The 128658-nt window shown below is 39.8% G+C and overlaps 3 protein-coding genes across 3 annotated transcripts; 1 reads left to right on the top strand and 2 right to left on the bottom strand.

The window, feature by feature from the left end:
* Nucleotides 1–62581: 62581 nt before the first annotated feature.
* LOC128367035 (aldehyde dehydrogenase, mitochondrial-like) lies at nt 62582–87968 on the bottom strand. Its single transcript, XM_053327828.1, has 13 exons — nt 87769–87968; nt 84912–85016; nt 84596–84736; nt 83069–83148; nt 82714–82825; nt 80235–80363; nt 79698–79811; nt 73896–73998; nt 72224–72408; nt 70375–70539; nt 68800–68957; nt 65206–65320; nt 62582–62742 (listed from the first exon to the last, which is right to left on the bottom strand). The coding sequence occupies exons 1-13, from the start codon at nt 87883–87885 to the stop codon at nt 62710–62712; spliced, it is 1557 nt and encodes a 518-aa protein (XP_053183803.1). The 5' UTR covers nt 87886–87968; the 3' UTR covers nt 62582–62709.
* A 2633-nt stretch (nt 87969–90601) lies between these two features.
* On the top strand, nt 90602–107418 carry rbm42 (RNA binding motif protein 42). The gene is made up of 12 exons (XM_053327830.1): nt 90602–90913; nt 92548–92604; nt 94400–94544; nt 94800–94869; nt 97779–97850; nt 98338–98495; nt 98771–98941; nt 100193–100327; nt 101671–101788; nt 105196–105293; nt 106260–106356; nt 106722–107418. Exons 2-12 carry the CDS (start codon nt 92549–92551, stop codon nt 106832–106834), a joined length of 1233 nt encoding a protein of 410 aa, XP_053183805.1. The 5' UTR covers nt 90602–90913; nt 92548; the 3' UTR covers nt 106835–107418.
* A 192-nt stretch (nt 107419–107610) lies between these two features.
* On the bottom strand, nt 107611–122933 carry ppox (protoporphyrinogen oxidase). The gene is made up of 14 exons (XM_053327829.1): nt 122702–122933; nt 121679–121777; nt 118982–119068; nt 117654–117788; nt 116999–117114; nt 116618–116750; nt 115813–115957; nt 112444–112637; nt 111633–111693; nt 110264–110382; nt 109826–109939; nt 108279–108428; nt 108051–108093; nt 107611–107949 (listed from the first exon to the last, which is right to left on the bottom strand). The coding sequence occupies exons 3-14, from the start codon at nt 119063–119065 to the stop codon at nt 107795–107797; spliced, it is 1449 nt and encodes a 482-aa protein (XP_053183804.1). The 5' UTR covers nt 119066–119068; nt 121679–121777; nt 122702–122933; the 3' UTR covers nt 107611–107794.
* Nucleotides 122934–128658: the final 5725 nt, after the last annotated feature.

Raw genomic sequence — 128658 nt, 5'->3', positions numbered from 1 at the left:
AAAAAGCATTTATATAAATACTGTGTGTCATTTCTATACTGACTGACTTATCTCACCATGTTTAGTTCATTTATCCATCTGCTTGTTGTACTTTTATCATCTGGTAAGCAGTAATGAATGGAAGTGGCATTAAACCGAATACTTTTTTCTTTAGGTGTGGATCAAAATAACATTGCTTATAATCATAGTTTTTGTTGAACTGTGCAACTACCAACATAACTTCACACAGGTATGAACATGCAAACACAAAAAGACACAGTAAAGCAGCTGACCTCTTGCTAGCAGGGTCATCCTTGTCACAATGGATGGCTGCATGGTGGTGCTGTTGAGGGCGGGTCTGTAAGGACCAGCTCCAACTTGGACTGGCTGACAGGAGAGACTGACAGCGGCTGATGCCATTAACCAGGGAGCCTGAAGAGAACAGTTCAGACTTAGATTACTTACATGAATACATTCTACTACTTTGAGAATTGATTTATACCTACAATGTTATAGAAATCAAAACCTCAAAAGTAGTAAATGACATTCTCGAGAGTGTTTATTAATAAATGATGTTTGATATAGTTTGTGAAAAGCACCACTGCTTTACTCACAGAGCTCAATTCAACATAAAAGCTTAATTCCACACATTTTAGCTCAAAATGACTAGTGATGATGACATGTATCGTTCATGATATATTGGCATAGATCAGAGGTCACTAATAGGCGGACCCGGACCTGTAACTGATGAAATATTGAGGATTGTTAAATTTTGTCTGAGCATATCTATTTTTCTGCAGCTATTAAAGTTTAAGTGGATTGGCCTCGTACAGACCATTGTGCATAGCCAATCAAATCCATGCATTTGGACATGCAGAGAGACTTGAATGAGAAAAGAGTTCATGTGTTGAGATGTTTTGTTATACAGTTATTAGATGTGAAATAAAGTTAATGGTTGAAGTTTAAGTTAAGTTTAAAAGTAAAAAAGGATTCTTGTTTATTTTTCTAAAGCTAAGTACTTTATTTAATAAGCACAATCAAAAGCTTTCTGTAATGCATATTATTTAAAAATGCCATATTGGCGATGTTTAGCGGGTGCTCTCTGAGAGCACCCGCTCCATGTGTTGAGGCTACAGTCCGCACTGCAGGCGACTGCAGTTCATATCCCACGCTGAGCCTATGCTGCATGTCATTCCCCCTCTCTTCCTCCCATTTCCTGTCTCTCTCTACTAACCTGTACATTAAAAGGCAAAAAAGCCCCAAAAAATATACTTAAAAAAAAAAGCCATATTTATTTGATGATGATTTGAGAAAATGTATTTATCTTATTCTTTTAAAAATATGTTTATTTATTTTAGTTCAGTGTAAATACTGATAAATGAATTCCACTGTATTTATGTGACAGTCAGACAATCTAGCCACTAGACACAGACGCTGATGGAACAACAATGCTACTTTGAGATACTGAAAAGTAACAGACATTATGATGCTCTGGACCTTCACTTAAGGACATTGTCATAAATTGGAGCTAAGTGAAGTTGAATTGAATACCCCTGCCATAGATCTTGTGATTAAAATTGGTCAAATCACACATTTACACATCATTGCATGTGGACATAGTTGTATAGTTTCAACTTTAAACTGCTGAAAATTATTATTTTGATCAAAATAATAATATAAAGGTCTGTCAAAAAATATTATCACAAAAAACTCATTTGTGCACCATATGACTAAATGAAAAAGTAAAACTATCATTCTAAGGCCATACTGCCTTCCCTTAGAATGCGCACACAGTTTTCCTGCTATGATGGATTATTAACAATGTTTTAGGTGACCTACTTACATACAGTTGAATCTCTGTATAAAGTGGTTTAGATCATGTAGATTTACAGTTTGTTGACATTCTTTCTATTGTCTGTCTGTGCATGTTGACCTGTCGGACTCTTTCCAGTGATGTCACTGTGTTCCCAGATCTCTTAACTGAGTCAGCACAATGCCATTATCACATTGGAAATTATACAATTAGAATAACTTCCACAGTCATAGCAGTACTACTGACCTACTAACAGCACAGCAACACACAATACTGATGGTAATGTTACTGACCAGTGAAGCCTGAGGGAGTGTGTGACCTCAGAGTCCTGGCAGAGACAGCAGTGTTTAGCAGCGTCTTTGTGTTTTCAGGTGTGCAGGTGTCTTTCACTGAGTGTTTGTGCTGGGTATTGTGTGTGTGTTTTGCAGTATATGTGTATTTTGGGTTCAACAGTGACAGTGTATTTTGTGTTTTGTGTGAGCGGAGTGTCCTGGTTGATACAGAATTCTTATGGAATGTGTGTTTATTTTCATGTAGGTGTGCATGCTGTGCAATTTTCCCCATACACATTTTTGATTGTGTTTGCATGTTCTGTACATTTGTGTGGGTGCATTTATTTTTTGGTGTGTGTGAGTCCTGAGACAAGTTGTTGTTTTGCACTTTATTAGTGTGTTCATGAATGTGTAGGTGTTTGGAAATGTGCACGTGTTGTGGACAGTGCACCTTCTTTTGTGTGTGTGTGTTAGGTAATGTCTGTGTCTTTCGTAGAGCTTGAGAGAGTGTATTTTTTGATGGGCGCTTGTTTTTTTGTGCACGTGTGTGTATGTGTGAGTGTTTGTGAGTGGCACGGTGTGTGTCTCTGAATTCCCTGAGGGAGAGGAACAGAACTTTGCGGACCAGACGTTCTTCACACCACGGCATCCCATCACTGATGTCCTGCAGAGTCACAAACACACACATCATCAGTTTTAGAATATTAGCATACTATTTCCTACTTATTTCAGGTGTAGGTAATCTTCCAGTCAAACTTTCCTTCATATCAATAATTTAAGTTATATGAATCAAGACCCCCAGTATTTAGAGCATGGAGTCCATAAAAATCAAGATAGGCTGCATCTGTTTTGCCAGTGTGTCACATATTTAATGAACTAATCATACGCTGCCATGGTTACTTTTGTTGTAATTTGGTGCAATATAAAAGATTGATTGATTGATTGACATGGCCTCTGAGCTGACATCACCTGGTGGCAAAGTTAAAGACCATGTAAAGTGAATTCAGACATTTTCTTCTAAACACATAGAAGAATAGAATAGAATAGGTCATAAATGTATTTCTAAAAAAGGTGTAAAAAGTATTTCAACCATTTAGATTTGAATTGTGGAGCTAGGCTTCACAAACTGTGTTTCAACATTTCTGTGTTCAGGATTTAGTGGGCGGGTCTGAAAATACCTAGCATAAACCCACCCCTGCTGCTGTAGAGGTATAAATACATTCAGCACACACTATTACTACTACTACTACTACTACAACAACAGTCTACAGTTAGCCAGTTAGCTGAGTTAGCCGCCAAGCTAGCAGCCAAGTTAGCAGCAGAACAGATACATATTTATTCTTACTTTACACAGACTTTAATAAACATGTTATTCTTGGATATTTTACATACATTCATCTCAAGATTCTGAACTTTGACCATGTTTACCATGAGTATGTGGTGTCATAACAGTATACATTTCAGTAAAATCATTAAACGTAGTAGTATGTGTCTCCTCTACCTGCATCCATCCCTCCCTCCCTCACTAGCAGCTTTTCTTTGCATCTCAGGATTTTATTTGTGTAGCTGCTTGAGGTGGAGCTAGTTTGAACTGCTTTGTGAGATATAGAAGTTAGTTCTGCTACATAAAATTGAATGTGGATTCATTATTCCGAACTTTTCTTTAATCTTGACATTTTTGTGAAATATTGGAGAGTTTACTTACATTGGACCTTAAACACACAAAATATGCATATAAGTACACTAAATATGCCATATGCCAAGAAAACAGATTGACTTATTGTCCATCCTTTTCTCAGAGCAGTTAAGGCATTTTCTGGTCACACGACTCAGACCTTAAAGACCATGTAAAGTGAATTCGGACGTTTTCTTCTAAACATATTAAATAGGTCATAAATGTATTTCTGAAAAAGGTGTAAAAAGCATTTCAACCATTTAGATTTGAATTGTGGAGCTAGGCTTCACAAACTGTGTTTCAACATTTCTGTGTTCAGGATTTAGTGGGTGGGTGTAAATCACCACTGCGTTAGCATAAACCCGCCCCTGCTGCTGTAGAGGTATAAATACATTCAGCACACACTACTACTACAGTCTACAGTTAGCCAGTTAGCTGAGTTAGCCGCCGAGTTAGCAGCAGAAATCTTTCAGACATAACGTCCATGTTTCTGGTAGAGGTGGTGACTTTGATTGACAGGTGACACTTAGTAGGGGGCGGGGTTTCAGCGAACTCGACGGGCACTCCCACAGTGTTTGGTAGCAGAAAAAGAGGCTGATTTTCACACAACTTTGAAGCCTAATTTCATATATTTGGTGATTTTTTTAATCATTCAAATTTGGCAGGGTGGTTAACAACACACTTTTCTGTGGTATGTCAAACTCAGAACACATATTTATTCTTATTTTACACAGACTATAAATTGAATCAACTCACAGGTAACAACTTGAAAACTCACGTGTGTACATAATGCCTAAAATGCACCAATAAAACTGTGTGAACACACAATGAAAGAAATATGCATGCGTGTTCTTTTCATCAAAATTCTAAAGCTGTGTGTGTGTTTGTTTCTGTTCTGAAACTGGGCACACACATTTCCAAAGGATGTACACTCCCTTAATCAACTGTTTACATATCAATATGTTGTTCTACTCCTCACTCATTAGGTCCATCTCGCCACAGTGTGCTGGCACAAGATGCCTCTTCTAAAGTCTTCTAAATCTTCTAAAAAAAGATATTGATTTAGGAGCAGTGAATTTGGGATAGTCAGTTCTATTTAATTTTTACATAAACTTTTTCTTTTGATTTTGATAATTACAGAATCTTAATGACATCCACTGTGTGTCTATATTGTGGAAAACTAAAGTAATACATAGCCAGTATATAAATCATAGAGATGAAAGAAATGTCACTTACATATTTTTTTTTGATGATATTCCGTTTGGGTCTCTCTGTACTCATGTTGTGAGGCTGACACTAAGGGGCACATGAATCACATAAGCCTCTTCCTTCTTTTGTCTTTGACTCCTTTTCTTTGTTTTCTCTACAGGTGTGGAGATGTAAAGTCCACGCTCTGTCCTGGAATAGAGGAATCAGAAAATACAATACAAAATATGAAGAAGCCTTGAAGTATTCTAAGCCATTCCCTCATAAAATGATGTGACCTAACGGCTGTGGTAAAAAAAAAAAAGAAAAAAAAAGACACCTACTTCGTAGAAATACACACAACAATCAGTACAAATACAGGGATAGAGCTGCACTGTGTATAGTATTATTTAGCTTTCTATATTCCATGTTCCATAAACCTTCTCATATCTCCATCTCATCTTTCCATGATGCCTAACACCAACACACCAACACACCAGCACAGCAGCTAGAGCAGCTCACACACTAACTGCTGGGTTGGTAATTTGATCCCTGGTTCTCCCTGTCCATATGTCAAAGTGTCCTTACAAGCCCTGTCAAGATGCTCTCACTGATCATGTTAACTTGCTGCCATCTTTGTGTGAGAGGCAACATTGTAAAGCATTTTGGATAAAATGATAAATGCAGTGCTATATTCAACTATATTTAAGAAGGTATTCACAGGTTGTGTTGTCATTAGTTTTCAATCAGCATTGAAATGTTTGCATTAAATGTTTCAAAAAGACATCCACTGAAGACACTGGTATTTACAGATAACAGTAATGCAGGCTCAACTGATAAAAACACTCAACAGCAAAAAACAGCATGACGTTAAAACAAAGTACAACTCAACACAAAATAAGCAGGAAGTCTCATTCTTGACTTGAAAACACTGACAAAGAATTCTTAAGTCAAGCTTCACTTCTCCCAAGCTTTCAACCACACATCATGGTCTTCCCTAGCTGGACATAGCCCAGCTGTCATCACTTAGACAACTGACCCAGCTCTCTCTGATGGGGAGAAAAGTGAGACTCACAGATCTGGAAGAAAGTTCTTAAATGGACCTTTAGTTAATTGAGTTGATTTAAATAAGAATTTATTTAGGCAGTGTTGTTGGATTTTACTGTTACAACACCATCAAAGACGGGTGGTGCATTTTGTTTATAGTTATATAAAAATAATAATAATAATAATAATAATAATAATAATGATAATTAATTATAAAAAGGTTGGATGTAAAAATGCGATTATACTCAGCAAACCTAAATACCAGACCTACACTTGTTCCAATCAAATGCCTTTCACTAAATGGGCCTTTGAATTTTTTTCAATGAAATGTAGTACTGTATCTGTATTTCCCATCATTTCATCAACCATAATGACATGGCCTTCATTTTTTGTCTTGTAAAAAAAAGACAAAAAATGCACCAATAACCCCCCCCCATGCACCAATAACCTACCTTCACTGTGACAACTACCCGGAACAAGTATCGCTCAAGAACATCAAGATGGAAGCTGATGATCATCTACTGCTACTTCTACATTGCTACTTTAAAAAAGATGGGAGCATCATCTCATGTTCGATATTATTAGATAGTATGTTTCAAAGCAGTGTGCTAGTCAATGTATGAGCCTACTAAACTAGATTATTGCTGAACCTCCGCCAATCAGGACGGTGTAACAATTAAGATTGCAGTTCATTACAAAGGACATTTTCATTCTAATCATATTAAAACACTTCATGAGAAACAATAAATGAGTTACCAGTTCCATCAGAGCCATTCACAAACATTTAAACCGTTTTTTGTCTGCATGGCAGTCTATGCCTGTCTACACATCAGCCAGGACGCCTGACGATGCAGATGGCTGTTGTCTACATTAACACAGACATTTATATTTGATGTTTCTCATATTAGTCATTAGACAAAGCGATTATCAAACAATAATTAATCACTTACCTCCAGCAAGATAACCGGTCAAATGTTTCATCATGAGCACACCGACAACCTGAGAGAACAGCACATAGATGCGCTCACACAAGCCTGAACATCAAGTCACATTACAGTTAACACTGGTTCTGCTGTGCTATCCACTGGTTCTGCTGAGCTACCCACTGGTTCTGCTGAGCTATTCACTGGCTCGTCTGTCGGCGTGCAGCTTTCTGAACCAAGGCCGCTCCTCTTCTATGCCAATGCAACTCTTCTGTTTACTTAACTATGCTGGTTCTCAACGTCATTTTCCTTATTCAGTATTCCAATATTTCTTTGAGCGATATCCTCAATAGTACTTAACATAGAAATACCGTGATTTGTCATGGCGGACAGTTCAGAATACTACAATACCCATGAGCCTCGATCCGCCGTTGCTAGGAGTAAAACACTAATCAGCACGGTCATGAATTTAAAACGCTTCGTCGCTGAAATGACAAACAAAACGTAGCGTCATAGCCGCTGGATTCACTCACTAGTTAGCCACACATTTACTATCAACTGATTCCCTCTGTAGATTATACAATCTCTTTCCGCAACAATGTAATCTTTAGTTTCCATCCTCTGCGAATGTGACCAAATTTTAAGCTTGGTGATTGTTTCTTACCGAAAGGCACCTTGGGGGTTGTAGTTTGTGTTTCTGTAGCCTACACATTGTGTTGTAGACTTGAACCTTGGACTTTTTCTCAAAGAACCAGATATTATAACACATTTGTTCATCTTTAGTAGTTGTGATTAAAGCAGGAGAGTTCCATGTAGATCCAGGTAGACCTAGTAGAAGTACTCAAACTGTGAGTACATAACATTTTCTCTTCATTTATTAAAACACACTCATAATATAAGTAGGGAAAACACAATGAACAATGAACAACCAACATTTGTATCAAGCAAACTAGGCAATATTGTAAGATGAATTAAAATGATGTGATAAAGGTAGACAAAAGGAGAACACTTACACAAGGCCATTAAATTAAACCTTTGTTTTTTAGGTTACACTATTATTTCTAGTGAGAGGTAGCTATATTGTAAACAATTAATTTAAAAAAAAATCTTCTTTGCTCTCCTTCTCTAACAGCATGCCATAATATAACAGCAGTTTATCTAGAGTCCTGAATAAACTCCAGTAGCCTACATCCAAAACTCTGCTGCTTACCTGAAAAACCACTCCTGTGGTCCTGTGAGCACATCGTCCCTGTCCTACAGAAACTTCACCAGCTCTCTAATGGATTCAATTTAAACTTCTTTCTCAGAACCCTCCATAACCAGGCCCCATGGGCGTCGCAGCTATTCAATATTTTTATTGATCAATCAATCAATCAATCAATCAATCAATCAATCAATCTTTATTAGTATAGCACCAAATCACAACAAAGTCATCTCAAGGTACTTTACACATAGAGCAGGTTCTAAACTGAACTCTTTCATTTTAAAGAGACCCAACATTCCCACATGAGCAAGCACTTGGTGACAGTGGCAAGAAAAAACTTCCTTTTAACAGGAAGAGACCTCAGGCAGAACCAGACTCAGAGTGGGTGAACATCTGCCTTGACCGGTTGGGGTTGAGAGGAGAGAGAGGAAGGATAGGAGAGAGAAGCACAATTAAATATGAGCTATTATACGGGGGACAAATCCCACCTACTTTTTAGGCTATTAGTTCAGACCTCCCTCTTGCATGTCAAAAATCTGTGCATCAGTATATCCATTCAGGGCTGTTTTCAGAGCAATGTGTCAGTGCTTCATTATAAAATCCTTTCTGCTTGCTTATTAAGAGAATGCCCAAATCAATCAAACTCCATTCTGTTTTTTCACTGTTATATTATTATACATTTTAAATAGGTATTAAAAACACTGAATATGAGCAATAATGAGCTGAACAAATGGCAGGACTTTGAGTGAGCACTTACTGAGATATTGCAGGCTCTGATAATGAAGTAAGTGTGATTTGTCTCACTCCTTTAAACAATTAAACTAACCTCACCTAAACTCACCTTGTGAAGCCTGAAACATGCTAGTTGCTGCTTGCAGCTTTAATCTTGGCTGATTTAGTTGTTTCCTTCTGTTGAGTGCAAAAGGTTTGAACCCACAAATTGCCTCTTGCAAAAGTGAGACCAACAAGTATGTGCTACTTGTTTCATCACTACAATTTATGCAGCATTTCAATAAGTGTGCACTCAAAATTATGTCATTTGTGCCCTCTTCATCTGATGTGAATGAAACTAGAACTAGGAAATTAGGACTATTAGGCATCTTGAGTTTTCAGTACATGTAAACTCATGTAGACTCAGAGTGGGCAGCCATCTACCTCGACCGGTTGGGGTTGAGAGGAGAGAAAGGAAGGATAGAAGAGAGAAGCACAATGAAAATCAACAATGAAGCTAGAAGGTCCGGGACCGGAGTCTGTCATCCGGACGTCTACAGGCCCAGATTACCTGTGAGACGAGAAAGCACAGACAACTCCAGGGAAGAAGTTTAGGTTATTGAATGAATTAATAGTACATGAATGTTAATGGATATAGATGGATGGATAGAGAGAGAGAGAGGGAGGAGGAGAGAGGAGCTCAGTGCATCATGGGAGTCCCCCGGCAGTCTAAGCCTATAGCAGCATAAGCTAAGAGCTCTAGGAGCCCTAACTATAAGCTTTATCAAAAAGGAAAGTTTTAAGCCTACTCTTAAATGTAGGGAGGGTGTCTGCCCCCCGGACCAAATCTGGAAGATGGTTCCACAGGAGAGGAGCCTGATAGCTGAAGGCTCTGCCTCCCTTTCTACTTTTAGAGATACTAGGAACCACAAGTAGTCCTGCATGCTGGGAGCGCAGTGTTCTAGTAGATACATAAGGTACCATAAGCGCTTAAAGACATTGTAAGATTTAATTTGAGTTAATTTACCAGTAATATATTTACAATGTTTACACAGTTAAGTAGTTATACATTTGTGATTTAGTATTTACATATTTACAGATTCAGATAGTTACACCAGCATCTTTTGAAACAGTTAATCTATTTCTGTGGTTTTACCTCATTACAGTTACATTTGTCTAGGTCTAAGTTGTTCGTGGCCTCCGATTGGTGGGGTTAGTCACCTGGGGGTGAGAGATAAGGAAGTGGTTGTTGTTGTATTCTGATGCCGGGAGCTACAGTAAAGTTCTGCCTAAAAGTCATCCTTCTCCATCCTGCTGTTTTCTCTCATGAAGAGTGTCCAAATACCACCTATCGAACCCTCACGTTACATTTGGTGGCAGCGGTGGTGCTATTTTGGTGGTTTGACGCATTTGGTGAGTTTTATTCCTCTAGACAGCGGAAACTCGTCATTTTTTTTGCTAGCGGGATTTGTTTGAGAGCATCGGATGAAACAGAAGTTTTGGAGATACTAAGGACTTTTAGCTGCTTTTCTACATTTTCATGCTTTTTGTGATTTTTTGCCGGACATTTTTCTCCCACAATGTCGGCTGATGAAAGTGAATCTGTGCATGAGCCGCAGCCTGCTCCGGCGCAACGACACAGGGTAGTGAATGTCATGGGGTCCAGCGCTGCCCATATGGCCCCACACATGGTCTCCAGTGCCCTGAAAATTGATCTTCCACCAGTTTTAAAGGAGATTGGACAGAATCTTTCACAAGTTGGTCTCGACGCTTTGAAGTGGCAGTGCAGGCTATGACGTCGCCTGATGCAGATTTCTCTACGCTGATGGCCTCCGTCCTCCCCACTCGCCTGGCTGATGCTGCATTTCTGTACTGGGACAGCTTGCCCCCTGTAACCCAGAAGGACTATGATTTAGTAAAAGAAAAACTCAGATGTTTTTGGGCCAAAATACTCTCTGCCATTCTTCCAAACAAATGTGAATGCTCGCCCTCGTAAAACTGGTGAGAGTTTGGATGTGTACAGTGCAGACATCACTCGTCTTGTGCTTGAAGCCTTTCCCAGCTATGACCACAATGCACTAGAAGGTGAAAAATTCCGCCGCTTTGTAGCCGGCTTGGATCGAGCCTTACAGTCAAAGATTCATGAGATGGGTGCAGAGAACCTTGAGGACGCCGTGCGCTTTGCCAGCCGCTGTGAGAGAGCATGTGCAGCGCTGAATCTGACCACTGCAGGATCCCCATACACTCTGCCTTCAGAACAGGTGGCTATGGTACGCCCTAACCCTGTTAATGAAAAACTCCTTCAAGCAGTTGAGTGCTAACTCTTACTGTAACCAACTTGAAACATGAAGTACAACATTTACAAGAGAAACACAGTTACCTTGCTCAGTGTTTGGGCTCCAGACTTGACAGATCCTCCTCCGGTGATACTCGTTACAGAGCACGCAGCTCCTCTCCCTCACTCTATCATGCGAGGCAGCACCCCAGAGACTATTACTCACCTGAGCAGTATTACAGTCATGAGTCAGAGTCCCACTATGAACGTCGTCCCCCATCACCTGTGCAGCAGAGACGCAGTGAGCGTGACAACAATGACAAACGTGACCAGCAATACTCTCCATCACGCCCATCCTATCAGTACTCCAGATATGGTCGTCATGACGACAACACTAACAAACACAGACGTAGTCCTAGTCCAGCTCCACGGAGAAACAGAGAGGCAAGTCCCCACAGTAGGAGCAGTGTTCGATTCCAGTCACCTGAAAGACCTGCACATTCCAGCTCCAATCGACAGGGACTGTATCACAGCCCCAGGATGATTCTCCACAGTTACTACTGGATGACAGTGACTCACAAACTGATAACTCTATCTCTTCAAACATCTTGGCTATTGTTGAGGGCATTGAAGTGTGTGCTTTAATTGACTCTGGCTCGTTTGTCTCCATTGTGAGCGAAGATTTTCGAAACTCTCATCCAGCTTTAAAGAAACGCCCTCTGACAGCCTCCTCTCTGCCAGCTCGTGCAGTGAATGGACAACGCCTGGACATTTTAGGCAAGTTAACCATCGGAATCAGACTTGGGAAGCGGGTATGGCAGCAGGAATTTGAAGTTCTCAGAAGTGCTTTCCAGCCAGTCATTCTGGGCTGGGATTTTCTGGTGAAACACCATGCCCTCCTTGATCTCATAAACAAAGTACTGCAACTGTGGGACATGACAATTCCCTTATTGCCCAAAGGACATGAAATAGCCGCTTGCTGTAATGTGTCTGTGCTAGCACCTACTACGCTACCAGCTATGAGTGAAACCCTTATCACAGCTTGTGTTTCAGCAGCTACACCCGCCTCACCAATGCCAACTGACTATTGTGGTGTGCTCACGCCCAATCCATCCTGTAACATCATTGTGGCACACTCTCTCAGTGAAGTTCAAAATGGCACAACTGTGGTTCGACTCCTAAACCCTTCCAGAGAGGACATTGAGCTGCATCTAGGACAACACCTTGGGGAGTTTCATTCTGCCTCATCTGTCGACATTGTACCAGTTGAAGAGACATGCTGTGCAACCTCTCCTGTACACAATGAAGCTCCTCTTCCTGTACAGATTGAGGAGCAAAATCTGTCAACTTCTCAAGTTCAGTCACTGAAATTATTGCTTCACAAGTACTCAGCAGTATTCAGTAAGCACTCAGAGGACAGAGGTCGAACTGGCATAATTAAGCATCATATTCGCACTGGCAATGCCACACCAAGTAAGCAGCGAGCCTACAGAGTAACACCAGAACAGAGAGCGGAAATACAGACACAAGTTGAAAGCTTGTTAAAAGCGGATATCATTGAGGAAAGCTACAGTCCCTGGGCTGCGCCAGTGGTTTTGGTGCACAAGAAAAACGGCACATGGTGTTTCTGCCTGGACTATAGAAAACTCAATGCAGTAACAATCAAAGATTCACACCCTCGGGTTGAGCATAGCTCAGCAGGTAGAGCGCCCGCCCCATGTGTTGAGGATATAGTCCTCGTTGCAGGCGATCCCGGTTCGAATCCCGAGCTGTGTCATTCCCCCTCTCTCTGCCTCCTGTTTCCTGTCTATCTCCACTGTCCTGTAAATTAAAAGGCAAAAAAGCCCCAAAAAATATACTTAAAAAAAAAAAAAAAAAGATTCACACCCTCTCCCCAGGGTCGACAACGCACTGGATGCTCTGCCTGGTTCTCTACAATGGATCTTCAACATGGATACTGGCAAGTTGAGCTGGAAGAGAAAGACCGTGAAAAAACAGCATTCACGACAGGCAGTGGGCTCTATCATTTTAAAGTTATGCCAATGGGACTCTCAAACGCTCCAGCCACATGTCAACGCTTAATGGAGATGGTACTTCGTGGCCTCCCCTGGAAAACTTGCCTTGTCTATTTGGACGATGTCCTCATTTACAGCCGCTCCTTCAGCAAACATCTCGAGCACCTGGAAGAAATACTCTCCAGATTCCAGTCAAGTGGCCTCTAACTGAATCCATCAAAATGCAGTCTCGCCAGAGATCAGGTGACCTTTGTAGTGTATTTTCTGCTACAGATCTATGTATTTTGTATTTCTTAAAGTTTTGTGTGTAGGCTTATATTATAATTTATATAACAGTCAGGATCTTAAGATGGGGCCTTCTCTGTGTAAACTTGATATGAACCTCCGTTCATAATAGCCAGAGGCTGGGGAGGACAGCTGATACCATCCTGTATAATAGTACCATTCTATATAATGGTCATTAACATCAGGAGGTATTGGATCATGGGAACATAAACAAGTAATCGATTGTGTCCTTTTAAGGATTAAAAGCCGAGTGTTCATGCTTAGGATGTATGCATTTGTGGGGCGTAAACTTAGTATAAAAGATTGTGCACACAGAAAGCACGCAGAGACAGACAGAATGAGGCTCCATTTTGACCAGGGACACCTTCAGCAGCCTCAAATTGATAGAGTTCTGTCTCCACTGACCTAGGCAGGGTTCTAATTGATAATTGGTAATAAAGAAAACTAAAAAGAACTTCGACTTGGTCTTTCATCCATTCTTCTCACTCGGAGGGTGATAAAGTTCACCACAATCATGGCGCTGCGAGCAGGGTGGTTCTGAGGACAGGTCCAGAGTCTTGAATTTGGGAAGAGAGACAGAAAAAGAGATTGACAGCTTGGCCAGCTGGATCCACACATTGGTGAGTGAACTTTTTCTTTCTCTCTGTCTCCGATCAAGAGGATGGAGTTTTCAACCAAATTAAGAACTGTAAGCGAGGAAGAATGAATTAATGACCTGTCATTAAATTTATAAAGGGTCCAGGGGGGCTAGCGAGCAGGCGATGGAGTAGGCAGCACAAGCAACATGCTCTGCTGAATTTCGGCTAAAAGTTCTTTTTTTAGGCACCTTACACCAACAGAAAACTAAGACACATCGTTCTGAGCTAAGTCTTTTTCATCATTTTTGTTGTGAAGCCGCAGCACGAATGGCCTACAATTTGCGAAAATACGAGTTCACCGGGGGAGCTAATGCAGCTGGGCCCAAAGCCTCAAACCCGAGTGAGTCACCACCCAGGTGCAACACACCTGAGCCTGATGACCAAATGGATGTCGCGGACCTGAAAGCAGAAATCCTCACGGATTTGAAAATGGACATAGCTATGCTGCTCAGGTCGGAACTCAAGACTGCTCTGGCCGAAGACTTTGAAAACATCAAACACGAGCTGCAGGCAGTAAAGACGGAGCTAGCAAACAACACCGCGGCGATTCGCTCCGACGTGGAGACGATGAAAACAACAGTGGCACACATGGAGCAGGGGCTTTCGTCATGCTCAGACGACGTGACTACATTGCAAACAAAAGTGGGTAAACTCGAGACAGAGGTCGGCAATCTATGGGAGAAATGTCTTGATATGGAGGGAAGATTGAGACGCTCCAACATCCGAATACTAAATGTCCCAGAGACCGCAGGTTCAAGCACACCCACAGCTGTCTCTAAACTATTAAGAGAAGTGCTAAAAATAGACAAAGATGTCCTGATCGATCGGTCCCACAGGGGTCTGCAGCCGAGAAGCCAAGATGGTAAACCCCGTGTCATCGTAGCAAAAGTCCACTACTACCAAGACTGCGCTGACATCCTCCGCCGCGCCAGGGAGTCCGGACCGCTCCGGTTCAAAGGGACCGACATCTCCATCTTCCCGGACTACCCCCCGAGCGTCGTGCAGGCCAGATCCGCCTTCAGCGAGGTGAGACGACTACTTCGTGGACGTGATGGTGTTAAATACGGTCTTCTCTATCCAGCACGGCTTCGGATCACGCATAATGGGACTGAAAAGCAGTTTCAAAACGCGGGAGAAGCCATGGCCTACGTGAAGACCAGGATCCTGCCGGACTCTTCCAAAGACTGACCATGACTTGAAAGAGTGAGAATAGCTAAACTCTACTCTGAATAAGGTTGGTGCTGTCCATCCTGTCACACAAACACATCACGTTGACTGCACTCTACAAAGCCAAATGACTCCAGTTTGTTCCAGGTGAAAAAGTAGAGAGCAGCTATTGGCTAAAACTGTGCTGTTTTTCACTCTTTTGTTTTTGTTTACAACAGATAATAATCTGTATGGTCAGTATACTGCTATGTCACTATCAGTATCACTTTGTTTTTTGTTTACTCAGCATTTAGACAATAGAAGAAATATTTTTGTCTTTAAATGTGGGAAAAAAAGGGAAAAAAAAAACTTTTGAATTTAAAACATTTGCTAAGGTGCCTTATACAAAACTATGTTTTACAGCAGAGTTTGTTCTTTTAAAGCTAGTGTATCCTCACACAAGCACTTAAATGTGTAGATATTGTTGCGAGGGGCTTGGGAATCACCTAGTTCTTTCAGGTGAGGGTTGGGGATTTACTGTACCAGGGTTTGCAATCGGTTTTCTTTTCTTTTTCTCTTGGTTCATTGGGCATGCGTACCTATCTTTTAAAGGTCCTTACAATACTTTTGAAACTATGAATGCAGGCAGTCTTAATACACCGTTAACTCTTCCCTTTTAAATATGACCACGACTAACAAAGACTTTTCAAACAAATCACCTAACTGTGACGTAACCTTTGTAAGCTGGAATGTAAAATCCTTGAACCACCCCACTAAACGAAAGAAAGTATTGACTCATTTGAGTAAATTAAAGATAGGAATTGCCTTCCTTCAGGAGACGCATCTCCGAACCTTTGACCATTTTCGACTCAGGGGTGGATGGATTGGTCAATCATATCATTCTAATTTTCACTCCAAATCTAGAGGTGTGGCCATCCTTGTTAATAAGAACATCCCATTTGTTATGTCGAAGGTTGAAACAGACTCCTCAGGACGTTATGTAATTGTGGTGGGCAGACTGTATAATACACCAGTTGTACTAGCCAACGTATACGCACCACATTGGGATGACAGTTCTTTTTTTATAAACTTTTTTGCCCATATCCCCAACATGGACACACATCATCTTATCCTCGGAGGGGATATGAACTGCACACTATCACCTAACCTGGACCGTAGCTCGCCTAGGACTGCGTCCAAATCCAGTGCAGCGTCCCAACTGCAGCTTTTTCTCAATACAAATGGTATAGCTGATGTGTGGCGCTTTCAAAATCCTACGGGTAGAAGCTATTCCTTCTTTTCTCCGGTTCACGGAACATACTCGTGCATAGACTATTTCTTTTTGGATAAAAGGCTCCTTTCACTAATAAGGAAGTGTGAATATCAAGCCATAATTATTTCAGATCACGCACCTTTGTTGATGACTTTATGTATACCAATTTCCCATGCCAACTATCACCCCTGGCGTCTTAACACTTTATTACTTTCAGATGAAGACTTCATTAAATATATCTCCTCTGAAATAACTTTCTTCCTCAAACATAATCAGACCCCAGAAATGTCCTCTTTAACAGTGTGGGAATCCATGAAGGCGTACCTTAGGGGACAAATAATATCATATAGTGCACAACAAAGAAAATGTCACAATATTAAACTTGAACAACTAACAAATGATATTCTTAAATTAGATACTATACTTGCTGTCACCCCATCCGACGACTTATTCAAACTACGTTTGACTCTTCAAACAGAGTTCAATCTGTTATCAACAAGACAAATTGAAAACCTAATAAATAAATCACAGAGTAAAACATACGAATGTGGTGAAAAGATAGGGAAGATTCTAGCCCATCAGCTTCACCAGAGAACTGTGGATAGAACTATAGCTGAGATTAATGATGAATCAGGCACTAAACATTTAGATCATTCTGAGATTAATTCATGTTTTCATAAATTTTACTCTAAACTGTATGATAGTGAATCTCTTGGCGACCATGTCCTATTCGATTCATTTTTCAGGAAAATAAACGTCCCCACAATTAATAACAAAACTGCATCCGAGCTAGATAAACCATTTTCTGCACAGGAACTTATGAATGCAATTAAGCTCATGCAAGCTGGAAAGTCCCCAGGACCCGATGGGTTCCCGAGCGAATTCTTTAAAAAATTTGCAGACCAGTTGTCTCCTATCCTGCTTTCTGTATTTGAGGAGTCGCTCGCCACTGGTTCTCTTCCTCCAACGATGCGACAAGCGACCATCTCCCTTATTCCTAAAAAAGATAAAAATCCTCTAGACTGTGGTTCATATCGTCCCATTTCACTCTTAAATGTAGACAGCAAAATCCTGTCCAAAATGCTGGCCTGCCGCTTAGAAGCGGTCTTGCCCTCAATTGTAGTCGATGATCAAACTGGCTTTATTAGAGGTCGTCACTCCTTTTTTAACGTCAGACGCTTATTTAATATTCTTTATGGTCCCACTCCACCCGACATTCCAGAAATATTACTATCACTTGACGCTGAGAAGGCGTTTGATCGGGTGGAGTGGGATTATCTCTTCTACACTCTAAAACAACTTGGCTTTGGTGAAAAATTCATTTCCTGGATCAAAGTTCTGTATTCTTCTCCTCTTGCAGCTGTTCGAACAAACAATAACCTATCCTCTTACTTCCCTCTACATCGTGGCACCCGGCAGGGTTGCCCTCTGTCGCCACTCCTGTTCGCCATTGCGATTGAACCACTGGCCCTAGCGTTACGTGGTGAAATCAATATAAAGGGAATTCGGAGATATGACTCGGATAATAAGGTGTCCTTATATGCCGACGATATGCTTCTATATCTCTCTCATCCTTTAACTAGCCTACCAAACACTCTCAACCTGCTTGAAGAATTCGGCAAAATATCAGGCTATAAAATTAACCTACAGAAGTGTGAAATTATGCCAGTGAATATAGCAGCTAAACAAATTGATTTTAGTCTATTCCCGCTTAAAGTCAGTCCACAAAAATTTAAATACTTGGGAATCTGGATAACACATGCCTTCAAAGACATATTCAAAGCAAATTTCTCACCATTATTGGCTAATCTCAAACAAGATTTGGAACGTTGGAGTTTACTCCCCCTGTCATTAGGAGGCAGAATTAATATAATTAAAATGAATGTCTTGCCCAAATTTCTGTACATATTTCAATGCATTCCCTTATACCTATCTAAAAACTTTTTCATGTCGGTGGACAGTTTGGTGTCGGGATTTATATGGAACAAAAAACACCCCCAAATGCGGAAAAGGATCCTACAACAACATCGTAAACATGGAGGATTATCCCTCCCTAATTTCCAGTTTTATTATTGGGCTGCCAACATTAGAGCTATGTTATTTTGGAAGGATTCTCCATCTGGCGACACCACCTCTGAGTGGTTACGAATGGAAAAATCCTCTTGTTTTCATACTTCTTTACACTCACTTCTATGCTCAAAACTTCCTCTTTTGGACTCCATATCTAAATTCACCTCAAATCCGATTGTGAAACACTCTTTCAAAATTCTAACACAGTTCAGGCGGAGTTTTTCTCTCAAGGACCTGCCCATTTGTGCTCCTATAACAAAAAACCACCAATTTATGCCATCACTCACAGATGGTGCCTTTCATGAATGGGCTAGTAGAGGAGTTGCCACGATGGAGAATCTATTCATTGATAATATCTTTGCATCTTTTGATCAACTGAAGCTTAAATTTAATATCCCAAACTCTCATCTTTTTAGATTTTTACAGCTCCGCAGTTTCATATCAGCATCATTTACTCACTTCCCATCCCAACCACCCAATACCCTCCTAAACTCTATTCTGAAGCTTAATTCAGGTTCCAAAGGGAATATTGGGAACATATATTCCTTACTAAATACATACAATTTGGAACCTTTGACATCATTAAAGATTCAATGGGAGGCCGATTTGGGATTTGAACTTCCTGAGGATGCTTGGGAAAGAGCTTTAGATAGAATATATTCTTCTTCAATCTGCTTACGACACACGGTTATCCAGTTTAAGGTCATGCACCGTCTCCATTGGTCTAAAGTGAGACTAGCAAAGTTTACACTTAACATTGATCCCATTTGTGATAGATGCAAACAAGCACCAGCCACCCTCTCGCATATGTTCTGGTTTTGTTCAAAACTAGACAACTTCTGGCAGTCAATATTTAAAACTTTTTCAGATGTTTTACAAGTACCTATTGAACTTTCTCCCATCACTGCCATATTCGGAATAACTCAACAAGATACTCACCTTAACCGCCAGGCACAGAATATGATAGCCTTTGCATCTCTTATAGCTAGGAGATTAATACTCTTTAAATGGAAGGAGAAACTTCCCCCAACCTTTAAAATGTGGATTAATGACCTTCTACACCACTTGGTACTAGAGAAGATTCGTTACTCTACGAGAGGGTGTATTCAAAAATTTCATGCTACATGGAGACCGTTCTTAAGTTATATAGAGAAATAAGATGTCACTACTTTTGGTGTTTTATATGACTAATACTGTATTGTGTATAACTTGAAACCCATAAGGACCACTCTCAATCACTTGTAGATTTTTTTTTTTTTTTTAATTTGTTTCTCATCCTGTTTTGGTTTTGTAATTATCATTTTACTCGTTATTTTAATTGTGTCAATTCTTTATTCATATATATGTATAGGTATATGATGCATGTAATACAAGTGGTTGTATACCAATTTAATACAAGATTGTCAAATGGTACAGTAATATTGTTGCAGGGATGGGGCTCCGTTGGAGCGGGTGGGGGGTGGGGTTTGTTGTTTATTTTTGTTTATATTTGTATTATTCCTGAATTTATGTACCTTGTGCATTATGTTCCTATGTACAAATATAAATAAAAAGACTTGGAGCAAAAAAAAAAAAAATTATAAAGGGTCCCAAAGCTAAATTTTGTTAAGGAAATTGAATATAAAGAGAATTCTCACGTTTGGAAAATCTAAATTTATTGTGTGAAGTAATATAGGCCTACTGTATTTATTTATTGTGCACTTCGAAGTTATTGTGTAAAGAAGCAGACTTTGGTTTAAATTTGTGAGGAAATGTGCATCGTTCTGGCGCTAAGATCACATATTGTTGAAAACGGGGTTTTGACCTCGTAGTTCTGACCCTAAAGTAATGAATGATTTTAATATGCACATGGAGAAATAAGAGAAATAAGAGAAATATGAGAGAAATATGAGAAGAAATTCATAGGAGAAACTATGAATTAGTTTGAAGTTGTATTTTAATGAAATAAATGCGCGGTTTAGACCCGAAAAAGTAAACAGTTTTAAGACGTGTGAGGACGTGGAGCCGAATATGCAGTTTAGATGCTAAAAGTGATGAATTAATATATATTAAGTCGCATTTAAGTTTAGGTCAGAGCGTGCGCAGTTTGGCAAGAAGTCCTAGGCAAATTGTAAAAGTGATTACTGTGTTTTATGAAGTCGCATGCCCAAATTTGAAATGTGTAAAGGATTTGTGCCTGATCAACACTAAAGAGATCCTAATGAAATGTTTTAAAGAAGAAAAGAGCTCGAGTAAAGTTTAATACAAGTTAATCTCTCTCTCTCATTTTGTGTTGTGAGGACACAATGTGAATCCTCACAAGTGATTTCTGCAAATATATGAAACCGAGGTTTGAAGACGACGCAGGTTTGCGTATTTTTATGAAGTGATATCAATGTTCTGTTAACTTTCAGCTGTGTATAAATAATATTAGTCTCTATTAGACAAGCAGAAAAGGGAGGGGGAGCATTTTCTGCTCAGTCTATCTCTCCCCCTCCTTTCCTGCTCAGCCTATCTCTCCCTCTCCCTCTCTGATACACACACACACACACACACACACACACACACACACACACACACACACACACTCATGCCTTAACATAAACAGAGGAACATTGGGATAGAGACAGCTGTGCCTCTTCCTTAATGTACACAAGCACGTACATGCATATGAAAGGCTGTTTTACTAAACTTGTTTCATCAATTCGCCTTGCTGAAGTTGTGTGGATTGATTGTGCTCTTGACTTCACAACAAAACTCATCTGTTCTGACGTTCTGCTCTGTGTCAGCCATAAACTTGAGACAGTTTGAGGCTGGAACTCAAAAGGCTCTGACACTGGTCTGCGCAGAGAGGGAGCGCAAGATGGAAAGTTGCGTGTGACAGATCGAGGCGCAGTCCCTGCATGACACAAGCCTGTCATTTTCTGATTCTTTCCTATCCAAGATTATATGGTTAAATAAACACCTCCTTTCTTTATAAAAAGGGGACATGAGCCGTTTAACGGACTTATATATATATAAATAAATTAGACAAGAACAATCCTCTTCCTCCATAAGAAAAGTGATTGATGAGCTCTGTCTAGACAGAGTAGTAAGGAACATATACACACACATACACGGACATTTCTCTCTCTCTCTCTCTCTCTCCTTTCCCTTTTTGCTGCTTTGGTTATAAATAGCTTGCGTGTAAAAGTGTTTTTTAAGATTGTTTTTATAATTACAGTATAAGACATCATTATTATCTTTAGTAGATGTTTTGGAAAGGTTGTCTTGATCATTAGATTAAAACAGTGGTTTGGAAACACTTAGGTCTGTAGGATTGTGTAAATATTTTTAGAGGTTTGATGGAGTGTTAATTAGTTCGGGTGATAGTAAATTTAGTAGTTGCTGTTTATTCTAGAGAAAAGTTAATTTGAATAAATAGGTGAAGATTGATCTTTGTAGTATTTAATGTGACTGATTACTTGGACTTGACTACAGACTGACTTTTTTGAATTATTCTAATTTTTGGGTTAATGATAATTGCTTTGATCGATTGGTTGATTGTCTGAATTGTTAAGTCAATTAGAGTGATTGATAAGAGTAGCTGATAATGGTTAATTGTTGAATGATTGAACTGTTTAAATTGTTTGATTGAATGGCTAGCTAATGTGTTGAATTATACTTGTTGCTAAAGCTTGTTGTGTTCTATTGGTTGTTTATTTGTTTGGGTTACCTTGATTACTCTAATTGTTTGTATGATTGAGGTTTAATTAGCTGTGTGAATGAATAACTGAGGATTGATGGTTTATTGATTAATTGATAAACTGCCTGGTTGATGAACTCATGGTTGTGATTGATTGATGACAAACTGACATGTTGGTTGTCAAATGTGCGGATTGATTGATAATTATTTGTTTATGGTTACATTGCTTTGATTGATTGATTGATTGGTAACCAACTGACTGAGTGGCAGATTAATTGATTTCTGTGATTGACTGAAAGTAATTGAATGTATGCAAGTTTGATTGATTGATGATGAGTGATTGATTGATGGGTGTAATGAAGTGGTTGATTGACTGGATTAATTGCTTTAATTGATGACAACTGATTAATTAAGTGATTGTTTGATTGATTGATTGTTTGACAACTGATTAATTGATTGAGTGTTTGATAAATGAATTGCTTTAATTGATGATGATCGATTGATTGATTGATTGATTGACGAATTGATGAATTGATTGATTGCTTGATTGGATTTTTATGAGTAATTGATTTGTCCAATTTGATGCATTTTTGATTAATGATTAGCCTTTGACCTAGTAATAACGGGTCAGCTAATGATAGCATCTTGATTTATTATTAGTTTATTACTATTGGCCCATTGGTTTATTAGCTTATAATGGGTAAAGATAGTTGATTGGAATTGATTAATTGATTATTGGTTAATTTGTGTAAGTAGGATTTGTGAATTGTGGAAGTGGATTTTTACCATCTTTCACTGAGCTGTTTATTATAAATTCAAAATTAACTTAAACCTTTAATTTAATTGGTTAATTAAGTAAACTACACTGGTGTCCATTGCCCTTCTTCAACAACACTAAAATTCATCTTTTTAATACGGTGGGATTCAAATTTATATTTACATATATTTGTACATGGTACACATGCCTTGTGTATAACAGGATTATATCACAACTCGCACTGAATTTAAAATACACATGAATAGTTTTGATTTGTGACAACTTCTGATTTGTGCATAATCTGAGCAGCATTTAATTCAATCATACTAATAAATAAAATAAAGTCAAAAAGTGTGGTTGAAGTAAATAAAGTCAAAGAAAAAGTTAGTTGGATTATCGTCTTTTGGGGTTTACAAGGGTGTGTTTGAAGAAACAATTTTTGAAAAAAGTGGTCTGTTGTATAATTTGGGGATTGCTCAGTATTTACAACAAGGTTACTTTGTGAAGTAAAAAGTTCAGAACCTTTCGCTTTCCAATTTCCCTTACAAATGATAAAGAAATTCAGAAACAAAAATCCCTGTGTGGCAATGGGCGCAGGTACAGCAAGGGCAACCACCCCAGTGGAGATGGTAGAGAAAACAATCCCCTCGTGAAGGGAATTGATAAAATATCTAAAAAATGTAATAAAAGATGGGCAGAAATTGACCAGCCCTGGCCGCCAGAGGGTACCTTCGATCCAGAGGTGATAAAAACATTGCAAGTGCTCGTCAATACATACAAAGCAGAACAGAAGAAAGGCAGAAAAGGGCAGAGAAGAAAAGAAAAAAGAGAAATGGAATTGGCCATTTTGGAGTTGTTTAATCAAGAAGGGCAGAAGCTATTGAAAGTAGCCAAAGAGTAGCCAGAGTGGATAAAATATAGAGAGGACTTTGGAGGCTGCAAAATTAACTGAGAGAGAAGAAAAGTGAAAACACATCGCTGTATCCACAGTTACCACTCCTCACCACGGAAGGAAGATACTGTGTAGAGGATGAGGATCACCGGATACTCGAGACCGGAAGAGCAAAGACAACTATAGTAATGACTCCTGAAACTAAGAGCAAACACCGACGTGGCTTCTCACCAGCTAGAGAAGGTCCTAGCTCGGTGGAGACACGTCTAAAGAGATCAACCGGAAAAGGGAAAGAGAAAAAGAAGACATTGAAAAGCATCAAACGAGACTCTGGTGAAGATAAAAGATGTGTTGGAGGATATGCTTCTTCAATCAAGAAAATACTAGCCAGAGCTGAGAGACGAGGCAAGAGAGCCAGTAATGCGAAGGGAGCATCAGATTCCAGTACCAGCGACAGTGATGACGATAGCGAAACCTCTGCATCCAGCGAAAACAGTGAATCCAGTAAGGAGGATGAGGAAGTACTGGAAGAAAGGCGCATGACGGAGCAGGTGGATGGCCTAATAAGCACAATGGAAGAAGAGCTCAGGAAAATAGAACTAGCAAAGGAACAGCTAAGACAGGAAATGGAATCGGCTATCTCTATAACTGCAAGGGAACCTTTGGAGAAGGCAATGGAAGAACTGGCTTCAATGCCAAAAAGAAAGAGAAAAAGCAATAAAGAAACGAATAGAAACTGAAGGGAGAAACCTCCGGCGATACAACCTGTGACTGAGACCGAAGAAATCTTATTATGTATGCCCGGTGCTGGTGAGAGGAAGAGAATTGGAATACAAGCCATAGCCGACTACTGATATGACGGAGATCATTGATAAACTACCCCCATTGCAGGATGGCGCTCACCCGTGGATTTCAAAATTGGATGAGGCGACCATGGGGATACAGCCAGCCATGGGAGACATTAAAAGGCTCCTAGCCAACCTATTGGGAGTGCCAGTCATGGAGGAAATATTGGAGAGAGCTGGACTCCACAGATATGTTACCACATCAGTTAACGACCCAGAACTCTTTTCAGCTAACAAGGGTTATTTGTGGAAAGCGTTGAAAATTATGTACCCTACCAATGTGCATCCAGATAACATTCTCATCGACCCGTTGGGAGAAAAGGAAAACCCAAGAGCCTATGTTGCCAAAGCTCACCAGCAGTGGAGAAATGTCACCGGAAGAGACCCAGATCTCAATGAATTGGAGAAATCTATAATGAGAGAAAAGATTCAACAAGGATTACCCCTGCCAGTGAGAAGTAAAATAGCAGAAGTTGTGGGATTGAACAATATGACAAGGAGTGTTTTCAGCGACCATATTGCCCATCAAGTGGAACTGCACCGCAAGAAAGAACATGCCCAGAAAGAGCAAGATCAAGAGACACTCAGAAAACTCAACCAAATACAGTTGACAGGACACAAAAACAAAGAGAAGAAGCAAGCACCAGTAATGCAGTATTAGCCACAGCCAAATCAACTGCAGCCACCCTTAACACCAGCCACGCAGGTCACTACTCAGCCTCAATATCCTCAACCGGTCTATGGTCAACCCCAGGGATGGAGAGGAGAAAACAGAGGAGATACTGGATCAGGTGGCAGAGGAAATGGGAATACAGGCCCCTTCATGCCACGATGCTTTAACTGCGGCAGAATGGGCCATCAAGCTTGCAACTGTGGGAGACCAGGAGGAGGAAACCCTAGAGGGGGATATGCCTTCATACAGCGTGGACCCCGAGTACAACAATGGCAACAACAGCGGCCACCAATGGGACCGGTAAACCCTTACAGGGGGCCGGCACCAGGATTCTAGGGGTGCCCAGAGAACCCGAAAGGGGGGTGTCAGCTGGTGGTGTCTAAACCGGAAAACGATCCAACAATTTGGGTAAAAGTAAACCATCGTCCATTGAAACTGATGGCAGATTGCGGAGCTACTTTTACCTGTATCCGGCCTCATGATGCTACATACCTTCCTATGTCTGGCAAGTACGTTCGGACAATCGGATTTGAGGGAATAAAACAGCTGATACCTTCCACAAAACCTGTGGAGCTCCGCTACAAGAATCAAAAAACTACAATACCCATTCTTGTTTCAGAACAAACCCCCATTGGACTACTTGGAAGAGATGCATTATGTAGATTGAAGTGTACAATAAAATGCACACCAGACGGCTGTTTGGTGGAAGTTCCTACATGAAAATGATCATCAAATGACCATGAAAGCAGAAACTGAAGCACCAGTGGTCTACTGGATTGGAAATCTCAGTCAAGATCTGATTGAACCAGCAAGAGTGTGGGAAAAGTTCATCTTTGCAAACTTACTGGGAGCTAGGATACCAGAATATGCACTACACTGCACGCTCCAGTATTTCAAAGATCCGGCCAACTCAGATCCAGATGAGTGGCTGAAAACCCAACCGAAACAAGTTCAACTCAGTTCAGGATGTATAATCTTGGGCCGAAAAGGTGCTGCAATGAAGATAAATAACGATGTTTATTTGAACCAGGAACACAGAATCGAGGGAAGCATTCCTCATGTGACTCTAATGATTGCTGAAGATTACGAACAGAAGCATATTGGGGCAATGATGGCAGAATCAGAAGAGGCCATCTTTGTAACGACAAAAGAAAACCCAGCTGTCTGGATAAGTAAAGAATAGCAATTTATCAAAATTATGATCTCAGCACAAGGAGTTGGTCAACCACTGACTGTACAAATGACAAATGAATCAATATTGTCTGTCATACCTGACAGGAACTTCATGGAAGAAATGTTGAAACAGGTTCAAGAGAGCTTGTGGTCCCAATACAACACCGAAGCATTTCTGACATTCAGAAGCTATAAGGAAAGCACCCAGACCAAGGACAGTCAGAGAAATGATGAAATTCTTGGGGATTACAGGTTATAGTTCTGCATGGATTGAGAATTACACAGAACTCACAGGGCCCCTGAGAGCTATGATCAAAGACACAGGAAGTGGTCAATTGCATTGTAATCTCATTTGGACACAAGAAGGTCACCTGGCATTTGCGACAATTAAACAGAAATTGCTATAGGCACCAGCATTGACATTGCCTGATTATTCTAAAAATGTTGTGATGTATGTCTCGTCATCTCCTGAGGGCAAGCATGCCTGTGCTGTTCTTGCTCAACCCACGGGTACGGGGACTAGCCCCCAACCTATTGCATATTATTCTTCTGCTTATTCAGAAGTGGAGATGGGCCTTGCCCCATGCTATAGAGCTCTGACAGGAGTTTATAAAATGTATGAGAAAGCTTCAGGCCTTACAATGGGCTATCCATTGACAATTGTGACCCATTACAGTCTGAGAAATCTCTTGAACCATGGCAAGTTCACTTTGACAATGCCTAGAATTAGAGACTATCATAGGCTTTTAGAACAAGAGGATGTTACTTTAGCTAGGTGCAATACGATTAACCCAGTCGACACTTTGCCGACTCCTGATGATGGGGAGCCACATTTAGAATATTGGACTGATGGGTTTTGTTACAGAACAGGAGATAAATTAAGTGCAGGATATGCAATTGTTAAAGCGGAAGGCTCTGACTTTGTAACTGAGAAAGCTGAAGCTGTTCCACAGCCATGTTCAGCACAGCTCGCTGAATTGATTGCTTTAACGCAAGCTTGTCTAATGGCAGAAGGTAAGCGTGTTACAATATACACCGACTCTGCATATGCTCATTTACTTTGTCATCTCTTTGCTGCAGAATGGAAGGGACGTGGCTTTAAGAAGACTGATGGTTCCCCCATACAGCATCATGCACAAATTATGGAGCTGTTAAATGCTGTAATGAAACCTAAAGAAATAGCTATAGCTAAATGTGCAGCACGTAAATCGGATACATCTAGAGTTACTCGAGGTAACAATGCAGCAGATGAAGCCGCAAAGGTAGCTGCTGGGACACATAAGACAGAGAAAGTCCTTCTGGTCACACATGTAGTAGACTTAGAAGACAATATCACACTCAGAGACATAGTGTTGATGCAGGAAGGAGCTAATACAATGGACAAACAGTTGTGGTTAGCTAGGGGTGCAAGTAAAGATGCCACAGGTCTGCGGAGAAATCATGATGGCCTGGTGGTTGCGCCTCCGGACTTATTGGGTTTGTTGATTAATGACGCGCATGGACTCGCCCATGCGGCGAGGGGGGAAGTGAGAAGGAAAATTATAAAAGAGTATGGTTTTTGGGCACCTTTTTTGCTAGAACAGATTGATTATGTCATAGGAAGATGCACAATTTGTTTGAAGAATAACATCAGAAGAGGTGTACTAACCCCACCAGGACACATTCCAACACCTAACGGTCCTATGAGGGAACTTGTTATCGACTACGTGGACATGATTCGTCCAGTAGGAGGTAAGAGATACATGTTGGTAGTTGTGGATAGATTTAGCAGATAGGTGGAAGCATGCCCTACTAAAAGAAAAGATGCTTCATCCGTAGCCAAGCTTCTCTGCAGAGAGGTAATACCTAGATGGGGCCTACCAGATAGGATTTCATCAGATAACGGTAGAGAATTTGTTGACAAAACAGTAAAGCTTATTTTGCAAAAGCTAGGCATTAAGCAGCGGCTTGGAGCTGTGTACCATCCACAAAGTCAAGGTATTTGTGAAAGAATGAATGGAGTTATTAAAAACCGTCTCACTAAGATCTGTCAGCATAGGGGACTTAATTGGATAGAAGCGCTTCCGCTTGCGCTAATGGCCTGCCGATTTAGTGAGCTTCGTGAATTACCTATGACGCCATTTGAGTTAGCTATAGGCCGTTGCATGACGACGCCTAGATTGCGCTAGTGGGAAGGGACCAAGTCTATCCCTGTTAGAAGACGATCTGAAAGCATATGTAAAATATATGTCTAACTTCCAAAAGGAGCATTTCTTCTTATGTCATCCAAAAACAGGAGCAGACCGAGAAAGAGGAACAAAGGGTTCTTCTATTATCATCCTAGCAGGGGATACGGTGATCCAGATAAGGGGATCACCTACCTGGTTCCACGTCAACCACTGCATCAAAGCACCAAAGGACGACGAGGAGGGAGACGTAGATCTCCCACAAGGAGCCGAAGATGGAGAGCAGCCATCGAGAGATACGGCAAACCACGACAATCCAGAGAGTCTGTTGGAGCAACATCAGGAGGAACAGAGGGATAACAGTGCTGATGAAGGTGATATTGATCATGCACTTGTTCCAACTGATGCCGAGAGTCATGCTCGATTCAACACCATCGACTTCCGGCAAGCTCCGGAACAGCCAAGGCCACAACCAGCAGGAAAGTCAACTCCAGAGTGTCCAGAGGGCCAGGAGGTTTCTCGTATAGCCTCCAGAAAATCAAGAAGTCCCAGGCCGGTTCGGGAGATCCGAGTCCCGATTCGGTTCAAGGACTACAGTTAAAGGAGAAAGGACGAAGGACCTGCAAGATTTGTCAACCTTTTATTTCTATCTATCTCTCTCCCCTCTTTCTTCTATCTTTATGGCCCGAGGCAGTAAGAACAACTGACCTCCAACGAGAAGGTCAAGTGCTAGTGACCTCTGATCCTAAGCAAAAGCAATGAAGATACAGTATTCCATGAAAGAAATTTTGATTTGAGGACATTGGACTATTGGGAAATGAGGTTACAAAGTGACCTCAGATGATTATATTGTGACAGCGTATGAGGAGTTGATTAAGTGTAAGATGTGTTACATCAGTTCTTACTATTGATGATAATTGATCAATGCTAAAAGTAAAGAATGTTTGACATGATATTATTAATTCATATCTTTTTATTAATTCATATGAGTCTACTTTTGATTGTTCTTATTGACTTGGGTGTCCCATCTGAAGACTAACTGAGGCATGCAAACCCACAATAAGGTGGCAATCCCTCAGGGGGGGAAACTGAAAAATAAATTAATTAATAAAATAAAATGAAATAAAACATCCTTCATCCAGATTTTATCAACCAACAACATAACATTTATCTTAACTGGATGGCCTAATTCTCAAATAAATTTTGACCTAAAGTAGGACTTTACACACTATAGTCAATATTTACAAAACTGAAAGGTAGTCTTATGAATAATAATACAAAATCTTCTCAAACTATTTTATAAAACACAATAGATATACAGCAGAACATTTTTTGTTTGTTTTTTGTTGGCAGCTTAACAGGCTGCTTTGGGGAAGCACTTGTTGAGGGGATGGAGGGAGTTGGTGCAGGAGAATCAGTGCTTGCTGATGCTAAAGGTGCAGTATTGCTAGCTGCTGTGATTATTTTAAAAAACAGTACAGAACTACAGCCTGGGGCGGGGCTTTACGTAGGGGTCCGTCCATAGACTGTATAAAGGGTCCGTTAGACACAGGTCACTTGTCTTCAGTTTGTCACATGCAGTGGACGTGGGCACTCATCTCTATGCTTGTAACGCTGCTGCTCCTTCAAAGTCTAACCCACTCCGTGGCAGTGGTGTGTTTGGGCTGCGCAGCCTGTGAATACACGTCATAGACTGTATACACGCACAGCGGACGGACAGAGAGATGAGAGGGAAGCCGACACTGTAGGCTATCGTGTGTGTCCCTTTTTCGGCGGATTTTTCCGCTACTGCAGATTATTTTGTCAACTTGTAATGTATATTCATTTTGTGAGTATATTAAAATGTGCTTTCTCAACTTCCAAAATTTTGATTTGAGGGGGCAAGACATTTATTAAAGGGGGCTCTGCCCCCTCTTGCCCCTGCGTAGTGCCGGCCTCGCTTCATACTGTCTGAGGTCATTAAATGGAAATTCAAAGGTCAGAAACCACCATACTGGTGCATGAAAAAACGCACACCTGCGGAAAGAACGTTTTGGCAAGAGTACCACAGACTTACCTTTCATAATGGTTTGCTCTGTCGTGAAGTTTTCAACCCATCCACTAAGTCAGTACTGCACCAAGTTGTGGTCCCTCAAGCCTTAAAAGACATTGTCCTACAGCTGCTGCATGGAAATCCAGTGACTGGTCATCTGTCTGTAGACAAAGTCTTGAAAGGTGCTCAGCAGCTGTGCTACTGGCCGTTCATGTCACGTGATATAAAGGTGTGGTGCAAGCAATGTACTCCATGTGATGCAAGACGGAGTCCCACACCTCACCACAGAGCTCCAATGAAAACAATTGTCGCTACTGAGCCATTCCAAAAGAACGCAGCTGACATACTTGAGCTTCCCATCACAAGTCGTGGCAACAGGTATGTGCTTGTGGTTCAAGATTATTTTTCAAAGTATGTCAATCTCTATGCCATTCCAGACCAGCGCTCCACAACAGTGGCAAAATGCCTGTTTGAGAACCTCATCTGTGAACATGGTATTCCAGAAATGCTGCACACGGATCAAGGACGTCAATTTGAGTCTGACTTGGTAAAACACCTGTGCCAATTGCTGGGCATCCAGAAGACACGAACCAGCCCATATCATCCTCAGTGTGACCAGGGGCGGACTGGGACAAAAAATCGGCCCTGGCATTATGGACCAGACCGGCCCACAACATTTGCTAACGCACCTTTTCAGTCTTTTCGGTGCAACTGTCTTTAAAACAGCATACCTTGAGCCATACAATGACTTAACAGGAATCAGTGAGAGTGGACACATTAAATACTTCAAAACTTGTCATTTATTAACTATATACAAATACACTGCACCACTCAATCACAGTAATGAATCTGAAGGCAGCAGTCATCCTATTGGGTGTGCCTATGTGTTTCAGGGAGGAAGAAAAGAGAAAGAGAAAGAATAGTGATGAGAAATGATTGATCATGTCTAGATATTCCAAGAGTGATGCTCAATAAATTGTGAACTTACCCAGTCAGAAAGGATGAATAAAGCGGAAAACCTGGATGAACTCTGAACTGGTCAACTCTGTGTATGATATTTGAAAAAAGGAGAGAACAGATTTAATTATAGGTTAATCTGGTCAAAAATAGCAGTAATATAATCTGAAAATAATCTGAAAAGAAGTCTGATTTCACACTTGCACACTCAAAGCTATGCTGGATATGTCTGACAGATACTGTAGAAAGAGAATGAGAGGGATAATATTTTGCATTACATTGACTGTAAACTTACCAAGAGAAAAGGATGCATGTGAAGGCATTCAAAAAAGAACCCCTCCTGTAATGAACACGTAGCATCCTAAGTGTGGGGAGGAAGAGAGAGGGGAAATAGTCATAGGCGACCAGATGACCACAAATGGTATCAGTTATTATCATAAGTAATTATATGAACTCATCAGATTTAGGATATTCATTTAGGCTATTCAGTTTTCCAGATTAAGGTACTGTACAATTTGTACAATTTGCAAATGACAAATTGCTATCATGAATCATTTGGAGGATGTTTGAGTCATGGAACCCCTCCTGTAATGAACACATGGCATTCTAAGAGTGTGAGATGGAGAGAGAAAGAGAACAGTCATAGGTGACCAGATGACCACACATGTTATCAGTTATTATCATACTGTAAGTAGTTATGATATTAACTCATCAGACTTAGGGTATTCAGTCTTCCAGATTAGGGTAACATTGGACAATTGTAAACTCACCAAGCTAAAAGAATGCAAAAGACAAATTTCTATCATGAATCATTTGGAGGATGTCTGAGTCATGGAACCCCTCCTGTAATGAACAAATGGCATCCTAAGAGTGTGAAAGGGATAGGGAGAGAGAAAGAAAAAATAGTCATACTGTAGGTGACCAGATGACCACACATGTTATCAGTTATTATCATAGGTAGTTATGATATTAACTCATCAGATTTAGGCTATTCAGTCTTCAAGATAAGGTAACATTGGAGTAAGGTAACATTGGACAATTAGAAAGGATGCAAATGATTCCTATGATGGAAGAACATGAGCATGTTTGAGTCATGGAATCCTGTCAGAGAAGAGGAGAGGCTCAGGCTTGTAAGAATCATAAGTTACATTGCAATAAACATTTTCATAATCAGTGATAAGCAATTCAAGGAGTTCCTCTCACCTTATTCATTCACAAGAGCAGCTTCCTCATCAGTTCACTTTTCTCAGCCACCTTATCTATGACTGTGTCTGTGTCCAAAGCCATGAGAATATCTTTCTCAGTGGCCATCAACATAAAGGCCTCCAGTTTGCTTGCTGATATGGGGCTCCTGAGTCTGTTTTTGATAAACTTGAGGGTGGAGAAAGTTCTTTCACAGGCCACCTGGGTCAGGGAAAGAGTCAGCAGGAACTTGTAAGCAAGCCCAAGGAGATGGTAGGCATCTGAAAACATGTTGAGCCGCTGGAGGATTTGGTAGCAGCACAGTGGGCAATTTTTACATGAGGCACAGGTTAAATCCACAACGCTTGATTCCACATCTTCCTGTCCTTCAGCTCCATCTTCCACTGTCCTGGTCACATAATCCTCAAGATGAGATGCCTTCAGTCTGCTCCACTGTCCAGCTAGACATGTCAGCTCTGACTGGAGATTGTTTACTGTTGCACTTGTGTCGAATCTGATCAGGCACCTGCTCAAGCCTTCAAGAGCATTGTTGGGTAGTGTAGTGGTCCGGATTTGTTCAAAGTTCCTGGGGTCCAGCCAAGCCAAATCGGAAAAAAGAGTGCCATGTGTCATGAAGCGCCTGTGAATGGCCTCAAGAGCGGTGTCCAGAATTCTGTTGTGAACACTGATCTCAAACGATCTCTCAGGATCCATAATAGGCTCATCATGGGCCATTTCTCCTGCTCTGTTTTTTTTCCTGCCTCTTTTCTGAGGCAATGTTTTCTCAACTTCAAGAGATGTTTCTTCCAGTCTTCTCTCAAGGTCATCATTTGCCCACTGGACAAAAGTGTCTGCAGCCGCTTTAACACTTTTAAAATCCCTGGCAATGGATTTCAAGCTCTCCTGTGTGGCAAGCACCATACGATGTGCCGAAAGGATGTCCATGCCTCCTGTCTGAAGATACTTAGAAAGAGGTGTTGTTTGCTCAAATATTCGAAGAAATATTTGAGCTGTTAACACGGTTTCATACTTCAAAAGCCCCTCTTTAAAACCACGTGCTTTGGCACGTACAGTTGCTTTTTCATTTTCCTTCTCTTCTATAGCCTCCAGTGTTAGGACAGCATCTGAGAACAAGGCATTTTGCGGCTTCCCAAAATGGCCAAACACTTTTCTGACCGCATCGTGTTTTGACCACCACCTTGTTTCCCCTATTGGGGAGAGACTTCTGTGGCTTTTATCCTGTGCTTGGTTTTCCCACAGAATGACCCTTTGATAAGAGTCCTTGATGAACACTGCAATGTCATTCAGTAGACTGAAAAGTGTTCCACTTTCAATGACAGTTTGTGTTGTGTCGGACAGCACCAGATTAAGAACATGCGCATAGCACCAGACATGGACATGGGTGGGTGACTGAGAAGCCATCAATGCTGAAAATCCTTTGTACTGGCCTTGCATATTTGATGCCCCATCTGTGGCATTTCCAATGCACATGTCCTTGTTCAGCTTCAGATGGTCCAAGACATCTGAGATTAAGTTGACAAAGTATTGCCCAGTGGATGCCTCACACCTCACTAAGGCCACAAGCCTCTCATGCATAGTGTCAGTGACATATCTTAGAATTATGGAACACTGATCTTGAGAGGTTATGTCCTGTGTTGTGTCCAGCTGAATGGAGAACATTCCAGCTTTCTGTACCTCACTTGAAATGCAGTCTTGAATGAGGTGCCCAACTGTATCAATAACTGTATTGACAGTAGTTTTGGAGAGAAGTGTGACCAGAGACCCTCGACCTCTTGTTCCACTGGATTCATGCAACTTTTTACTCCTTTCAATACAATGATCAAGGTGCTCTTTTAGGCAGACATCATATTTCCCCAATAAAATGATTCTCTGGATGCCTATAGCTCAGTCCCCTCTTGCCTATCACTTTCACCACATCAACAACACGTTCTAAAACCCGTCGTCTCTTTCTGACTTGTTCCCTATGAGCAGACAGCTGATTACCTGCAAACCTGCTGCTGATATCTGCTTTTGAGTGTCTTAGTAAAAAAGCTTCAGCACAGATTCAGTGTGCACTACTCTTTTCATGCTCTTCTGTGCGCTGGTGCATATGCCTCCAATCAGACATTCCAGTAATAAATGTGCTTGAGTCACCAATCTTCCCAAAAGCCATACACACAAAACAAAACAATTTGTGACGTCTCTCACAATACGTGAGCCACCTCCTGTTGGTTCCGTTTTTACAAGTGAAACAGGAGCTTACTCTAGGACTACTAGTTGAACAAAGAAATTAAGAGTGTTAACTCTTCACTTTTCATATTTGTCTTGTCATATTTTTGGTGAGTGCTGGAATTACTGGAATGTACCTGGAACTGCATTCACATAACATAGACAAATGATAAGATTTTTAAAAGTGAGATTTTCTATCAGTTACGTAGCCTACTACATTGTCCTTACCATCTAGGCTACAAAAATAACTGCTATATTTGCTGGACAAAAAAACAACTTCGCCAATAGGCTAGCCTATTACTCACCCCACAAATAGTCTAATAAGTAATTAGAATGCAGCCCACTGATTTATTGTTATTGTCAGTGAATGGTGAACACGTTCTCACATTAAAGACTATTTCCTTTAGAATGAAAGACATGAAAGTAGGCTACTACAGTAAGCTAGGCTTATTTCATGCAGCCAGTGTAGCCTACAATGCCTTACAGTAAAAAATAACGCTAATGCTCAGAACGTTTTTAGCTAATTTCACCTGCATTAAGCTAACCAACGTGGCCATAGGGCAATAGACGGAATTATTTGATTGACATTTTATCATAGTCATCAAGGGGTTGGGAGGCTTATCCTAGGCTACTCATTGCGTTTCACACATGTTCTGACAGTTGTCCAGCTTACCGCAGGTTCAACAACATGCTCCTGTTGAGTGCCACTGCCACCGGCACCACTGTCATCAGCGACGGGAGCTGATGAAGGCCCTGCTGTGGCAAACATATCCGTGATTTTGGCACACTTCGCAGCATCTGCTGCAGGGCCGGTGGTAAGAAATAAACTATTGCTCAGCCTTTTTTTTTCTTTGGCCTGTAGGTGGGACCAAAGCGAACGGTGTGGTTGTTCAACAGTGTGTTTGGGCTGTGTGATCTGCTGGTTATGGGCCGGTCAGACCAAAAAAAAACAAAAAAAAACAAAATCGGGACTCACCGGCCCAAATAGCATGTCGGCCCACCGGGCATTTGCCCGGTATGCCAGATTACCAGTCCGTGCCTGAGTGTGACGGCATGATTGAGAGATTCAACAGAACACTCATTGATCAATTAGCCAAGTTGCTTCTTCAGCAGCCTGGTGAATGGGATGACTGTCTCCACCAAGTCGCTTTGGCTTACAACACCAGCCCTCACTCTACCACAGGTTTCACGCCATTTTTCCTCACACATGGTCATGAAGCCAGGATGCCTGCAGACCTGCTGTTTCCTAATAACACACCATCTTCATCTACGCCAGGTTAGGGTTAGGGTTAGACCCTGCTGACTATGTGGCACAGTTGACTCAGAAACTTTGGTCAGCTTTCAGTTTGGCTGCATGGAACAGAGACTATGCCCACAACCGACAGAAACGACAGTATGACAAAGGTGTCAAACACACTCCCTATGTTACTGGGGACCTCGTGTGGTTAAGTGACCCCACTAAATCAAAACACAAACTTGCTCCTCACTGGAAAGGCCCCTTTGAAATACTGGAGTGCCTCAGATCTGATGTAGATTCTCCTGGGGTGAGATACAGGATTCATTACCTCCTGGACCAGTCTGACAAGTCTCAGATTGTCCATTACAACCGTCTCAGACTGTACAATGCTCCTGTGCCAGATCATGGACAAAAGACACCTGATGCAGCACCAAAGAGCTATAATGTACCTGGCTCAACAGTGCCCCCTCAGTGGCCCCTCAGGTCTGCCTGCCTCAGCCTCGGCCTCAACCCCAGCCCCAACCCCAGCCCCAACCCCAGCCCCAACCCCAGCCCCGACCCCGACCCCGACCCCGACCGTACTCTTCCCCATCCCCTGCCCCTTGGACTCAGTGTTTGGATGCTCCCCCCTCTGCCACTCCTGGTAGTGGCTCTGATTCTTCGCTGCGCCCCAGACTGTTGTTTTGTTTCCTTGTATGAAACGGGGACGTTTCTTTTGTGAGGGAGGGAGGAAATGTAAGATTTAATTTGAGTTAATTTACCAGTAATATATTTACAATGTTTATGCAGTTAAGTAGTTATATGTTTGTGATTTAGTATTTACATATTTACAGATTCAGATAGTTACACCAGCATCTTTTGAAACAGTTAAGATAGTCTCTTGAATCTATTTCTGTGGTTTTACCTCATTACAGTTACATTTGTCTAGGTCTAAGTCGTTCCTGGCCTCCGATTGGTGGGGTTAGTCACCTGGGGGTGAGAGATAAGGAAGTGGTTGTTGTTGTTGTATTCTGATGCGGGAGCTACAGTAAAGTTCTGCCTAAAAGTCATCTGTCTCCATCCTGCTGTTTTCTCTCATGAAGAGTGTCCAAATACCACCTATCGGACCCTCACGTTACAATATGATGGAGCCTGATCATTGAGAGCTTTGAAGGTGAAGAGAAGGATTTTGAATTCTATTCTGAATTTTACGGGAAGCCAATGCAGTGAAGCCAAGATGGGAGTAATATGATCTCTTTCTAGTTTTTCAGACAAGGGCAAGGGTTAGGGTTAGGCCCCGAAGTCAGATGACACTGCCTTCCTGGAGTGCTTCTTCTCCCTTCTTCCTGACCTGGACTCACATTCTCTGATACTTGGTGGTGACCTCAACTGCTGGTTAGATCCAGAGCTGGACTGCTCATCTCCTAGACCAGCCGCAGTCCGTAAATCAGCCAAATGCATACAGTCCTTCCTCTCCGATTATGGTCTCTCAGATGTCAAGTCAAGTCAAGTTTATTTATAAAGCACATTTAAAAACAACCTGAGTTGAACCAAAGTGTTGCACAGTTATTAAAATACAATGTAATCACACACAATATAATAATAAATAAAAAACAATAAAGGAATAGTAAGAGCTCAATTTACAAAATAATATTAGAATAAAAACAAAATTAAAAAATAAAAGTAGGAAGCCAAGGATTCTTGCCTAGCTGGGACTGAACGCCAAGGGAAAAAGATAGGTTTTTAGTAGTGTTTTAAAGTGCTCTACAGACTGTGCAGCTCTAACCTGGAAAGGTAGGCTGTTCCACAGCTTTGGGGCCGCCACTGAGAAGGCTCTGTCCCCTCGAGTAGAGAGTCTGGACCGAGGTACAGCCAGGAGCAGCTGGTTCGTTGACCTAAGTGCTCTAGATGTACTGTGAGGCTGTACAAGCTCTGATAAATAAGATGGTGCCAACACTTAAAAACAATTAATAAAACCTTGAAGTGGATCCTAAAATGAACAGGCAGCCAGAGCAGAGATGCAAGGACAGGGCTGATATGATCACGCGGTTTCTTTCCAGTCAGCAGGCGGGCGGCTGCATTTTGGACCACCTGTAAACGGCGCAGTGCTGACTGGTCAAGACCAACAAACAAAGAATTGCAGTAGTCTAACCGTGAAGTAACAAAGGTGTGAATGACTTTCTCGAGATCATTCCTGGGGAGATAAGCCTTTACTTTTCTCAACTCAACTCAACTCAACTCAACTCAACTTTATTTATAAAGCACTTTAAAACAACCACAGCTGAAACAAAGTGCTGTACATAAATAGATAAAACAACACAGGAACATAAAACAATTAACAGGAAATAAATACTAAGATAATTGTTTATTGTTTTTAAAACAATAATTAAAACAAACAAACCATATAACCATAAAACACTAAAACAGGAGCAGAGTCTCATGCACGGTTGAAAGCCAAGGAATAAAAATGGGTTTTAAGACGAGTTTTAAAAATGGACAGTGAGGACGCTTTTGGAATATTTAAAAGGAAGCTCATTCCATAATTTAGGAGCAGCTACAGAAAAGGCTCTATCCCCTCTTAGCTTCCGCTTTGACCTCGGTACCTCCAGGAGCAGCAGGTCAGCTGACCTGAGGCACCGAGCAGGAGCGTGGGGGTGAAGGAGCTCAGAGAGGTAGAGCGGGGCCAGTCCATTTAAAGATTTAAAAACAAATAAAAGAATCTTAAAATGGACTCTAAAGTGCACAGGTAGCCAGTGGAGGGAGGCCAGGATGGGCGTTATGTGCTCCCTCTTACGTACTCCAGTTATGAGGCGAGCGGCTGCATTTTGCACCAACTGGAGAAGTACGAGGGAGGACTGACTGACTCCAAAATAAAGTGCATTGCAGTAATCCAGCTGGGATGTGATGAAGGCATGGGTCACTGTTTCAAAGTGCTGTAGTGTGAGGAAGGGCTTTACTTTTGCCAGCTGTCTAATATGAAAAAAGCTGGACTTCACCACAGCACTAATTTGCCGATCCAATTTAAAATCACTGTCCATCTTAAAACCTAAGTTTGAGACTGTTGACTTAAAATAATCTGCCAAAGGACCCAAGTCAAATGGAGGGGGTTCACAAAGGCCACTAGGACCAAACACCATCACTTCTGTTTTTTTCTTGTTGAAGTTTAAAAAGTTCAAGGCCATCCAGGGCTTTGATGTCTTCAAGACATGCCAGAAGTGGTGTTAGGGAGAAAGCGTTTTTCTTTTTCAGCAGCACATATATCTGACTGTCGTCAGCGTAAAAGTGAAAAGAGATGCCATGCTTTCTCAGGATGGAGCCCAGTGGCAGTAAATACAGCGAGAAGAGCAGGGGCCCTAAGACCGACCCCTGTGGAACCCCATACGGCAGTGGAGCAGAGCTGGATTTTGAATTTCCAATGCTCACACTCATGATTCTGTCAGCCAGATAAGATCTGATCCAGTCCAGCGCAGTACCACAGATGCCCACTAGGTGGCTTAGCCGAGCCACTAGGATGTTGTGGTCCACTGTATCAAAGGCTGCAGTTAGGTCCAACAGGACAAGAATGACATGATCACCAGAGTCATTTGTTAATAAGATGTCATTAAAAACCCGTAGTAAGGCTGACTCGGTGCTGTGCAGGGTTTTGAAGCCTGACTGAAAGACCTCCAGGACATTGTGCTCATTGTGCATACAGTATCAGTAATCCAATAACAGAATTAAAAGCTTAGCTCCATCATAAAAAAAACAACAACAAAAACATTGCATCTTAAAACAAGTTTAAAGTAAAAGAAACAAGAAATTCAACCACATGAAGCTAGGCTTTTCATGAAAATCACAAAGTAGGATAATGCACTTTTTTTTAAATCATCTTTTAAAATAAAGAAAGATTTATTTAGATCTGCATGACTTAAATATAGAAGGGTCAACCTTCCATGTGGTTTAGTCAAATTTAAAGTGGCTACAATTTGAAAATAAACATGAATAAATTGCGCACATTTTAGGCAGGAAACATTTCCTTTTTTTAAATGAAGTCATTATTAGTATAAGTCCGCTTAAATACACTGTAGGTAGATAAAATATTGAATATGTATCATTCTTTTATGGTTACACCATTTGACATTTTCAGGAGCATTCAGTCTTACTTTTGGTAAAAAATGATGCAAATGTCATTTCAAATAACATAAAAGCAACAAAAATACTAAATGTACATTTTAACAAACCCGATACTGCTTTTAAAACAATTTTTAAGATATTTTTGAATTGCTCATCTTGACAACTCTTATTTGTCACTGATCCAGAGAGAGATGAACTGAAGTAAAGATTCTTACCTTCAATCACGCATTTGTCAAGGTCCTCATGGTCGATCCCATCAAATGGAAGATCACCCACCAGAAACTCAAAGAGGATGATACCTAGGGCCAACCAGTCCACAGGCTTTCCATACCCCACCTCTAGTATGGTCTCTGGGGCCATATAATAAGGAGTGCCCACTGACTGATGGTAGGAAACAGAACATGATTAGAACAACGATCCAGGTTTGAGCTCAAATAAGCACAGAAGAGAAAAATCAACGACTTTTGTCCCCAAATGCACAAGCTGACCCCAATCAACTGGTCCACCTTTCAATAAATGTATCACTCCCGTCAGGTAGGCACGGACCACAGCTCTTTGTTACAGATGATTTTATTACGACCACCACCGTCGAACTGTTAACATACAACACGCAATTAAACATGTTTCACACATATACAGACGAATACAACACAGTATAAGAAAATAAAATACCTCGCTGGCTGCACCCCTGAGGGAATGAGTCCACCATGCGACAAAACATTTCTTTTTCTTCTTCTTCTTCTTGGAGTGTTACAATCAAAACAAAATCTTGGCGTGAAGTGTCACATTAAACTAAGTCCGTCACTCAACAGGGAATAAACATTATTTCCTCCTAGGCTGAAGTGTTGAATAAAGAAATTAAATATGCATAAAAATAAACAGTGTTAAATAAAATATTCTACAAAACATAAAATGACAACATAAATAATATTTATGGCAGTTAAACTCCCACCAAATCACAGTTGTTGTGATTTCAATACACACTTACATTTTACACCTTTGTTTCAACCTTACATGCTGAACTTATTATCTACAAGGTGAACTATTACACTTATTCTGCTTCAAGCAGTACAACAATCTTTTGCACAGGCCGGTCAAGATATACTGGCTTAGTAGTACGTTTCCCTTGTTTGTCTAAGGTTGAGTCACTAACTAAGAGTTTCACCTTTCTGACTTTTCCATCTGCACTGGGATACACTTCTGTCACTCTTGCCAATTTCCACTGATTTCGTGGTAAACTGTCCTCACAAATGATAACTATGTCATTAACCTTTGTATCTCTCTTATCTGTTTGCCAGATTTGTCTCTGCTGAAGATTAAGGAGATATTCCTTCCTCCACCTAACCCAGAATTCATTTGACAGAAACTGCACCTGTCGCCATCTCCTACGCAAATACAGGTCCTGCTTCACAAACTGACCAGGAGGGGGGGATATTATGCTGGACTTCATCATGAGAATGTGGTTGGGAGTCAAAGGCTCCAGACTTGTGGGATCATTTAAGTGTTCAATTGTCAGAGGTCTGCTGTTTATAATAGCCATCACCTCATACAGAAATGTTCGAAGTGAAGCAGTGTCAAGTCTTTTAGCAGACTGATCCAGGATTGCAGTGAGAACACTTCTGATTGTTTTGATGTGTCTTTCCCACACACCTCCCATGTGGCTTGATGATGGGGTGTTCATTATGAACTCACATCCATATTCCTTCATTTGTTCATGGTCCAGATCTTTCATTGCATTCATGAACTCTCTTTTCGCACCTACAAAGTTGGTGGCTTGATCACATCTCAGCTGTCTCACATTCCCACGGATTGCAATGAATGTGCGCAATGCATTGATGAAAGCATCTGTGGTGAGATCATCTAACATTTCTATGTGTACAGCTCTTGAACACATGCATGTAAAAAGAAGACCATACTTCTTCAATTCCTTTCTTGCTTCCTTCACATAGAATGGTCCGAAGCAATCTATGCCACAATATGTAAATGGAGGTGTACTTTCCATCCTGTCTTCTGGCAAGTCTGCCATTTTTGGATCTTGTGTGCTTCTTCTGTACTTTCTGCACATCATGCACTTGTAGATGTGTGAGGCAACTGCACTGCTGCAACCTAAGATCCATATTCCACTGGACCTTAATTCATTTACAGTTATGCCTCTTCCTTGATGATGCACCCTCTGGTGGTAATGCTTGATGAGTAAAGAAGACACATGACTTGTCTTGGGCAGAATGGCAGGATGCTTGACATGTGGGTGAAGACTAGACCTTGTCAAACGTCCTCCAACCCTGAGCACACCATACTCATCCATGAATGGATTTAGCTTGTGTAGCTTGTTTGTTTTATCTTTAGGTCTTACTTCCTTGCATTGCTTTATACTTTTGATCTCAGAGCTGAATGCTTCCTCTTGAGCCAATTTGATGATGAAAAGCTCTGCTTCCTGTCTTTCCTCAACACTTGTGGTTTCACTTGTTTTAGATTTGAGACCCTTTCTTTGTTTCACATGTCGCTTCAGACAAGCAATGGCTTTGACAGCTCTTTCCCAGTCAGAAAACTTGGACAGGCGATCTAGCAAAGTCCTCTCTTCCTTTGCTTTGGTGTGAAGAACCTGAACTTTACGTAGTTCTGGATCATCATCACTGACTTCTCCCACCTTGACATTTCCTGCAGGTAAGTGTTGTTCCCATAGAAAATCTGGGCCAGTGAACCAATTTGAACTGACAAGCTGATGTGCCATCAGGCCCCTGGAAGCGTGATCCGCAGGGTTATCCTCGGATTTCACATACTGCCATTGGTTAGGATCTGTAGTGGACTTAATTCTTTGGATTCTGTTTGCTACAAACACATGAAACCGTTTGGCATCATTGTTAATATATCCAAGAACGACCTTAGAGTCAGTCCAAAAATATTCTTGAAGATCGTCAATCTCAAGCTCAGTGTTTCCCACACATAGACTAATTCGTGGCGGTGCGCCACAGATTCAACACCGGCCGCCACATATTGCGTTTCGTTATTAATTTTTTTTTTACGCTAATTAAAAAATACGCATCGTATTCGTTAAGCTGCATTTCCTTTTTCCTTTCTCTGCTCTCCCTGCGTCTCTCTGTCACTCACGCGTCTCTCTCACATAGCTCACACACACAGCCCCCCCCCCCCCCCGTCGGTCGCCGGACTACCACCACACATTGCGTTCAGTTCTGTGGGAAACACTGCAAGCTCATTTCTGAGCATGACACTTGTCCTTGCTGCCACCACTGCTGCAGACAACTCAAGGCGTGGTATAGTAACTACCTTGGTCGGAGCAACACGTGCTTTTCCCATCACTAACGAGCAATGGACTTCTCCATTAACACTGATTGCTCTGAGATAACTACACTCACCATAACCAGTGACGCTAGCGTCTGAAAAGTGATGTAGTTCGTACTTCTTAACATCTGTGAACCTTTCTGGAATATAGCATCTCTTGATCTTTACATTTGATAGGTTCTGAAGATCTTGTAGCCACAACTCCCACTGTATTCTGAGCTCTTCAGGGAGTGGCTCATCCCAGCCGACATTGTCACGACACATCTGTTGTAAAAGCAGTTTTCCCCAGAGGATGAATGGTGAGACGAACCCCAGCGGGTCATAGATGGAGGCTACAGTGGATAACACTCCTCTTCTGGTTAGTGGGCGTTCCCTCACAGTAACTCTGAACTGAAAGTCATCAGAGAAGACGCACCACTGCACGCCAAGTGCACGTTCCATCAGTGGCTCTCCCAAAGCCATATCCAGGTCTTTCACACTTTCTGCACACTCTTCCTTGGGTATTGATTTCAATACTTTGTTGCTGTTAGAGATGAACTTGTGTAATCTCAACTTGCCTACATTACAGAGCTTTCTGGCTTCTTCAACAAGCTGGATTGCCTCAGCGTCAGACATCACACTAACAAGTCCATCATCCACATAAAAATTTTGCTGTACAAACTTCACAGTGTCTTGGCTAACCTGGTCTTGACCCTCAACAGCTATATGTTTGAGACCAAAATTGGCACAACCAGGTGAGGAAGCTGCACCGAAGAGATGAACTTTCATCCGAAAAATTGATGGTGGAGACTCAAGATCACCATTCTCCCACCATAAGAATCTCAAGTGGTCTTGGTCCTCAGGCCTTACATGGAACTGATGAAACATTCGTTCCACATCACACATAACAGCGACAGGGCCTTTACGGAACCTGCAAAGGACACCCACCAGGCTGTTTGTGAGATCTGGTCCAGTAAGAAGGTGATCATTCAATGATGTGTCTTGGAACCTCGCTGAGCAATCAAAGACTACACGTATTTTCCCAGGCTTTTGAGGGTGATATACCCCATGGTGGGGAATATACCAAGCTGGATGATTGTTGAGTTCCTCTTCTGGGACCTTCTCTGCATCACCACGTGTGATGATGTCTTGCATAAAGTTAATATAATCTGTGCAGTATTGCTTGTCTCTCTTGAGTTTTTGTTCCAGACACTTCAGACGCTGGACCGCACATGACATGTTATTGGGTAAGTCTGGCTTGTCTTGTTTAAAGGGTAAGGGCATTTCATAATGACCATCTTGTTTATGTTTGATTCCGTCTTTCAACTTGTTCAAGAACTGGAGATCTTCCTGAGAGATGACCATTTCTTCTCCAACTCGTTCACTGAAGTCTGATTCCAGCACCTTGATTACATCATCTGGAGTAACCACTTCTTTGATGCGAGTGTTACAGACATAGTGAACTTCACTCTTCAGCTTGACTGTTGGTTTGTGTACTGGTGTTACCTGCCTTACAAGGATGCGATGACTTACACCAATTGCATCACCTTCATTTTCTTTTGGTTCACTATAACTCACTATGCTCCAACCTAAATCAGTTTTCTGAGCAAAGGGTTGGTTCTCCTCCCCAATTACAACTTCTCTGGGCATTAGAGCTTGTGGGCAGTTGTAACCGATGAGTAAACCAATCTCACATTCCATTTGTGGAGCGATGTGCTCTGCTAAATGCACCAGATGAGGCCATGCCTTGGCAGTCTCCGGAGTTGGAATGTGTGTGCGATTAGCAGGAATGAACTCACGAGTGTAAGTTGTTGGCACTGTGATTTTCTTAGAGGAGAATAGCCCTCTTATTTGTAGGCCTTTCAGTCTTTTACAGGTTACAATAGTCTTTTTTGATGTCATAGTAGAGAGTCTCAATTTCACTTGCTCTGTGTCCATATCTAAAACATCTGCTACATCATTAAGAATGAATGATGAGTCACTCTGTGAATCGAGTAGAGCATAGACGAGAACTTCTTTGTTTGACTCACTTGGTGATGATACATAGACAGGCATAATTGTTGAAGTCTGTGTGTTATTGCTGTCTTGCACAACTCTGTTAGATGTGATTTCCTTGGTTACGTTTTGTGGTTGTGTTAACTGTGTTTTCCTTTCCTTAGTGTTACTTATGTCTTCAGAATGTTCTCTCTTTGATTCTTGTTTTAAGCGATCTTCATGAAGACATGTGGGGTGACGTTTTGAGCAGGTGTCACACACCATTCGCTTATTGCAGCTTTTGGATTGATGGCCAGGACTTAAGCAGCCAAAACACAGTTTCTCGACTTGAATAAACTTTACTCTGTCAGCAATTGGCTTTTCAATGAATCTTCTGCACTTGTACAAGCTATGTCCTGTTTTCTGACAAAACACACATGTGACTATGCTCTTCTCACTAGTGTTGGTTGTGAGGATCTTTGCACCCACAGTTCTGTTTTTGAAAACCCCTGTTGTTTGGTTCTTGATCTTTGGTCTGTCAGATTCACTTTGCTGTAAAGCATGGTAAGAGGTTATGGGATTACATGCGATACTAGCTTCCATGTTTAAGAAAGTCACAAAATAATCAAAGCTTGGGAACCTTCTGTGTTCCAGCTGATACTGTGTGGCTTTTCGGTTCCATCCGGTACTTAGCCAGTCAGGTAGCTTAGCAGTGAGTTTCTGATTCTCAATTCCATCATTGAGAACATTTAAACTCTCATTATGAGCCATGGCAGATTTACAGCTACGTAAAAAGTCCACAAACTTTCTCAGTTCAGCACTCTCTCTTGAGCCTATTTTTGGCCAAGCGTGTAGTTTGTCTCGGAAGGCTTTGGCAATTACAAAGGGCTCGCCATATCGTTCATTAAGCAAGTCCCATGCTACATAATATGAATCTTCCGAATCAGTCAGAAAAAAGCCTTCTAAAGCCTCTTTAGCTGCTCCTCCTACATATTTCTGAAGGAAGAAGATTTTTTCTGTTGCTGGAATATTTTTGTTCTCAATCAGTGTGTGAAAGGATGACTTCCAGTGGTTAAACTTGAGTGGATCACCAAGCTCTCCTGAACCATCTTGAACAACATGTCTTGGAGCTGCATCCTTTTGTGTGTGTTGATACACAGGGTTCATCTGATTGGTTGCTTGCATGGCTGTAGACAGTTCTGTGTTCTGTGGAAACTCACCTTCATCATAAACTTGAAGCTTTGCTCTGGCTGAGTTCAGTCTTTTCAACTCCTCCAAACGCTCAAGTTCTCTTTTTAAGTCTTTGACTGACTTATTTCTTGCTGCACTTTCTTCTTGCTGTTGCTTTAAAAGTGCAGCTTCTTTTCTCTCTCTTTCTATTTTGCGTTCAGTTTCTTCCTTTTCTGCTTCTAGACGGCGAGACACTGCAGCTGCTTCTTGGTCTGCAGCTATCAGCTTGTTCTCGTCCTCAAGTCTTTGCAGTTTCTCTTGGTGAAGCTCTTGCTCAGCCATAATCTTCAATACAGCTTGTGTGGCGGCATATTCTGCTGCAGCTTCTTGTCTTTTGACTGAAGATACATTAGAGAGAATAGAATTGGCGTTAGAGTACTTAGAGTCTGGATGAGAGACACTGGATACAGAGGAAGCAAATACAGAACTAGCATCAGGCCAAATAATCTTCTCCACTGCTCCTTGAACTTGAGATTGAGCATTCTGAACCACACCACCTGTGACAGATACACAGTTATCCATCTTGCGGCGCATTTCATGATCTGGGCTGTCGATCCTTCGATATTCATCATAAACATTACTCAGCTCAGACAACTCCTTCTTAATAGTGCTGATGTGTTCTTCAAGAATGTTGCTGGGATCCTGTTTTATGACTTTTTAGCAACCTTGGTGAGAGCTTTCCAGCGGTCATAAATGCTGTTAAAACGTAGGAGTAGCCCTTTAGTCTTTTCCTTTTGAAATTCCTTTCCTTTCTCTGTTAATGTGCGGGCTCTTTCACTTCTACGAGGCTCTTCAGACTGGACTGCATGTTGTATATCATCAAGCTCATCTATCTGCTCTGGCTCTGCCATTTGAGACCTGCTTCAGAGTGACAGTTTTTACTTCTGACAAATTAATTATTCAGAAATTAACTATGTGTCCTTTAACTTATCTGAGGTAAGCAGTGCACCAAACATGTTCTAACTCAGATGAATAAACTTAATTATAAGAGTACCTTACTTCAAAATGAACTCTTACAGAAAGCAAGCATCAAAAGAGCTTGAAATATCAGAATTAATTACAGAAAACAAATGTCCTTATGGCATAAATTATGTGGACTTGTCTAGAAAATATTGAACCCTCAAACAAAAATATCAGCTTATTTTCCAGCTTACTTAAATGCACACCTTTTCTCTTCAAAGTATACGAATTACCCCTTTAACGCATGACAAGCGCAAACAAACCTCAAAGGTAAGTGACATCAACATTAATCTTATGACCACTGTTATTAATTACGCTACACAGTCCCTTGTAGTTTTCCAGATCTTATGTCCCTTTTCAGAACACAAACTTCAGTGTCTGACTTATGGACGTTCATGAAAAACTGTTGAACGTGTGTCTTCAACGTTAAACAGCGGCTTATCTGCTTTTCCGATCTTGACGAGCCGTCTGCGCCTCCTTGTTGGGCACTTGCAGGTCCGTCGAAGCAGACTCGAGTTCGACTATCACTCCCGTCAGGTAGGCACGGACCACAGCTCTTTGTTACAGATGATTTTATTACGACCACCACCGTCGAACTGTTAACATACAACACGCAATTAAACATGTTTCACACATATACAGACGAATACAACACAGTATAAGAAAATAAAATACCTCGCTGGCTGCACCCCTGAGGGAATGAGTCCACCATGCGACAAAACATTTCTTTTTCTTCTTCTTCTTCTTGGAGTGTTACAATCAAAACAAAATCTTGGCGTGAAGTGTCACATTAAACTAAGTCCGTCACTCAACAGGGAATAAACATTATTTCCTCTTAGGCTGAAATATGCATAAAAATAAACAGTGTTAAATAAAATATTCTACAAAACATAAAATGACAACATAAATAATATTTATGGCAGTTAAAAAATGCATCACACCACTGTATATGTAATATTAACTTTTTTCTTCAACCCATATATTTCTCCATAAACTCTACTTATAATTGTAATAACCCTGTTTTCACACACAACTGTGAGGTCATGAGGTCATGTCTCTAAAATCATATTTTCTTGTCTCCTCTCTCCTCATGTGGTTTCCTTGCATCTCTCCAGGCATCCATGATGGTAGGGACTAAGACATAAGGGAAAGATGCAATTTAAGAGGGAAACACCTTAGGAGACATGAGATGTATCCAGCATCACCAAATTTAGCACAAAAAAAGCCAGAGCAGAAGCAGTGTAATCACTCAAAGTACATGTAAATGAGAATTTTGGGGGAAACCTGCAGCTAATTAGATTTGGTGAAAGTGGGCTGATTTGAAGGGGAGGTTGTTTGTACAGTTTGTTTTCTTGCTTCCTTTTGATCACTCCTGTTATCAGCAGCTGATGTTAGTGAATTGTTTCAATCTTACAAGATTGTTCATTTTCTCTTAATAAGCATTATTTTTAATACAATTATAACAGCAACACAGTTCTCCTCCTCAGATTAACAGTATCAGGTGTGTCGTCACTTCAAAAAAGGTTTCCAAAAACAGTTTTCAGTTCATTTGTTTTGACTTCATATCTTCATTTCAAGAAAAGTTTGACTTATGTCACAAATCTACTAGAATTATGACTCAGTCACTGATCATTCTGATTAATCAGCCAAAACTGTGAGTTAGCACAAGATTGTATATATTAAAGCCAGTCTTACTGTGACATTATATAAGGAGATATATAATACCTGGTCTGCAGTAGTCCTGTACACATTCTAATATACCTGGCTCCCCCTGCTGGCCAGAGTCTTCTTTTTTGTTTTAGTTATGATGTACAGATAGTAGGTGGCCTAGATAAATAGTGTAACACAATATCAATAAATACAAATTAACTCAATAAACATAAGAAATGTAAATCCACAAACATATTGTCTCAGTGTACTGCGGTCAGAGACAGAACAATGATCTGTGTTGCTGTGTGAGCATCTCCCGTCTCTCCCTCACACGTTGCACGCACAAATTCAAATTCAAATAAGTAGAGTCTGCCAGCTGCCAAAACCTGACAGGAGTGAAAATCGATATACTCAGATTCTTCGCAACCAAAACAACAACTCCAGTTTCAGATTCAAGTTCCAGCGCCATCATTGCTGCGCCTTGCGTAATTGTGCAGCATTTGGAGTAGCCTACTCCATTAAGCAGTCACAGTTGTATCATGCTTGTGCAATCTCTGTCATGTAGCATTTATGTGAGCTGTAGCCTATTTATTTATTGAAAATGTGTAATTGCCTATATTGACACATATGGCATGTCACTTGTGTCTTCATTGTTGATTTTCATTGTGCTTCTCTCCTCTATCCTTCCTTTCTCTCCTCTCAACCCCAACCGGTCGAGGCAGATGGCCGCCCACTCTGAGTCTGGTTCTGCCTGAGGTTTCTTCCTGTTAAAAGGGAGTTTTTTCTAATGCTAAATCTAAATCCAAATGTTAAATCTAAATCTAAATGTTAAATCTAAATGTTACATTTAAATATTAAATCTAAATCTAAATGTTAAATCTAAATCTAAATGTTAAATCTAAATGTTTCAAGTGAAACTAAATATTTAGCTAATATGCAAATTCAAATGCCGGTAACAGGAAGTACCAAAATAAAAGCTCGAGGAGGTCAGAGTGTGTTTATAGTGGCAAATAACGAATAAACCCCATCTTATCCGAGGAAATGGACTCCTGAGGCCTGTACTACGAAGCTGGATTCACCTATCCAGGATATCTCTCCGTTACCTGGGTTGACTTATCCAGATATTCGCAGTCTAGGATAAACGGTACTACGAAGCTGGATATCAACTCGGTAAATCAACCCAGGGTTTTCCAATCTGGATCTCTGCGCGCTCACATAAAGGGGAGGTGTTTGCAGCGTCTGACCAATCACAAACATGGAGAAACCCTGCAGAGCAGACTACTTTACCATGGAGGAGCAGACAATTATTATTCAAAAATATGAAGAATTCAATCACATCATCCAGGCCAAAAGCAACACTGATGATGCAGCAGCAAAAACCAGGAAGGAATGCTGGCAGAAAATTGCCGACTCTGTTAATGTGTAAATTCATGAGATCATACAATATTAATTTATCAGACAATATAAACGGACAGCACTCTGATCACACAATGTCACTTTATTACGGCACAGACGTTTGGGGCAGATCGCTTCCTCAGTGCCCTTCCTTTCATAGAGACATTAAGTTAGTTTAATATTCAACATTCAAAATACAAACCTATGATGCGCTTCAACCACTTGAGTGAATGATTTCAAACCAACTGTATAACATACAGACTAATATATTTTACAAATATATATTTTCGTCAATTTTTTACAATTAGGCCTACAATAAATACAGTTATTATGCTCCCTGACACTTTGATCTCAGGATGTCAAACCTACAGAATAATATCCCCCACGTGCCTCAATGATTATTTTTTAAATATATATTTTGGCCAATTAAAAAATTGCATCTACCACTAAAAACTCTTTCTCTCCTAAGCGCTCCTCTCGCGATCCGCGCACCAATGTTGACAGGATCTTATAAGAATGGGCAGGTCATTTTCTAAGAGAACTGATTGGTCAGGAGCCGGTACACTGTACTGTCGGCCATGGTCGACATTTAGATTTAAATTTAATATTTAGATTTAAATTTAACATTTGGATTTAAATATTTAAAAATATCTCTAAGTTGACAAATATTGTTGTAAATGTGCAAAAAAGTGACTCTCAAAAATTCACACCAGTTTTTTAAACATGGTTTGAAGCTAAATGTGACAAAATGTTGCTGTTATTTTCAGCGTGAGCCGCTTTACAAACGGCACCCCATAGAAACACAGGCTTGCCCCTCTCTGCCTTAATGCCTCGCATTACAACAGGGAGAGTGTGCTTCTCTCACACGCTCTGCGACTTTTTACTTTCCTTTACTTGCTAAAAAGTTTTTTCTTGCCACTGTTGCTCATGTGGGAATGTTGGGTCTCTTTAAAGTTAAAACCTGAAGAGTTCGGTTTAGAACCTGCTCTATGTGTAAAGTGCCTTGAGATAACTCTGTTGTGATTTGGCGCTATATAAATAAAGATTGCTTGACTGATTGATTGATTAATTGATACTTAGCTTTCATTTTGCGTGTCAGTCAGAGCGTCCCTCTCCGCTTCCTGTGCGGTGCTGCAGGTGTCTTCCAGTTCTGCCGCTCACACGCCTCACAAGCCTGCAGCTTGTTGCCAGCAATTAGATAGTCCCAAAGGAAGTTTTCATTTAATAACCCAAGTTAAAATTAAAATACATGCAACTCTTTAGTTAGTGCATAGTTAGGAAAACAAAGGATCAAACCATGCAATTGAAGTACTAAAAAAAAACCCAAACATGCACAATAAAACAAATAAAATCATGCAAATAAAATCCCACTAAATTATACAAACTGCCCTTCTGACATTTATCTTACACGCTGTTTTATCAATTACACCCCATGTCAACTTGCTGTGGCAGCCCAATCAGCAGGACAGCAGGTGTGATAATGAGACAGCCACGCGAAAAGAGACCAGACGGTCTCCTGGTTGCAAGCGGAACTCAGGCACCTGTTCTCGCGGCTCTCTCTCTCTCTCTTTTTAAACATGTCAGTGTTGGCGTGGCTACTTTGGACATTGTTTCGTGCTGTAGTTCTGGGAGGTCCACTTAAGCACGCGACATGGTCTGAAGGGGTAAATCCGACATTTAAAATAGACGAAGACGGGGTCTCGCGCCCTTCATTCTACCACCTGCCCGTGTTCCAGCACTCATCGGGGCCACTTGTACCACAAGAGCTGTTTCAGCCGGTTCCTAACAAAAGACCTCTTCCCGCCGGACTGACTGAGCTGCTGTTACCCTCAAAAAGGCGAGACCATCACATCCAAAGGGCAGGTTCTCGCGCTGTGGAGGTCTGGTGCGGTATGGATACAATCTCTGTGCGCGTGGACCGCTTTCAGCTGCGCGCCTGGACCGTGCCATCCCTCTTCCGACTGGGCTCGTGCCAAGCCAGCAGAATAAGCGCCCGCTACCTTTATTTCCATTACAAACTGACAGAGTGTGACGGAGATTTTAAGGTAGAGACACAAGTGAATATCAACTGCAAAAGTACAAACAGACAAAAAGCCTGTAAGCAGTTCAGTTGACATAATCCGTCCATCAACATCCACAATTTTCAAGTGCTTGTCTAATAGCAGCTTGCCACAGAGTGCAAGTGAATGACAACATCGTTTGTGCAAAGAGAAACTTAAAAGTGGCAAACGACTGATATACTCTGTGAATGCTGTGGAATATAGATGGTGAATTTGACAAGTGTTAGAATACTAACTAAATATACTAAATAGACTAAATATAGTCCGGTATTTATAGAACGGGAGAAATTCTGAATAAAGCCTTTCTCTCAAAGAGACCTTCTTTGGAGATAGACTCCAGACAATTAATGTGGACTTCTATTATTTTTTTATTTATCCTGCTCTCAATTCACTGGCATACAGCACACTTGTTTACTTCAATATACTGAGTGTTTCTAGTATTTTCAGTATGTCAATAAAAAACAGACATAACAACGTGATGATGGTGTAGTCAGATAGTCCACTTTTTTAACCTGTTTCAAATTAATTAAAATGGATTGGAAAATGAATTCATATTGAATCCCTCGCACTCCTGTCTTTCAGATTGTTGGTGGTCAGCTGGTGTATACCTACTCACTGTGTTATACTCCACCTCCGCAAGGCTATGTCATCAGAGTTCTACCACTTAACCTTCCAATCCACTGCCATTACAACAGGTAATTGTAACACCTCCAATCCACTGTCATTTAAAAGTCTTTGCTCCAGCCTCTGACCCAGACATTGTGTAAAGTCTGTCAGGATTGACACTGTCCTTTAAATGCGTCTCAGGAGAATGCTACAGGGGTTTGAAGAAAGATTACAAGCAGAAGTCTTTTAATGTACTAGTTAGTCTCCAAGAAGTTTTACTCTGATCAGCTAACTACTTAATGTTTACAACCTACCCATTTTGGAAATTGTGAAAAGCCAAATATAGTAATGTATTATCTGACTCAATTGGTTTTTTAAATAGAAAATTAGACAGCTTTTTAAAATCTTTTAATTTATTTATTCAGGGTAGCATCCATGCTCTTTGACTGCAGCTCCCTGTTTACAGTTAAAAATATCTCCTTTCTGTTTCAGGTTTCATTACTCTTATCAAGTTGGCTTCAGACCTCAGGTTCAGCTCACAACCTTTACGAAGAGCATGAGGAGTAAACTTAACTTCAGCCTGACCATCTGCAATGGTAACACATAGGAGTGTGATGAGATCTCGCGAGAAGTGAATGTTGTCTCGCGAAGCTATAATTAAGGGCCGCACACAAAAAGGATCGGTTTTCTATCGCTCATTCGCACATCATGCCTTCTTTTATATTGTCAGTGTGGATCATTAACCTTGTTACAGCTTCTTCCTGCTGAGTAGATCTCAGTCAGAGGAGCAGGTTGATCTCAGGTCTCTACACTGAGAGCCTGAGGTAGGAGGAGCGGAGGAATCTAGCTGAGCCATGGAAGCCTAATGATGCGAAAAGTAAAATGAGTCACACTACCAAATTATAACAGTTTTTATGTTTTGTTCTACTTGTGTATTTATGTGATACAGGATTTGTGCAATTTACTTTTTTTATTAGCAATATATTTATTTATTAGCAATATAATTTGTGATTGGATTATATATATATATATATATATATATATATATATATATATATATATATATATATATATACACACACACACACACAGTCATATTTCCTCATTGAAGTTTTCTTAAAAATAGTTAAAATCTCGTCTCGATTTTGTGAACCCAATATCGTGTCTTGTCTCGTACAGTACTTTTTTTTTGGCAAGTTTCAGTGTCCAGTGTGGCTCAGTGTGTATGATATGTTAACTGTGAATATCTAAATTGAATTAAAAAGACAGAAGTATTGTACAGAATATTTATAAAGTTGATTTTAATGGGTGGTCACCATTTTTTTTTTTTTTTTACAACAGTGATCTGCTTAAAATTGGCCTCACATCTTGTTTCAGTCAAATCCGATATTTGAAAATTAACTTTAAAAAAAACAACTGACAATGACTTGCAGCCTTGCAACAATGAAACAGCTGACATCTGAGCTGAGTAAAAATCTGTGGCCTAATTTTAAGCGCATCTGGAAAATCTGTATTTATTCTACACCAGGTGAAAAGAGAAAATCTGTAAATACATGCATGTTGTCCAGCAAAATCCTAGCATTTCATTATGGTTCAGCATAGACTGCTTTGTTTGATTAGAATGTGTGTTTGTCTGTTTTTAAAAGCTCAGTGGGAGCCCCTTCCTCCAGAGCACTGGTTCTTTTTAGGAGAGCCAGTGTATTTTGTGGCCCAGGCAGGAACTCTGTTGGCTGGAGAGAGGCTTTACGTGGACTCATGTTATGCCTCAAACTCCAAAGATCCAAACAGCATGCCCAAAGTGGATATTATTACTAACTATGGGTGTGTCTCCAATAAGAACACAATTACAAATTTCTTTAAATAATTTGTCTGTCACTTCCTGTGTCTTGAGTAATGTTTGTGCTCCAATTTTGTGACTGCAGGTGCATGACAGACAGCTGGAGGGAGGGCAGCAGTACCCAGTTCCTGTCAAGGGGGGGCAGTGTGCTAAAGTTCTCAGTGGATGCCTTTCTTTTTAAGGCAGTCTCACAAGTAAGATTTCAATGTAGGATAGCTAGTCTATTTAAATCTCTGCATATCATTCAATTAAACAGCTGTTCGGGGGGGAGGCAGATATGCAAGTAGTTGGTATATTTCCATTGTGTTAGTGGTTCAGCCGGCAAAGCTGCCATGTTGCTGTAAGGCAGATTAGTATAGAGCGGTAAAACATGATGTTGTGCAGTGTCTTCTCATGCCAACATTTTCTTTTTCACAGAAAGGACATCAGTAATACTGACTGCAATGACTAAATTATTTCAGCATTTTTGCTTGTTCTGAAGCCACAAAAGATCATGCTAATTTTGTCTTTTCTTCCTAATACACATGTTAGAATACTCAGTGTTTATGGCTTTTCACCTGATGTGTCTGCGTATAGGTGCTGTACCTCCACTGTTCAATGTCACTCAGTCTCATCACCTCCTACACCTCAAAGTCCTGCAACTACAACACGGCAGCTGGCAGGTAAAAACCAATGTTTATTGAAAGAACTTCTTTACATCTACATTCAAGTGCCAACCATGTTTTACTTGTAACCAAATTAAAGAAATATAAAATTTTACTTCTCTAATCTTTTGTTCAGAGAAGAAATGGCTGGAGGCTCCCTGGTAAAGACATTGACCATGAGCTGCAGTGTGGCCTTTGTTACATATTGTGTTCCATCTCTTGCCTCTCATTTTCCAACCATGTCTCCTCAATCTGCGTACAAATGACATGACTTTCCTCTTTAAAACTACATTCAGTGCATATGCCAAAGTCCAATTCAGTGTACAAATGATATCAATCAATCTTTATTTGTATAGCGCCAAATCACAACAAAGTTATTTGACAGCAATGCCAGTTGACAACATTCACCTGATGGCTGAGGTCAGGAGCCGTCTATAACAGTTGGTCTCATGTCTGTAGCCCCTTTTGTTGCCGAATAAGCCTTCAAACATGCATGCACTGAGGTCAAGGTTCAAAGGTCAGTATTTCAAAGCAGGAGCCATGTAGAGTCTTCATACTGACATATATTACCCTCCACGTTGAGACTTTTCTGAAGTTTTTAATTTTACTCATTTCATGGACACAAGCCATCCTACGCCTAGTTTTAGAGAGTGCTTCAAGGCCCAATATATAAAATGAAGCTTTTAGTTCTTTATTTTTTAGTGGAAATAATCACATTCAGAGATTAGATTATTGCTGACAATCCTAAATCATTACTGTAGGCTTGGAGAAAGGCCTGAAGTGCTTGAGTTAGGATTAGGTTAGAGCTGGGGACTGTTCTCATTCATGCATAGCATACTATTTACATAACCTTTCTGTCAGCAACAAAGGCAAAATTGCATGGTAAGTCTGCACTGCACCTGTTACATTAAGCTGTTAGTTTTTTTCAATACACTTAAAAGGCCTAAATGACATATTTAGTGTAGGTTTAGGCTAATGCAACTTTTGCCCATAATAGTCCACCAAAGATTTTGGTAACTTTTCATTACAGGGTCTTCAGATGACACAGACCTAATCTGAAGTCAGTCGGCTCAAATCTTTAGGAGCGGTCAAAGATTCAAAGTTTGAAATGGAATGAAGCTCACTTGACAACCCAAAACAGTTATTCAACATGCAAAGTCCATTCACAACACAATGCCCTTCTGTGTAGTCTACTGCTAGCAAAGGCTGAAAAAACACCTTTTCTTAGAATCAAAGGAAATGCAGTTCAAATGGATGACCAGAACATGAATGTGTTGTGCTGTAGGGTCAAGGTTTTTGTGTTGCGAAATGTTAGATATCATTAAAAGAACCATAAAACAATGACAGTGAGGAAAATACTTCACATCAGGTCCTCCCGTCAACCAATCAAAATGCTTCAAATTCTGGATTTCAAATTCAATTCAGTCCTGGGGCACACCCGCTCACTTTCTTCTGAAAGATCATCATCAAACAGTTACATAAAATAACACATAACAAAATAGTTAAGATAATTACACAACAACCAAGTATAGCATAGCAGCGAGAGAAAGCCTGCAAAAATCTTAACTAGCAAACTAAAAATTATGTAGATTTATTGAACAAAAATAAACAATTTCACTATAAATATTGTCAAAGTAAATCTTAAAATACTGCATTTTTGATTGAGAAGAAAAGGAATGTTTGTCGCTGTGATGAAAGACCAAAGTAGCTTGATTTGCTTTGATGTGACCCACACACAAAATTGGTGCATATGAACTGCATGTATTTTGAAAGTGTAAAGTCATGCCATTATACACAGATTGAAGAGACTGGGATCTATTTTCTGTCATCTCTTCATCAGCAGTTCTGAAAAAGGCATAACAAGGCCCCAAAATATTTATAATGATTCACAAATACTGGTCACAATGTAGAGTCATGTTAGAACTAGTCTTGTACTCTTAACCTCAACCTGATACTATATTTGTTGTCTGTGCCTTGCATGAAGTAAAGCATTTGTACTTATAGACACAACTGCTTTGCTTTTGTGTGAGTGTAGGTGGGAGGAGCTGGAAGCACCACCCTCAGTATGTTCCTGCTGTGACTCCATCTGCACTGACATGCACAACTGTAAGTTCTGAAAACAATGAATGATTTCATTTAAATGATCACATCTTGGATGTATTCCAGAAAACCAGTTAAACAAACTCTGAGTAGATTAAACTCGAGATGGAAAACTAAGTTTCCAGAACAGCTGATCAGAGCCAGTTTAATCAACTCTATGTTCATTCTGAGTTGAACGTATGCATTGTGAATACAAAAATGGGTATGTGGAAAGCAGAGGCTCCATTTTAATCCAGTGGAAGATCAAATATTTATGCCAGACTGTGCAGTCCATTATTCAGTCATTTACCAGAACTGAATTTCCTTGACTGACAAAGTGATGGAATCTTACTGTATACAGCAGTGGTGATTTTAGATCATTTTTAAGGGTGCTCAAGCATGCCTAAATTTGATCTAAGCACCCCTAAAAAAAATAAGTACATTATTATAGTACTGTCTGTTAGAGATGGGACAAACACTTGGTTTCATTTGAACAGGTCTAATGTACTTTGGATAGTTGTCATTAATATTGCCTTTGCCTCAGGGTTCATTAACTCTTAGAAATCTGATTATTATACACTATAGTAGACCACTCTACTATGTATTGAATGATTTAGCAGGGGGCTTGAACACTGGCAGGACATTGTATGTCAAATTCTCATTAGGAGCCGAGCTCCCCTAAAGGTCTGATCCTAGAATCGCCCCTGGTATACAGTTAAGCTATAGGTTTTGAAATGTTTTTAGCTGAATGTCACAGGGACAAAAAAGCAGGTAGCAGAGATGAAAGATGAAAAATATAGATTACGATAAATGTAGATCAGATAAGACATACTTGATGATTATACTCTAAGTTAGACCCAGCATTGAGTTCAACAGCATCCAGTGACTACATTTGAACTATTTCAACAAATGTAGATTTAAACTTGCCTTGCATTCAATTAAAAAAACATCTTGCACTTATTACACATTGTGGTAGTTACTGTTCTAACAACCTAACAGATGTCTTACCTCTGTGTACAGACACACGGACATACACAGAGACACAAGCAGTAGGAACCAAAACAGAATAACGTATAGACTAAATCTTGAACTGAAGAGAAAGGAAAAAGGTATGGAAGCAGCAAAGATCATTGAGTAACGAAGAATATCCTGGTATTTTGATCTGGCTCTGCTGAAATAAACCTCCACAAATGAATGTTCTTCTGTATGTATCTTCGTTAAACATGAGGAAATTAAAAATTGCCTGATAGTGGATTTAAACCCTGCAGGAGGAGATTGACAGGTCTCTGTAGGTTGAATGAAGTGAGGTCGAGGAGGAGTTGGAGAAAAGCTGCCGGCAAACAGGTTAGGTTCATATAGTAGGTTACCATGGTAACTGGACCCACCTTAAAGCCATGTCTATAGAATTGAAAGTTTTCACTAAACATGTTTTCTGGAATGACCTCAGCGGATGGATAAATACAAAAAGAGGAACAAAAATCAATGATTATTAGTTAGGAAGTGTATCGTATAATGGACTCCTACATGTTTTTTCTACAGTAGTGATAGTATCCTAGTATAGGCAGATCTGTCACACAATCTGGTGCAGTAATGTCCAATCCTTCTGTACATTTAAATGAAGGAAAGACAGGAAAACACTATTTTTATTAAACTGCCATCTCTGTTCTTTAAATGAGTTTTTCACAGGGTTGTTTTTCTCCTCAGCTGTCAAGAGCACAGTCAGCAGCCCTGGCTGGCTGATTGGACAAATGGGTGTAAACAAACCAAGGATGAGGGAAATATCTCTTAAAGCAGAGGAGGGAACAGGATGGATGGATGTAGAAGAGAAGAGAGAACAAAGTATGGATATGCACCTCAAAAATGTAAATCATTTTCCACAAGAGACAGAGATTGGTCATGATGAGAAAAAAGAAGAGGCTATTCCCGAGAAGACGTCTGTGTTCCCTGTTGAGAAGAAAGAATGGAGGGTCAGAACTCCACTCAGCCAGCAGGGACAGAGCAGCACAGAGGGGGAGAAGGCAGACCAGCAGCTGACAGAATTAGCATCATATGGCATTATGTCTGACCAGACCAGACCAGAGGAATATGAGATGGTTGAGGACAGGGAGGATGTCTCTAGTACCAAAAGTGGGTCTGTAAACAGTTCTTTCAGTGACAACAGTAGTACTATCGCTTCAGTAGATGGTTCTCTTACCACCATTATCACTATGATAAATTCCAGTTTTGGTGTTGATTATGATAATACAAGTGATCATGGTTATGATGGAAATGCTTCCACAGCTGTAGTTCCTATCATTATACTGTGTTCAAACAGTAATGAGATGAATTGTACTACCACTAACAGTACAATCAAGCATGACAGGAGTAGCAATAGTGCTGCACATGGTACCATGTATGCTGCTATTGGTGCAGAGAGCATGGCCCCCTATGATGAAAGAGCTGCATCAGATATTAGTCGTTTTGGTTCTGTTAGGGATTCGGGTGTCAATGAGAGTCCATTTGGCAGTGACCTGGAGACATTAGCCGGGAAACATTCTGTCACCAGTAACTATAAAAACAACTCTGGTTTTCTTGATGTCAGAAAGTCAGAAAAGAGCAGGCTTGGATCAGATAATTTAGACACTCTTCTGTGGTCAGAGCAGGTCACGACTGCTAATAAATCAGTGTATAGAAAGTCTGAGAGGATACCAAGGCGAACAGGTGATTCTGTTAACAGTAAAGGACCAGATGGTGGTGAAATACTTCATGGTCTACAGATCAGAGGGTTAGAGTCAGATGGGTCTGCTCATCCACCTGGGTTCAGGGACCCAAGTGGGTGTGCAGATGGGCTACTTGGTGGGTCTGATTGTGATTCTGGAATTGAAGAAGGCGAAGTTCTCCATCAAAGTCAGTTTACTAAAGCAGCAAAGACAACAAAAGGATTTTCTGGTGCCAGGCAACACGGTTTCAGTGCTGCTTCTGCTAGTTCAGAGCAAATGCATCAAGATATTCCCAGTCATTCTACTGTGGTGACAGTTATTACTACACTGAAAGGTTCTGATAACAACCACATGGCTGAAAGGGATTGGGATGAGCTGCTGCAAGGGTGGGACCAACAGAGTTCGGGGTTTGTGGCAGAGCAGCGAATTGAGGTGGAAGAGGAGTGGAGAAAGGAGTAGATGTTGATGAAAAATAAACTCCTCACAAAGTTCTTACTATATTTGCCTTGTTTTCATTATGTGGTTCAAACTTGAAAATGTATAGAAAAAGCATGCTGGTAATCAAATGCATATTTTTTTATACCAGTTTAATGGAAGTATTTGTTTGCTAATTAAATGCTGTTTGAAGTGTTAGGTTTGGTGTTATACCAATAAGACCAAACAAGGTGTGTAGTCATTACAGTACTCAATATGGTCTTAGTCAATACTCAATCTTAATTTGTGTCAAATGTAACATCAGCATAAAAAGCAAGCAAGAAAGATGCAAATATAAATGTATACTCTAACTCAGGGAACCTGCCTCCATGAGACATTTCACTCTGGGGCATTATATGAAACATTTACATGGAACAATAATACACTTTGAAACATTTCTCCAGGCACTGCTCTTTTAGATCTTATGAACTTCAGATATATAATTCTCTCATGGTCATATTTACAATATTTATCAAATTAAAACATATGTGTCTACCACTTAATGATTAAAATGTTAAGTTGGCTTTTTGAGTCAATGCCATTTTTTAACTAAAATTTCATTTTGCCCATTGGGAGGATGTAGTCACTGTTTTCCAGACATTCTTTGCACAATGATTATGTATGGGGGAAAGGTTTTTTGGACCAGATGAACTGTAGCCACAATTTAAAAAATAACCTCAGCCCCAAATCTGAACGTCTTACAGTGGCTCCTTTCATTAAACACAATTGACTCATGGCTACCTGAGTATAGAGAATAACGAAGTTAGTCCACCAGCCTTTGTGAATTTTAAAGAGAAAAGAACCATATGTGTATGGAATACAATATGCATAAAAACAAATACATAATAGTGCAATTTATGTATAATAATATAATGTTAGTACTGAATAAGAGTGAAACATTAGGACACATAAGGGAAAACCCTTATTTAGCTCTAAAGCCAGATCAAGCAAATATATTTATGCCTGAAACATGTTCTATTTTTCTATAAAGGGAGTGAATACAGTAGGTTTTTTTCAATTGATCACTGTCAATATAAGACATCAAATCTTTTATTCAATGCTTTAAAACAAAGCATAAAAAATTCCAAACCTTAGAAATGCCACTGTACAATTAGTTGAAGTGCTATGGCTATAACTAATGGTGAAGGTAAAAACTACAGGGCGTGAGTGTGAGGTGAGCAGCCCACAAACTAAACTACTATGTGGGAAATACATTTTCATAGATATATTTCAAAATGACCTGCATGAACCTCTGCAAGTAATACACAAAGACAACAGAGCACGCTTTATTCCTTAAGTGCATTTATTATTTAAAAACTACAAAGACTTAGACTCACAGATTATAAACTGATCATCTCTTAGATGCTTCTTGATTGACAGCAACCAAACGCTTGCTGGACTCACTGCACACGTTTAAGAATTCTTCTGTGGTACCTTGATGGTCACCTGAAACAAAACACAGACAAAAAGATGGTTTGCTCACAGGATTAAAAAGGTGGAGGAGTTTAGAGGTAAAGATTTTTTCATAAAAATATGCATCTTGGTACATAATCATTCATTGAAATAAAAACAGACCCATTGCAGACAATCTTACATTTCCATGGTATACAGTACACCCTAGTACAAAAGTGTGGACACACCACCTCAGTCACTGCACTCACTAGTGTTAAACAGGATTTTGGGTTGTTAGTAAGTGAAAGCATGGAGACATGTCAAACAGTAAGACCACAGATAAATCACTTCACTTTACGACATAAACACTACAGACAAGAGTATAGAGGATATATAATCATCAAATCATGAAACATCATTAATGTCATATGAAAACATTCCAACAACCAATACCAAAATAAGACTTTACACATATAAAGCAGGTTTACTACAGAAAGTCTCATTTTATTTTACATTAATCTTGCAGATTTTTTGAGAGGTGCACATACTTCCATGTAATAAAAAACCCTTATTAGTCTTGGACACCATTCACTCACCATCATTAGGTTTAAAACAAATCTAGTGGTGTGAAGGCCCATTGTATTTTAAGGCATTATAAAATAGGGGTCCAAACAGTGAAGCTCGTTGTTGGAGCCCTGTTATTTTTATGGTCATTATTCTTTCTTCCTTTCTTCTTCTTCTCCACAAAATCTATTCATGCATCAAAAACTAAGTCCAACCCCCCCCCCCCCCCCCCCCAAAAAAAAAAAGGCAAATGGGTTACACATTCCACCCACTACACAGGCAGATAACATGGCACTCACTGTGGTGCTGTTTACATTTTCACAATTATCTTGAAAACAGCTTGCCCTGGATTCATAACACGAGTTTTCTAAATGACCATTTTCAAAAACTCGTCATAAACCATTGGGCAAATTTCGACACGTTAATCCATTTTGAAATGATACATTTTAGACATGTCTTTAGATTGAGTTTTACATTAACACCCATATATCAAAATTGCCTTAAGCTATTGTAACCAAACTTGGTGTATGTGTTGGGATGATGAGTCTGAGCTTCCAGACTGCCACTATGGGGGGGACAAAAAATTAATACCTTGTAATTGGTTGTACAGATTTGTACCAAATTCAGTTTGTACAATCTAGGGCCATGACTCAATGCATATACATGGTAATGATTGATTAAAGTTGGCATGGCTTATTACAAAAAATCTAAATATACAGACATTTCACAATCCAAAACAAACAAAGAAAATCACCTATATGTCCTACAGACTTGACATTTTTCTAGTACATCCAATGAATTGTGACAAAGTTTGCCTCACTGCAGAATTAAGGCTAACACAGTTATTTATTAAGGCCTGAACACAAATGGTCCAGAGCCTCCAACTTTAAATTTGACATATACAAAATGTGGTTGTAGGTGGATCTGCAGACTTAAAAAAAGCCTCTTGGAGCTACACTCTAAGTCGAACAGGAAGTAAATCATTTTGAATTTACTATGCACATTTTAAAAAGTCAATTCTTTGACAGGCATTGTACTTAAACTCCACTTAGCGATTTCAAATGTGTTAGGTTACATCTTAAAACAATACAATGTTAAATGGCAAAGCTTTTGAGTTTTCATGTTCTTTTAACTCCACTTTACATTATCCAATACATTTCCAGGCCTGAACACATTTACATATCAATATTGAGTCATAATGCCACCTACTGGCAACAGGAAGTCAGCCTTATGTGAAAAACTTCCCATTTAAATGGAGTTCACACACTGTTGTCTACACATAGAGCATTATTAGCCAGTCACATAGTGGACAAACTAAGTTGTATTCAACTCCTTCATGCAACATCTGATATTCATGATAATACATATGCATGTCAGGTGACCTCGACTTAATGTACTGTTGCATCAATGACCCACTTGTGCAGCACTGCCTTGTGACAATAGGAAGCAAGCCTTGTTACAACTTATGTGGTCCACATTTGATATGCAATAACATAATGTACATTTACTGTGAGCTTTTTAACACCAAATAGTGGCCACAGGAAGTGATCTCCTACATCCAATGTGTATGAAAATGTATATGTGTAGCTGTTACTCTCTGGAAGATGCATTGTGAATGTAATGTCGTGCTGTAGTAACAGCACTTTGATTGCAGTGTGCCATGATGTGCACAAAGCTGTGAGGGCCTGATCATTGCTGCTTGCAACTTTAATATTTAACTAAATACTGTAAAAAGTGGGCACATTTAGTTCCTAGACTGTATAATAGTACACTGAAATGTTTCAATCCAAGAATAAATATCCCAAAATTTCAAGGATTGTGAGCAATATTTACTGATTGTAATAGGGACACCTAGATGGTTTGTCTATATTTTAGTGTATAATCATTAACAAGCTCAGAGAGATTCAGCTAAAAAAGCTTCAAATAGTACAACATATATTTTTTAATAATTACCGTTTTGACTTCTGTGTAGTTGTCCAGACCGTACTCTCCCAGCTCTCTGCCATTTCCTGAAGCTTTGTAACCTCCAAACGGCGCCTGAGCCCCAAACACGTCATAACAGTTAATCCTGCAGGAGAACACACACACATAATATATAAACGTATGGCAGTCTGAACACTAGGTTACAACTTATGCACAGCTTCAGAAAAGTAACATGGAACATTAAATGAATACAGTTTCAAACATATGAACCTTGGTATTTATATCATTTTAGATATATTAAATCTTGTTCTTGCCTTTAATGACTGCTGAAGTATTTCTACTTTAATGATAAGGCTGGTTGTTTTCTATAGTTTTCTGTGGTCTGTGCAGAGCCAAAGCAAAAAGGAATACTACTAACAAGTAAATTAATCTAATTTAATTAATTTAATTTTGGGAGGGGTATAATGATCCACTCATTGAAAAAGAAGAGAGATGTCATTAAATTACTAAATATTTAATCAATTTGAGCATCCCCCAAATCCCACTCACAGATAAACACAAACGTCCACTCATCCAAAAGCAGTGACGTGGGTAAGAGCCAGAGTGCTGATAATGAGTTTGATGCTAAAATATATATACAGTACATACTTTGACTGAGATTTGAATTTTCAGATTTGAATAAGAATGTTACAAGCTACAGAATTATATAAAATCCTCAAAAACTTAATAAATAATGTACCCAGCCTTTAAAGACCCTCTTCAGATGTGTATGAAGATGTACAAAGATACTGTGTGTGGAACAATAATGTGTACATGCAACAAGTCAGTAATCAGATTTAAAGCTGACCTCATTTGGAAGCATGGCTCACTGATTTGAAGTGTATTAGTGACAGTACACACTGGTATCTGACTTTTTGTTTGGTGACTACACAGTGAGAGGAGGACTGACATCCTCATAACATCAAAGTGTCTGAATTGAACAAATATCTAAATGTTCGCATTGGGAATCAACTTATTTAGACCCCCACAAGCTGCTTTGTCTTAGGTTTAGTGTTAGTCAGACTTTAAATGGACTTATTTTAAATAGGAGACATCGGTTTGTGCAATGGTCTCTGCTTTCATCCAGCAGCTGAGCTGTTACTTTCTCTGTCTGCAGTCTTTAATCCTTCTTATACACTGTGCACATCAGCATGTCTTATCTTGGAAAAAAGTTTGTGGTGGATGTGCACATCCAGAGACACGGATAAAGCACCAAAACTAAAACCATTGTTACGTCACACTGGTTATATCCTAATAAATACTTGCATTGGGAGCTGCAGAGTTTTTCTTGTGTTCATAAATCCTGAAAATGTATGGATAGCAGAAGAAATGACACTAGTGGTTGGATGAATATATGTATTACGATCTGCAGTCAAAAAAATAAAACTTCTTTTGTTTTAATTCACAAAGGTGTAAAGCTACTGTGACAAAAGACATATGTGGCATGATGGAATGAAGTATGTGTCAACTGCATGACTTTCACATTCAGTGCATGGTTGGCAGCCCTGGTAAGCTCAATATGATGTTACAGAAATGTCTCTGACCAATTATCTGTTATTTGTTTTGAAGGGGAAGCAGCAGATGTCCCTAGTTTGAGAGAACAGTTCATTCAGTGTAAATCAGTGAATGTAGTTGCCAGGCTGTCTGGACCCAAGTCTGATTCAATTCTCCTTAATACATCCCAATGAGAGAGAACTGTTTATTTGATCTTGTTCAGAGTCATTCATTGACATCTTTGTTTGAGACAATGACTTTTGCTCATTCACTCGTTGTCCCACTGCCTATGTTTTGAACAACTGCACCACTGCAGCAGGCCTGAGCAGTACCCTACAATAACAGTGAGTGGACATGGGCAGAATGTGTGGGAAACGTCAGGGATTCATGAGCACTCGGTACATTCGACAGGCTGACCTGGTACGTGCCGGACACTAAAAAGAGTTCAAAAACATTTATTCATGTTTGCCTGAAACTGGAATTAGACACAACAGTACATAGTGTTAGTTTAATAACAGACATTTTTGTTACGATAACTAAACCAACCATCTATCAACACAGAGCTCATGGGCCTCAATATATGAAACATGGACATTTGTCACTTAGTATTCGTAATTGACTGGACATCAGATTCCCCCAGAAGCTGAAAGAATACTGATTTGTTCTTTTCAATATTCAGACTTAAAGTCTGTGTAAAGTAAGAATAAATATGTGTTCTGAGTTTGACATACCACAGACAAGTGTGTTGTTAACCACCCTGCCAAATTTGAATGATTAAAAAAATCGCTAAATATATGAAATTAGGCTTCAAAGTTGTGTAAAAATCAGCCTCTTTCTCTGCTACCAAATGCTGTGGGAGTGCCCGTCGAGCCCGCTGAAACTCCGCCCCCTACCAAGTGTCAACTGTCAATCAAAGTCACCACCTCTACCAGAAACATGGTCGCTACCTCAGAGCTTTCTGCCGCTAGCTCAGCTCCTAGCTCGGCAGCTAACTTGGCTGCTAGCTCGGTGGCTAACTCAGCTAACTGGCTAACTGTAGACTGTAGTAGTAGTAGTGTGTGCTGAATGTCTTTATACCTCTACAGCAGCAGGGGTGGGTTTATGCTCATCATTTTCAGACCCGCCCACTAAATTCTGAACACAGAAATGTTGAAATACAGTTTGTGAAGCCTAGCTCCACAATTCAAATCTAAATGGTTGAAATGCTTTTTACACCTTTTTTAGAAATACATTTATGACCTATTTAATGTGTTTAGAAGAAAATGCCTAAATTCACTTTACACAGTCTTTAAATGAACTCCAAAATGCACTAGATGTGTATCATTCACAGAAACCTCGCTGACTCTCCGTTTGTGTTCATTAACAGTGAAAAGCACTGTAGATGTCGTGGGCTGCCACTGCTTCAGCCACAAATGTTTTGAGCCTCGCCCACATAATTCTGCTCCTCAAAAATGGCATTTTAATTTAAAAGATCAGAACATGATGCTGGAGGGACAGGGAGAAATATGGTGCTGCACATAACAACATGCGTACAGGCCATGGATGTATTATAAGATCAGTTAAGTTAGTTTCACAGTAAGTGGAGCGCTTTTTGCAGCTCTCTCCAGTGTTTATAACAAAAGTGCATCTTTAAATTGAAAGTGATGTGTGCATCTATACATGTGGACATCTTCATTCCTACACTAAGACCAGATCAGTCAAGACCTGACAGTAATTCAATATTCTGAGGATCTGGATTTGAGAAGGTAGCTGGTGAAGTTCAGTAAGCTACAGCTGTTAATTAAATGGTTATGAGTATTTCATGGAGCAGCAACTAACAGTCACAACGTTTGAAACAGCCAGGGTTCCTATCCCACTCTTAAGACCACATCTAACACAGGCTGTGAACATTAATTATGCTGCCACTAAAAACAGCTACTGTTACTTGTAAGTGTTGAAAGGTAAACTGAATAAGAAAAGATGAGGGATTGAATTCAATCATTGGATAGCTTATTAGAACTAGGGACAGAAAGCCAAATAGCATTCCTCAAGTCAGCTACGAATATCTACAGCATACAGAATAATGTTTGTACAGTAATAATTCATTCTTACCAGACTGTGCCAGCACGGAGCCCATTAGAGACATAGTTAGCCTTATCAATGTCTTTAGTGAACACAGCAGCTGCCAAACCATATTTAGTATCATTGGCTCTCTCTACCACCTCCTCAAGGGTTTTAAACTTAAAGATCTGCATCACTGGACCAAAGATCTGCAATACAGAACATGACAGAAAGGAGAAGATTTAAACATTATCAATCAACAATCCTACTACTATAACTGGAGAGCAGGATGTTTTGTCTGTCCATCTGTCCGTTCACCTTTCTCCATCCCCCTCCATCCCCTTCATGGTTTAAGGAGCCAGCCATTGCATACAGCATTTCTTTCGCATTTCATTTCATGTCAACTTCAATTTTGATTTCAATGTCAAATAAATAGTTTGCAGTTATACATTTTATTTGGGACTTACACCTGGGACTATTTTTTCAACTCTAACAGTATTTCAATAATGTACAAATTAACATAAACATATTGCTGCTTCACTTTCTTACCTACCTGCTAGCATTACCATGCTAATAAAATACCTACCTATCTAACTAATTCATCCCCACAGCAACAATAACAATTCTCATTTACATACACCATCTCATTCACACATGGCCTACATAACCAAGGACATGTGTCCTTGGTTATGTAGTCTAATCTGGCATTTCTATTCTTGAGGTTTATGAATGGCTTGCTTAAGGTCAACCCTCTGTATTTGCTCTAATGAGGTCCTCTTTTTATGGTAGAGTTGGATAATGATATGTCTACCTCCTGGAGAGTGTTCTTCACTTGACTGGATGTTCCATACATACAGGCCTTTTTGTTTTCCTCAGAAAGTACCAGACTGTCTTGAGATCTCTCTGATGGATTTTTTGTGTTTTTTGTAGCCTAAGGATGACCTGTTTCACCTGCATCGAGAGTTCTTTTGATTGCATGTTGTAACTTCAGCTTCCAAATGAAAAGACTAAACCTTGAATCAACTGCAGACATTTTACTTGCTTAATTGATGATGAAAGAACAAAGTAATTGCCCACAACTGTCCATGAAACAGCTTTTAAATCAGTTGTCCAATTATTCATGGTCTTTTCAAAAAGGACCAGAGTTTCTGGCAAAAGCAGAGGCAAAATGTCTGATTAACAGATTGGATTCTGACATTGTTGATGATGACCCAGAGTTAAGATGAACCTAATGTTTTTGCGCAGTCTAGCAAGCATGGAGTAGCAATAACTCAGTAACTCTGAGTAGCAATAGTAACTGGAGCTGTCTCCTTCTGTTTCTTAATTCAAATACTTAAGGTTCTGGTTAAGTATTCAATTAAACATGATACCGATATGAATAAAAAATAACTGAAAAATGTGACTTCTGAAATATACGTGATGTGATCTGCTAAAAAAAAAACCCAACTCTGGTTTTAAATACAGAATATCACTTACAATTGTAGAGTAGTGTTACAGAGTGGATCCACTTCTCAAATGATCTTTTGATCAGTATAAACACTCAGGCTTTCATCTTTTTTACTTAAATATTAAAAAGCAATTATTTGAACTTGTTAGCAGGGCAAACCACTGAATCTGCTATCCTACCTCCTCCCTGGCAATGGTCATGTTGTCCTGGACATCTCCAAACACAGTAGGCTGGATGAAGTATCCTCTGTCAGCAGCCACTCCTCCTCCACACATCAGCTTGGCTCCTTCTCTCTTTCCACTGCTGATGTAGCCCAGAATCTTGCTGAACTGCTCCTCATCCACCTAAACAGGTGATCACAGAGGGAACAGCACCAAGTGTGTGTGTGAGAATGCCAAAGTACTCTTCAGTCATCTGAGCACTGATTGTGCTCCTCAACAACTTATATTATGAGATTTACACACAAAAAAGTTCAATCACCTTGTTAAAAATCATTCAAATAAAATTAAAATATTGCAAAAAAATCCAGAATCTATGAATATGGAAATATTGTTCAATTCAAAAGTCAAACTGCAAGACACAAGATGTCTCCTCTTTCACTGTAAAGTTCATTCTCAGTGTTGGAGAAGCTGGAGGTTTCAAGTTTCCACATCACACTTGTGTGAGTTGCATACTGAACCACAAGTGGCTCCAAACTGGTGGTGCTTTTCCAATAAACAATTCTAGCACTACTCGGTTCAACTCTACTCAGCTCTACTCGTTTTTTTTTGCGTTTCCATCAGGGATAGTACCTGGTACCTGGTACTTTTTTAGTATCTGCTCTGGCGAGGTTCCAAGCGAGTCGAGCCGATACTAAATGTGACGTCAACAGACTGCCAGCCACTGATTGGTCAGAGAGTCTTCACTGGAAGAGTCATGAGCCGTCCCACACAAGAATCAAACCCGGCATTTTTAAATACGGGCAACAGTGTTACAGCCATACGGCTCAATTCTAGCTTTATGTGTGACAAAAACCCACAAATACAAATACACTTTTGTCAAATTCAGCAAATACCTCCTAACGGTCTGCTAGCTGCTGCCACAGAGAGTACTGTTGTGTTCAAATGATTTTTTCCAGCCTATGATACAGTGTGAGAGGAACAGAAGTGACTGTGCAGCTGACACAAATTTCTCATTTGGTCATTGCCTTGGCAAGACTTGTCTGGTCTATTTTTGAAAGAAGGAGCTGCGCAGAGCAAATCAAGATGGGCAGGGAGTCAGACCCAGAAACAGCATAGAGCAGCACATTTTCAAAATAAAACAACTCCTGAACGTATTTCAACTATTTAACTATGTAGCCTACAGACCCGAATTTGAGCAAGTCGTCAATAATTACAGTGGCCAAAAGATACTTGTTCAGCATTATTAGCCTTGAAGTTTTCATGGAGTGACCTTGTGGCATGGTGTCAGTCAATTTTGCTTAAAACATTTTTGAAAGAAGTTGTTGTAACTCAACTTTAACTCATCATTTCTCATACTCCTGAGTCATGAACATATCTACATATCAATACTGAGTCACAGTTCTGACAACAGAAAGTCAGCCTTATGTGGAAAACATAAAAATCGGGCAGTTTAGTTAAGCTGCTACTGCAGTAATTACAGTGGCCAAAAGATACTTGTTCAGCTTTGATTGGGCTTAAATTAAAAGGCGGATGTCTTCCCCAGAGTTGATACACTGTGCTTCTGAAACGCTTCCAGTGGGGTTAGGATTAGTATACATTCAAAATTTCTCTTTTTTTAATCTTACTTTGAATGTTTTCATTATTTTTTCCCCTTCTAAAAAAGGACAATTTATAAAGTATTAGTCACAAAATACAACAACTTCCCATTACATAAAGAAAACTGTCTCAAATTAGTGTTAGGGTGTATAAAAATATGGAAGTCTGCCTTTAAAAAAAAGAAATCATTGAGGGTTTTGTTAGCATAGGAAGGTCTAGTTCAAAATAACATTTCTGTAACAAAATACCAGTTTATGAGTTTATGTGTTACCTGAGGTCCCTGTTCAGTATTTAAGTCAAAAGGGTTTCCCACCACTCGTCTCTTAGCTCGTTCAACACTCCGCTCCAAAAACTCATCATAGATGTCTGCCTGGACAAAGGTCCGAGAGCCGGCACAGCAACACTGGCCTTGGTTGAAAAACAGAGCAAAGTGGGACTGCTCCACTGCATCTGCCACTGGATGACAGAAAGACAGAGACAACATTTAGACATGTTTCTGTAGTTATGTAAAAGTGTAATTAGAGTGTGTCCGCACACCATGATATCACTGTTAAAACGATGGTTCGGCATGATTTCGAACTAGCGTCATATGCACCATGAGGTCTATGTAAACACCACCTCATCCCTTTTTTTCCCCTTGGTTGCAAACTGGTGGAGTTAGAGCCATCAGCCGAATGTCTTAGTACAGGCGCTAATGGGACCACCAGTGTATCTCGTAAATTACCCCACTAATAATGCCTGGATTGTTATTGTTATCAAACTTCTACAGTAGTACAAATAGGCTCTTTATTCATAAATTTACCACACGGTTTTTCAGTGATCGTGCGAGATTTTGACGATGTTTACAGCTTTAGCAGTAGCAGCAGAGTAAAAGCCATCAGGTAAGTGTTTATTTTAATAAACTCTTGGTGTACTTACAAACTTTTCAATGCATGGATTTATGAGTAAAGACCCTATTTGTACTACTGTAGAAGTTTGATAACAATCCAGGCATTATTAGTGGGGTAATTTACGAGATACACTGGTGGTCCCATTAACTCTAACTCCACCAGTTTGCGACCAAGGGACAAAAAAGGGATGAGGTGGTGTTTAGATAGACCTCATGGTGCATATGACACTAGGTCGAAATTATGCCGAACCATCGCTTTAAGCTTGATTTATGAAGACTCATAACTGAGTATGTTCCTGATGGTGTGGTCATGCCTATTCTGTCCTGGATTGAGAACGGTTGTCCCAGTTGTCCATATGAAAAGATAAAATGGTTGTGTGATGAGATGAGAAAAGTTCAAACCCACACTGCTTTCTCACTTCTGCACAGCTAATCAATCACTGGTGGGTATGAATGTTGGCTTGCCCATTTCAGAAAGTTACAGGCCCCCCATCTGCAGTGACAAAGGTGTGGGGGCAGGAGGGTTAATGGATATTTCAATTGTCTGACAAGGAGTATGGAACTTGTTGTCTGGCTGCCTGTATTCTGATGTATCAATAGTCAATCATTACCATTAACATGAGGTAAATATCCCTCCACAATGCATTAAACTAAAGTGAAGATTTGGGGCCCAGAGAGAAAATGAGCTGTTGGGACAGACTGTGTTCTTCCTCCTCTCTGTGCATAGTGTACAGTATGCCTCTGCTGGAATGGAACATAGCCCGAGGTTGGCTGTATGCTTATACACAAGATATTTTAGCAATTTGTGCATCGTGTCACAAAAGCACAGTATCAGCTGAAACATCATTTGATATTGTGTTTTAGTATTAGATATTCCCAGACAAAAGTTACAATCAAGTTACCACGAACTGATTGCCCAACAATGAAACTGTGGCTTTACGAGGCAGTTGCCAGTTTTGGATAGTTAGTAAGCCACTCTTAGAATGTGAAAGAGGCAGTAATATCTGTAAGACATACTAACACAGAAACCACCTCACACAGACAGAATACATACTGTTAGCATCAGACAGGATGATATTAGGACTCTTTCCTCCCAGCTCCAAAGTGACTTTCTTCAGGTTGCTGCCACCTGAAGCCTGCTGGATTAGATGACCCACCTGATGGACACAGACAGGCAGAAACACAGCTTGTGACACCTTCACAGCAGACACAGTGCTGGTGCTGGTGTGATTTAACAAAATGTATATCATGTGTGTGTGTCATTTCTGTGAAAACAATATTGGCCAAACAAAACCTATGAAAAAACTACGTTTAGAAAAAAGCTCATTAAAAAGGTAAAAAGCTGCCTGAATGAAAACAACACTGCTTTTGGAGAGATGTAGTTCTGGTGTTCTAGAAAAAAAGAAAAAGATGGAAGAAAATGCATTTATCATATTATGGACAAATTCTCTTTACTATGTGCTGCATATATATACATATATGTGCTGTAGTATACATAGGAGCAAGCTGGCAAAGGTCATCAATGTGGCAGTAAATTCATTAGTAGGCCAAAGAGTAAGATGAAGGCTCTTTGTGAAGAGAAGCTGTGTATCAGAGGAACCTGCACATTGTTTACTCTCCAAGTTTGACAAGTTACATGCTGGAAGGTGCAATATGATGTCTTTAGCTACAAAGAATGTGTATTTATAATAGAATGTACATTTAGCCTATGATAAGCAGCTTGCTCAATTCTTAGAGACTCAATATAGTCTCTTAATTGTATTTATAACTTTTTATTAGTATTCATTCACCATTGTTGTGTGGTGTGTGTGTTTAAGTTTTGAACTAGCGCATGGGCCAAAGAAAATGTCCATAAAATTCTATCAATTAGTTCATAAAAATTTGAAGTTAGTCATAATAAGTTACACTTAAGTGCACAGTAATTGTCTCTTGTGTTGCATAAACAGAGCTCCCTGTAATATTCCTACTGACACAGCCAGTAAGAAGGTTGATTACCATTAGACAAAAAATGATGTAATGTATCTGCTAATTATGACTTCTGTGTTTCATAATTTGAAGGAGAGAAAAAATACAAGATCCAATAATGGGTTAAAAAAATTAAAAATGAGAGATGGACTGCATTTATATAGCATCTTTCTATCCTTCTAACCACTCAAAGCCAGGCCTGTTGACATCCGGATGACAGATTCCAGTCCCAGACCTTCTAACTTCAATGTGCTTCTCTCCTCTATCCTTCCTCTCTCTCCTCTCTACCCCAACCAGTCGAGGCAGATGTTCTCCCACTCTGAGTATGGTTGTGCCTGAGGTTTCTTCCTGTTATAAGGAAGTTTTTTCTTGCCACTGTCTCCAAGTGCTTGCTCATGTGGGAATGTTGGGTCTCTTTAAAAATCAAACCTGAAGAGTTTGGTTTAGACCTGCTCTATGTGTAAAGTACCTTGAGATGACTTTTGTTGTGATTTGGTGCTATATAAATAAAGATTGATTGAGATTGATTGAAACCACATTTACACTGTATATGTTTGATCTGTGATTCAGAAACTGTAAACATATGCACCATTAAACTGTGCCTTTGTTCAGCATGTACTACTATTATTCTGCAAGTAAAGGAGTTGAACTAAACAGATGACTCTGCACTCTCTGACCAGAGCCCTGTGGTGGTCAATCATCCTACAAACCAGTGTGAGAGGGGGCAACCCCTAACAACTGGACTTAAAAAAAACAAACAAAAAAAAACAACCTCTTGGAGCCATACTCAACCGTGAATTTTGAATCTACTTTGCGTTTTTTTATTGTTTTGCATTGCATTGATATACGTTGTACTTTAACGTTGTTATTTAATCCCAGCAACTTCAAATGTTGTAGGAGACATCTAAAAGACCTTTGCAATGCTAAATTGTGAAGCCTTGAAGTTTTCATGGAGTGACCTTGTGGCATGGTGTCAGTCAATTTTGCCTAAAACATTTTTGAAAGAAGTTGTTGTAACTCAACTTTAACTCATCATTTCTCATACTCCTGAGTCCTGAACATATCTACATATCAATACTGAGTCACAGTTCTGACAACAGAAAGTCAGCCTTATGTGGAAAACATAATTTTTGGCCATCTTGCCATTGTTACCCCAAGCTTCACAGCTGTCTAGTGTGATGTGACTTCCTGTGACGTCACTTCTCACACACCCCTACTCTTGTACATACACACGCCCATGCCTATACCTATACCTACCTCTACACACACACACACACACACACGTCTTGTGTATATGGTTTGTACATACTATTATCCTTCTGTGTGTTTAGCTTAGTCAATTGTTAACTTTATTGATTCTTGCAGCTTGCTTTTTTAATCAGTACATAAAGCAATCTTTATTTATATAGCGCCAAATCACAACAAAAATGATCTCAAGGCATTTTTCATATGGAGTAGGTCTAAATTGTACTCATTAATTTTATTTAAAAAGAAACCCAACATTCCCATATGAGCAGCATTTGGGGACAGTGGTAAGGAAAAATTCCCCTTTAACAGGAAGAAACCTCAGGCAGAACCAGACTCTAGGTGGGCGACTATCTGCCTCAACCGGTTAGGGTTGAAAGAGAGCATGTGTAAAAAAGACAGAGAGGGAGAAGGAAAGAGAAGGACAGTGACAACAAATGGTAAATGGACTGTACTTATATAGCGCTTTTCTAGTCATTATGACCACTGAAAGAGCTTTTACACTGTCTCATTCACCCATTCACACGCATTCATACACCACTGATGTAGCAACGGGAGCAATTTGGGGGTTAAGTGTCCCCTCCCTGAGCTACTACCTTATCGTGGTGGAGTGGTTTGCGTGTCCCAATGACCCCAGGAGCTCAGTTGTCGGGGGCTTTTATGCCCCTGGTAGGGTCTCCCATGGCAAACAGGTCCGGGGGGAGGGGCCAGACAAGGGGTAACTCAGAAGACCCTAATGACGAGTAAGAAAAATGTCCCTCGCCCAGACGCGGGTCACTGGCCCCCCTCCCGGAGCCAGGTCTGGGGTTGGGGCTCGGGGGCGAGCGCCTGGTGGCCGGGCCTTCGCTCATGGGGGCCGGCCGGGCACAGCCTGAAGAAGGGACATGGGACCCCGCTCCTACAGACTCACCACCAGTGGGAGGGGCCAAAGGGGTCGGGTGCGCTGTGAGCTAGGCGGCAGCCGAAGGCGGGACCTTGGCGGTAGAAGCTAGCTCTAGGGACGTGGAACGTCACCTCTCTGGTGGGGAAGGAGCCTGGAAAGCGCTCCCTCTGGGGATTCCATCGTTCTGCTGGGGGACTTCAACGCTCACGTTGGCAGCGACAGTGAGACCTGGAGGGGTGTGATTAGGAGGAACGCCCCCCCGATCTGAACTCGAGCGGTGTTCTGTTATTGGACTTCTGTGCTCGCCACAGATTGCCCATAACGAACACCATGTTCATGTTCACCATGTTCCCAAGGTGGTCAGTGCCTGCCGTGGCGGCAATCCCCGTACCCTTGTCTCTTGGGGAGTCCTGTGAGGGGTTCTCCGGGAATGTGGGGTACTGGACCCCGATATGGGCCGTCCGTTCCCTGTATGACCGGTGTCAGAGCTTGGTCCGCATTGCCAGTAATAAGTCGGACTTGTTTCCGGTGAGGGTTGGACTCCCTTTGTCATCGATCCAGTTCATAATTTTTATGGACAGGATTTCTAGGTACAGCCAGGGCGTTGAGGGGGTCCGGTTTGGTGACCTCAGGATTGGGTCACTGCTTTTTGCAGATGATGTGGTCCTGTTGGCTTCATCAGAATGTCTATGGGAACGTCTCGGGATCCCCCGGGAAGAGCTGGACGAAGTGGCTGGGAAGAGGGAAGTCTGCACTTCCCTGCTTAGGCTGCTGCTCCCGCGACCCGACCCCGGATAAGCGGAAGAGGACGGTAACCGTAATGGTGTCTTTCCCAAGGACACATTGATATGTGGACTGGAGAAGCTGGGAATTGAACTACCAATCTTCCAATTGGTGGACGACCACTCTACCTCCTGAGCAAAAGCCACCCCAACAACAACAACAACAACAATGAAAATAAAAGGAGTATGCATAATAACGATATCAGCAGCGGCACACAGAGAGGTATAATAATACAGTTTGAGACCAGAGACTTCCGGTAAATGGGGCACCAGTCCTCTGCCAGCTCTTCGCTGCATGATTGACAGGAGTCCAGAAATGCCACGCGCTCCAGTGGTCTTCCTGGGACAGATGTGTGAGAATAGTCTTTACAACATGTTGATTAATGGTCATTTTTGAGGAGTATGATGCAGGTAACGTGTACAGGGCCACTTTTTGCTCCCGTGAGAAGTCAGTTATTTCAAATCTATTATTCATTGGTTCCCATTCAGAACACTAATACACCTTTTTACTGCAGCCATGTTTGTCATGATTCATACTGTCATACATTTCATATATTTTTGGTGTTCAAAGAAGAGCAGTGGGTTCCAAAAATCTCCTCCCCCTAGGCATCCTTAACTTGAGTATTCCTCACAGCAGTCTCTGCTCCCAGATTATTTTTTTTCCTGAACTATGCGTTTTTTAATTAAAAGTATAAAGTTAGTTGTTAGGGTACATAAAGACTTATGGGTTAACACACTGTCTACAAAATGAATATATTATATATACAGTGATAGTATCTGTTGCCTCCTCCAAGTCCAAACAATGAAAGTCACAGTTAGTGCAGGACAAGCAGCCTTTTAGGCTGGTTTTGATTCCATTGTTGTTTCACATGTATAAAGTTTTAACTTGAGGTTTGCTGCTCTTCAGCAAGGACTTCTAGGTGGGGATTAAATGGACAACTTTATGGTCAGATGTACCCAAAGGAAGTTTAGCCTTTGTTGTGTCACTGCTGCAGCCTTTGTCTCTGGTATTACAGTCTACAGTTTGAGTCCAGGCAGCCCTGCTTCTAGTTTACAGTGGTTAAAATAATTAAACTAAATTAAACAAGGCACTTCAGGGGTGCAACACAGTCTGTTAGAGTGGCTGTTTTTGCAGTGTTTCCACTGGGTGGAATATAAACAGTACATTATAAAATATTCATAACATACCAGCTCAATGTCAGGATGACAGACTTTTGTATGACATACACAAACTTTGGGTGCCTGAATTATCATTCTTGTCAAACCACACCAGAGAGAGTTACACATATCCTACTGCAGCCAGTTCTCAGTGAACACAAGCATGTACTCATGTCGAACTCTGGCGTTGACTCATAGCTCATCAACTTTACTCTTCAATGAGTGGGCATTGCAGAGTATCACGAAAGACAGAGATGGTCTGTATCCTCTGGAGCCTGGCTCATCTAGCCATGTCACACCTTCCCCTTTTCCAAGTTTGTCCCCATCTACTCTCCGGCAATGTCTGAACCCACATTTTTCTCGGTAGTGGTGGAACAGTTGTGTGGCTTGGGTGAAGCAGCAGAAATAGGTCTTGGGTGTAGCGCAGGAAACCCAGGGTCTCCTCATGCTGGTGTTGAGTGGCGTTTTACAAGCTCCAAGACGATTACAATTAGTAACAACATTGTTATGTTACATTAGTCATAGTATGAAAATAGGTCGGGTGCTAGATAAAAAAGGGTTAAAAAAAATTCCCAAAAACAAACTGAAGTAGCACAGTGGCCTGGGTCACAACAGAGCAGCACCGCCAGTAGAAGATAAAAAGCCTTTAAAAAGGTTATTTAGCATGATAGACAACATGTTGGTGGTGTGTTTCTGTGTGCTGTTTCACTTGCACCACATACAGTGTTTAGAACAATCTCCATCTAGCCCTGTAACAACAGGAATTTTACTTTTGTGACTGTTCCAAGTTTCAGAAAGCAAATAAAGAGAAATATTGTCCTACCTCTGTGGATCCTGTGAAGGCCACCTTGTCAACATCCATGTGCCTTGCGATGGCAGCCCCAGCTGATGGCCCCAAGCCAGGCAAGATGTTCACAACACCTTCAGGGAAACCGACCTTTAAAACAGAACCATGAAACAAGCTTGAGAAAGTCCACTTGGTCATAATAACTGAGTACATCTCTGATGATTGAATGTGATTCAGTTGGACTTAATTATTCATTCATCGTGTCTAATATGAGTTACCTTTGCATTTTATTTTCTTTACACTCTTTGTAGTCGAAAATAATGTCAACCAGCTTTATTATATTGGTAATAGTTTAGTATTATCAACATCAAGGTCTTAAAATATCAGAATTGCTCTATTGTGACATTTGCAGGTATGTTAATATTATGCTCTTTAATGTGCTGCAGCTCATTAACTATTTAGCCCGATAACGAACATTAGCAGTGGTAGGTAAGTAGTCTCATTTTCCCCTAGTATACGTTTGTTTGGAGGCTGTATAGATACATATAAATAAACAATATATAAACAAAGTACCTCTTTAATCAGGCTGGCTACATAGAGTGCCGTAAGTGGTGTCTGCTCTGCAACTTTCATGACCACAGTGTTACCAGTTGCAAGGGCAGGGCCAAGTTTCCAGGCCTGCATCAACAGAGGGAAGTTCCACTGCAAAGAATGAAGACAAGAGGTTATAGCATGAACCTTGAACGATTTTATTTCTTTGACTGGGTGATAACCTTGTGATAAGTTCACTAATGACTTCACAGAAATAACTAAAAGAGGTATGCAAAAACATCTGATACAATTGGCTTCTATCTTGATTCTTTAGTGATACAGACACAATTTATAACACATAACAAATTACTCAGTGTTTATATTTGTGGTTTCTCTTGCTCAATCACACAATGTGTACACACTACAATCTTTGGCTGTGTCCAGCCTGGTTTCCCAGAAACCATGTGGTTATATGACCCATGGCTCCACCACTCTTCTCTTGCCTGTGTGTAGATGTAATGTTCTTAAGAGCCCTTTATTTATTGCCAAATCAAGAGTGTAGATAATAAATGATTAGCTATGATAAAGTACAGTGTACTGTGAGTCAACTCTAAGTTGAAGAGAGAGGTGTGCCATATGGCGAGAATCCAATGCAGACTGAACAGTTCTCCAACTAGCAGAAGAGAAAACACAACTGGTTTGTACACACAAATCTAATTTTAACCTCATATTCCAAATGGGTCTTAAAGTCAGTGTAAAGTAAGAATAAATATGTGTTATGAGTTTGACAAACGACAGAAAAGTGTGTTGTTAACCACCAAATTTGAATGATTAAAAAAAGCGCCAAATATATGAAATTAGGCTTCAAAGTTGTGTAAGATACAGACTCTTTCTCTTCTCCCAAACACTGTGGGAGTGCCCGCCGAGTCCGCTGAAACCCCGCCCCCTACCAAGTGTCACCTGTCAATCAAAGTCACCACCTCTACCCGAAACCTGGACGCTACGTCTGAGAACTTTCTGCTGCTAACTCAGCTGCTAGCTCGGCGGCTAATTTAGCTAACTGGCTAACTGTAGACTGTAGTGGTAGCAGGAGTAGTGTGTGCTGAATGTATTTATACCTCTTCAGCAGCAGGGGTGGGTTTATGCTAGGTATTTTCAGACCCGCCCACTAAATCCTGAACACAGAAATCTTGAAACACAGTGTGTGAAGCCGAGCTCCACAATTCAAATCTAAATGGCTGAAATGCTTTTTACACCTTTTTTAGAAATACAATTATGACCTATTTAATGTGTTTAGAAGAAAATGTCTGAATTCATTTTACACAGTCTTTAAAAACATGTCTGTTAAGCAAGTGTCTCTCCTGTGTATATCTGATAACAGATTTTACACACAGATCTCTATAAATCTCTCTATATAAAGCAAGGAATCTGTCTGTGTGCACATATCTTGAAAAAACATTCATCCTATCTACTTCATTCCATGTGAATGTATTACTGGACACACAAGGAAGTGCAGTGCTGAGTGTTACATTTTTGGATGAGCATCTCTTGAGAAGTATACTCTGCCATTGTGGCACACATTGTAGTCAAAGGTGAGATAACATCAGTAGTGAGTATCATTAAATCAAGACAAAGTTTAAAGGCCCTTCGATGTAAAGCACCAAGTACAACACAAAGGTCTTTGCTAGTTTAAGACAGACACAGGTGTCATTTTCCCAACCAGCAGCCACATTGTTTAAATAGAAAATTCACTTGCACCTATCTGAATGGGAGTGTTGGTCTTAAAATGAGGTGTAGTCAGGCATATTGTTGGCACATTGCTACTATATATTGAGACAGTGGAAAGCGATATGACCACTGGGCTCCTGGCACTTTTGTCCACACCCTGATAAACCAACAGAAACATAAAATGATTCTAAACTCTTCAGGCTTCACTGACAAATTTGATTGGCAGCAGAATGAACTAATGGAAGGCCGTAACCTGATTCTATGGTTCAACCTCAATTTAGTCTCACTGGTGAAGTTTCTGTCTGGATTAAAACTATTTAATTTATCAATTCCATACATACATACTGTATGCAGCTCTTTTTTTAAAAGTCCTCAGTAAATATAAATATTCCCAATTCTGTCCATAACAGAGCAGAAATATATTTTTTATCAAATACTGAGTCAGATAAAAGGAAACATAAGCCAATCTCTATTAATATTTGCTGTATCTATCTACAAAAATGATAGGAACGTCTGTCTGTCTGTCTGTTATTCACATATCTCTCGAACTGTTCTCAGAGAGAGAGAGAGAGAGAGAGAGAGAGAGAGAGAGAGAGAGAGAGAGAGAGAGAGAGAGAGAGAGAGAGAGAGAGAGAGAGAGAGAGAGAGAGAGAGAGAGAGAGAGAGAGAGAGAGAGAGAGAGAGAGAGAGAGAGAGAGAGAGAGAGAGAGAGAGAGAGGGGCAAACTATAAATCACATAAGGAAGAGGATGTGCAGCATTTGATTTTTTTCTCCCTTCCCACTTTCACCATACCGGTATAATCTGTCCACAGACTCCAATGGGTTCATGTCTGGTATAGCAGAAATAGTCTCCATCGATGGGGATGGTCTTTCCCTCCCATTTGTCAGCCCAGCCTGCATAGTACCTAAACACAACACAAATGGTTAGGATACGCGTTAGCATCACCTGTGCTTGGAGCTGAAGTTTTGCCACCCAGAAATTCAAAGCATTGCTTCTTCGTCTCACTTGTGTCTTACTTATGATCTTACATTAAAGAGCTAGATGAAACTGTATCATCCACATAGACTGACGAAGTCTAGTGCATTGGTAAGATGCCAATGTGATTCTGTGTTAAAAGACCAAAACCCCTGTGTTGTGTATTTTTTACCTGAGACATTTCACCACATTGGGTAGATCCACAGAGTAGGAAACAGCATATGGCTTCCCATTGTCAAGGGTTTCCAGTTCCTGTGGCAACAACACAGTATTCATTTTACATGCAAATACTTGCATATGCAGACATGCTATGTACAACATGCAACAACATTTAATTGTGCAATATTACATGATAAAATGTGTTTCCACATACAGATAATAATGACATAATGTTAATGTAATGTTCAGGAAGTGAGGTGTTTTGTTGACAAGGAAGAAGCTCATCTTGGTCTTCATATGCCCTGTGTATTACACAAAGGCAGGCCTACATGCACTTATAAGGTGCCAAATCAAACAAAAGTCCAAAATGGACTTCGTCTCCCATTCATGCTTTGCTCAACTCACACTCAGATGTGATCTGGCAGAGTCAAACTCTAAGCTCCCATTGGACGAGACCCGCCAGAACACAGAAGGATTCCCCTGTCCGGCTGTGACGTATAGTATAAAAACAGACCATGCTTCCAGCTGTTTACATGGCTGCAAGGTACCGTATGCATGTTAACTGTAACTAGGTCACACAATCTTCACTGGATGAGTAGAGGGACTTCATGGTGCATTTAGGTGCACTAGATAAACTCAGAAATCTATTCCCAGATGGCCATGAAGGATCTTTAAAAATGGGAGATTTTTTTTCCCTTTGAAATACATACATCTATTATTACTATCTTGTTCTTTAATTATCACATCAGCAAACCAAACTGTATATTTCAATATTTAAAATTCCATAAAATAATCAAATTGTTAGCAGCAGTTGTTATCAGCATATCCATGTACTACAAACCTGTAGGTATCAATCCATGATGTTTTACTGAAGCATTCTTAATAATTAGATACTAAAAGCATTAGCAACAATATCCTATTCATTTCTACCATAGGCACATTTTAAGAATTCAATTAAAATATGTATCACACACACACACACACACACACACACACACACACACACACACACACACACACACACACACACACACACACACACACACACACACACACACACACACACACACACACACACACACACACACACACACACAACCTGATTCTGTGGGAAACATTGTAATTCCTAATTCTGTAATTATAAAGTTATTATGAAAAATCTCTAATTAGTTTACTTGTAGTAAACTATCACAACAGTTGGATTTAAAAATCCAGATAATACTTGATACTGATACAGATAAGACTTCCTTGTCAGCCTCCTTCAACATGAGCTGTTTGTCATTTTGTTCCTCACAGTGACAGTGATTTATCATTGTCAACACTATGTCCTTTACTTCTCACAGTACTTCTCCAAATAATATCAACTTGTATATATTGTTTCATTTACAAGTACAGTTCATAATAATATGGTACCTCATTCCTGGGTTTTATGACAATACAGGTTTTGTTGTGACATAATAGATCATATCTGATCATCAGTGTTAATAGTAAAATATGAGTGTGCTCAATGTTTCTCCTGAATGCTGTTTGGTAGACTCACAGCAAGGTAGGCAGTATCCCTCTCAATGGCATCAGCTAATCGGTTGAGTAGCAAGCCACGGTGAGAGGCATCCATCCTTCTCCATGGTGATCCAAACCTAAAGGCATTGCGTGCTGCTTTCACTGCCTTGTCTACATCTGCCTGGAAATATACCACCACAACCACAACATGATTAACTGACTTTTAAAGGAATAGTAATCTAAAAATATAAACTTACTAAGAATTCTGATTGTAATCAAGAGTAAAAACATTAACTGTTTCAAAATGTCTACAGACCATAGTTGATTCATAAATACATATCAGAGAGTTTGTTTACCTCGTCAGCCTCTGCAACTTGACAAATGATCTCACCAGTTGCTGGGTTGATAGTAGGGAAAGTTCTCCCACTCACTGCATCCTGCCACTGGTTGTTGATGAATAGCTGAAACATTCAAATGTACCATTACATGGTTACTTCTAGCACAACAAACATTTAATTTCACTCAACATTCCTGGAGGTATTGTATGACGGTAATTTGAAAACTTTTGATTTCCATTTTAAAATTTTAAAAAAGAGAAATTAGATAATTCTTTACTGGTTTCCTACCTCTTATAACATGTTACTATGTGTAAAGTGCCTTGACATGACTTTTTTTGTGATTTGGCACTATGTGAATGAATGATTGATTGAGTGACTCTGATTGATTTCACATGAGTCTCCTTCTTCCAGATCATTGTTTTGTAACTGCAAATCTGATCACCTTTGTAGGTGGATCTGTATTGGAATTTCCATCACAGAGATTTCTCAAAATGTACTTTTGTGCAAAGGTTTTATGTTTTTTTAATTGTGTGTTCTTACAGAGTTCAGACACGGTCAGAAAGTGTTACTGATGTAGTAAGAAAACCATTTCCATGTTGTCCACCCTCATTTTTTTGAACCCAGTACATGACACAGATCTTTCTCTGCACTCACTTTTAGTATTTCATTCTTTTATTTCCAAAGGTATTTTTAAGGTTTATATCAGATTTGACTGCTGAGATTTTGGTAACAATAGTTCATTTATTCTTCATATTGTGCAATGTAAGCCACACATGATCCTTAACGGATGGTTAATGATCAACCAATAAGTGGGGTTATAATTTACTTTTAAGATAAAACACTTAATACACACTAAATAAAACATAACTCACAATGTCTGACACATGATGCTCATGACAGCCAAACACGTATCTGTGCTGTGATTCAAAATGCAAACCTTGAACAGACACCTTGCATTGGAAACTGCACAGAATGATTATTGTTTGGTGTGCACAGAAGTTTCAGTGATTATTCTGCAACAGTCTGGAGCTAACAAAATGTCAGCAGATCTGACGCCTGTAACTGTGCCATCACAGTGCAACATCATTCCAACAGATTACAGATCATGTCCTCAGATGGCCATAAAAGACCAATCTAAGAATCACTTATCATCAGAAATAGTTACTTACTTTTAAGAGGAATTAATGTCATTAATCATCAAAAAGTAAAACGATGAGCAAAACATTTATTTGTTTGAATTTCTTAAGAAAAAGAAAGAGAACATATTTAATCATAATTACTGTCCCTCCATTGCTTCCTTTTGGAGTAATTATGAATAATAACTCATACACTCATACATAACTTAGTGGCCAAGAAAGTGGGGTTGTGACTGGTTTGTGTCACAGAAACTTTCTTGGACAATTAACAACTGAAAACAATCTGTACATGAAATTGTTCATCCAACAAAATAGTTCATCTAATAAGCCTGCTATTCATTCACCCTACAGGTCAACTGACACCTTTCAATTCAGAAGCATACTTTCACTGGGTGAGTGCACTGCATGAAAGCGCCTTCAAAGACACGTTCATCTGCTGAAGAGGGGAATGTAGATGGGATTCAGCTAAACGTGTTATTTGGCACAAGACATTTCTAACAAAATACATGTGCAGTTAGGTAAACCGCTGTCACCTATCAACAAAGAAAATGTGTGTAATGTATGGTTTAAAGAGGTCATGTGACCTCTGTGTTTGTCAGAAAGATACAACCATGGGCTTAAATGAAAGGTTAGAAGGAAGGTGTAACCCCTTTACAATGATACAAAACAATCATATATATATAATATTAACAAATAGGAAATTGATAGCCATTTCTAACTTTGGGCGATTAATCAATAATTATGACTAAACGGTAACTTTTACAGCTGGGCAACCGGCAGAAATGGATTCAGCACTAAAAAATCATATAGAAACAATTCGTAAAGTGCTTTTCCTCAAAAATGCCTCCCATGTTGTTTTCTACGGGGCTTTTTCAATTTTCGGTCCTGACTAACAGCATACAGAAGAGCTGGCTTCACCAGTAGAGGTAACATCAAACAGAAGTTTAGGATTGGTGCAGTGTTCAGGAACATCAAATCATAACGACAAATAGGAAAAAACTCACAAAACACAACAGTAAATAACACAATACAACTCACAAAACGGAAATGACAATTTGCTGCTATGTTTTGACTTCTTGTTTTCCTATTTGAAGTTGTATTTCAGTGCGACAGTTATGGCGCAGCAACATTTCACGCAGCTCCTGGTGCATGTTTGATGGCTCGTGTGTTGGTAGTGACATTAAGTCAAGAAAGTTCACAAATTAAAAAAACATCGTTAGTTTCGTGACGCAAAGACCAGATGTGACCTGGATCATAAGCATGGACAAACCCACTTTCACTGCCTGAGAATGTGTCTGGTAATAAAAAACAGCGCAGTCTGCAAACATACTACAGTAGTTCCTGTTATATAACCATGTCAACGTGTGACCTCCTATGTAGGATTTCGCAATAGAAGTTTGTCTGGACTTTAGTACTTTTTCATGTTTTTACCTTCACCTGTCCTGTCCTCGGTGCTATCAGCTGCTCTTTAACAAACCAGCAGCACCTCATTCCATTAGCAGGCAATCAGAATATTTTATGTGTGGACTTTGAACTTTAGCTTTGAACTTGCTTGTTTTCCAAGTTAAAGCAAACACCCAAAAGTAACACATGAGAACAGCAGCCGTGAATATTAACTCCTCACAGGCAGGTTTATCAAAGTTTCACAGCACACAGCTCACACACCTGTTGAACAAGTAGCTGGCCATCGTCCAGTGTAACGTCAAAGCCATTGTGATTATCGTGGCTAAGTAATATACCTTGTTATAGTGGATCTCGGGCTGGGTGCTGGGTGCTGGGATGGCAGCAGCAGAGTAGTGACACACTGACAGTCTGTTCAGTGTGGGAAGACTGCGAGAAAGCACGATCCGCAGCATGGTGTTCCTCTGGTGATGGACGAAGCAGACGACTCAACCCAATGCGAAACTGTCACAGCAAGCTGTAGCACTTCAGTAATAGCTGCTTCTTCTTCTTCTTGTATGATGTTGGCAGTGTGGACGCTAATAGGCGTATTACTGCCCCCCGCTGGGCAAAATTGACCTGACACAATCATATTTCATGTTTTCATGGGCTCTATAACCCTGCATCATGTAGGAAAGTTAAGCGCTTCTGTGATAATTTTAGCCAAAGAAAGACTGACAAAATAACAAGACTCCTAGGTCTGATCATTTCTAATAAAACGTTTTTCATCAATAACTGTTCATCACTGAGGAGACCATGGATCTGGTTTTCTCTGGTCTCACAGTTGTTGGACACACTCTAAGTTGTGGTCTCCTATTGAGAACTGCTTCAATTATTATTATTATTATTATTTTATTATTATTATTATTGCTTTCAATTATTAAAAGGAAATATGTCAAATGGTTTGGGCTTTGGTTCTTCAATTACAAATGTTTTTGCTTGCCTAGATTTTTCTCATTACTTTCCAAATGGGAAGAAATACAGCCAGCCTTACTTTTGTTCAAATGTGCAGTGAGACAAGTATTTGTGATGGTAATATGGAGCTAAATAGAACTAGTACTAATCTTACAGTATTTATGGACAGGTTTAGCCAATCAAACAAACAAAAACACAAATCTCTTTTTATGGAATGCTGGTTTCAAAATATTGTTGTGTTGGTTCATCAGTTATTTAATAGGGATGGTCTTCTCTTCACTTATGTAGGATTTCTGTCAAAAAAATAATACAAGTTCTTGGTGCAATATCCTCTGGTGTCTATGCTGTTTAAATCTTAACAGGGGTTAATGGCCCCTGTTATCTCCAACATACATCCCCACAGGCAAACCTTTCTAGTTACTCCGGTAACAACAGATCTATAAGAGCTCTGTCTACAACAATAAAATGCAGCAATATTCTTATACTTCTACAGCAATGTTAATGTAGCAGTAATAATAAAAACTTTGCATTTAATAGCAAATCACTGACAGGGACACCTGCTCTGTAGAATTGAGTACTTTTATTTTCCTCCCCTCAATTAATTTTGCTGATAACACGTATATACTTAATTAATTATTAATGAATTATATTAAATGCAGCACCGATGCTTATAGTCAAGTATTTTCAGTGTGGTATCACTATTTTTACTTAAGTTAGGATCTGAGTAGGGAGAACAGAGTTAGTTATCACATTCATTAGATCTCAGTTCATAGAGGGCACTGTTAAAAAGTGTTTTCTGAATTAGGGTGAGATGTTACTTCCAAGGTCATTGGAAGATGGTGATGGTCCATATCTTTTAAAGAAAGAATCAGTTTAAGGAGAGTAAGCCCACTTCATTCCTGACACATTCCAACTTTCATTATACATTAAAAGGGAATCTATTCTGGAAACAGTTTATGAGGAATTCAAAAGGAGTAAAAAGTGTGATTACTAACACTGTTCTCCCCTACTTCTTCCATCACTGACTATCAATGTGTGACAGGATTGGTTTGAAAGCACTCGTAGTTCTATTTCAGGTACCTTTTTCATGCTGTTGCATTTGTTGTCCACTAGGTGGCTATGTCCAATAAATAAAATGCATTTTATTTATTGGCTAATGTAATAGAAACAATAGCTCTTATATACAGTCTAAAACACCTTTATGGTTATTCTTCAACCTCCCTGTTCAGTTTCATTTTGTCTTCATTCACTAAGTGATTATGATTACTGCTGTTTTAATCAATCAACATTAAATTGAGGGATTGGGAGCCTGTTAGTGCAATGCAAAATGAAAAGAGTAAAAGATGCAAGTTATGAAAAGGTATTCTTGCTCACAGCTCTTTGCTTCATATTGAACAAATTGAGTGAAAGAACAATGATTACATACTGTCACTCAAATCACCACAACATAAAAACTGAAAATATTATAGCATGTTGACTGCCATAGCGTTAGGCTCTAAAATTAGCTTTACATTAGCACCAACCTGAAACAGCGTTTGGCAGATCAAAAGCCCACCCCCCGCGCCGCGTATGACAAAAAACATCATAGATAATATGTCGTCACTGTGAATAAACCCCATGAGATAAACTACAAAGAAAGATTCATAGATACTACCCTGCCAAACATTATTTGTTAAAATTTAAGAAAGATTTATGCGTGAACTGTTTGCCTGAAACTGTGACGCACCTGTTCTGTTACTGTCACTCCACTGCCACCCTCTGGAAAGAAGTAATACGTTATGTCACATTGAAGATTGATTCAGATTTTTCTTTGGACTGGAACAATGTACTTTTTGGTGTCCATGATGTCAAAAGTAAAATATGATGTCATAAATCTAATAATAATACTAGGGAAATATCATATATACAAAGCTAAATTTAGTCACTCAAAGCCCTGTTTTTTGGCATTTCAAAGAGAAACTGAACAATACATCCATAAGAAAGCTGTCAAAACATATAATGTGTGCTCTTTATTTACTGTATTTATTTGAATAACCCCCTGGCTTCTGTTCATTGCTTTGTAATGTACATTAATAACTGCTTTTGTACTTAATTATTATTGTCAATAAAATGTTATTGATGGAAAAAAAACTACAAATAAACGAGTTTAGCAGATCTACTGTTCCACCTCCAGCCAGTAGGTGGGGGTAACGTTGTCTTGCCAACAAAGAAGACGGAAACACGCTAAAAGAAGACTCCTGAATAATGAAATGCGTCGATTTCCCACACAGTAGCTAGTCACTTATCATTTACTATTAAATCATGCTTATTCTGAATATTTAAGAGGTTAATCAGAAGTCGCGTAGAAATAATACATGAATTTTAAAGCTTCAGCGTACGTTAGGGTACAGTAGAGTAAGGTTAATTCTTAACTTCGAGCTAGCTAGTTTGTGATGTGCCAGCTAGCTCTATTTACCGAGCCTAGCGTGTGAAGTTACCGTAATAATAAAAAGCCAACGATTCATATAGATTTAAAAAATACATATTAAGGTAAGTGTCGTAATTGATAAAATGTTGTTGTGGTCATACAACTAGCGTAGATGAAGAAACGTTATATTTTACAGTGCATTAAAAATTCCACAGCCCCACCAATCATTATTAAATGTTCTTTTCTTACAAGTAAGACAAAAGAGGAAACAAGCAGTGTTTAAAACACTACGGCTACGGTAAAGCACGAATGCACCTTTGTGTGGCATGTCGAAGTGTGTTCAGTGCGACGTCTTATTTGTGTCGTTGGTAAACAAAGTTAGACAAATGACAGAAAGTTATATTTTGTCAGACATGTTTTAAGCTGTGATTTTTGTTTTTAAACATTTACAAAAACGTTAAGGATGAGGACTAACTGGTTGTCTTGGTAAATGAACGCCAGAGGCCTGTACTACGAAGCTGGATTTTCTCTTATCGAGGTAACTTCAGGGTTAACCCTGGGTTTTCCGTCCTACGACGCTGGTTCACTTCTTACCGGGGTAAATCACCATGGTAACTTATGCTGAACGGCTAACCTGCTCCAGAGCAGGTTATGTTCTGGATAAGAGATCAATGATTATAAAAGCACCACCTCCTGACCAATCAGTTATCTTAGAAAATGGCCTGCCCATTCTTATAGAAGATCCTGTCAACATTAGTGCGCGGATCATGAGAGGAACGCTTAGGAGAGCAAGAGTTTTTAGGGAGATGCAATCCTTTAGATGTCCCCGATGACATCCTATACGAAAAGTACAGATTTTCAAGCGACATTAAGTTAGTTTAATATTCAAACCAACTGTATAACATACAGACTATGCACTCATGTGCAACAAGGCTTATTTTTCAAATATATCTTTTTGTCAATGTTTTACATATACAATAAATAACCTTACCACCACTCCAGTTTCAGAACTTGTGTCAGGAAACCTGACAAAAAGTCTCAATAAGAACATCTTGAGAGTAATCGATGCAAAAGTGCAGAAAAGCAGAATTTTATTCATATTTTTTAATTGTAAAAATTGACAAATATATATTTAAAAAAGAATCATTGTGGCACATGAGGGATATTAGTCTGTATGTTATACAGTTGGTTTGACATCATTCACTCAAATAGTTGAAGCGCATACTAGGTTTGTATTCTGAATGTCAAATGAATGTTGAATATTAAACTAACTTAATGTCTGCAATTTTCTGCCAGCATTCCTTCCTGGCTTTTGCTGCAGCAACAGAGTTGCTTTTGGCCTGGATGATGTGTTTGAATTCTTCATATTGTTGAAGAATAATTGTCTGCTCCTCCATGGTAAAGTAGTCTGCTCTGCAGGGTTTCTCCATGTTTGTGATTGGTCAGACGCTGCAAACACCACCCCTTTACCCTTTATCTGGGTAAGTCAACCCAGGTAACGGAGAGATATCCCGGGTATGTTAATCCAGCTTCGTAGTACCGGCTCTCTATTTATGGGGACCGCACCGCTGCTTTTCAGCATTGGTAACCATCCTAAGGGCCAGAAATCCCAATGCAATGTATATCATCTCAAGGCTAAATGCTATAAAGTACGAAATTGAAATGTATAATATGTGTCACAATATGCAGTTGTTCTTTTGTGTCATTGTTTGGCTGGGTTTTGATCAATGTTGTTGTTGTTGTTGTTGTTGCACAGCATGGCTCTCAAGTCAGGAGAGGAGCGCTTGAAAGAGATGGAGGCTGAGATGGCTCTGTGAGTACAACTGATTTAAAAGCTTGTTTAACCCAAACCTGAAGAGAAAGTTCCTACCTAGCTGTGCACATAGTTTGCCATTAAGAAACAGTCTCTATGAAAACTATGGGTGTATTACATAATACCAACCAACTGTTTTTCTTTAGAAAAGTTCAACACTAAGTTAATTGGCATCAATTTTGATAATAGAGTTTAGGGTGTTTCAGTGTACCACTGCAACATTTTCTGCAGTTGGTCTGAGTTCAGACTGGGTGTATTCACTGCTGACCCTATACAGCCCTCTTTTGTTCTTGTTTGTCTCTTAACTTCTGGTTGCTGTTGCTGGCTCAGTCCTGATTGGTTCACACAGTCTGCATTATACAGTATTGATTAAATTTAGGAACAACTTGGCAGAGATCATGTTACATGGCACCACTACATCCACCACAGATATCAGATTTTAAAAAGAGCATATGTGACGTAATGTTAGATGCAGAACTTACTAGCTTTCAGCCTGCACAGTGCAGCGGTTAGCACTGTTTCCTCACAGCAATAGGGTTCTGGGTTTGAAGTGGAGTTTGCATGTTCTCTCAGCACTGTGAAAGAAGCAACAGAATGAATTTAGAGGTATACGGGGCATTCTATGTGCTCAGATAAATGCATCAAAATGTATAGAGGTAGCAGATAACGTTATCACATATTACTGTGATACTGATTAAAATAGCTGGATTGGGTATTGGTGACCATTGACCAATCCTTTTGTCAGACGCCATTATTTTGATAAATAACTTATTTTTTTTACATTTTGTTTTACAATGTTAGTGAAGGAATGTTTAAGTCAAGCCTGACTGTGCCTTACACATAAAACAGTTATTCCAGTCTCTCTCTCTATCTTCTACAATCCAAAGCCCATTAATATTGGGAATGAAAAAGTTGGATGAGTGCATCCATAAAAACTCATTGGAGCACTGAACAAGCAGCCAAAGCAACCAAAGAGTTTTTTAGAGGTGGACTATTCTTGATAAGTCTCATCAGTCACCTGATCTCAATCCCATTGAGCTTCATTCCACTTGCTGAAGATCAGATTAAAAGCAGAGAAACCCCACAAAAGCTAGAGCTGAATGTGTCTGCAGAAAAACAAAGTAGCATGCGAATGAATGCATTATGGAGCATGCACCATGTTCTTCATGTGACAGCTCTTTATATTGTTATCATATTTTCCTTCGTCAGTTATGGCCGGTCAGGTGGGAATCCCTCCTGATGATGTGTTTCTCCGGGGGAATCCCGAACCCCAGCCTAAAATAATGTTCATTTATCTGAGGCACTAATTTCAACTTTTCCTTGATACATGACTGCTGGTTAGTGTTAAACTACTAAGGATTTTTTTTATTATTCTGTATTGCGCTCATGCCTTGATGATGTCATCCAGTCTAAAAATATGAGAAATGAAGTGTAATCCCCCCAGCCCCCCAGAAAAGAACAACATAAACCACACCAAACCAAAACACATTCCTAAGTCTGGAGTAAACACAAAGATAAAAGACAAAAATCAAAGTCTAGCCTCTTACTTGTATCTGAAATAAGTCAGTAGGTAATGTGAGATGTGTCTTACTTCACCATCACAGAAGTATTGTTCAGATTTTCAGTCCTTTTTTGTTTTCTCTTTGTTTTATTTGTTTTATGCATATTTGAAACAGTTTTCTCCAGGGTGGCTAAAAAAAGCACAGAGGAGAATCAACTGGTAAAGGAAACTGTGCATGTTCCCACCCCAAGTATAAATGTACATCTGACTCTACACCTTTTGCTCTTGTTGTAGTTTTGAGCAGGAGGTTCTTGGTGGTCCAGTAGCGGTATCAGGAAGCCCTCCTCTCATGGAAGCAGTACCTGTGGCTCTGGCTGTCCCTGCTATCCCAACGCTTCCAGTGGTGCGACCAATTATAGGCACCAACACCTACAGACAGGTTTGTACCATTGTAGTATATTTAATATACGCTGCCCTCTGTAGAGTCATGATTGCAATAAAACAAATGTGTTGTTTGTCTTAATGGCTTAGAATCTATTTATTAGTACAAATACAACAAATACAAAATGTAGCCACTGACAGAGGAAGGGAGGTGTTTTTCCACTCTTTATGTCCATTATCCACTCATCCTCTATTTCTCTTGCTCTTTGTGTCATCTCTTTTTTTTCATGTTGCTTCTTTTCTTCTCTTTTAGGTCCAGCAAACATTGGAAGCCAGGGCTGCTAGTTTTGTTGGTCCTCCACCTCCAGCCTTTGTAGGACCAGGTGAACATAAACTCTCATATGCATACTGACATAATATGCTGTCCTATGTAATAAATACTCTGTTATCATTTAAAGTTAGGTGTCTAATGATACTGTCAAACTATGAGGTGGTGGTATTATTATTATAGTAACCATAGTAACCATGTTCTTCTTCTCATGGGCATCTTTAGTCTGATTGTTGGCTTATGTGATTGGCAGCACAGCATGATGTCAGGTCTTTTGCTGGATGATTGCTTTGGTTTATTGCTGAGTCAGATGTGTTTTCCATTTCTGCAGTATAAACACATTTGCCCATGCAAATATACAAATGGATATTGGAATGGAAATTGAATCTAATATTTTTCATGTATGTTATTTTGATGGACAATATATTAGAAACACTTTTGCCTATGTTCTCATCAGCTGTTTGTGTGTGTGATGTGTGTTTTTGGTGGCATACAATTCCTACTTTTGCAGTATGAATAGGAAGCCCACCAGACAGTAACATTATATCTTTTAGATATCTCACAGGTCACCACGGCAAAACAGCTGATTATTAATTATCTTAAAGATATTCAGCATGTGGTGCAACCTGTGCTAATGATACACCAGCAGTAGTTGTGGGAGAAATGCAAAAAATACATCACTTTGATTTACTTATGGTTAACAGGTTAACATGACAATTTGTGTTAATCTGTAAATGTGAAATGTTCCTTTATAATATAATAATGGAACAGCAGTGTATTCCCAACTTAACCAGGCCATAGTATTTTGAGACAGATGCCACATCTGGCGAGAAGTGAGTTGTGAACATTTTTGACAAATGTTTTACTGTGATCTTAATGCGCACACCAGGGATTAAAGTTTTCCGGCCCCGTGCCGGAATTCCGCCGTGCGGCGCTTGACTGCGGGCGCGTCAAAACAAAATAAATAAAATAATATATTTTTTAAATGTGAAAGAGAGTATAATCGTTCGTCTGCCAATGATATGAGAGAAGCACAACTCTCCCGCTCTGAAACTAACATTATTATCCAATCAGAGGTGAAATAAGGTGGGTCTTGAGGAAACGTGCCTCCACCAAGTTACGTATGAAGCCTAATCGCCAGAGTAGAGAGAGGGACGTTGCATGGAGTGGAAAGATGGCTCAGTTCATGACTCCAGGGGAAAATGCCCTGATAATCGACCAAGGGTTGAAAAATAAATGGCGTTGGGCATGGCTAGATGAGCTAGGGAAGCACGGCTAGATGAGCTAGGGAAGCACGGCTAGATGAGCTAGGGAAGGACGGCAAGCCGTTTAGTAGTTGGTGCAAAAAGATGAGAGAGCCAGGTGCCTGTTTCTGCACGCTGTGCTCCAGAAAGATTAAACGCATCCAGTGGCAACATTTTTTTTAAAGAAAGTTCAAAGTTGTTGAAATGGTGAAACCGTTTTAAATCTATCTGATTTAACTACCGTAAATTCCGGACTATAAGCTGTACAATGACAGAACGAGGTAGATTACTCCAGTAAAAGTAAGACTTAGTTTAATGACTCAGAAGTCGTCAAATGACTTACTTTAATGAATTTCGTTAGTTTATATAATGCAGATTAGTAAAATATGACTTTTATGAGGGTCACAGTCACAGACAATAAACTTACCATTTGATAATTGTGGTAGCAGCGGTGCAGCAGATGTAATGAAGTCCACGCAGCACGCTGGATGTAAACTAATATTAAGCCTATATCCTATTCATTATAATGTCCATGGGCATAGATTGAGTTCTTTTGTCTTAATAATGACAACATAATACACAATAAATGGTCGGATTGGGAACCCATATGCATAATGTCTCCACGTTGCATTTAGTGTTGCTTGAAATGACCAGGGCTCAGCTAATGTTGCCTTTTAAAACATCGTAGATTTCCCGGGATTCCCGGGAAAACTGCCTCCCTCAAGCAGGGTACACTTGCACTCACACTAGCCAAATAATCCGGACTGTAGGGGGCAAACGTGCTTGGGCATGGTATGATTGCCTAGTGCGCGCTAAATGTCTGTAGTCAGAGGGGGGGGGGGGGGGCCAACCCTCGCTAATATCTCATGTTACAACGTGGGACACCTGCGGCTTAAAATCCGGTGCGGCTTGTACAAGTACAAAATTGATTTTCTTTCTAAAATTAGAGCATGCAGCTTTTAATCAGGTGCGCTCTGTAGTCCGGAATTTACGGAAATTGTACCTGATTTGTTACTACTTCATGTAGAAGTTGATATTTTTTATGTTATTTATAGACTTGATTTTCGAACGTAGTAATTTCTTAGTATTTAATTTGCCACTATTTATTTTAAAGAAAGTTCAAATATGTTGAAACTGTTGAATTAAAACTCTTTAAAAAGAGAATCATTGTCCTTTTTTGAATACCTTAAATTAAATGGTTGCAAATAAATCTTATTCTTCAAATGCCTGCCTTCCAATTTCACATATCCTTATAACATGTCACCTTGTGATTGTAGGCCATTTTGTAACCTGTCAAAGACAAAGATTAGCAGCGAAACTTGATATCAAAAGAAATCCTAAATGCTACATGTAGCATATTGTAGTGTGTTGGACTACTATTGCCACCTATTGGCCTTTCTTGGTGTTGCAGTTTAGTCAAACCTTAGTCTGCAATCATTTTGACCTTGCGAATGTGTACACGCCACAGATTACCACCAACATCAAAAACTAGGCCTGTGTCGTGTGCAAACACTCCAAAAAGTAAACCGGTTTCCAATCGATCAACCAACGTAGTGGCGTGTAGAGTCAAGTGCACAAGTCTAAAAAAGTTCAGGCTCGGGATTTTTTTTTGCTTTAATCCCTGGCACACACGCACACACGCACCCACACACCCACACACCCCTTCTTTACCCTTAAGATATTTCATTTACACTTACTGTGTGACTATGTTTTTCCCCAGTCCCTCCATTACGTCCTCCTCCTCCTCCCATGATGAGACCAGCATTCGTCCCCCATATCCTTCAGAGACCCGGTAAGGTTAACACTAGACAGAAGTGTAGTAATAATAATAGTAGTTTATTTAGTTATAGTTATATAAGCTAATTGTGTAGCTATGCAAGCTACAAAGTTAGATATGTAAGAATCTATGTCACTGTAATGAAAGATTAGAGCAGTTAAGAGAAGAGACAGTGTTAGCTTGTGTGATGCTCAGTAGAAACAGCTGTGCTAGAGCTGAGAAGCCAGTATACAGCTTGTTCATGCACAATGCACATTTTAATGTCAACAATACTGAATGGATTTTCAGTTACTGATAATCAGCAATACTTAGAGTAGTCCCAGCCTTATATGGAACTAATACTTTCATGAAAATTGACTTTTTGTGTTTATGACATGACTGAATGTGTAAGATGAAAAGATCTGCTCTCCCTGCTTGAATCTCTGCCTTCATTCACAAAATACAGTACATGCATTGTATATGTCTGAATACCCTTACTCTATTTACACTGTGTTGATCCAAGGCGGTGGTCCAAGGCTACAGATAATGCGTGGTCCTCCAATAGCACCTCCTCTGCCACGGCCTCCTCCACCTCCTCCCATGATGCTCCCTCCTTCACTGCATGGCCAACCACCTCAGGGTGCTTCTCAGCCTATCCAGCACATGACTGCTGTACCTCAGGTCAGAGTCAAGGAAGCACACCATGTTGGCACAACATTCACCCAGAGGTGGTGAGCCACTGTACTGATTTTTCACCATGTCAGACTGTGTAAACAATATTGGTTTGTGTCATGATGATGATGTCAGCAATGACTGTTTCTATAAACAGAAATGATATTTGGGTAAACCTAATAACTCTTTGGTGCCAACACCATGACTACTTATTTTCCATACTAGTTATCTTATGACCTAGCTTGTTCAGTACTTGTCTCTGTGGGTTTGTGTGTCTCACTCAGGTCAGTGATATGGTCTCAATGGTGTCAGCCCCACCCACAAGACAAGGACCCCCGCCTCCTGTGAAACCGACACCATCAATCATCCAGGCAGCACCAACAGTGTACTCTGCTCCGCCTGCCCCTGCTGGACATAAAAGAAATGATGTCAGAGCTCAGAGACAAGCACGAATGGTATTTGCATTCTCATTGAAATCATACAGAATACATGACCGATAGTATTCCGGCACTGTGGTGGATCTCCAGCGTAAAAAGTGTTTTCATAGCACGAGTCAGACCCTAGTCATAAAGCAGCTGTCCTGCCATTCAACATTCACTTTTCTGAAGTAAACTATAATTGTTAGTTTTCTATTTTTAGATATTTGTAGATTTCTTGTCATTTACTTAACTTTTAGTTGTTTTGAAGGAACAACGTTAGGATTACAGTATTATCTACAGTTCACTGTAACTGTTTCAAAACTGTATTTAAATAAATAAGTGGTGCATATTTTGCACTTATGTTTAAAAAGGGTAATCAGTGTCCTTGTTCATGCCCTTAAGTCAGTGGTTAGGCTACTAATCAAATCTTTTTCTACTTTATAGTACTATTGCCACCTGCTTTTTATTTAATTTTGTATTAGTTCATTTGTCAGGGACATTGCATATTAATAAACATATCTGTAAACATGTTGTCCTTGGCCAGGTGTGAGTTGGCAGCCTATAATCAAGAAACACCTTTATTTGTATTGCTGTGGTATAATCTGTAGTCAGAGTATGCTAAGAGCAATGTAACAATATGGCACATAAGTTCTATGTGTTATGTGTTAAAAGGGTGCTGCATACATAGCACCCCCCACCCCTCCCCAACTCCTGGGGCACCAAAAAAAGTTCAGGCTCAGGATTTTATCCCACTATCAGCCCTGAAAATAATAATAAGTATTGTGTGCTGGCTGTGCTCCTGTCTGTCTGTTCTGGTAATTAAGACCTGAGTAGGAAAGTGCCAGGGCCCAATGGTCCATCACATGTTTACAGGGTTTCCAGTGTGTTCTCCTGCACATAGGATCTAATATTATACCCATTCCCACAGTGTCCTAACAATTCAGAGCCAGACACCTGATTATAGCTGCTGTTCCCTCCAACACATGCCAGGGCCTTTTCTTCCCTGCTTGCAACTTTAATAGAATATTTTGCCTGTTGATCTGTATGTTGTGTTGCTAGGACACATGTGTGTTTTAACACTAGTGACAGCATCACTGTATGAACAGACAGGACTGCTTTATGTTGTAGCATCTTTGTTAAAGTGATGTGCTTTAGAAGAGAACACTACAGGACTGTGGTGGTGGGGAATGTTAAGCCAGTGTGTGTTATGAATGTATAGCATGTATGCTTTAACATGGTGCTGTTGAAGCATTATGGTCTCAATGTGTTTGATGTGGATCTTTTCAGGAGGAGCTGGCAGCGCGGGTTGCAGAGCAGCAGGCAGCAGTGATGGCAGCAGGTCTACTGGACAAGAAGGAGAGTGAAGACAGCAGTGCTATCATTGGGCCCAGTATGCCTGAGCATGAGCCCCCCCACACTGAGGTACATTTAAAACACATTCAGACACACTTCTGCTTGAAAGTTTGTGAACCCTTTAGAATTTTCTGCACTTCTGCATGAACTGCCTGCTTCAGGTCATTCATAGCATTTGTGTAGAATTACAGTCAGGACTTTGACTTGGCCACTTCTAAAAAGGGTCGTTCTCTTGCTGCATGACCCACTTTCTGTGGAGGTTCAGGTCATAGACAGATACCTACTCTGTTGGTATAACTCTGAACTCATAGTTCCATCAATGATGGCAAGCAAAGCAGGCCCAAACCATGATAGGTCACCACCATGTTTTGCAGATGGGATGAAGTTCATATGTTTGGATGCAGTGTTTGCTGCAAAACAAAAACAAAAATGCTTCTCATTCAAGCCAACAAGTTTTATTTTGATCACATCCACCCACTGAACATTTTTCCAGTCGCCCTTTGGCTTATCTATGTGCTCTTGAACAAACCATACATGACAGCAGTGTTGTTTTTGGAGAGAAGTGGCTTTTTTCCTTGCAACTCTGCAGTGCACACCATTGATGTTAAATGTTCTCCTGATGGTGGAAATGATTGCAAGCAAGGCCTTTAGTTTACTAGATGTTACCATGGAGTCCCTTGTTGCCTCCCAGACTATCACACGACTGGTCTTGGTGTGATCTTTGTTATTGGACCACTCCAGCATAGGGAAACAATGGTGTGAGAGTCCACTGTTGGAGTCCAAACTCTTAAGAATTGTTTTTGTAACCCTTTCCAGCCTGGTGAGCATTAACAAGTCTTCCTCTTAGGTCCTCAGAGATCTCCTATTTGTGCATAAATATGACCTAAAATGTGATCAGATTTCCATTCAAGTCTTAAAACTAAAAACAAGTCAGGTGTTTGAATCAGTGGGATGACACTCGAGTCTAAGTCTCAGAGTCATCCCACTGATTCAAACACCTGACTAGTTTTTGTCTCATTTGATGGATGGAAATCTGATCACATTTTAGGTCATATTTATGCACAAATAGGAAATTCACAAACTTTTAATCAGCACTGTATGGTGACGCACTGCTACAATACCTAGCAAATGTTCTGTTGTAGTTATATATTGTGTTGAATTGCCAGTTGTTGCTGAATTAGAAACTTGACGCACTGTAACCAAATGAGCAAGTTTCAATGCACTGAAAATCCATTTAATGATTTTTCTATGAACAATGTCTTTTTCTTTTCAGCACACTAATATTATTATTATTATTACTTTTTACCTTCAAGTAATAATTATGTGTGTGCGTGTGTGTGCGTGTGCGTGTGCGTGTGCGTGCGCGTGTGTGTGTGTGTGTGTGTGTGCGCGCGTGCGTGCGTGCGTGCCAGACTGTGGAAAGTGCTACAGAGGACAAAAAGAAAGCCAAGGTGGAGAAAGTAAAGAAGTGTATCCGTACTGCAGCAGGGACCAGCTGGGAAGATGCCAGTCTGTTGGAGTGGGAATCAGGTACAAACTGCTTGTAGAAGAGAGAATGTTAAATGTATTTGTGCAGTATTCCCTCAAAAGCTTCATCTCCAGCCCTTTGTGTGGTCAGTAGGGCGAGCTGCTTGCTGGGGAATTATGTCAGTGTCACATAATAATGATGAGATTGTCTGCTACATGGCAAGTCCTATGCTAAGTAAAGCATGTCTTTCTGTCTGTCAGATGTCTGACATGTTGACATTTTTCCATCCTTAATGGCTTTTTAAGCTCACATCCACCTGGCTATATCGTCAGCTACTATGAGGTTGAATGCAGCTAACTTCTTGATTGATGTGATTGATGTTTCATGTATATTAGCATTAAAGAAAATGAATTTGTGGTCATCTTTATACGTTGTTTCCTAAATGTGAAAAGGTGTCAGATCTATTATGTGCTGGCGGAGTACATTACTTAGAAAATATTTAATTATAAATCATATGCATCTGTTAAACCATACATGATTATTTATTTTTTGTTTTTATTTTTAAATACCACACCCTCATCAGGCTTAAATTCATGCATGCAAAATGAATTAATGGGTGCTAGCTAAAGGTAATGTCCGCTATGTGGAAGTGTAAATGTAATGCTGGTATCTGATATCTTGTATACTGGTATTACTGACACAACCTTTAACATCCTGCTTGGATGTTGCTCTAGTTGTAGCAGTGATTAGACAAACCCCTGGCTGTAGCAGGTGATCCAGTCTTACTATGATGTACTAGTTTAGGAAGCTTAGGACCTGGGATAGGTTGCAGGTTGTGCAGGGATCATCCCCAGACTGTTCTGGGAGGACTGTAAAGGCTACAGCGCTGGAGCTGATGAACTGGTGTTGGTTGATATGTTGGTGCTGGAGAAAAGTGATATGTTGGCTGGATTGGTGTACTATAATTAGGGTGATAAATTGGTTAACTTACTATCATTGGAGTGGACTGATGTCCTAGATATGGTGCTTCACTTTGGGATCAACTTACTGAGATCCTGGCTGAAGTAATGTAATATTTACTGGGTAAGTTGGATTAATGCTGTCACTTTTTACAAAAATCAAGTTCTAATGAATTGCAACCCAAATACTCTGATGCAAAGAATGCTTGCATTCAATACTACTTAATGTGTAATAGCATAAACAAAGTTAGGTGTCCTAAATGAATTGCTTATTGCATCTTATTGACTACAAACACAAGTCTGGATCAGACACATGCTATGTAACAGCAACGTCCATGGTTTGATCCTGTCTCCTTCTAGTCTCTCTCTTCCCCTTGTTTCCTGTCCACTGTCTTGCAGGAGTCTTCACATAGACTTACATCTCATGGATGACGTCCTCTTTAAAGTGAGACTTTAAAGTGTTTTCATTTTTGGTGATTTGTTGATTTTTTTGTAGCTCAATATAAAGGATGTAAAAGAGTAGATGTTTAAAATAGAAAAGGATGAGAAATGGTGGAAGAACTACCATGTTTGACAGCATTGAGTTTCCTGACTATGGAGAGATGGAGAGTTTTGCAGAATTCTATCTTTTGCTTTAGTTGATCAATTATTTTCTGCCAGTTAACTGTGGAAGGTCTTCTGCTTTTTTGCCTGTGGAAAATAGTTTATGAATATTTGTAGAAATGGGCATGAACTCACTCTTTTCACAGTTAATTACAAATTGTGAGAATGAGCTGAAACTATTAATCCACCCTGCCTGCCTGTCTTCCAGCAAGAAGCCATCTGATGGAGACCTTCCAAAATGTGCTCCAATTAGTGTTAGTCTGGATAGGACCTTATCAGTGACTCTCACCTGAACTTCCTACACACTGGCAGGTTTAGTGTGTGTGTAGAACCCAGAGCAGTGCAGCACCCAGCACCCTAACCCTAACCCTAACCCTAACCCACAGTCTACAGTGTACATGCTAGAGTTCATCTTCTCAAGAGGCAGCTGTCATAATTAGCTGTAATTAGCAGTGAACTCCAGCAGTAACAAATAAGACCAGCTGATGAACACAATGCAGCATTAAACAACTTAAACCAACTGAACAAACTCACTGCTCAGACTGTCTCACCACAACAACCCTGCAGTCACTGTGTGTTGGATAGTGATGTCTGTCTCAGAGCTAACATGATGTTAAGAGCAGAGCAGAGCACTCCACCTCCTGCTCCACTCCTCTGTGGTGCCTCTGCTGAATGCTTCTGAACAGTAAGGCAGATAGGTCAAGCTCATACTGTGCTTTAAGAATGCCCTCTACTGGATCACAAGGTGAACTACTGCAAATACTTTGATGTGTTTATAAAGAGTGAATTCAAACAGCTCTTTACAGTAAGAATGTTGAATATGGATGATAACTTGAGGGTGCAGTTTGGGTGTACATTGAAGGGTCCAGGTGGTGAGAACAAGGAGGTTATTAAAAGCAGTATGAGGTTGGTAGGCTGAGCTGCTTTTCCTTCAGTCTGTGCTCCAACTCATCTCAACCCATTTCTTTTGGGTTTAGGTCAGGTGATTATGGAGGAACATCACTGCATCGCTCCTTTACATAGCCTGGAGGTGCGTTTTGGTTGGTTGCCCTGTTGAAAAACAAATAATGGTCCCATGAAGCACAGAGGAGGTGGGATGAAGTATGACTGCAGTCTTCCTGGAATTCTGAACAAATGTCCCACATCATAGCTGCTCTATGCTTCATGGTGGGAACCACACATGTAGATACCATCTGTTCACCTTCTCTGCATCTCATCATGGCATGGAAGTTGGAACCAATAATGTCTCATTTTGACTAATAAGACCAAAGTGGTCTGATGTCTATTCCTTGTGTTTCTTGGCCCAAGCAATTATATTCATCTGATTGATCTCCAGCAGTAGTTTGACCATGAAGGCCTGATTCACACAGTTGAGATGCTCTGGGAAGCATTGATTGATATGCTGTTAAAAGGTGATTTCTGAGGCTGGTAACTCTACTGAAGTTCTCCTTTTCAGCAGGCGTAACTGTGGTGGTCTTCTCCTGGCGCTCCTCATCACAGATGGTTGCATTTGATGGGTTTTTATGACTACACTTGAAGAGACTTTTCAAGAGTTCTTCAGGTTTTCCAGGTTGACGGACCTTCATGTCTCATTTCTCTCTTACTTTGTTGAGTGGTTCTTGCTGTAATATATCATACTACAATAGTGGAATTGAGTTATTATTAGTGATATGAATCACTAATAACTACATTTGAGCAAAGGTAACATTAGTAGTTTTTAGAGTCTGTGCTGGGCCTGTAGTGAGCAGTGGTCTGCAGACTGTGTGTAGAGGTTTATGTGAGGGGACAGGAAAGGGGGACATGCAGTGCTTTATTGTGTTTTGCCTGCTGCAGAATGAAGGTAACATAGTCTGTATAATACTGTTTATGTATGTGTGTGTCTGTGTGTCTGTGTGTCTGTGTTGCAGACGATTTCCGTATATTCTGTGGTGATCTTGGTAATGAGGTGAATGATGACATACTGGCCAGAGCCTTCAGCAGATACCCATCTTTCCTCAAAGCCAAGGTTGGTTCAAAGTTTACATTTCTATTTGTTTTAATTTAAACAATTAATAACAATGTACACTTTAAAAATAATGGAATTAGTTTTTCTTCACTTGTTTCAAATGTGGCTCAACAACAAGAACAGACGAGATTCAAATGTTTAAACTTCACTAGACTAGAGGTGCAGTGTTGAGTGTAGGTCATCCATGTTTGAAAGCACTCATAGCTCCATGCACTTTGCAGTTAGATCAAATGGAGGAAAGGTCATGTTTATGTGTATATAGTGTGGTTGAAGCACAAGCCATTAGCGAGCGTTATTCTAGCCTTGTTTAGTCTTGATACCATGTGAACTAGCTGGTTGGAAAGTCATTTTGTTAACCTTGTGTCATGAAGTCAATAGATCTTTGAGAAAGAAAGAACATTTTTAAGCAAATGTAAGCAAATTGCAGTGTGTGTATTCTTTTCAGTTTCACTAGTGAACTACTCTCATTTCTGTTCACAACAGAAAGGTCAGTCATGTCATTTGGTCTAAAAACAATACAGTTAATACAGCTCTCATTGTTTTTTTTATTAGTTTTTTAGAGTATTTGGCTCTGCTGTTGAATCTTAACTATTCAAACTGTGTTTTTCTTCAGATAATAAGATCAAATCTTAGGTGAAATAAGTTTGGTTTTGACCAGACAAGGTTGACTGAACTGTTCAATAAAAAAGAACATGTCAACAGTTTTCATTGACTAAAACTATACTGCAATAGTTAGTTTTCTTTGACTAAGATCAGACTAAAATTACCAGACTAAAATGTGAACCAAAAGACAGGGTTGGTTAAATATGAAAAATAGCAGAAACATGAACTATCTATGGATGTCTTAAACATTAGAAAAAGGCTTCCCAACATGTTCAATGATGAGAGAGCCATGCATGTTATCTTATTGGCTAACTGTTGTGCATGGTGGACCAATGAAATCATCACATGAATTATTGTCATCAGGTGGTGAGAGACAAACGCACAGGAAAGACCAAGGGCTATGGCTTCGTTAGCTTCAAAGATCCTAATGACTATGTCAGAGCCATGAGAGAAATGAACGGTCAGTGTCTTTACACACACACACACACACACACACACACACACACACACAGAGCCTTTCCCACTGCTGCTTTTTTCTACATTTACACTGGTTGTGTTGAAGTGCTGAAGTCATTGTGATGGTGGCATTTGTTACATTATATAATAAGAAGGTAATTGATTAATTGATGTAGGAATCATATTGGTGATATCCAACTTTAGCTAAGAGCCTTTCATTGTTTTAGCTTGTAGATCTCCATTCATTCTTTGTTGTGGTATTCATGTCTTTTACATTTGATGGAAAGAAAACTGTAGATAGTAGCACAATCCTGAGACACTGATTAATAACTGAGGATTGTGTTTCCCTCTCACTCTGTGCTTGTCCAGGGAAATATGTTGGCAGTCGTCCCATCAAACTGAGGAAGAGCATGTGGAAGGACCGTAACATGGATGTTGTTCGCAAGAAGCAGAAAGAGAAGAAGAAACTGGGTCTCAGATAGTGTGTGTGTGTATATGTGTGACTGACATGCGAGAGCATGACTTATTTTGTTCTGTCCAGTCAGCAGATGTACTGAGATGGATAGGTGTTAACTTTTTTTTCCTTTCTCAAATAAAACTAACACAATTTCAACATTTTAAAATGTGTTATGCAATACACTTTTTTCATATAGAGATAAATATTGTAGCTGGAACTGAACCACTGTTGTTTTTCTGTACTGCCTCACTCAGGTCAATGTTGAGCAGCTTTTTAGCTTGTGACCTCTAACTGGTTCTTTCTTAAATCTGGCAATTGAAAACTAACACACTTTTTGTAACTTTTATTCTTAAATCTGAAAGGTCACAAACTGATAAATCGTTGGTACTGCTGTTATGTTATCCAAAATCACTGATTTACCTCAGAGGGCTTTACTATCTATAGAACAGACTCCAGATTGCAATAATGACAATAGAAAAATCAATTGATGTCTATAAATGCAGATGACCTGCATACACATCTATCAGTTAGTACTAAAACCCTCTCTGGTGTTAACCAATACGAAAACACAACACAAACAGCTTGTATAATAAGGCTTTATTTGAAGTGCAAATCACATCAGATGTACCTGAAATATGTATAAAATATCAGATGCTATGAACCAGGTGATGTATGAATATAGGCTACCTTGGAACATGGCATTATGGTAAGAGCAGAGAAACTGGTTCCTGCACAATCTGGAGCAGCTTGGCTGGCACACACTGACACTGCACATGTTAGCACAAGCTTGCATACTAGTGACACTTCTTAGATGGCAACTGGCTTTACAAAGTGCTTATTCTCATCATTCATGTACACATCCATAAACTGTTCCATGAGTGTCAATAACTTATTTCTGGAAATAAACTAAAACAAAATTCAAATGCTAAATTATGGAAATAAATTAATGTACATTGAGTCCCAAGATCACATGACTGGATGCTCATTAGGCCATCAAATGTGTGTTGACTCCAGTTCCCAACAACTCTTTCACAGCTGTCCGTCCACTAAAGATGACATCATTCACTGACACGCCATCATACGAGGACCCAATCAGAGATAGTGGAAGATTCTTCTCCTTTATGAAGCTACGCATGGACTCTGGAAGGGCGAATGATATCTTACTTAGTGTTAAATTATAACAATTACTAATTATAATAACATTTGAATAATTTCAGTTTGTGAGTGTAGTGGTTACTCACCTACTCTCCGAAAGTGTCCTTGATAATACTGAGGGATGCAATCCTGATGAGACAAAAACATCAACTAATTCATCACTATTACAACATAACAGCATTATAGTCTAGATACAGTATCAGTATGGGACTATGGGACACAAGTAAATGGTATATTGTTTGTAGCTGTTAGAAATTCTAACAATTTGACATGAATTGGTAACTGGTTTGGAGATACAGAGAGTCTTGTCATACCCTGTGTAGACAAACCCGAGCCCAGCTGGGTTCTGTGGTGACTCCCAGGTGGCACTGCACTGCGTCAGTGGCTCTGGCTAAAAGACATTCATCTGTGACTGCTTCTGGGACCCCAAACACTTCCTGGAACCAGGCTCCACCCATCATCACCTAGGAAACAAGGCCATGACCTTAAATCACAATTGCACACAATACTAGAACTGAGCCTGATGATTCAAATAAACAAGACTCTTTAAAACTGTACATACAGCATACATGCAGCAATTTGTTTTAAAGCTGTGATCATCAATACTTTTATATTCATAATGGATCATATGACTACATGTAATGTGAAAGGAGTAAACAGACAAAAGACTGGCACAAAACTCCTCTCTCATCAGCTGCGTTTTCCAAAAAGTCATCGTAGACAACCTGCTAAGCATCAAACAGCCAATTTAAAAGAGACCAGCTGGTGAGCGTTGTCAGCGTGCCCCCTTTAAGTGTTGAGATTGGATGACTTCAGAAATTGTCTAAATTTGTATTGGCCTTATTTATTTCTCAATTTTTTGATTTGTATTAATCATTTAGGATGTTATAGACATAGACTACTATAGACTACAAACATGGTCATTATTACTTTATGTATTATGATTTTTAATCCATTAAGGTTTTATATTTGAAACAATTTCCCGGAGCCTAGAAAAAAGATTGCTGTCACAATGTGAAGTCACAGGTCAGTAATGGCAGACAGAGAGGAGGCAGTGTACCATAAAGCCTTTCTAGAGAGGCTACTTGTGGTTGCTGCCTAACCAGGATTACATTCTGATACATTCTACTAAACATTCAGCCATGTCAACAGTAGAGAGGTTCATTCAAGATGATGTTTTGCAACTTCAGACCACCTGGAATGACCCTACACTTCTGTGTTATCCAGTGTAGAAGTTGTGTGTAGGCACTGTTAATATTTCAATGGTTAATGGTCCTATGGTACAATACAAAATCCAGAAATGACTTCCTGGATCATTTAGTTGCTTTTTAAACTGTCTGTCCAAACATCCACATGTGCAAAGTTAGTTAAGAAGTGAGTTCAGCATGGCTTAGATGATTTTAGCTCAAATACTTCTTCAGCATCCATACTTTTCATGGAGAAATTCCATTTGATGTAAATATCCAGAAAAGAAATGCACTTACTAACATACATATGAGCTAATACATTCAACTGAATTTTATTAACATAGCACCGAATCTCAACAAAAGTTATCTCAAGACACTTTTCACATAGAGCAGGTATAGATCTGATACAGTTCAATTACATCTGAAAAGTATTTGTATTTAAACTGATCTGTTTTGAAGGTTTGAAGGTATGAAGGTATGAAGGTTTGAAGGTATGAAGGTTTGAAGTTGAACAACTGTTTCTAGATCTAAAACATGCAGTACTGTATAAAAGAAAGACAGAGCAAGAGTATACACACCTGAGAGAGTGAGAGGGCATTGAGAAGAGTGGATGAGATAGATGGAGCAAACGACAAAGACCGTGTGTCTGTGAGTATGTGAGAGTGTGTGTGTACCGTCACTCTGGTAGTCTGTCCATTAGGTCTGTTATGCTCAGGAAAGGGAACAGAATCATAGACCACCCCAAGTAAACCCTGATCCTCAGATGATGGAACCAGATGACCAAAACCCTGACAACAAACACACAGACGCAAGAAATATGATGAATAATTATCAGAGCCACATTATAATGTGTAAGTGTTTGATCTAAGAGGTGTCACTAGTTTCTACAGCAGAGGATGTGCTTGTATTGCTTCACAGGGTTTGATTATGCCACATCTTTATGTGGAAGAGGTATTACTCACATTATGGGGACATGGTTGAGTCTGGTTAGGGTACATTTAGGTGGAGATGAATGTAACTCAATGTAATGTCCTCTGAAGTGATGAAAACACAAACCTCTGTTCCTGTATATGTGTGTGCAGGTGTAGTGTTTGACGCTCTGTAGTTCTCACCGTTACAGGCAGGATGGAACCTTCATATTCCAGATTTACCACAGCAACTGTTACCGTGGAGATGTCCTGCAGCTGCTGGATGAGAGGCTGACAGGAGAGGGGCAGGACTGAGGAGAGAGCTGAGGGTGTAATGGCAAGAACAGTTTTTTTTGTTGTTGTGTTTCTCATAAATTCTATTTGAGTTCTTTAAACATTAGCTTTTTCAGAAACCTAATAATTACATTATATTACATATAACTAGTGGTGGGCATAGATTAATTTTTTAAATGTAGATTAATCTCACTGTAATCTTGGAATTAATCTAGATTAATCTAGATCAAAATGGCTCATTTGAATTCTGCCGAAGGCATTCAGAATATGTGTGCTACCCAATAGGGTTGGTCTGATGGACACCCCGTCGTCCATTGACGATGGGGTGTCCATCGGGGATTGCATTTAACCCCTCCCCAGTTTAATATTAGTTTGCATCCAGCATGCTGCGTGGACTTCATTACATCTGCTGCACCGCTGTTACCACAATTATGAAATGGTAAGTTTATTGTCTGTGACTGTGACCCTCATAAAAGTAATACTTTACAAATCTGCATTATATAAACTAACGAAATTCGTTAAAGTAAGTCATTTGGTGACTTCTAAGTCATAAAACTAAGTCTTACTTTTACTGGAGTAATCTACCTCGTTGGCACCTGTCATTGTACATCTTGTATTGAAAAACTTTCAATTAAAACCTACTGAGCGAACTCTCCCGTTCCCTCCTATGAACGAGTCGGACAACAACATGTATCAAACATGAAGCAAAGTGCTACGCCTATCTTAAATCATTTATAATCGTTATATTTCATGTCTCGGAAAAATATAACAAGCTTTAATAGACTGCGGAGTGGGGTAGCAACACTACCGGCGGTATCCGTTTCCTTTTTTTTAAAATTTTTTAAATAGCCTAACTTTATTTTTAAATAACATAATAACATGAGTAGTATTTGAAATATTTGTTATAGTAATATATATAATACTATGATAACTAAAAAATAATAAAGTACATAACTTTGTGTCAATCAGTCCAAGCTCTATTTCTCCTTCTTCCACCAGTCACTCAGGCAGACCAGCTTGTTCACATTTCCCATCCACGCTAAAATATCAAGGTGAAAGTCATCATAGCTTGCGTAGTATAGACCCAGCTCACAACCCAACTTTGAGAACAGATTAACAGCGATATCATTTTTATCGCCCGATAAGAGTCTCACGTTAACGCAGCACGTTAACACCGATAACGGCCCACCACTACATATAACATTATTATTTTAAATGTTAGGAACACACAATACTAAGATAACATTTTTAATTGTATATCCTGTTATTCATCATTTACCTTTAGCAGGCAGTGCAGAGATGATGTGGTCAGCTAACATGACTCCATCCTCCAAATGGATCTACACACATGCACACACGCGCACACACGCACGCACACGCACGCACACACACACACAGAATGCAAGCAGCCAAATAACACAATATTATGAGAATAGAGCGGTCCAGAGTGATTGTTTATCCCCCTAGAAGCCTTCCTCAGACATGTTTTCATGTGTGTCGTGTTCAACAACTAAGTTTAGCATGGTATCATGTCCACATGAATGTGTGAATCTCCAATCCATCCTACAATTGTTGAGACATTTAACTCCAAAGTCATTATGACTCATTGTCTAGAGAATTAAGTGTCAATCCATCATGTAGATCTGGAGCTATGTGACTTTTCACAAGTTGTGATTTGCCCTTGATTGGTTTCTGACCATCTCATCTATTGCAACAAAGTAAGGAGGAGAAAAAGAGGAGGAGGAGGAAAGAGACCCAAATTCAAGAATGCTGCTGACAGTGAGGAACTTTCTTTTGTTGAGATTGTAATGAAGACTGAATAATAATCCTCAAGTAGTTTCTGTCTCTATTGATATGTTAACATAAATAAAGTGAAACCAACGCTGAGCTGTGAGTGTGTGGTTTGGAGACAGATAAGAGGACAAAGGACATTTCCATCCCTTGAGCAAACATTATGGAGCTTTAAAACTTATAGAGTTATTTACGTGGAATAGAAAATGTTACCAAATTTTCTAAATTCTTCAGATGAGGCATTACATTCATATTTTTGAGTTATTTGAAATATTGAAGTTTATAGTGTCTTGACTTACCGTCCAACCAGAGGCTGAAGGACTGATGTGTTGAACAGCTGCCTCTCTGTGAAGCTGTACTCTCCCACTCTGTTCTAGGAACTCTGTGATAGATTCTGGGAGAGACTCCATTCCTCTGCTCAGAGACCACTGAGCCCACGACTCTTTAATAGATCTCTGACTCAGAGGCCCAGGAGGGATCACAGGATTGGGACCTACATTTGTTCAGACACACAACTTTAGTTCAATAGTAGCATACAGGTTACAGACTAAATGTAGTAAGCATTACTACTAGCACTAATCTCACTGAGACACAGTGGAACAATCCTGTTTTATAGTCAAGTTCCAGTATGTTCCATGTCTGATGTGTTAACTGTGTCGAGTGGTTTAAGGAATGAGGCTTAACATAACACTCAGAAATACATTAGAACATGAACAGCGCAGTAATAAACAGCCCCTGTTCAATTGGGATTAGTATAGTACTTTTGCCATTGAAACAAAGGGGCTTCAGTTGTAGAACATTTAAGGTCATCAATAATTTGGTTCCATCTGTGTGTAACATTGTAAATGAGTTTCTTTAATGATAAAATTGTAACCATTAGGGACAAAATCAATCACCTCCTGCCCTCAATAAACTCTGATTCATCTTCTAACACAGAAAAACTAGACATCGCTGTTAAACCTGATACCTTAGACTGTTTCTCTCCAGTCAACCTTACAGAATTAACTTCAATGATTACTTCATCGAAACTATCAACTTGTCTCTTAGACCCGATTCCAACTAGGCTGCTCAAGGAAGTATTCCCCTCAGTTAGCACTTCCTTGTTAGATATGATTAATCTGTCTTTGGTGACAGCTTATGTACCACAGTCCTTTAAGGTAGCTGTAATTAAACCACTTCTTAAAAAGCCTACTCTTGATTCAGAGGTTCTAGCCAACTATAGGCCGATATCAAACCTTCCCTTTCTCTCTAAGATCCTTGAGAAAGCAGTTGCTAATCAGCTGTGTAACTTTCTCCATAGTAACAGTTTATTTGAGAATTTTCAGTCTGGATTAAGAGCTCATCATAGCACAGAGACTGCACTGGTAAAAGTTACAAATGACCTTTTAACCTCATCAGATAATGGACTTCTCTCTGTCCTCATCCTGTTAGACCTTAGTGCTGCCTTTGATACTATTGATCATCAAATCCTGCTGCAGAGACTTGAACATTTAATTGGCATTAAAGAAACCGCATTGAAATGGTTTAAATCATATCTATCTGATAGATTTCAGTTTGTAAATGTTCATGATAAATCCTCCATGCAAACAAAAGTTAGATATGGTGTTCCTCAAGGCTCAGTGCTTGGACCAATACTATTCTCCTTATATATGCTTCCTCTAGGAAACATTATCCGGAATCACTCAATACATTTTCATTGTTATGCAGATGATACTCAATTATACCTATCAATAAAGCCAATTATCTAAACTACAAAAATGCATTAAGGACATAAAGGCCTGGATGACCTGCAACTTCCTGTTATTAAACTCAGAAAAAACTGAAGTTATTGTGCTTGGCCCTAAACACCTTAGAAATTCACTATCAAACGACATAATTACTCTGGATGGCATTACTCTGGCCTCCAGCTCCACTGTGAGGAACCTAGGAGTTATCTTTGATCAGGATTTGTCCTTTAATTCCCACATAAAACAAATTTCAAGGACTGCCTTCTTTCATCTGCGTAATATTGCAAAAATTAGACATATCCTGTCTCAAAATGATGCTGAAAAACTAGTCCATGCATTTGTTACTTCTAGGCTGGACTACTGTAATTCATTATTATCAGGCTGTCCTAATAAGTCTCTAAAGACTCTCCAGCTGGTCCAGAATGCAGCTGCTCGTTTTCTGACAAAAACTAGAAAGAGAGATCATATTACTCCCATCTTGGCTTCACTGCATTGGCTTCCCATAAAATTCAGAATAGAATTCAAAATCCTCCTTCTCACCTTCAAAGCTCTCAATGGTCAGGCCCCATCATATCTCAAAGAACTGATAGTACCTTATGTACCTACTAGAACACTGCGCTCCCAGCATGCAGGTCTACTTGTGGTTCCTAGTATCTCTAAAAGTAGAACAGGAGGTAGAGCCTTCAGCTATCAGGCTCCTCTCCTGTGGAACCATCTTCCAGATTTGGTCCGGGGGGCAGACACCCTCCCTATATTTAAGAGTAGGCTTAAAACTTTCCTTTTTGATAAAGCTTATAGTTAGGGCTCTTTGAGCTCTTAATTTATGCTGCCATAGGCTTAGATTGCCGGGGGACCCCCACCCCCATGATGCACTGGGCCTCTCTCTCCTCCTCCCTCTCTCTCTCTCTCTATCTATCCATCTATATCCATTAACACTTATGTTCTATTAATGCATTCAATAACCTAAACTTCTTCCCCGGAGTTGTCTTTCTGGTTTCTGGTTTCTGGCTCTGCTTTCTGGTCTTACAGGTAATCTGGGCCTGTAGACGTCCGGATGACGGATTCCAGTCCCGGACCATCTGGCTCCATTGTTGATTTTCATTGTGCCTCTCTCCTCTATCCTTCCTTTCTCTCCTCTCAACCCCAACCGGTCGAGGCAGATGTCCGCCCACTTCTGAGTCTGGTTCTGCCTGAGGTATCTTCCTGTTAAAAGGGAGTTTTTTCTCGCCACTGTTGCTCATGTGGGAATGTTGGGTCTCTTTAAAGTTAAAACCTGAAGAGTTTGGTTTGAACCTGCTCTATGTGTAAAGTGCCTTGAGATAACTTTGTTGTGATTTGGCGCTATATAAATAAAGATTGATTGATTGATTGATTGAAATGTAAATGTAAATGTTTAGTTATTTGTTGTTTTATCTGGCTCTGGCAAAGAAGGGTGACATCCACTTTCTTAATCTTGCCTTAAAAGCTTTAGGTCCATTGTTTCTATAGCTGAGGAAATAGTCATCAATGAATCCAACAACAGAAGCCTTTGAATCACTGAGCTGGTGGTGATTCAGACACGAGGAAGTGTGCTATATCCTGGCAGCACATATTAGTGCCCTGCTCCTGGAAGTGATTTATTACCTTGCAGCAGCACTTGAATCTATTTATAATCTAATCTATTTTAACCTAACTGCATGCCAGTGTAAAGATTGAAGAAGTGGTGTGATGTACTTAGTTCAGTGTGTTGTTAGAACGCTAGCAGAGACAGACAACAGAGCATGCAGTCACAGGTGAAGGTAGATCTGATTTGGCCATTAATCTTTACAGGCATGTCATTTCTTAGTGATTCTTCTTGTTAGTAATCTGATACTACATGTTTTTTATTTTCTAAATTAAGCTTTAAAAGTGAGCTTTGTGGTTGAATCACAGTATGAACAGAATAGTAACAGTTGACTGTACCTGTGCCCAACAGCATACCCAGTGTCACAGAACCTCTGTGCTGTTCTGCATTGTAGAGGACAGGAAAACAGGAGCGCACACTCAACTTCCTGCAGTCCCCTGCAAACACACCACGACACAAACTGTCTATAGCTATATCTGCCAGCTACACACACACACACACACACACACACACACACACACACACACACACACACACACACACACACACACACACACACACACACACACACACACACACACACACACACACACACACACACACACACACACACACACACACACACACACACAGAGAGAGAGAGAGAGAGAAAATTAGAAGGCAATATGAAGATGAATTGCTGTTACAGGAGAAGATCACATCTCTTTAATTTTATCTTAACACAATGCTCATGTGTAACTTGTACATTAAGGGAGATTTGGGTCTCTGCCATCCTTCCTCCTGTCCAGACTGGCTGTGAAAAAATCATCTATTCCAAAAATGAGACCAATGTGGATGACTTGTAAAAAACATGAACCTCTCCTTTGAGTCCATCAATCCCAACCTACAACAAATTTATTTACAATGAAAATATTGAGCAGAAGCAGCCCTCTCTGCCTTCCACAACACTATTCACAGTCAGATGTTAAGTTAGCAAAACTGACAAATGACTATGACCACAGTCCAGTATATAGGATATATCTATAATGCCACAAAACCATTAAAGGATGTTTTGGTTCATACATCAAGCTAGTTTAAGGTGAGGACATCACTACACTTTTGGAATTAACATCATGCTGACAAGGTTCTGAGAGTGCTACTCACTTCCTTTCCAAACCTCCGAGAAACAAATGAATGGATAGACTCATCTTCCTTCTTGCCTTTCTTTACCAGCATCTCCGGGGCAACACTCAACAGGAGGGGGCGAGAGAAGGGTGGGACTGTCTGCACAAGTCCACTGAAAGAATGACAGATGGGCGGAAAAGAGAGAGAGAGAGAGTGAGAGAGAGAGAGAGAGAGAGAGAGAAGGAAACTGATTAAGTAGTAGTTTACGACAAATACAAACAGATCATATTTATCTCACACTATCTATAAAATATTAATAACATCCACAGTTTGGATGCATTGGCATACTAATATGAATGAATATTAAAACCTTTGTTTCTTTAATTACTACTAACTAGCCAAACATAATCATTATTGTACCTTATTCCTGAAGGCATCCTGTGGAGCTGTTTGTTAACATATAAAAATCTGTTCTTGGAGGCGACATGACTGTAGGTGACTGGCAGAATCTCTCCTGCAAGACCCAGCTCATCCACCTGCACACATAAACAGACACATTACACTTTTTATTCATGAAATCATTTTGAATGCTAACAGAAATATTGGAGGCTGCCTTATTATAATCTTTGGATGTATAGGAGTTTTAGTGCAGCCTATTTGGGATTCAACAAAACACAACATCTCACAAAACAGAAAAAGGAGGGCCAACAATCCTTGTATTGGACAGAAGTAAATCAGACAGATGTCTAATTATAGATATATATATTTTCACTAATCATGTAAGAGGGGATTCCTCACCTTGGTCACTCAAGTGTTTGAGCTTTATGGTCTGCTTTCAATATTTTGACTTCTTAAGGACCAATAAACATGAAGCTGACTAGTTCATATTTCCTAATTTTGTATGAGCTCATTCTTTTTTCAATTAAAAATGACCTTTCCTCAAACATGTGCTGCTGATTTTTAAGCCTGTTGGCATCTTAAATATAAATATACTGTGTATACAACAGTAAAGTGCCTGGGAGAGAGAGATAAACACAGCTGTGACTTCATCCTCATGACTCTGGTAAAAACTCACCATATTGAGCGTGTTGCGCCCCACTGCCCCAGCAGGTCGAATCCCTCTAGGTCCATGTTCAAACACTGCACCATCTGACCTCCTGGTAGACCACAGCCATCCCCCAAAACGACTGCTGGACTCCAATATAACAACCTTGAGAAAAATAAGTTGATTCAACAATATGCTTCATTTTTTAAAACTGAAAAATACAAAAATGAAAGACAAATTTAGTGTTGGAGTGGTCAAAGTCATTTGCTATTTTGTTTTTATACTTGATTCGTTTTCACTCATTTTCACTTGTATTATTAATATTACATATTTCTGCACTTACAGTGGGGGCAATAACAATTGTCAACATTTTTTTCATTAAACATATTTCTAGTGCAGCTATTCACATGAGGCAATGCAGCAATATACCAATCAATTAAAAAAGTTATGTGCATTAAATTGGAATTAAACACTTTCTTCTTTTGAAAGAGAATGAAGTGACACTTTCCAGTAGATCCAGAAGACTGTGGCACAGGTAAGCCAGTTGTTGTTGGCCTGCCATGGCATGTTTCTGTAAGGACGTTTTGAATAGTAACATATTTATTGTTCAATTTGTGTTTGTAGCTACTACTGTAATGAGGGTAATGTAGTGTTAAAAAGCTGTACCCAGCTCAGCAGCAAGGCCCTGGATGGCTGGCAGGAGCTGGGCTTTTGGTGAAAGTGAAAATTGCATGTCTTTGTTTGATTCTATAGGTTTAGTGTTAGAAAGGCTAATTGTCAGAAAGCCAATAAAGAACTGATTTTGAATCAAAGGGAAGAATTTGGATGAGATAAGCTAGATAACAACCTAAGCACTAAATACACTAAATATATGACATAGCTTCCCCTTTATAACATTTTTTAGTTAAAAGTGAAATCATTTTAATGATGATAATGGGGTTGGGCTGTATTTGAGGTGAGATGGCCCTGCACAGTCTTTTTTTAAAGTATATTTTTGGGGCTTTTTGCTTTTATTGTACAGGTTAGTAGAGAGAGAGACAGGAAATGGGAGGCAGAGAGGGGGGCAATGACATGCAGGACAGGACCACTCGGTGCGGGATTCGAACCTGCGAGTGCTCTACCCACTGAGCTAAACACCGCCACCACCCTGCACAGTCTTTAGTAATGTTCATGTTTGCTTCATCTTCAGCAGCCCTCTGTGTGATCAGCAGGAAATGTGACATCATCATACAAACTTCTTTTACCTTGATAAACCCAGAGCTTTAACGAATATCTAAGCTCATGAGATTCTTCTACTAACAGTGTGTGTGTGTGTGTGTGTGTGTGTGTGTGTGTGTGTGTGTGTGTGTGTGTTTTACCTTGCTAACGTGGGGGCTCTTGCAGAGGTAGTAAGATGCTGCCAAACCCCCAATCCCCCCTCCAAGGACCGCAACTGTTCTCATTGGCTGAATTCAAGCACAAATCACAACTGATAAGAGTACAGCTTTAACACTAAGTGACTCATGTACAAATGATCAAGGTTAACTTTCCAAATTACATTGTCTGTTCCTTTAGTCCTCTCTAAGCCAAAAGTTCCTACACACAGCCTCAGCTGAGACCAATACTCTAAAAGTCACATCAAAGCCTCTATCCTCGATGGATATCAAGAGATATCCATCAGGATCCCTGTCCAGGTCCTGATCTTTACTTCAATAACTCTCTGCAGGGTACAGGTTCATCCACAGTGACTAGCTTCTCAGGTCAATGAAATTGAACCTGACTTTGCTCCATGTCTGACATTCCTAAAGCAGTGGCAGGTACTCTTTCTCCTTAGTCCACCCTTTCCAAAACAAATTATACATTTGTTGAACTTTGCAGACAGCAAAAAAAAATCTTCTTTTGAAAGAGGCAAGGTAGTGATGATGGCTGGAGGTTTTAGCAGCAGAGGTTGTAGGGGTTATGGTTATCATGAATAGTTTCTACATCACACATGCTGTTTAGAGATGTTGCTTATCCACAGTTTGATCCTGTAAAGTAGAGTTGAGGATCTTCCTAACAGAACCCCAGGGATGATGGGATGGGATACCTCTCTGAAGGAGTTTGTAATGGATATTAGAATGATTCTATTGTTCCATATAGTATATCTCCTCAACTACTTAATACTTACTATGAAAAAGTTGGTAAAATTGTCTGAGCAGAGTTCTTTTAAATTCAAATGCAAATTTGTTTTATCGACATCAATGTCACAACAACAATACTGTCACAGCATCAAAAATAAAAAAAACATTAGTACAATATACAGTAGGGCCCAGGAGTCTGAGAACACTTACCTATTTCCTCATTTATAATGTCAGTTTAGGGCCAGATAACATTCCAATCTACTTTGTCTTTTAAATAAGTTTATTTACACTGTGTTATAATTTGATTTCCTCTGATTGGTGTTTGAAAGAAGTGTTGATGTGAGACTGTTCATAGAAGGAGGGAGTTAGTCTGAGTACAGCTATGACTGAGTGGACCCTATATTTCACTCCCATACAGTCCACAGGGCAGGACGACACTATCAGGGATGGGCACAAATACATCTAAAATGTATTTCCAAATAAAATACAAAATACCCACCTTAAAAATGTATCAAAATAAGCTACAAAATATAGCAGCCAAAAAATGTATCAAAATAAAATACTGGTTGTCACATTAATACCATCCAACCAGTTAAGCCAATTAGAAGCCAATAATTATGACATTATCAATCATTTCTTATTTGAAATGTGCAAGAGGTTGGAAATGTCCTTGTTTGAGGTAGGAAATGATCTTGTCAAGTCACCATAGCACTGAAATATTTCATAGGTCAGAGAACACAGACAAATTTAAAGCCTAGTCTAGCCTTTAAAAAACTGTAAAAACAGAAAAATGAAAGAAAATAGCAAACTCAAGTGTTGCTATCAAAGCTTGTGAACTCAAGTCCTCGTGCTGTCCTTGTGTGAGCAAAGGAGCATGTGTAATCTAAGCCACCTTAGCTAGTGGTGTCTCCTCAGTTGATGCCTTTAAGCACAACTAACTTCTCAAACAGTGTTGCATTCAGACGACGCCTATGGAGCCTGTTAATCAGTCCAGCAAAGGAAAATAAGCCCGATAGATAGATAGATAGATAGAAAATACGTATTTTAAATACATGTATTAGAAATACTGCCTGATTGAATTTATTGCATACTCCCTTATAAGATTACAACATGTGAAACACTTTTACAAAGCTTGAGACAAATATACATTTTGGAAAACATTTTTACATATCATAAAACAAAATTATATTACCATAACACATTTACAAGTCCCGAAACAAGTTTATATTTCAGAAAACAAATTAACAAGACACAAAACACTTTTACAAATGGCAAAACAAATTTATAAGCGGCTCATGTGTTTGCCACAAAACGGGCAAAACATCACGCGATCGTGATCTTGGCTCACCATGAACTCTACCGACGACGACAACAACAGCTCGTATTGGCTGCTCCCCGTTATCACTTCTGGTTCAACCCCGGAGTTGGTACATTCCCTTTCCGGTTGATGGTTTGATTTGTTTCGGGACTTGTAAATTTGTTTCGCCGCTTTTAAATTTGTTTTGCCATTTGTAAAAGTGTTTCGTGTCTTGTTAATTTGTTTTCTGAAATGTAAATTTGTTTCGGGACTTGTAAATATGTTATGGTAATTATGGTAAAATTTTGTTTTATGATATGTAAAAATGTTTTCCAAAATGTTAATTTGTCTCAAGCTTTGTAAAAGTGTTTCACATGTTGTAATCTTGGTTTGCACCTCCTGGCCACCGTACAAATCAGAAGTCATTCTGCATCTTGCCCTGCAGCTCTTTAACTCTCCAGCTGTCTCTTCCTGAACCTGTCTGCCCACAGTGGAGAGTGCTCACTGAACACTGTTTGTTTAGTTTATAAACTGAACAAACAGGTCCGCCAATGCTGCTGTCAATATGAACAGCAGCATTGATGCGTTTCCTCACAGTACAGTCATATGATTTCGTTACAGGTCAAATGAGCACTAAAGAATGTTTTAGTGTGCAGTACCTCTTTAAAGATCACAGCAGTGCAGGTTGAACATTAAGTAGGAATTGTGTCTTCAATGTAGCTGGCGTGCTATGATAGGGTGCGTCTGGTAAACGAGGCCTGTTGATAAAGATATGGAAAACAGTTAGTTAATCAGATGATGTCTCATTCCTTCACCCAGCTGGCTGTCCAACTGTCCAACTTTGCAGTAAACAAAGAGTCAGGATTAGACTGAGGAGTTCTATGATTTTCTTTAATATTAAAACTGCAGACCTCTAACACTTTCTGTGTCCCACCCCACAAACTTATACCCTTGAATAAGACACTTGACTGACCCAATTCATGAATCTAAATATTCTTATCATGGTACTGTAAAAGACAGTGTTTGAAATTCTGACCCCTGAAGACTGATCACAACAGATCCTGACTAAGAGCACATCTGTATACTCTGTCCACAACAAATAATGCTGCAATTTCTCTGTGTTGTTCATAAAATCCTTCATATGCTTAACAGACTTTCTTCTGGGAATTTAAAAAGAATTATAGAATGATGCTATTGTCAATAGATTCAAATGACTCATAGAAAATACGGTCAAATAATCTGCTGCCACTGATGAAGCCAACACAGCCTCAGCTTGTGCTTCTCAGTCAAAGAGCAAAGCCGTTTCTCTAACATGAGGTCCAACAACACTTATTGCTCTGAATGTTTCCTGAATATTCAAAGACTTTTCCTAAACGAGTCGCAATTTGGGAAGGAGGTTCAAAATCTATTCTATCCTGTAGCAGAAGGAATATTTTTCTTCCAGTTGGTGAGAGGAGTCTTTGAAGATTAAGTTAGAGTAAAACTGGGACGAGGACTTGAATCTATGGCAGCGAGAGCAAAATACTGTTCGCCTTTATAAAGTATAACAGTGACTGTCAGCACGCACATATAATTCAGACCATTGGACAGTAGTATATCTCAATACACACATCGGTAGAAACACAGACTCCAAATATTCATTTCAAAACAAATGAAATGAGTTAAAAACTGCCAATTGTTACCTTTATGTGTGGCCGGAAACTTGCGAATGGATGCCCGACAGTTCCAACCGTGGATGTATTATAAGATCCTGTAATGTTACAAAACTATTCTACTGATACCTGGTTGTCATTGCAAAAGACAAATAAACGGGGACCCATCCAATACAGAGGCGACGATTTACGTTCCGGCACATAATAAGGCGTCTACCATAGACTGTATATAAGAAAGGCGTCTACGTAATGACTATGGACATATGTGATTCGCACAGGCGCAGTCGGGTCCGCCATATTGGATAGTTTTACGTACGGCAACGCCGCTTGGACAAACTAGTTTTATAGGTTGGATAGATGTATTTCATACACGCTTTAGCAGTTGGATGCGAGTCCGCACAAAAAATAAAAACAATAGAAGTTCAACACAAGTTTTTACATCTGTAGCCTATGTAAACAGACAGATAGTAATATCTATCTGTATGTAACCAGAGAAGTGGTAATATCTATATAACCAGAGAAGTAGTAATACACTATCTGTATATAACCAGAGAATTAGTAATAATTATCTAACCAGAGAAGTAGTAATACACTATCTGTACATAACCAGAGAAGTAGTAATATACTATCTGTATGTAACTAGAGAAGTAGTAATACACTATCTGTACATAACCAGAGGAGTAGTAATAATTATCTAACCAGAGAAGTAGTAATACACTATCTGTACATAACCAGAGAAGTAGTAATATACTATCTGCATATAACCAGAAAAGTAGTTATAAACTATCTGTATATAGCCAGAGAAGTAGTAATACACTATCTGTATGTAACTAGAGAAGTAGTAATACACTATCTGTATGTAACTAGAGAAGTAGCTAGTAATCTGTAGCCTATGTAAACAGACAGATAGTAATATCTATCTGTATGTAACCAGAGAAGTAGTAATAATTATCTAACCAGAGAAGTAGTAATACACTATCTGTACATAACCAGAGAAGTAGTAATATACTTTCTGCATATAACCAGAAAAGTAGTTATAAACTATCTGTATATAGCCAGAGAAGTAGTAATATACTATCTGCATATAACCAGAAAAGTAGTTATAAACTATCTGTATATAGCCAGAGAAGTAGTAATATACTATCTGTATAACCAGAGAAATACTAATACACTATCTGCATATAACCAGAAAAGTAGTTATAAACTATCTGTATATAGCCAGAGAAGTAGTAATACACTATCTGTATGTAACTAGAGAAGTAGTAATACACTATCTGTATAACCAGAGAAGTAGTAGCCTAATACACTATATAACTAGAGAAGTAGTAATACACTATCTGTATGTAACTAGAGAAGTAGCTAGTAATACACTGTCTGTATAACCAGAGAAGTAGTAATACACTATATAACCAGAGAAGTAGTAATACACTATATAACCAGAGAAGTAGTAATACACTATCTGTAAGTAACCAGAGAAGTATTAATACACTATCTGTATAACCAGAAAAGTAGTAACACACTATCTGTATGTAACCAGAGAAGTAGTAATACACTATCTGTATATAACTAGAGAAGTAGTAATACACTATCTGTATATAACTAGAGAACTATTAATACACTATCTGTATATAACCAGAGAACTAGTAATACACTATCTGTATATAACCAGAGAACTAGTAATACACTATCTGTATGTAACCAGAGAAGTAGTAATACACTATCTGTTTCTGTATAACTAGAAAAGTAGTAATACACTATCTGTATATAACCAGAGAAGTAGTAATACACTATCTGTATGTAACCAGAGAAGTAGTAATACACTGTCTGTATAACCAGAGAAGTAGTAATACACTATATAACCAGAGAAGTAGTAATACACTATCTGTATATAACCAGAGAAGTAGTAATACACTATCTGTATAACCAGAGAAGTAGTAATACACTATCTGTATAACCAGAGAAGTAGTAATACACTATATGACCAGAGAAGTAGTAATACACTATCTGTATGTAACCAGAGAAATAGTAATACACTATCTGTATAACCAGAGAAGTAGTAATACAATATCTGTATAGCCAGAGAAGTAGTAATACACTATCTGCATATAACGAGAGAAGTAGTAATACACTATCTGTATGTAACCAGAGAAGTATTAATACACTATTTCACCAGAGAAGTAGTAATGGACTATCTATACACATTTTGAGCAGAATGTGATATCCTTTTTCAGGCACCTCCAGTTATTCTGGTCTGATATCCATCATTCCGAGACATGTTTTGTCAGACCTAATGGCATCATGCTGAGCACAGCATGGCTACAAAAATACATACTAATATACTATCTGTATGTAAACAGAGAAGTAGTAATGTACTAATACACTAACTGTATGTAAACAGTTTTTTTTTATAACAGAGAAGTAGTAATACACTATCTGAGAGCCGTTTCTCGCACATGCACAATGTGCACAGATCTTTTTTTGTTTTGTTTAAAAAACAAAAAACCCTTCATATATCCAGAGAGCTGTTGCACAAAACCTAGGTAGCGGATTAAGCCAGGATTTTCCGGATATCCCGGTTCAATTTGGTTGGGACTCAGGCTAACATCCAGGCTTAGTTAATCCTGGTGTTTCATTTATTCAGCCAGCTGTCACTCCAAAAAAATGTGTTTTAAAGTTAATTCATGGTCTTCTGTATGTATCCTGCCTCATTTTTATTAGCCTGCATTAAAATAACACACATACATTATAATTTTAAAGATTATAATTATATTCTCATATAATTATACCCCCATCAGTGGGGGGGACCAAAGGGGTTGGGAATGTAGTGAGCTGGGTGGCAGCTGCAGGCGGGGACCTTGGCGGTCCGACCCCCAGCTGCAGAAGCTAGCTCTAGGGACGTGGAACGTCACCTCTGTGGTGGGGTAGGAGCCTGAGCTGGTGTGTGAGGTTGAGAAGTTCCAGCTAGATATAGTTGGCCTCACCTCGACGCACAGCAAGGGCTCTGGAACCAGTCTTCTCACAAGGGGTTGGATTCTCTTCCACTCTGGAGTTGCCACTGATGAGAGGTGCCAGGAAGGGGTGGCAATACTTATTGCCCCCCGGCTTGGTGCTTGTATGTTGGCGTTTACCCCGGTAGACGAGAGGGTAGTCTCCCTCTGCCTTCGGGTGGGGGGATGGATCCTGACTGTTGTCTGCGCCCATGGTCCAAACAGCAGTTCAGAGTATCGACCCTTCTTGGACTCCTTGGAGGGGGTCTGACGAGTTCAAACCCTTTAGAGCCACTTGGAAGCATTTAAGAGTCGATGTTTCAGTTTGAGCTGAAAAAGAAACGTCTGAGGAAAAGGTTTTTTTTCCTCAAGTGGGTTGCTGGAAAGTACTCCCTCTGGGGTGTGATTGGGAGGAACGCTCCCCCAATCTGAACCCGAGTGGTGTTCTGTTATTGGACTTCTGTGCTCGTCACAGGTTGTCCATAACGAACACCATGTTCAAGCATTAGGGTGTCCATATGTGCACTTGGCACCAGGACACCCTAGGCCACAGTTCAATGATTGACTTTGTAGTCGTGTCGTCGGACTTGCGGCCGCATGTCTTGGACACTCAGGTGAAGAGAGGGGCAGAGCTGTCAACTGATCACCACCTGTTGGTGAGTTGGCTACGATGGTGGGGGAGGATGCCGGTCAGACCTGGCAGACCCAAACTGATTGTGATTTTAATTATGCAGCCCATATATCAATGGAGAGAGTAGACAGGAGTCCAGGATGTCTTGTATTGAAAAGGTTTATTTACTTCATGAAGGAGAAACGAACGAATGATCAGTACACGTTATATGCCCTGATCCTTCCTTCAATTCTGAAGCTTCTCTCCTCTGGTGATAGACTTTAAACCACACAGATAATGCCCATGGTTGAGCCATGATCCAACACATCTACAATATACAGAATTTAGTCTACTGGTCTATAGACAAAACATTGCTTAGACTTTATTCAGGACCTTTGTCCTACATCCAACACTATATCAAACCTCTGACTCCAGCTGCCTCTACCCCATTCAGGGAAAACAGTCAAACACATATCTGACCTCGGCTGCTATAGCAACCCTATCAGAATGCCTCCTGTTTTCCCCAAAAGGAGCAGACTCACTGCTTATCTCAAAGGGAGACAGTGTCTAACCCTATCATTTGGTGAGGCCTTGCTATGACCACAAAGCCTAGTTTGACCCAGTGCATATTAATGATGGAAAATTCCCTAACAATCCCTCTTATTGATCAGGAGATCAATACTGACTACCCATACTCTCTAGACATTACAGTAGCAAAACTACCCACGGAGTACCCCAGAACAGAAGCAGCATCTACCGTACAAATCCACAAAAGTCACATAAGACAAAATCAAATAGTATTGAAATCATAAACTCACACAGTAACATCGTTCCGTTACAATTAATGTCCCTAGGGAAAAATAAAATGAATTGAAAAACATTTCATGAAAATCATTGAAAAACATTTCATGCAAATCATACTATTCCCCTCTTATGTACCACATATGCCTATTCTGTCACATGACACGAGTTCCGCCTTCCCGCCAACAAGGGCAGTTGTGAAGCTCACCCTCAAAGGAATGAAGAACCCCTGAAACACTGAAGTATTACAGGTGTTCAGGACAGATATCATGAGTCACATGCACCTATCTCACAGAAGCTATATATCTAGCCTTGCTAGACTACTCCTAGTCTAGCAAGGCGCTTAAGGCCACGCTTCGATGGTATGGAGGAAACAAGACCTATGCGTTTACACTATCTTATCCCATTAGGAAACCTTACACTTTAAAAGGTGGTACATACATACACATGTGATTACAGCAATACAGCAAAATACTCATTTCATTCCTGAAAAGGAAAAGTTAAATCACATTAACAATTTTAATCATTGTCACACATTTAATTTATGCACTGACGAGTCTTCAACCCATGTACTTAACGTACAGTCAAGGGTCACCACCATGGAGAGGTTACTAGCACTTTTGATGCATGGTGGCCTTGAATCCATCATCTGTTTCATCCTCTTCATCAGTTGCAGTTTTTTCTTTTTCATTGCATTCAAATACACATTTATGAAATCAAAATCACATACAACATTCTCTATAAACTAAACAAAGAAATGATTCTGCTTATTCAAACTAGAGAAATGTTTAACTGTACTTCATTAAACAAAAATGATGAAAGCAATTAATAGTTATTTTGACATTTGGAACACACAATAAAATTTGGAATCATTAAAACAATGAAACCCTGAAATGAAAATAAAACAAGAAGTACCTGAACACACAGAGTTTCATCTGCAGACAGCAGGTGATACGCATCTGCCTCAGTTTAACACTCAGACACATCACCTCTCCCACTATCTGACTCCCTGATTCATTAAACTAAATACTTTTGCTTACAGACCTGAGGTCTCCTCCTCGTCATCATCCTCCAGGGAGAGGTCATCCAGCCCAAGACGCTGTATCCACTCCTCAAAGCCTCGAAAATCATAATATCTCATTGTCACATTATTGTTAACATTTGCGTCAACAGTTGTACACACCTGGGGTGCTTGAATGACAGATTTAGTGGTCTTCTTCACCATCAGCTTAATCAGCCAACTCATACAGGCACAGAGGAGGATGAGGAGGAGAATGATGACCAGCAGTGTAGTCAAAAGCTTGATCAGGTTGGACCCCCATAGCCCGAAGATACCTGAAAAATCTCCAAAATTAAACCCATGGTTAACATGTAATTCCTTTACGCCTAATGCAGTTTCATGTGCCATATCCATCACTTCAGCTGTTGCATAAGAAATGTAAGAACAACATTCAGAGCCTATAACTTTACAAGTGCCACCTTGTGATGCAAGCAGGAGGTCAAGAGCCATTCTGTTCTGCAGAACTACTTTTTTGACTTCCTATAACTCCTTATGAACATAAGGCCAACATAGCTCTACTGGAGGCATT

The sequence above is a fragment of the Scomber japonicus genome, chromosome 10 (genome assembly GCF_027409825.1).
Source record: "Scomber japonicus isolate fScoJap1 chromosome 10, fScoJap1.pri, whole genome shotgun sequence".
NCBI classification, from domain to species: Eukaryota; Metazoa; Chordata; class Actinopteri; order Scombriformes; family Scombridae; genus Scomber; species Scomber japonicus.
The sequence above is the reverse complement of the archived record's forward strand: the minus strand, read 5'-3'. Positions and strand labels throughout refer to the sequence as shown.

Excerpts from the sequence above, each read along its gene's own strand:
- rbm42 (XM_053327830.1), top strand. The coding sequence starts at position 92,549 with ATGGCTCTCAAGTCAGGAGAGGAGCGCTTGAAAGAGATGGAGGCTGAG. Across the intron at positions 98,496-98,770 it reads ACATGACTGCTGTACCTCAG|GTCAGTGATATGGTCTCAAT; the intron begins GTCAGAGTCAAG and ends TGTCTCACTCAG. Across the intron at positions 101,789-105,195 it reads TCTGTTGGAGTGGGAATCAG|ACGATTTCCGTATATTCTGT; the intron begins GTACAAACTGCT and ends TCTGTGTTGCAG.
- ppox (XM_053327829.1), bottom strand. The coding sequence starts at position 119,065 with ATGAGAACAGTTGCGGTCCTTGGAGGGGGGATTGGGGGTTTGGCAGCA. Across the intron at positions 111,694-112,443 it reads CTTCAGCCTCTGGTTGGACG|ATCCATTTGGAGGATGGAGT; the intron begins GTAAGTCAAGAC and ends GCATGTGTGTAG. Across the intron at positions 110,383-111,632 it reads CTCTGCACTGCCTGCTAAAG|CTCTCTCCTCAGTCCTGCCC; the intron begins GTAAATGATGAA and ends TTACACCCTCAG.
- LOC128367035 (XM_053327828.1), bottom strand. The coding sequence starts at position 87,885 with ATGCTGCGGATCGTGCTTTCTCGCAGTCTTCCCACACTGAACAGACTG. Across the intron at positions 80,364-82,713 it reads TCTGTGGACAGATTATACCG|TGGAACTTCCCTCTGTTGAT; the intron begins GTATGGTGAAAG and ends CATTCTTTGCAG. Across the intron at positions 68,958-70,374 it reads TGACCATTGCCAGGGAGGAG|ATCTTTGGTCCAGTGATGCA; the intron begins GTAGGATAGCAG and ends TCTGTATTGCAG.